The sequence below is a fragment of the Apium graveolens genome, chromosome 8, assembly GCF_009905375.1.
Source record: "Apium graveolens cultivar Ventura chromosome 8, ASM990537v1, whole genome shotgun sequence".
Taxonomy (NCBI): domain Eukaryota; kingdom Viridiplantae; phylum Streptophyta; class Magnoliopsida; order Apiales; family Apiaceae; genus Apium; species Apium graveolens.
This window is the reverse complement of record NC_133654.1, coordinates 258,481,399-258,625,577: the sequence shown is the minus strand read 5'-3', so window position 1 is coordinate 258,625,577 and position 144,179 is coordinate 258,481,399. Positions and strand designations below refer to the sequence as shown.

Genomic DNA, 144,179 nt, shown 5'->3' with positions numbered 1-144,179 from the left:
CGTTAAACTTATCAAACAATATTTGCATTCTTCTATTAGGAACAATCAAATCTTCTCCATAATAGCGGGTCTATTTGACCTTCTAAATTAACCATACTAATTTCCAGAATAAATATTCTTCTGAATAATCCAAATCTTATACCAATCGAGAAACTTAAGTAGTAATTGGACAACCAAGTTTTAAAACTTGCTTTGTTTAAAGGACTTTTAGGAAAAAATTTGTTAAGAAAATCTCTTTTGAAAACTGGTTTAGAATTTTAAAAATCATACACCTGGTCGTCATTACTATATGAGTTGGTTGTCGTCCTTCTCAACTACTACCGAGTATCAAATTAGGGAAAACTTTAGATAAGAGCTCATTCATTTTGCATATATCTTCTACCCTTCATTGGGTCCATTTTACCTTCATTGGTCAACAAAACTTCAGATATCGTTGCATATTATCTTATTCGTAACTTCATTTCCAGTCTTCCATACTGGTAACATTCCCATTATCATCTCTTACGATTAATAAGTATAACAGGTTTATCCAATAATCATCAAATCTATTTTTATAAAACAAGGTTGACTAATATCACATCACATTACTACTATACGCATCATGTTTGGTCATAATATCATCATCTACTTCCAAGAAAATTCTCGATTTCCAATCTTTTCAAATTTCTTTAAAATCCATCTAGCTTACTTCAAAAGATAATCACAAGTAGCATACTTACTAGTAGCTCCATATAACCTGGTAGCAGCTATTTTCCAGAACACACGAATCTTCTCTCTAGGTTTCTTCTCACTCTTCTTAATACCTCGTGTACTCACCATATGCTGTAGCTCTCGAATCCATCCTCATTGGTGCCGTTACTTTATAAGACGGCTTTTAAACTGATGGCATAGAACAAGTTGTAGGGTATACCAAAAAGATGCACTCACAGCTGAATATCCGGTAGAACTAGAATTAGCATGCGGGGGATTCTCGAATAGGTACTCTCATATCGGAGGATGGAATAATAACGTGAAAAGGTGCAATCGCTGCAACAAGATGTGACATGGCTAACACCGGTGGACGAGCAGGACATGAATCAGATGATGGTCCTCCGACTGAATGCTCCTAATATTCAGACGATACCGGATTAAAAGAATTTGCTATCACTGCTATCTGAAAATCGCGTCGCGAGATAAGAATCTCGAATCGCATCATGAATTATACCAAAACCTATTATACAGTTGCACTCAACCTCTCGATGTCCTATTTTTCTAATTTTTTAATCCTAATCCTAACCCTCTATCCATTCTCGACATTATAAGCTTGTTTTAGTGATTTATGACATATGGCTCTGATGCAAAACTTGTAATGCCCTCCAAACCCAGGTTAGAATTTTGGGGTCCATAACACACACACACACACCATATTTAAACCTATATATAAAATATTATATGCATTAACCCTTCTTTACACAACCACGGATCGCAACAGGTTAAAGTATGAAAAGAAGCCACCACCTTAACTTTTATTACATCGTACCAAAACCCAACTAGTTGAACTTATAACTAATAATGATATCGTTCTTACAATCTTGTATTACTCATTTATAATATAAAGCTCATGCTAGCTCGATCCAACTTAACCTGAAATTGTAGCTCGCACACTGGACCGGGAATCCTCGTTACCAATAATTTCCTTTTCAACTGTTGAAAACATAAAAAGGTTTGCAAGAGTGAGCTAACTAGCTCAGCAAGTCCTAATAGCAATAGTTGAGGTTAAACAATAATCAATTGAAATAATTCAGAAGAATCAAGTTGCTGAATAAGCAATGATTAGAATTGGATAATCACTTTTCATTTTAAAAACCAAGGTTAGGCTGCTGATTAGTCATGCACTAACCCCGAGCAAGGCTCCCAGCTTTGCTCAATATACTGGATCCAAGGCACACATTAGCCTATTATGACCACGAATCTGGTCCACATGTATAAAACCATCCAATTCTAAAACAATTCAATATGATAACCAATGTAATTCAATAAGATGAATCATAAACAATATTTATCTTGAAGCATAGAGTGATTCATAATACCATGACGGTATAATAAGGAATTCAAAAATATTGACTTTTAATCAAGAAAAAAATCAGAAAGTAGAAGACCAAGGGTTCAAGGGTTACAAGGATTGGTCTTCTGTTAAATAAGGAATAAGGGTTGGTATGTCAGGCAATTCAATATCATAAATCAATATGTGGTAGATATGTATTTGTGGAGTAGTATCATATGTGTTTGGCTCATATCTGAGAGTTCAATAATCAATGGTTTATGAAGAATAAGGCTTATGGCTCAAGATCAATAAGAATCAGGGTTCAAGGTTGAATAGTTTAAAGCGCTTGCAATATAAAACAAGAGTTATTTGAATAATACCAACATTTTATGAGAATGTTCGGAAATATTTGCAATATATCTTGTAGAAAGGTTCAGAAGTACTTGCCTTATCACAGATGATTTCCAACTTCACTTGTACTCATCTAACAGTTTCACTCATCAATCATTTTCCTCCCTTTTTATATGCCTTGCTTCCATTCATCAATCACTTGCCTTCTCTTTCTACGCTTTAGTTCTATTTATGGATCACTGGCTTCCTTTTTCTATGCCTCGCTTACTCTGCTAGGCATCACAAGAATCTTTCAATATTTAGTCTCATATTATTCTAATCGTCATATAGACGTCATAAGATTTTATCTACCCTTCATTTTACCCAAATCCGATTTACGGATTCAAAGTTATGACCAAAACAGTCACACGATAAACACATAGGCATATAACAAATCAATCAGTTAGCACGTAGCACATAACACGTAAGATATTCGATCAAAATAATTTTTCAAAGAAGATTCAGGGTTAGAGTGATCTTCTAGGTATTTAATACGTATTTTTTAACATTTTTCGGAATTAAACGGGTCTCGAAATCATTATCTAATTAAATAATAGGGTTTGAACACCCGGATCTGATTTAAAATAATTTTATAATAATTATCGAGCCTTGAAAATAATTTAAAATAATATTTTAAAGCTCGAAACTATTTTTCGGAATTTTTAAATTAAAAATAAATAATTAAATCTAATTATTAAATCAATTAAAATTAATTAATAACTAATTAAATTAATTAATCAATTAATATTTAATATAATTGAATAATTAAATAATTAATTATCAACTAAAATTAATTAATTAAATAACTAAGATTTATTTTTTTAAATTAAAAACAATTTTCAGAAATTAAAGAATGAATTTTGGAATTTTAAAATAATAAAAAATCAATTTCTGAAAATATTAAAAATAAAATACATTTTCTGAAAATAATTAAATAGAAATCTAATTTTTGAAATTTTTATAAACAGGGATCCAAATTTTATAAACTTTTAAAACCAGAATATCACATTTGCGAATCAGGGAAAAGTTCGGGGTACTATATTTGTGACATCTTAAAGAAAATTCAGAAGGAATATTGGGAACTAATTTATTTGACTCTAAAATGCATCGAAAAATCTTGGTGTAAGGATGCCCAAGATGATAATACCATTCAGCAAGGCTAGAACACTCAGTAGCATGGGCTTGAGGAATGGAGTGGTGTGGTGCATAGTACACATCATTTTTGTTCTCGCTGCGGAGAAAGATCACTCCCGTATTGAGATTCTTGACCAGAAACTATGAAGGAAAGAATTCAACAAACACGCGGTTAGTCAAACATAAATTTACTACAAATAAAAGATTTTTCTTTAAGGAAGGAACACAAAGAACATTGGAAAGATTGAATGACTTTTTAGATGTAACTAGATGTGAGGTGCCAGTGTGTGTGATTAGAAAAGCTGAACCATTTCCAAATACGTGGTCAAATTGGCTGGATCATTGGTGATATGGTGAGAAGCCCCTGTGTCAAAGAGCCACTATTGTGGTTGAGAGTGGCGAGTAAACGTGACGTTAACCGATGGTGGAGATCTTGATGCATTTGACGGAGTTTGGATACCATTGTCCATAAGAAAATGAGATAGATGACCATATTATTTTGTATCATGCCCTGAGCGTTGACATAAGCGATAATAAGGATGATTCCCAGTGGTATATGATGGTGAAAGCCCATGTTGTCGATGAAAAGGATGATGTTGGTACCGATTGGAGGTATTGGGACTATAGTTTCCTTTTCCCCGTTGCATATATTGCATACTACGATTACAGTTGAGAGCCTTGTATGTATATTTGGCTGTGACAATTCCTGGTTTTGCGGGTTTGGACTTGAGTCCTTGTTCATAATCAATTAACTCCTCATGTAGGGCATCAAATGTTATTGGGGCTTCCCGAACAGAGATAGCATCCTTAATGTTTCGAAAATCATCCACGAGTCCTGATAAGGTGAGAATGATAAGATCATCATCAGATACAGGTTGGCCAGCGATTGCTAATTCGTTAGCTGTGATTCTGATGTCACGCAAATAGTCAAATATATTGTGGGCGTTACAAGGATTATTCATAAGATGAGTTTTGAGTGACATGATGCGATCAACGTTACTTGTTTGCGAACATAGTAACTAACTGATCCCATATTTGTTTGGTTGTGTTAGCAGTGGAGATTAATGGTTGGATATTTTCATGGCAGCTTCCTAATAAGGAGATTAATATGTATTTGTCTTAGCGATTGCATATGTTAAATGCTAGGTTGGGTTTATTATCTGCCAAGAACTAAGATGGTGCAGAGACAGTACCGTCAATATAACCAAGGAGTCCCAGACCTGTGAGGACTGACATGATTTGTGTGCGAGATTGCAAAATTTCTTTGAGATAGCATCGTCAAGAAGCGCGTAGAATTGTGCACTGGGATGAGTTCAAATACACCGAACATTTTTGAATTGAATGGTTTTTAATGTAACAAAAAAAAAGGGTTACGATTGGATGAAGTTAAGCTTTTAGCTCTGATACCATAAGAGAGTTGAAGCACTCCACTAATTTTGGATCTAGACTCTAAAGATATTACAGAATTAAATGCCTGAGATATGCACAGGTGTGACTGTAATTAGTTCCATGATTACAGGGATGAAGATATACTAATTATTATGACTGTTAATTACAAACCTTGAATTATTAAAACCAACTGATATTTCATATTGATATTTATACGTCCACATCTTTAGACGATGTAGTCCTCTAGGAATAAACATCAAGTAACCTTTCTTTCTAATACATGCAAAACTTTGTCAAACATGATAAATTTATGAACGCAACACCCAAATTAAATAATATATCGTTTATTACCTAATAGAAGCTTCTCGAGCAAATATGAAAGGCGAGTCATTAAGTTCATCATCATAATTCATTTGCTCAATTAGTATGTTCTAATATTTATAAAAAATGAAAGCTAAAAAACAAACAATATTGAATTGCAATTATGAAGAAAGCTTCAAAAACTTTGTACATAAATTGTAATTTAAGCCTATATGAAAGCCTCAATTGAAACCCTAATTTTAAGTGCTACAACTGTGTTAAAGCCATGAAGACTGATTTAGGTGAAGAAAGAGATATGCAGATGTCAATTCCTCATACAACGAACCCTAATCCAAATAAGCTTTTTATGTATTTTTAAATTTAACAACAGAGACATTCAATTGTGTTTGTGTGTATAAGGGGTGTGTATGTATAATGGTGGTGTTTACTTTTATTTTTTTATTTACTTTTCCACCTAAAATTTCAGCAAGTTCCGCCTAAAAAATTTGGTTAGAGTAAAATACCAAAAATTACCGCTCACACTTTTTGAATACTCAATAGGAACACCAAAATATATTTAACAATAGTAGCTTCATCATTTCTAAGGCAACACCGGATTATATCAATTGTAATGTTAAACAAAATTATTGCCTTATCTCAATTTTTTGTCATTTAAGCTAAAAATTTTGCTTATAACACTGATAAAAGGGTTGACAAAGGACATATATGATGTATATAGTAGCACAATGATTGATTTGTGTCGATATGGTAGCAAGGGTACATTGTACGTTAGGGGGAATTATCCTAATGAGAAATATATGTTATGGGGCGAGGTTGGAATAATTTCCATTAATATCAACTATAAAGATGATAATATATTCAATTCTTAAGAAATGCTATTTTCATTCCATAACCCTCTTATTATGTTGGGCTTTTTGCTGTTACAGTTGGGTCCAGAAAGCGTTGCTTAAGGTGTTATAAGCCAACGTTTCTGGGTACAACGCCCGTTTGCTGCGTTGCATATATACAGGTGCATCAAAATAAGAAAAATAAAGTAACAATACAACACGGAGGTACAAATATAATACCTCTTTATATTTGTTTAAAATTAAAATAACACATTTTTTAAACAAGAATAAAAGAATTACAAGATAATGTCACTCAAACAACTCCATATATAATATCAGATACCGAATAAAACTGCAAATTCATAAACATTTACCATTATCATTTATAAAATTAAAGATATAACACATTATAGAGACACACGCTAATATATTTAACAAAACAAGTATGTAACAAAAAACATAAACCTAAACATATACATCATTTATATTACAAATCAAGTATACAAAAGAACTTCTTAAATCAGGTATACAAAACAACTTATTAAAAGAACTATACAAAACAAATTATCAAAACAATTATGCAAATCAGTAATCGATTTAGAGACTTACAAGAACAAAAAGAAAACAAGACAACCACGACCGAAAGCAAGCACAACAAACAAAGAAGCACAAACAAAGGGCCCTGCAAATAACAAAAAGAAACGAACAATATGTTAAAAAAGATGCTTAAATTAAAAAATACAAACGTAAATTGGACATACATGCTTATATTTAACAAAAAGCAGACGTGTATTCACAAAAACTAAAAAGTAACTTACTTTGTAGATGACCCAAGATGAGGAATCAACCGATCTATTAAAAAAAGATAAATTAAAACCCAAAATTTGAAATTTTGAAACAAAAATTAGAAAAACACTTACAAATCAAGGTAGATAACATGTTAATCGAGTAGATATAAGCTTCCTTTACAAGAATCAAGTATTCTAATTGAAAGTACCAAGTAGATATAAGCTAATTACAAATTTGACATTTGGGGGTTTGTAATCTAGGGTTTGTACATTAGGGGGTTTCGACTCACAGTTCTTGTGTGTAGATTAGTATAGACTTAGGGGTCTTGAGAAGATTGTGTTAGAGTAGAGTGTAAAGATTTGAATAGATTTAGAATGTCGACTGGAATAGTGAAAGAGAGGGGGGAAAAAGAAAATGTCAATGGGCTAGGGGAAGTGTTTTTAATTAAAAGGGGAATACGTTTTAAGGTGGGGGAAATGCATGTGCCACTATCTTTTTTGAAAAGTAGTTTGGACATCACTTTTATGAGCAACTGATGTCTCTATAAAACACTAACATCTCTTTCAGAAGAAGTGATGTTAAAATATCTCTAAACATCAGTTGCCAAAGCAACCGATTTTAAATTGGTGATGTCTATTACAGTTTTCTTGTAGTGATATGCAAAAAAACAGTCTTAATGTAATGTTTTTTATCCTATTTCCACAAAAAAACATTGCATATTAACAATTTTGGCGTAGTATATGCATAATGCACATGATGATGATGATTTTTGGAAATTATGAGAATTTTGACGAAGAACAGAATGAAACAACAATTTTGTTTTAGAAGATGGTGAATACTATTTTCGAACCAATTTATCAAAACAATGCACCAGAGTTCGTATCAAGTATGAAGTCATTTCATTGAAAAAATAAGCATAACTAGTAACAATGACCTAGATGACTTATCTCATCTTATTGGATAGTATTGCTCGATCATCATAAATTGCTTGAAAAGTACTACAATGCGCCAAAGATGATTAAATGATTGAATATGTAGTGCGAAAGATTCATACTTGTGAGAAAGATCGCATGTTATTTTACTAGGAAAATAAGAGGACAAAATGTGGCATGTGCAATCGAGATCAGTATAAATTACAAACAGATCCTAAAAAGTAGAAGATCCGTCGGAAAAATATTACGTTACTTTATATTATCTTGAGATTCCATCATTTATTAAATTTTGAGAATATTGCAAAATTTATAAGATTGCACTTATTGGTCATTAAAGTCCACGTCATACCATTTTAAGAAAGTAAAGAAGCTAGTAGTAAATGATAGAACATGAAAGATAGCTAGTTGCCATTTATCACCTTCAAGAATGATCAAATTTTAAATTCTAATTCATTTTAAATTAGACAGTTCACCAATAATAAATGAGAAAATAAATGCAATAAACACTTATATTTTTATCATATTTTAACAAATAAAAACTACAAAAAGTCACTTTTTGTATTTTCACCCTAAGAAATAATTGATAAAATATTAAAAATCAAGAAATAAAAATATTTATGAATTTCTAACATAACCTAAGTATTTACCTAGACCCAATATCAACAACTCCCAAACTTAGCCATTAAATTAAAATATTATTTGGATCTAAGAGTTATGAAAATTAAAAAAATGTAATAAAAATTTTCATTTAAAATGCGACACCATCAATAATATAAATTTAACAAAATAATTATATGGGTAATCAGATTTTTCAAATGGAAGGTGGCTTTGTCAACTATATATTTTTGTAAATAAATATAAATATATATTATTAATTAAAAAAAGTAGCCATTCAAAAGAATTTTAAAGAATAAAGAATATTATAAATAAGTGAGAAAATTAACCCAAATTAATGTGGATTCCAAACTTGAAATAGACAGGCTTATCTATAAGAAAAATTAATTTAGGCTTCACATTTAAATTGGACATGTCCATATGTAAGAAGGTTCTAGATGCACTAAAGACCCATCTTCTAGAAACAGGTCATGAGTTGCACCCTACCTCACAGCCCTACATATAGGGGAGATGCGGCAGCTTTTGTAGTCAAAGAAGATGAAACACATAAGCTAGATAAAAACTTATGGGATATATATACAGATCTTACTTTCCTATAATTTTTTAGGATTTCAAGGTTGAGGCCGTTAACAAAACGGATCGGATCGTAGATCTTAATTCATGGCCGCTGAGTTGAGCTCCCATGATGGTGGGGATAGCAAATCAGAAGATGATCTCCTAGTTCTTGTGCCAAAAGGTATACAAATAGATACATAACACAAGCATTGTATATTTATTATCATTTAAGTCTATTGTTTTACAGAAGAGTAACTTCTAATCCTTAATTTTTTTCATGTTTGTATATATCATGAATAGGCTATATAAAAGGATTATTCATGAAACATCAAATTAGAGGGCTCTCAGTCAATCACAGGGGAATACTTCAAGGAAGCGCAAGTAAGATCATCCGTATATATGTATATGTGTGTTATTATTTTCCTTTTTACATTTTTGTATATATCTACATAAATCTTCTGTCTTGTGGACTTTTTTTTTTTGCTAAATCTCGTGGACATTTTTTATTGTTGTTACACAGCTTTTTGATGTTTTCTTATATCTATGTATATATTTAAATGACAGGACGTGATGCTGCCTTAGTTGCCCTCTCCCAGAGTCGGTTTATGTCTCTGAGGCCATGTGGGCTTCCCAATCACAATCCATCAAGGGCTCTTGGAGAGCAATAGGAAATTCAAGGTGATCACAGATTCATGAGCTGCCAAGAGTTCAGAAGAAGTCAACAACAACCAGAATCAACAATATATATTTTGTTGTTTATAAATAGTATGGCTAGATGTTAGATGTTAGACCATTGTGTAAATTGAATTTTTTTTACGGCAAGTAGTTATCAAAAAAAGAACATTGGTGCTGTACGAACAGTCCAACATTTTATGATGTTTCCTGTCTTTCTTAAACTTTTTAATCATCACAAAAGGACAAATAACTAATCTAGCTTAAAAGTATGTATACTTCCAGCATTTTTATGGTATTACCACTAGAAAATTATCAAAATGTACTTCTCAATCCTCACAGGTACTCAAAAGAACATAATATTGGTGAATGAATGACTAAACATATTTTAAATTTTTAAGCAAGATGAATCTGATTCTTAAATTTCCACCTCTCTTTGCATACTCTTATTGGTGGAATTTAAATTAAAGTCGACCAAAATAACGATTTTAAAGTTTTCTTAAAATAACGAGCTATGAAAATAAATTATGAATTTATAATATTATAATATTTGAAGAAAAAAATTAGTTAACTGTTATATTTATTTCCTAATAATTATAAGAAATTTTAATTTTTATAACATAAAATGGATGATAAAATCAATCGAACTCAGTTGAATACATAAATTGACACTCCTAAATACGACATCTGTTGAATTTAGTGCCACGTGAGCCATTCAGGTAATTACATCTAACTTATCAAATTTCACTTCAAATGAGTTCAAATTTTATAAAAAAAATAAAAATATAACCAAGAACGCCCACCCCCTCCTATCAATCACATAGGTTGTCCCACCCCTCCATTTCTTTTTCTGTCACCATCACCAAATCCCTCTCCTCCGTTGTTTTTTTCCGGCCCAAAATCCACCTCTTCTCTAAATAAAGAATGTTAGTTATTGTCTTCCCGTATTCTCTAATGCCTCTCCTCTTATTTATATTAGGAAAATGCTTAAGGCATAAAAAGGTACAAAAATCTTCACAAAATCAATTGTGTCAAATTATGATTCGAACAAGACCTTATATTCACATAAATATCACCAATTAAAATACCACACTTCATTTGCCATGTCATTTTGTACAAAATTTTATACTCAATTTTGTGCATGCGGCACTACTCTTTATACTAATATTGGGTCAACATCACTCTCTCTCCTTGATTAATGCCCATCTTCATCCCCTAGTTATAAATAACAATCTTCATTGATTGCTTAATCTAACTTCTCCTAATTGTAAAAAACAGTCCCCATATTAATTAACACCCCTCCATGACGATTTTGACTAGCTACGTAGATGATATTAATGATTTTTTTATATGGAAGATGTGTGTTAGGAAAATGCTTGTGTTTTTGGGCTAAGTATATACTAAAGATACGTTATTAAATATAGCGTATATAGAAGATCTGGTGTCCAGTCCGTCTTATTTGAAGAAACACGAAACAAGATTTGTTGTATTGTATATTGCGATGACGTGTCGTATAGGAAGAAAAATTGGGTCATGTATGTGCATTCAATCATTTTAGGCATTCATGTTTTAAATATAGTTAGTTTAGGCCATCACCATTTCCAAGGAGATATTAAATAGTTTTGTTATATCCTTGGCCCATTTATCTTTTTTATACGATACACCATACAACTTATTAGAGTAATCAAACTACATATCTATATAGCGACTCTAGAATTGGGCATGGCAAAATCAAAATAAAGAGTGTTAGTTTTGTTATATCCTTGGCCCCATTTACCTTCTCGCCTTCTTTGTGGCCCCAAATCATAATAAAAACTCTCCTGCATAAGATTTTATGCTTTACATTTTTTATTAAAAGACACTAACAAGACCTTGACCATAAAACTATCTCTATATGAAGAGATACAATTCTTTGGCAAACATTAAGTAAACACACTATTTTTTAGAAATGGAGTAGCTTGTAAGTGATTATGAAATAATATTGGACAAACAATTATTTCTTTTTATTTCAGATGATATGCCGAAATATATATATACTCCGCCTTCTAGCCTAGTGAAATTTGTCTTAGAGAGGTAATTGTAAGTAAAGTTTCCATATTTCATAGGATATATATTCATTTATATTCTAGATGATTTTTGTTCTCATGTTGATTATATACTGTATTTAATTGAATCTTTTTTAATTAGATTCTAAAATTTCATTATAGGAAGTAAGAAATTCTAAATTGAAAACGATTGGAGTTAAATTAAAAGAAATTTTAACACGCACAAAATATATCGTTTGAGCAGTATCTTTAGTTTGGCTTATTAGATTTGGGCGATTCAACAACCTACACGAAGATAATGAGATTTTCTTTTATTTTAGACAAGACCATACATCAATTTTCACTTTAAGAAGTTCAGAATCAGATAAAAAAGTCAACTAAGAATTTGGTTTTGAGAAACCTTTTCGGTTTGGGAAACCTGTGTTAATTCCTAATCCTAAAAATAATGAAAAGACTTTTTTTGTTAGGTTTATATTATTAGAGATAGAAATAATACCCATAGCTACCAAGAAGATGAGAATGGAGACTTTTCTTGGAGGTATCAACGTCAACGACAAACGAACAATTCTTATTACTCTATACTTTTTATCATATTAAAATCTTCTCTTGATTTTTTGTATCATTTTTACTATGATTATGGTTGACTAGATTTTTATTGTTGGCCGGCTTATTGTTGGACGACTGTTTTGGAGCCCTAAACTTTATGATCATTATGGTTAATTTTATGAGATATGTTCTTGATTGTGTATACACTACACCATAGAATGGCTATGGCAACCATAAAAATATATTGCCTTATGTGCTATTTATGTTGCAATAGAATTTATTGCAACAAATATGTAAAATTTTGGCGTTGCATCCGGTGGTGATGCAATAGAGGCCCTATAGTAACATCTTAAGCCATTTATAGCAACAATAAAACATTATTGCAATAAATCATATGTAGCAACAAAATGTATTTTATAGCATCGCAGATAAATCATTGCAATAGCTATTTTTGTGAGCTAAATAGGCACCTTAAGGCAACATTAAGTGGTCCAATTGTAATGAAAATTAAGGTCAAATTTGACAAATATTGCAACAATTTTGAACCAATTGCAATATTTTACAGCTGATGTAATTGTAAACGGCAACATATTTGGACACAATTGTACCAGTATTTTTTAAAAAAACAGTATAATCTGACTGTAAATAGAGCATGCTTGGAATTTTTTATGCCACAAAACCAAACATCAATGTCATTTATAAGTACCATAACCAATTCAAATGTATCTCTCAGGCTGTCTCAACATCATCTTACAACCATTCATAATTTAAATAAAAGAGTAATCTATCTATTTGTACAAAATTCGAATTACAAAATTAAACATAAAATAATATGATGCGAAAACTTCAAGTGGACCACCGAAAAATTCAGCAACACACCGACTAGTTCCTAGAGAGATCTCCATCAAATTCTAAAAATTAACAAATTTTCACAAAATATCTGGATAGCTCGGATGATTCGGTCTCCAAATCTGTTTTATATATGCTTGTAACAGATTGCCCCATTTTTTTAAGTGCCATAATCCCATTCCATCTGCAGAGTCCAGACATATGTATTAAGTTAATAGATGTATTAAAATTAAAATAATATACAAAAACATATCATATGTTATCTGATCTGATGGCATAATTTTTTTAAGTATTAGATTAATTTTTTAAGTATTAGATTAGGTGAACTAAATAAAGATTTGCAACTCAAATGAGGTAATGAGGTCAGATGGTACTTCTTAAATTACAATTTCAGTGGAGAAGATGAGCGGACATCAAGACATAATAGCGGAATCTTACAAGGGTAAGTCATTAGTTACTGGGACACAGAAAGATGACTATGAAAGCGGGGTTATAAAGAGTGTGCTGAAAAGTAGCGATACCTTGGATTTAGCAGGACGTAAATGCGCAGAGAAGGCCACCAAGATTCCTGCTTCATCATCAAAAATGTATTATAAATCCTCCCTCCCCAATATAGTTATCTCAGTTATCCTAAACCTAAATGCAAACAAGCTGAAAGAATCAATAGAAGCAACAGAAGTAATATATCTAGTAATAGTACCTCGTATGTTTGTATCCATTACGATCAGAGATTGAAGATGGTGAAGCAACAACCTACAAGATGGTGTCTGGCTATTAAAAAAAAAGCAGCAGCCCAGAATAGGACCATAGCATTATTGTGAATTGCTAAGTTCGATCTCTGTCACAAGAACAAATAGAAAATGAAAAACTTTTATAGCAAGATAGGTTCATAAAGTGAACCAAACTAACCACAATTAACATAATCAACAAGTTTAACATGCCAAGAGAACTCATCCGAGAATCGAAGTAGCTGAGGCTTGAAATCAAACCCCAGAATTAAAGCAAAAGGATATATAAAAAAGGGGTAAACTCTAAATAAGTGAGGGGCAGTAAAACCATCCCATATAAACAAAGAGAGACTTAGACGATGAAAATATACTAAAAGTACTAAAATAAAAACCATAAAGACCCTAATTATAAACTAAAAATAGTAATTTTAGAACAAGAAAGAAGATATGAACATATATAAACATACTAATTAACAGAAATGAACATATATGCAAACTCTAAAAGATAATTGTTAACAGAGTCATATATCACCTGTCTTAAGCTTTTTATTTAAGCATCTGACATTTCTATTCTTAAATAAATTTTGAGAATATGGTATTTATAGTCACTTAAGCTGATATTATACCCTGGACATTTTGGTGATAAGTTGGAGAATTCATCAGCCTGGCCAATCTGAAATGACCACATTAGTTTTAAACCTAGAGTCCAGTAGAATATAATCGCATTTCATATATCTGTGTAAAATTGTTAGAACAAAATCATGATGAAGATAAGCAAGACCTTGTGTTGCTCCGACTATATATTTATACCTCATCTCCCAATCTATTGATCTTAGAAATAATAAAGAATTCACATCAGATCTTGAAACAGATTCTTAAAACTAACTAAAAATAAATAAGAGAAATAATCAAGCATTCACATCAGATCTTTTTCTTCCAGCCACCTGCATAAGATAATTTCTTGTTCACTCTTAAGAAATCCAGAACCTGTTCTAAAACCAAACTATCTCAGGTAGGTCTGCATATCAATGATAAAGATTTACAATTTAACAACTACATGGTCACAAATACAGATAATTCCAACTTTAAATCAAATAGCAGGTACTACTCAACTTGTATACGCAAGTGATCTTCATTATTTTGTTGGCTTCAATAACTAGCCATCCCTGATCATATTATCTGGTCCCAACAAGTCCCTATTATCGCTTCAGGAAACGTACTCTGCAAACGAACACATAAATGACTACCTAAACTTTATACATACAAATTATAGTTAGTACATTTAAAAATCCCGCATAAAAACACAAACATAAACATCAAAAATCAAGTGCATATAGTAAGTGCACCAACATCTTTAAACTAAATCTTCAATTAATATAAAAAAATGTTAATTAACACATTGTGTATACTTAAAAAACAGAACATACATATAGGTTTATATACCAAATTAGTACAAGCTATTACTCTGAACATATATTTCTAATTGAAAAAACTCCAATCAACAGTAAATGAAGCCCCTTAGTAACAATTTAACCCTAAACTAAAAAAATTGAAACCTGGAAGAAGATAATTGAGTATATATATATACCCTAATTCAAACAAATAATAATACCCTAACCCGATTTAAAAGCAATTTGGGGAAAAATATACCTTATTTAGCTCTTTGGTCTCTAAACTTGAATCTCCAAACTTGAGTCACTGTGTTTCAGAAGCTTGAGTTTGATCTTTCCATATCCATTTTCATTTCTTCCTATTTCACCTTAACGTTTATGTTTTTATGTTTTGTGTTAATAGTTTTAAGTGTGCCTGTTTTGTTAATATATTTTTTAAATGGCTTTTTAGACTATTTTGGTCCAGTTTGTTTCAATTTTGCTCGGGCCAAAAAATTTGAAAGCCCACTTCAATTTTGGCGGCCCGCCATAAAATTGGACAAAAAAGTTTATGTCAAATGCAACATTTTATCAAATCTGTTACATAAAGTTTATTAAAAAGTACAATATCTACCCAATTGTAACATTTTTTTAAATATATTGCAATATCTCTAGCTATTGAAAAACTCTGGAGCAATAGCAACAATATTTTTCTAAACTAACAAAATTTGATTGCCATAGGCAATCTATGATGAAGTGATATATACACGTCAATACTTATAGAGATGTATGAATTAATTATGATATGTGGTCATCAAAATATGTTTTGTGTCATTGGTTTAAGGTTGATTTACATGCTTTCCAACATATTTATTTAATTGTCTACAAACAAACTCTTTTCTTGTTTAATTATTAGTTTAGTTGTTAGATAAACAACACAAATCCATCTTTCATTTAATTAGCAGAATAGAAGACAAGTGAACCCTTGTTCCTCGGCATAGAACGATACCCTATTTACTCTAAATTAGAAATGATCTAAAAAGGATTAAGTTGAGTTATCTCAGTTTTCCCTAGTTGCTAAAAACCCCGATCAACAATTAAATGATTTTAGTTGGATGGAAATGGAAATAGAAACCGAGATGAATGAATAATTACAAGAAGGGAGAGTGGGGAGAGATGTAGTCAGTGGTTGATGGAACAAAAAAGATCGGACGGAAGTGGTAATTCATGTCGTTTATCTCTTACATATCTAGTCCTGTTGCCATGTATTTACATGAGGGGTCACTAGTTACAACTGTCCTTCTATTGAGACACCCTCGCATGCACCACGTACGTATATGTTGATTTACTATTTTAAAGTAATTATAAATTTAATACGAGAAGTATAATCTATAAGTAAATAAAAAAATATTATTTAACTATAACCAAGAATCGCTTATTTTAGATTTAGTTATTGCATAATTAATAAACATTTATTAGATTCATAATTTGAATGATATATATCGGGCGTAAAATATTACTATATATGCTTAAAAATTCGGGATATAACTTAATTAAAAAAAATACCAATCTCATACACCTACAAAATATTACCAACTTAAACCTAAAACATGTATAAACACCTACTATGCTGCATATTTTTTCGGTATATACTAAACTTTTTATCTAATCTTAACCGTGAAACGAATGATACTAAACTTTATAATCTAGTCTTGATCGTGAAAAGGATGATGGAGAGCTGCAACAACATTTGTTTGATAACTGCATTCTCTCTGGTTTGCAACGGACTGGCCCCCTAACAATATTGCAGTTTAGCTACTGATTTAATATTATACAGTCTCCAATAGATTTTTTATTTAGTCTTAATGACTCCTCAACATAAAATTGCACAGTGACTCCTTATATCACTAAGTATTCATTTCAGATTTTAGTGGATTTCTAACAATTCATTAATTTGGAATAATTGTTGCTGATTTTGGCTGATTTTAATTGTACGCGAATTTTAGCGGAGTTGTTGAATAAATCTCGAAGAGTCTTGCTGATTTGAGTAACGATTTCAACAAATCCAACAAAATCTCTTGGATTTTGCTAAGATTTCTGAAAACATAAAATATACTAGTAAATTCATTAAAATCTACAATGTTATAAAATACAGAAAAATTCATGGACTTTTTAATACCAACAGATTTTAATGAATTTTTAAAATTTTAAATTGAATACTACTAGATTCTGATGGACTTTTTAAAATTTAAATTGAATACCCCCGTATTTTAAAAGACTATTTTCAATCTCTATTGAATAACATCAGATTTTGAAGGATTTTTTTAGAAAAAAATTGAATACTTTAGGATTTTCAAAATCTGAATAAATTCTGTAAAATCCCAATTGAATACACCCCTCTAAAACAACCACTAGTCATTCCTTAAATAATTTTTATCAATAAAAAGATCACCTCTCTCTTCTTTGAACTTCTTTTCTCTCTTCGTTTCATATCTGTTCAAATGTATTATTTTTTCCTTTCAGATCTTTTTAAATTTATTATTTTAATAATGATAAGGAAGAATTATAAGGATAATCAATGGAGTTAAAATATAAAATGATATTTAAAATCAGTAGGACCTAAGGATGATTGTTCCTAAGAGCTATTTTTTTATAATATCTATAGAGAGTGAGTTAAGGGTCGGTTGAAGATGTCATTACCTTTTTATATGAAAAATTCAACATGCATTACTAAAACTCTTCATCCAAAAGACTACATAGAAGAAATTTAGAAGCATTTTCTAATCTCTCTATCGGATATGATAAAGAATAAGCAGCCCAGGCCAACTTATGAGCTACTATATTCATAGATCACCAACTTATGAGCTACTATATTCGAAGATCAGTGTTCAAATATAACTATTACTTCACAATAGTGTTTAACGATCTCTACACAATCATCAATGATAATGTAGAAATTTGAATTCCCCCTGTGCCATACACAGCCTCTACTACCAACTTCGCATCCAACTCGACAGTACTGGAAAAAGTAGAATAGACATCGCCTCTTACACATCGGTTGATGTTGGCACTGATGTAAAAAAAAAATTTACATACATTTTATCCAACTGATGTCTTTGTCTATAATAGACATCAGTTTTTTCAACCCAGCCGATGATACAAGTATGTTTAAAAAAATATGATCCCGCGCTCTTCCCATTTCCCCCCTTAACCAAATAATTCATTCCCTCTTTAAAATTCCCCCCGTTTTTTGCCTTAACAAAATTTCAAGCCTAAAATCTTCCCGCCATCTTTTGGACTTTACACATAAGATTAAAATTAAAATAGAAATTAAAATACATATACATACAACATCTCTTCAAACATTAAATATAAAACATAAAATCAAAAACCCTCAACTCTCTCCTCTTTCTCTTTACTCGACCGAAGAACAACCCATCTAATCAACCTGCTCATCTCTCACTCTTCTTGACCGCTCTCTCCACTCTCTGTGCGCTCTCTCTCTCGCTCGCTCGCTCGCTGTCTCTCTCTCTCTGAAAAGGTCGTCAGAGTTTAAAGCTCAAATTGGAATATAAATCTCAAGTCGGAGGTTAAAGCTAATTCAGAGGTCTAAGCTTGAATTGGGTAAACATAAAATCCTGACTTTTAAATTGGGGATTTTTAATTGAAACCCTAATTTTTTGATTTATTGATAAATATTAAAATTTGTGGGTTTTGTTTTGATTGTGTTGGGGTTTAATTTTATAGGTGCAGGCTAAACTTGAAGCTGAAAAGAAGAGGGAAGAAGAAGCTTTGGAATCTCAAAGAGCAGCAAAAGAAGCAGCGGAGTCAAAATGATATTGATCCAGGCTTTCACTGCAACAGGTATGGTAACTTTATCCAACGTTATTTAGTTGTAGTCTCTATGTGGATCTCTACGCTATAGACAGGAAGGACTGTGCCATACCATGTCTTATTAATCTTCCATTTCCTCCTATAACATGGGTTATTTAATTTTACTTGTTCAAGTTAATATCTGATTTCTTACTCAGTGGTTGGCGGAGGTTATCCATTGTACCTTTTTAGCAAAATGAGAAGATTTCAGTGCTTAATAATGCAAAGTACAAGATTATGTCCTAGAAACTTTTCGTGTATGGACATACGTGTGTCAAATAGGTAGTACGTTCAGTCTTCTGTATCTCTTTCACATAGATTTTTGAATCTGGTGGACTTTTTAGCCATAAGAATATTTCATTTATTTCTTACCTATGATCTTTATTGGCGCCCCTGCTGCATAATGATTATGTTACACTTTTATATTCTTCTTAATCATTATGTTTAACTAGCTTAAAATTTGGTTGGAAATTGATATTCATAATTATGAAGGAAGTTAATAGGGGCAAGATATTTGAACAAAGGTTATGCTGCTCTTGTTGGAGCTTTTGATTCATCCTATGACTCAACACGTGATACAGTAGGACATGTATCACACACCTTATCGATAGCTGGTGGTAATTTTGTGCATGGGCAATTATTTTTGGTTATGGTTATGACATCCATTGAGCATAAAGACGAAAAAGAGAAATGAACGGTGTTTCAAAGGCGGATCTAAGGGCAATCCGTGGACCAACCATTCAGAGTTGTTATACTTGGAATCTTTTCTTTTTGAATTTTTTCTATCCTTTCATATACAATTGCCAAGTGTTCATCATTTAGATGAATTGATTTTTGACCTTGATATGCACATAATAATGATACTCTAGGGAAGACAGATGCCCATATTTTTAGGACTCAACGACCCAGCTCAACTGCATTGATACCTGAAGAACCAGTGACCAGAATACATTCATTTGAGCATTGTATAAAATATATTATAGGTGTGAGAATTAAAAGTTTTTAGTTTTTTCATTGTTGGAAGACTTGATTGGTTTGATCTGGTAATGATAATTAGAGTTTGATTTTAGTAGTTTCTTCTTTTGACAGTTTTTTTGGCATCTATATTTTTAAAATGTGTAACATTTATTTCAATGAAAAATGATGTTAATTTAATATAATAACATCAGTTTTAGTAGTATATATACACCAGTTCATCAAGAAAAACTGATCTTAAATACCACAACAGAAAAAGGCTTTAGATTAAATAACTGATGATTAAGAGTACATTAGACATCATTTGCTTACAAAATAGTGATGTTAATTGTACTGATAGACATCAGTTTTACCTATTATAGAAATCAGTTTTTAAAAAAAAACTGATATTAAAACTATTAGTAACATCATTTTATTATGAAAACCGATGTCAAAATTATTAGTAACATCAGTTTTAACTAAATTATACCGGTCAGAGGAAAAATTATTGCTTATCCCACATAGCTTTAAGTTGATAAAAATATCATATTATAGTAATATATAAATGATAGATTTGCATTAAAAATTTAACATCAAGAAATAGATACCGGTTTCATATTAAAAACCAATGTTATATGTCCCATTTCACATGAGTTTAAAAACTGATGTTAAATGGGGGGTCTTTAATATCACCCATTAAGACATCGGATTTTTTTATTCATAGACATCGGTTTTTAGCCGATGTCTATTGACGTTTTTCTAGTAGTGCGAATACATAATTTGTTGATCTCCAATCTCGAGTCCACATCAGAGCTTCTTTAAGGGCCATAACCAATTCAAATGTATCTCTCAGGCTGTCTCAACATCATCTTACAACCATTCATAATTTAAATAAAAGAGTAATCTATCTATTTGTACAAAATTCGAATTACAAAATTAAACATAAAGCAATATGATGCGAAAACTTCAAGTAGACCACCGAAAAATTCAGCAACACACCGACTAGTTCCTAGAGAGATCTCCATCAAATTCTAAAAATTAACAAATTTTCACAAAATATCTGGATAGCTCGTATGATTCGGTCTCCAAATCTGTTTTATATATGCTTGTAACAGATTCCCCCATTTTTTTTAGTGCCATAATCCCATTCCATCTGCAGAGTCCAGACATATGTATTAAGTTAATAGATGTATTAAAATTAAATTAATATACAAAAACATATCATATGTTATCTGATCTGATGGCATAATTTTTTTAAGTATTAGATTAATTTTTTAAATATTAGATTAGGTGAACTAAATAAAGATTTGCAACTCAAATGAGGTAATGAGGTCAGATGGTACTTCTTAAATTACAATTTCAGTGGAGAAGATGAGCGGACATCAAGACATAATAGCGGAATCTTACAAGGGTAAGTCATTAGTTACTGGGACACAGAAAGATGACTATGAAAGCGGGGTTATAAAGAGTGTGCTGAAAAGTAGCGATACCTTGGATTTAGCAGGACGTAAATGCGCAGAGAAGGCCACCAAGATTCCTGCTTCATCATCAAAAATGTATTATAAATCCTCCCTCCCCAATATAGTTATCTCAGTTATCCTAAACCTAAATGCAAACAAGCTGAAAGAATCAATAGAAGCAATAGAAGTAATATATCTAGTAATAGTACCTCGTATGTTTGTATCCATTACGATCAGAGATTGAAGATGGTGAAGCAACAACCTACAAGATGGTGTCTGGCTATTAAAAAAAAGCAGCAGCCCAGAATAGGACCATAGCATTATTGTGAATTGCTAAGTTCGATCTCTGTCACAAGAACAAATAGAAAATGAAAAACTTTTATAGCAAGATAGGTTAATAAAGTGAACCAAACTAACCACAATTAACATAATCAACATAATCAACATGTTTAACATGCCAAGAGAACTCATCCGAGAATCGAAGTAGCTGAGGCTTGAAATCAAACCCCAGAATTAAAGCAAAAGGATATATAAAAAAGGGGTAAACTCTAAATAAGTGAGGGGCAGTAAAACCATCCCATATAAACAAAGAGAGACTTAGACGATGAAAATATACTAAAAGTACTAAAATAAAAACCATAAAGACCCTAATTATAAACTAAAAATAGTAATTTTAGAACAAGAAAGAAGATTTGAACATATATAAACATACTAATTAACAGAAATGAACATATATGCAAACTCCAAAAGATAATTCTTAACAGAGTCATATATCACCTGTCTTTAGCTTTTTATTTAAGCATCTGACATTTCTATTCTTAAATAAATTTTGAGAATATGGTATTTATAGTCACTTAAGCTGATATTATACCCTGGACATTTTGGTGATAAGTTGGAGAATTCATCAGCCTGGCCAATCTGAAATGACCACATAAGTTTTAAACCTAGAGTCCAGTAGAATATAATCGCATTTCATATATCTGTGTAAAATTGTTAGAACAAAATCATGATGAAGATAAGCAAGACCTTGTGTTGCTCCGACTATATATTTATACCTCATCTCCCAATCTATTGATCTTAGAAATAATAAAGAATTCACATCAGATCTTGAAACAGATTCTTAAAACTAACTAAAAATAAATAAGAGAAATAATCAAGCATTCACATCAGATCTTTTTCTTCCAGCCACCTGCATAAGATAATTTCTTGTTCACTCTTAAGAAATCCACAACCTGTTCTAAAACCAAACTATCTCAGGTACGTCTGCATATCAATGATAAAGATTTACAATTTAACAACTACATGGTCACAAATACAGATAATTCCAATTTTAAATCAAATAGCAGGTACTACTCAACTTGTATACGCAAGTGATCTTCATTATTTTGTTGGCTTCAATTACTAGCCATCCCTGATCATATTATCTGGTCCCAACAAGTCCCTATTATCGCTTCAGGAAACGTACTCTGCAAACGAACACATAAATGACTACCTAAACTCTATACATACAAATTATAGTTAGTACATAAAAAATCCCGCATAAAAACACAAACATAAACATCAAAAATCAAGTGCATATACTCAGTGCACCAACATCTTTAAACTAAATCTTCAATTAATAAAAAAATTTATTTAACACATTGTGTATACTTAAAAAACAGAACATACATATAGGTTTATATACCAAATTAGTACAAGCTATTACTCTGAACATATATTTCTAATTGAAAAAACTCCAATCAACAGTAAATGAAGCCCCTTAGTAACAATTTAACCCTAAACTAAAAAAATTGAAACCTGGAAGAAGATATTTGAGTATATATATATACCCTAATTCAAACAAATAATAATACCCTAACCCGATTTAAAAGCAATTTGGGGAAAAATATACCTTATTTCGCTCTTTGGTCTCTAAACTTGAATCTCCAAACTTGAGTCACTGTGTTTCAGAAGCTTCAGTTTGATCTTTCCATATCCATTTTCATTTCTTCCTATTTCACCTTTAACGTTTATGTTTTTATGTTTTGTGTTAATAGTTTTAAGTGTGCCTGTTTTGTTAATATATTTTTTAAATGGGTTTTTAGACTATTTTGGTCAAGTTTGTTTCAATTTTGCTCGGGCCAAAAAATTTGAAAGCCCGCTTCAATTTTGGCGGCCCGCCATAAAATTGGACAAAAAAGTTTATGTCAATTGCAACATTTTATCAAATCTGTTACATAAAGTTTATTAAAAAGTACAATATCTACCCAATTGTAATATTTTTTTAAATATATTGCAATATCTCTAGCTATTGAAAAACTCTGGAGCAATAGCAACAATATTTTTCTAAACTAACAAAATTTGATTGCCGTAGGCAATCTATGGTGAAGTGATATATACACGTCAATACTTATAGAGATGTATGAATTAATTATGAAATGTGGTCATCCAAATATGTTTTGTGTCATTGGTTTAAGGTTGATTTACATGCTTTCCAACATATTTATTTAATTGTCTACAAACAAACTCTTTTCTTGTGTAATTATTAGTTTAGTTGTTAGATAAACAACACAAATCCATCTTTCATTTAATTAGTAGAATAGAAGACAAGTGAACCCTTGTTCCTCGGCATAGAACGATACCCTATTTACTCTAAATTAGAAATGATCTAAAAAGGATTAAGTTGAGTTATCTCAGGTTCCCCTAGTTGCTAAAAACCCCGATCAACAATTAAATGATTTTAGTTGGATGGAAATGGAAATAGAAACCGAGATGAATGAATAATTACAAGAAGGGAGAGTGGGGAGAGATATAGTCAGTGGTTGATGGAACAAAAAAGATCGGACGGAAGTGGTAATTCATGTCGTTTATCTCTTACATATCTAGTCCTGTTGCCATGTATTTACATGAGGGGTCACTAGTTACAACTGTCCTTCTATTGAGACACCCTCGCATGCACCACGTACGTATATGTTGATTTACTATTTTAAAGTAATTATAAATTTAATACGAGAAGTATAATCTATAAGTAAATAAAAAAATATTATTTAACTATAACCAAGAATCGCTTATTTTAGATTTAGTTATTGCATAATTAATAAACATTTATTAGATTCATAATTTGAATGATATATATCGGGCGTAAAATATTACTATATATGCTTAAAAATTCGGGATATAACTTAATTAAAAAAATACCAATCTCATACACCTACAAAATATTACCAACTTAAACCTAAAACATGTATAATCACCTACTATGCTGCATATTTTTTCGGTATATACTAAACTTTTTATTTAATCTTAACCGTGAAACGAATGATACTAAACTTTTTAATCTAGTCTTGATCGTGAAAAGGATGATGGAGAGCTGCAACAACATTTGTTTGATAACTGCATTCTCTCTGGTTAGCAACGGACTGGCCCCCTAACAATATTGCAGTTTAGCTACTGATTTAATATTATACAGTCTCCAATAGATTTTTTATTTAGTCTGAATGACTCCTCAACATAAATTTGCACAGTGACTCCTTATATCACTAAGTATTCATTTCAGATTTTAGTGGATTTCTAACAATTTATTAATTTGAAATGATTGTTGCTGATTTTGGCTGATTTTAATTGTACGCGAATTTTAGCGGAGTAGTTAAATAAATCTCGAAGAGTCTTGCTGATTTGAGTAACGATTTCTACAAATCCAACAAAATCTCTTGGATTTTGCTAAGATTTCTGAAAACATAAAATATACTAGTAAATTCATTAAAATCTACAATGTTATAAAATACAGAAAAATTCATGGACTTTTTAATACCAACAGATTTTAATGAATTTTTAAAAAATCAAATTGAATACTACCAGATTCTGATGGACTTTTTAAAATTTAAATTGAATACCCCCGTATTTTAAAAGACTATTTTCAATCTCTATTGAATAACATCAGATTTTGAAGGATTTTTTTATAAAAAAATTGAATACTTTAGGATTTTCAAAATCTAAATAAATTCTGTAAAATCCCAATTGAATACACCCCTCTAAAACAACCACTAGCCATTCCTTAAATAATTTTTATCAATAAAAAGATCACCTCTCTCTTCTTTGAACTTCTTTTCTCTCTTCGTTTCATATCTGTTCAAATATATTATTTTTTCCTTTCAGATCTTTTCAAATTTATTATTTTAATAATGATAAGGAAGAATTATAAGGATAATCAGTGGAGTTAAAATATAAAATGATATTTAAAATCAGTAGGACCTAAGGATGATTGTTCCTAAGAGCTATTTTTTTATAATATCTATAGAGAGTGAGTTAAGGGTCGGTTGAAGATGTCATTACCTTTTTATATGAAAAATTGCACATGCATTACTAAAACTCTATTAGTGTTCAAATATAACTATTACTTCACAATAGTGTTTAACGATCTCTACACAATCATCAATGATAATGTAGAAATTTGAATTTCCCCTTGTGCCATACACAGCCTCTACTACCAACTTCGCATCCAACTCGACACTACTAGAAAAAGTAGAATACACATCGCCTCTTAGACATCGGTTGATGTTGGCACTGATGTAAAAAAAAAATTTTACATCGATTTTATCCAACTGATGTCTTTGTCTATAATAGACATCATTTTTTAAACCCAGCCGATGATACAAGTATGTTTAAAAAAAATGATCTCGCGCTCTTCCCATTTCCCCCCTTAACGAAATAATTCATTCCCTCTTTAAAATTCCCCCCGTTTTTTGCCTTAACAAAATTTCAAGCCTAAAATCTTCGCCCCATCTTTTGGACTTTACACATAAGATTAAAATTAAATTATAAATTAAAATACATATACATACAACATCTCTTCAATCATTAAATATAAAACATAAAATCAAAAAACCTCAACTCTCTCCTCTTTCTCTTTACTCGACCGAAGAACAACCCATCTAATCAACCTGCTCATCTCTCACTCTGCTTGACCGCTCTCTCCGCTCTCTCCACTCTCTCTGCGCTCTCTCTCTCGCTCGCTCGCTCGCTGTCTCTCTCTCTCTGAAAAGGTCGTCAGAGTTTAAAGCTCAAATTGGAATATAAAGCTCAAGTCGGAGGTTAAAGCTAATTCAGAGGTCTAAGCTTGAATTGGGTAAACATTAAACCCTGACTTTTAAATTGGGGATTTTTAATTGAAACCCTAATTTTTTGATTTATTGATAAATATTAAAATTTGTGGGTTTTGTTTTGATTGTGTTGGGGTTTAATTTTATAGGTGCAGGCTAAACTTGAAGCTGAAAAGAAGAGGGAAGAAGAAGTTTTGGAATCTCAAAGAGCAGCAAAAGAAGCAGCGGAGTCAAAATGATATTGATCCAGGCTTTCACTGCAACAGGTATGGTAACTTTATCCAACGTTATTTAGTTGTAGTCTCTATGTGGATCTCTACGCTATAGACAGGACGGACTGTGCCATACCATGTCTTATTAATCTTCCATTTCCTCCTATAACATGGGTTATTTAATTTTACTGGTTCAAGTTAATATCTGATTTCTTACTCAGTGGTTGGTGGAGGTTATCCATTGTAACTTTTTAGCAAAATGAGAAGATTTCAGTGCTTAATAATGCAAAGTACAAGATTATGTCCTAGAAACTTTTCGTGTATGGACATACCTGTGTCAAATAGGTAGTAAGTTCAGTCTTCTGTATCTCTTTCACATAGATTTTTGAATCTGGACTTTTTAGCCATAAGAATATTTCATTTATTTCTTACCTATGATCTTTATTGGCGCCCCCGCTGCATAATGATTATGTTACACTTTTATATTCTTCTTAATCATTATGTTTAACTAGCTTAAAATTTGGTTGGAAATTGATATTCATAATTATGAAGGAAGTTAATAGGGGCAAGATATTTGAACAAAGGTTATGTTGCTCTTGTTGGAGCTTTTGATTCATCCTATGACTCAACACGTGATACAGTAGGACATGTATCACACACCTTATCGATAGCTGGTGGTAATTTTGTGCATGGGCAAACATTTTTGGTTATGGTTATGACATCCACTGAGCATAAAGACGAAAAAGAGAAATGAACGGTGTTTCAAAGGCGGATCTAAGGGCAATCCCTGGACCAACCATTCAGAGTTGTTATACTTGGAATCTTTTCTTTTTGAATTTTTTCTATCCTTTCATATACAATTGCCAAGTGTTTATCATTTAGATGAATTGATTTTTGACCTTGATATGCACATAATAATGATACTCTAGGGAAGACAGATGCCCATATTTTTAGGACTGAACGACCCAGCTCAACTGTATTGATACCTGAAGAACCAGTGACCAGAATACATTCGTTTGAGCATTGTATGAAATATATTATAGGTGTGAGAATTAAAAGTTTTTAGTTTTTTCATTGTTGTAAGACTTGATTGGTTTGATCTGGTAATGATAATTAGAGTTTGATTTTAGTAGTTTCTTCTTTTGACAGTTTTTTTGGCATCTATATTTTTAAAATGTGTAACATTTATTTCAATGAAAAATGATGTTAATTTAATATAATAACATCAGTTTTAGTAGTATATATACACCAGTTCATCAAGAAAAACCGATGTCAAAATTATTAGTAACATCAGTTTTAACTAAATTATACCTGTCAGAGGAAAAATTATTGCTTATCCCACATAGCTTTAAGTTGATAAAAATATCATATTATAGTAATATATAAATGATAGATTTGCATTAAAAATTTAACATCAAGAAATAGATACCGGTTTCATTTAAAAACCGATGTTATATGTCCCATTTCACATCAGTTTAAAAACCGATGTTAAATGGGGGGTCTTTAATATCACCCATGAAGACATCGGATTTTTTTATTCATAGACATCGGTTTTTAGCCGATGTCTATTGACGTTTTTCTAGTAGTGCGAATACATAATTTGTTGATCTCCAATCTCGAGTCCACATCAGAGCTTCTTTAAGGGCCATTGCTTCAGCCTCGCGTGTTTGCCATTCTCCTATAGCTGTTGTACATCGAGCTCGTAGAAACCTCCCTCTATCGTTTTGGCATTCCCCATTTGGTTTTGGCATGCTGCATCAATATTTAGTTTGATCCATTAATTCTGTAATTTACTCCATCTTTTCCCCATCTGGTTGACCTCCCCTTCCGTTCCTTGGTTTCACAACCTCTTGGTATTGCCGCCATTCATATAGCATACCTAACACCATAGATTTAATCCCAAAAACAGAGATATTTTCCCCTGCCATACCAGTGCATTTCGACATCACCGCAATCCCCATCTGTAAAATCCAAATAGTGTACTTTGTTCATGCTGGCATCCTCTAAATGCATTTTTGAACACGTGCAAAACCGTGACATCTTCCTCGACTGGGATAATTCCCAGTAAAACCACACTTTTCCAAAAATCACGAGCAGCTTGACAGGTAAACAGCACATGAACTGTTGTCTCTGTCCATACATGACAACTTCTGCATATGGTATCAACATTGACTTGTTTTTTTATATAACTTGGTAGTTATAGGTGATACCTCCTTGCAAGCTCTCCAAAAATAATTCACCACTTTACCTGGTAACTTCACTTGCTATAATTTTTTCCAGAGCCCGTCCTCGCCATTTGTACTTTCTCCACATAGTTGCCTATAACAACTCTTTGATAGTACATGTAACTCCTGCAAGAGCCACGCCCGGACTCCTAACTACATCCAGTCCCATACACCACTAGTCCTAACTAGCCCAGTCCCGCAAGCCCAACCTTGAGAGGTCCCACCACGTGAGGCACATGCCAAAACACATGATAGGGACAACTGTCACCCATCAATCATGGGAATAATCAGGGCACATGTCAGAGGATCCTCAGAATATTCCTCGGCCAGTCCCGTGCTGACACGTGTAAAGCATCTACTCCAGTCAGGTGTCCTCCGCTTCTAGAGCCAATGGCCACGATTCAAAGGTACCAACCCCAAAACCCTATCCTTAGGCTATAAATAGCCTAGGAAGGTAAGGTTTTGGGGTTAATCACTCTCTTGCACTCATATACACACACAACCACCTTGCATCCATATCTATATTCATCTTCCGCAAAAGCGAGTTCTTACTCTCACACCGGAAGCGCAGCGGGACCCCAACCCCCCTTCTGGTGTTGTTTTGTAGGAACCCCACCACAGCTACACCTCCACATCTGCGAAGGATCTAGACACGGTGTCGAATGAGCGGCCCTGCTACCAGAAGTTATCATTTCGCGCTAGAAGGAGTTATTGAGCTGAACCAATATAAATACACTAATGTCCCAGTGGCCGAAGAGCACATGGCCAACCTTACGAGTGATGAACTGGCAGAAGTAATCCGGCTCTACAGGCAGGAGCAAACTCGGCTCCAGGAAGAAGCCGAACCTGAGGAAGAATCGGAGGAGTCCAGGGAATCCCAAGAATCGAAGATATTCATCTTTAACCGAATTGGAGCTAAAGGAAAGAAAAGCAAAAAGGACCAGTGCAATAAAAAAGAAGCAGAATCTGCTAAGCAAAAAAGGTTGGAAGAGATTCAGGACTCACAGAGCATTATATGCTTATGTGATGTTGCCATTCAGATTGACAATCGCATGATCCAATTTAACAAAGAACCATGAACAAGATATTCAAGTCTCAAATCGTAATAAATTTGGAGTGCTATGTCGATGATATGAATTCTAAATCAACAACTATACCAGCACATGTGGAAGATCTGAAGGAGTGCTTTAACAACCTGAGGAAGAATGAACTTAAGCTGAATCCGGAGAAATGTACCTTCGGAATAGGAGCAGGCAAGTTCTTAGGATTCATGATCAGCAATACAGGAATAGAATCTAATACGGAGAAGATAAAATCAATCCAGGAAATGAGGGCTCTCAGGACCCAAAAAGATGTGTAGAAGCTAGCAGGATCCTTAGCAGCACTCATGAGATTTTTCTCAAAGATAGCAGAGTGGTGCTTACCATTCTTCGATTTACTGAAAGTAGCAAGCAACAAGAAAGAGATAAACTGGAGTCCGGAGTGCCAAAAGGTATTTGAGAATGAAGTACTACCTTTCTCAGCCACCATCCCTAACTAAAGCTCAACCAGGAGAGCTTCTCTACTTATACTTATCAGCGGGAGCACAAGCAGTAGGAGCTGCCTCAATCAGGGAAGAGAATGGAAAGTAGCAGCCAGTCTACTACGTAAGCTAAGTTCTTAAAGATGCAGAAATTAGATACCCAGGACTAGAGAAGTTTGCCTTCGCATTAGTCACAACTTTAAGAAAACTCAAGCACTACTTCCAAGGAAGGAAAATAAGAGTGGTAACAAATCAGCCTCTAAGGAAGATAATTCACAAGCTAGATATCTCGGTGAGACTAGTCAATTGGGCTGTGGAGTTGAGAAAGTTCAATTTAAGGTTCATTCCCAGGACTGCATTTAAAGCTCAAGCACTTGCAGATTTCATAATCGAATGCAACTTCTCGGAAGAAGAACCGGAACCAATGAACATAGATCCAGAGACAAACCACGATGCAAATTCGGGAGTCTGGACCTTGAAAATAGATGGTTCTTCAACAAGCGAGAGATCAGGAGCCGAACTTATACTGAAAAATCCTGAGGGATTCACCATTCAAACAATTATATCTTTCGGTTTCCCAACAACAAATAATCAGGCAGAATATGTGGCAATGATTGTAAAACTAAAGCTCTCCAGGACTCTGAGGGTCGAGGATTTAAAAATCTACAGCGACTCCCAGATAGTGGTCAAGCAAACAAACGGAGAATAAATAGCACTTGACCCTATTCTGGAAAAGTATCAAGCACTGGTTCAAAGTTACATAGCTTCAATCCCAAAGAACCAAGTCCTGCAGATATGTAGAGAAGAAAATGAAGAAGCAGATATTCTATCCAAGTTAAGTCATCAGACCTGGACTGCTTAGTTTACTTTGAAGAACTCCACAAACCATCTCTTGATTCCGGAGAAGTCTTGGAGATCGAAAGCAACCAGAACTGGATATAATATCTGCATAGAAAAATGGGAGCTCCCAGAAGATAAATAAATAGCCCAAAAACTGAAAGCAAAAGCAGCCAAGTTCTTCCTCGAAGAAGGACTACTCTACCGCATGACTTTCTCATCTCCTATCCTGAATTGTGTTGGCCCAGAAGAAGCGAAATACTGTTTGACGGTAGTACGTGAAGGGATATACGGAGATCACATGTCCGCAAAGGCCCTAGCTCATAAGATCATAAGAAAGGGCTATTACTGGCTAACTATTCATCAGGACGCAATAGAGTTCGTGAAAAAATACAAGGAATGCCAACTCTTCAACAATGTGCCCCGGATCAGCCCAGTCCTACCTTCCTCAGTCCTTCACCAATCCCCTTTGCCGTCTGGGGTATTGACATAATGGGACCCTTTCCCCAGGCCAAAGGAGATCTAAGGTACTTGTTCGTTTCAATTGATTATATGACCAAATGGGTTGAAGCGAAAGCAATGAGTACCATAAAACAACAAGACTTCATAAAGTTTATGGACAATATTTTGATGAGGTTCGGGATTCTGCGAGTCCTAGTATCAGATAACGGACCACAATTTATCGGATCAGAATTCGAGTCTTACCTTCACGAGCGCGGGATCAAGCACAAAAAAACATCAGTAGCATATCCCTAAGGAAATGGGCAAGTAGAAGTCACAAACAGAATCCTGCTCCGGGATATTAAAAAGAGACTGAAAGAAAGCAAGAGAAAATGGACAGAAGAGCTGCCAAGCGTACTATGGTCCTACAAGACAACCCCTAGGACAAGCACCGGAGAAACTCCATTCAAACTAGCTTATGGCACAGAAGCAATGCTCCCTATTGAGGTGGGATCGCCTTCTCATAGAGCAATAAACTTTGATGAAGATGCCAACAAAGAAGGACTCAGAACAAATATGGAGTTTATCGATGAAGTCCGGGATCAAGCTGTAGAAAAGATGGAAAGGTACAAGGAGAAGACAAGGGAGCACTACAGTAAGAAATACAGAGTCAAAAACTTCCAAGTGGGAGGCTTAGTTCTTCGAGACACAGAAGCATCAGATCCTACAAACACTGGAAAGCTAATACCCAAATGGGAAGGACAATATAAGGTCAAAGAAGTCCTGAGAACGGGAACCTACAAACTCCTGAACATGGACGGCTCACAAATCCCTAATACCTGGCACAAACTCAGGCTAAGGAAGTTCTACCAATTGGAAAAAGCAAACAAAGCAACCAACATCTTGTAGCCAATATGGCAAGCAACCAGTTTGTTTTTACTCATATTGTGTATGAATGAAACTCCATATTAATGAAAAGCATTTCTCTTTTTACAATTATTAAAACTATCAACTAGTCCCGACCAACCACGAGTCTGGACTAGAGCAAACATTTTCACTTAGAATTAATTTTCTAAATAAAGAAGCCATCACTAGTCCGGACAAGATACGAGTCTAGACTAGAGCAACCATATTTACTTAGAATTAATTTTCTAAGTAAAGAAGCCACCACTAGTCCGGACAAAATAGTAGTCAGGACTAAAGCAAACATATTCACTTAGAATTAATTTCCTAAGCAAGGAAGCCATCACTAGTCCGGACAAGATATTAGTGAGGACCAGAGCAACCATATTTACTTAGAATTAATTTTTTAAGTAAAGAAGCCATCGCTAGTCCGGACAAAATAGTAGTCATGACTAGAGCAAACATATTCACTTAGAATTAATTTTTTAAGTAAAAAAGTCATCACTAGTTCGGACAAAATATTAGTCAGGACTAGAGCAACAAAATTTACTTAAAATTAATCTTTAAGCAAAGAAGCCATCACTAGTCCGGACAAAATATTAGTCAGGACTAGAATAACCATATTTACTAAGAATTAATTTTCTAACTAAATAAGCCATCACTAGTCCGCACAAAGAATTAGCCAGGACTAGAGCAACCATATTTACTTAGAATTAAATTTCTAAGTAAATAAGCCATCACTAGTCCGGACAAAAGATTAGTCGGGACTAGAGAAACCGTATTTACTTAGAATTAATTTTCTAAGTAAAAATAAGGAACTACTAGTCCAGACCAAATACGAGTCTGGACTAGAGTAAACATCATTAACTTAGAAAAAATTCTAAGGAGATAGTAAACTACAATAGCAAAGCAGAATAACAGCAAACAAAAGCAAACATTTAAAAGTTAATCGGACTAAAATAGCCTAGAACTAAGTACAAATATTACAATCACAAATCATTAAAAGTCTTAACAAACAGAAAGCCACAATTCAGATAAAAATCTAAGAGTCCGGAGCAGATGGTGGATGGAAGCTACGACAAGAACCATCAAAAGGTTCCGGTTCCCGGAGTCCAGCCTCGATAAGCTGTTTCACCTTGATAAATTCTTCAAAAAAACTATCCCAGTCTGCCTCCGGATTTGTCTTAATATGCCTCTCCGCAACAACCCAGCAGCGAGCAATCTCTGGAGCACCAGCATTTGCAATCGCCTTGTCGTACTCCACAGACTTCTTATACGCTTCGATGACTCACTACGCCATAAGTGGGCTATTTTAATGCGAAAATGGTGTTACAATAGGCCCAAAATTGTTACATTAGGTCTATTATAACACCAAGGGGCGTTACGTATACGAGCATTATAATAGGCACCCTAATGTAACACTTCATTGATCTATTGTAACAGAGAAGAAAATGTTACAATAGGCAACTAATGTAACACTAAAAGCCCCAAATGTAACGCAAAATGAGTGATACATTAGGTTGATAAAGATTGCATAAGTGGGACCACCTGTGAGTCCCATTTAACCTATTGTAACAGTCTGTGTTTTATCTATTATAACACCAATTTTTTGTAATTAAGCAACAGTAACATATATAATGTAACACTATATATAATCATATATTACATTAGAGTCGGGCAAATGTAACCATTAATTTTAAATTTTTTGAAATATATGCTTAATTTAAAGAACAATCCCATTAATAACAAAACATCAAAGTTGCCATACATAAGAGTCTTAATACCCAAACCATACTACTAGATAACAGTGTCAACTCCATACCATTTTAGTAATTTATATACAAACTAGGCCAACATCATTTAATCACACCCCAACACATATCACAACTACGAAAAAAGTACTAGATTATCAAAGACTAGATTACAACAAAAGTATGTATTCAATAATAAACTCTGAGTAAGATACCCTCAAGGTACGCCACTTGACATTTCCACGTCGAACACGCACTCTCCTAACAGTCTTGTTGCTGGACAACCTGGTATTTGCAGGCTGTCTTCCCAACTGATACCTAATATAAAAAAACAACCTTTAATTCAACCATCAACTACGTGTAAAACATGCCAACTATGTGTAAAACATGCCAAACTAATATACTTGTTATACATGTTAATTAGCCGACAAACATTCCATTTATGTAAAACACTGAAGAACAATAATTCAGTCTATATATGATTGAAAATCAGAGCAACTATCATTTGAAATACAAAAAATGGAACTAGCCATTAAATAATGAAAAGTAACAGTAACTTATAAGTTCGATCCATATCACTATATTTACAAATAATTGGTTACCTGCAATAGATCACTATATTTACAGAATTATCAGCTCGGTCATGCTGTGCCTATTTACAGAATCAAAACTATGTGCCAGATACTATATGCTGTGTCTTATAGTATGTGGCAAGATTAATTGATCTCTTGACAAATTAGTGCGAGTGAGTGAGTATAGTTAAGTGGGTCCAGGCTTACCTTCATTTCGGTTCGTCGGTTTTGGAACCAAAACTTCACTTGTCTTGGCTTAAGGCCTAAATCTTGGCTTAGTTTCATCCTTTGTTTGTCATCCGGGCGCGGGCATTCTCTAAACAGCCTGTCAAATTTGATTACTAATTCATTACTTAACACACAGTGCAGTATCTTGCTCGTTTCCGGAGAGGCCTCCTTTAATCTGTTGTGCATCTCAGTCCTCTGTATTTTAGTTACAAAAATGTTAGTAATTCAGGACATTTACAAACAGTTAAACATGATATGTAAATGTAGAATTACAGGCTGATTAGTACCCAACATTTCTCCTCTAGCAATCAAGGGAACCAGAGATAGTGAATGCGCAAAAAAAACTTTCTGAAACTTTGTTGCAGGATATTTTGAAGTAATTTGAGTTGTCAACGAGACTTTTTTTAAGTTGCAACAAAGCTCATTTCTCAATTTCGATGCAGCTTCTGTTTTGATAGCCTCCAACTATGCTGTCATCACTAAAATTTAAACTTATTAGGAAGCCTAATGCATATAAAAGTAAACTCAAATATTTTGACATTTCCAGAGTTAAAAATCTATAAGATTAAAAGAGTCTTAGAATATAATTACTTGCCCCAACTTTATTTGTATATGAAGATAAGCAAATTGATTAAACGTAAACGTATTTACCTGCTAATTAAATACCAATTAGGTCAGCGTCTGTGTACCATCTTCATAGAATCTATTATATTATGTGTGTGTTTCAGTGCGTGTGTTTTGGCAACCAAGAGGAAAAGGAATGAATTGCTGAGAGACAGAACAAAGGGATAACATGTCGCAGATGGTAAATGAGAGTCAAAAGAATAAACTGATATGCATTTACTTGATATTATTGATAACCATTAGTAATTATTTTTGAAATTTTCTCTAATTTTTTCATTGACTCCCGTCCATCTAAACCAAAATCATTAACTACACAAATTGAATACATGTGTTTTCTTTATTTACTGAAAGACACTAGAGCTACAGTTTTTTAAATATTGTGTGCTTAATCTCTATATTCTACAACTGAAATTTTTGATGATAATTAAAGCCATAAAAACCAAAGGAGAAGGGTGTAATTGACCAATAATGTACCTCAAGCTGATCGCCTATGTGAATGACGAGAGCGTTGGGATGTACTGCGCATCTATCTAATTGCAATCATGAAAAACTTGAAGCCCCTGTACATCATTTGGAACAAGAATTGTGACGGCAGACATGTCGGCGTAGGCCGGAACACCAAGTGCTAGGTCAGGTCGTGGGCATGATGGGTAATAACTGTTCTTCAAGAGGTATACAATATTATCTCCATCAGCTGCCGTCCTTAGCTCATTCTCCTCCAACCCTATCCATTTTGACAAATAACTTAGCAACCTCTCCTCCACACTATGAAAATACTTTATGTACTCCTCATCAGCCTCCCTACAATCACTGATACTCAAAAAATATATGTTTAACAAATTCTTCTGTATGAATATATAGGCTAATGTTTTGTCAGATCTGAAAAAGGAAATTTATAATTCTGAAAAGAACTAAATATGAATTATATTATGATTTTATCTTTCTTAATTCCTTTGATCACAACGTGTTGGATACCATCTTCTCTCGGTTACAAGAAGTTGGGGTTTAGTCTCGGTGAAGGCATGTGTGTGAGTATCAGCACATCCATTAAAAACCTTGTTCGACATTGAAAGAGGGCGGGATTCACCTGTAAGAAGATGGATTCTTGGGCCAAAACTTGTAATTTACCATCAGATGGAAACAAATGATCAAATAAAAGATAAATGATCAGCCCCGGGTGGCTTTGCATAAACTATATTCAAATAAAAATAAAAGATAAATGCATAAAAATGAAAACCAATCAAATTAGTGTTAGAAATGGCCCAACAGTGCTTTAAAAAATTGATTGAATTCTAAATTTTGAATGAAACTTATCTTCTCCGAGACAACAAAAGTATCTTGTACAAGCACATCCTCTGGAAAGGAAGAAAGCAGTTGGGATCCCAATCCCAAAAATGCATCGACTTTTCAATTACGATACATTCAAAAACAATTGAAAAACCTAATGAGTCCAAAACCCCTAATTACTCAAACATCTAAGTCAAATACCCTAACTAGTTAAATACAAATAAACCACTAATCAAAAAAAGAGAAGAAGATACTCTAATTAGTCAAATACAAATAAACCACTAATCGAAGTGAAGAGAAGAAGATGCTAAGAAGTTTAAAACCCATATTTTCGTTAAATCAAATAAAAAATTAAAAATGAGAAACCTAAGGAGAGTGAAGAAGAAGATTTTGTAATGGCTGTTGTAGACAGTCGAGGAGAGATAATGAGATCGTGAGTGTAACGGCGGGAACAAGGAGGGTCGGTCTTATGTTTCAAGGGAAACGGAGCCGATAAAGTGGGTTGAGGGAGAGGGTTTGAGAGAAGGTTCAGAGAGATTTGTAGAAGTCACTTTTATCGGGAGTGTGTTTTCATTTGGGGGAAAAATACGGCCCAAATATTTCACCAAGTAAATTGAGCATAATTTTTAATTTTTTTTTTATTTTTCTTTTCAATTATTTAATTATTATTTATTAAATAGTAAAACAAATAACAACTCTTTGTGCTCATGTATAAAAAATTCTAAAATTTGAATTATATTATATGTTACATTGATCATTCACTAGTAACCCATAATATAATTTTTATACTAATTTATGATAATATTTTTCACTTTAATATTTTTAAAAATTAAAAAAGTTTCTAATATAACACCAGATGTTGGTGTTACATGTTATGCAACACCAGCATTTTTCTGCAACACTAACTTTATAACTATTGTAACACAAATGAAGAGGTGTTACATAGTGACTTCTGCCTCCGGCCTCAGAGAAGAAAGCTGTTTTTGGAGCTCAGCTAAATTAGACTTTAAATCCGCAGCTTCCTTTTCAGCATTCTCAGCCTGGCTTGTAACCTGGGTGAGATGCTTATTCAGTCCGGAGAGAGATGTACCCTTAACAATGATTTGATCCCTTAATTGCCCAATCTCTGTATTCTTGTCAACGATTGTGGTCCGGGAGGTCTTTAATTTATTGTATGCAAGAGAAGCAGCCCCGACCATATACCTACCAAGCTACAAAGAAAAATTTACAAATATCAGAAAATTCACAAGGCAAAGATAGAAGAAACGGAGAAAGCAAAATAACATTGCATACCTGGCCCCAGAGACGAGTACATTCCTTCATCGTGGAATCGAACCCGGAGGCATTCATATCCTTCCAGTCGGTGGTCGAGGGAATCTCAACCATGAAACGTGCAACTTTCAACTCAAGCCCCGGACTGGATCTCTCCGGATGTCCTTCCGCCATGCCCTTACACTTATCCACCATGGACCCAGCACCACCGGAAACATTCTCAGCTCAGGGAGGTTTTGAACCATTGTTCCGGATACGCTTCCTCTTCCGGACAACATCTATTCAAGAACCTCTCCAAAATGGCTTAAACTCCTCTAAATTCTCAAACTCATCACCAATTTCAACTTCAGTATCCTGCTCCGGAACCCTTTCATTCCGCCAGACTCCGGCCTGGAAATAGCATTGCTCTGTGACCCCCCTTCCGGAGCCGCAGTGGAACCAGACCCACTAGCAACAACCAACTTTGTTAGCTTGAAAGCGCTTTCAAAACCCTTCAAAGCATCACTGTACACCGAAGAGGACATGTCCGGATTATAATGCGGTACACCTGCAGAAGACAAAACAAAAGCCAAGTCAAAATAAACAATTAAAAAAAACCACTACAGAGCAGTGGAGCAAATAAAAGCAGTCTGGACAAAAAAAAAACTTACATCCCATTTTATGCATAGTTTTGTGCATCATAAAGGTCTCTCGACTCAGCTGGATACCCAAACACTCACAAAACGTAAAGACAAACCGAATAGCATCTCCCCGGAGCGTGTCCCGAGGAAATCTGCTCCGGACTCCCTTAGCAGCGATATGAGGAAGATAATACAAATCTAGATCCCTAAGCATAATTAGCACCCCATTCCAATGCTTCAATGAAGATTGCTGAATAACTGGCCTATATGAGGAGCCATAGCCACACTCCGAAGCCCGGAATCTCAACTCATTTAATGGCATTTGACTAGACCGGACTAAGCTAAATATATGATGCCCCAACTTAAAAGTGGGCTGAACCTTGAACTAGTTGTAGAAAGTAATGAACCAGGTCATCCACTTTATCCCATTGGGGGTTATCTACATCGGGGAAAGCTTATACTCATATTTAGAAAGATGTTTGAGAAAGAGGTGCCAGTGTGGATTCCATCCGGACCGGAGGTGCTCCAGCCACAACGGAACAAACCCGTCAGCTAGCCTGTGATATATCCTCTCTCCGGGCTCAGGCCATCTCGACAGAATCGGGGGATCTATCTGAAAAGTAGTCTGAATCGAAGGATCCTGTGCCGCATGGTCTAAGGCAGCATACTTCTCTTTCAAATCATAAGGCTCTTTAGCCACAATACTACCCGTGAACTTCCTATCGAATTCAGCTCTATCATACGATCCTGGATCAGCATTAGGGTGCCTCGCATACCCGGACCTAATGCTCCTGTAATAAAAACTATTCTTTATCTCCTCACTTTTGGTGATGAAATAGCCCGGAGTGTAAACCCACAAGCCTTCCGGAGTGCAAGACACCTTCCTAGAAGATATTCTAGCTACCGTCAGTTTAGTGATATCATTGGCATCCGAAGTAGACACCTTTTTCCCCATCTCAATGCCCTCAGAGTCAGTAGATGAATCTGAATCAAAATCCGAAGACCTAGGGTAGCAGGAGATGTAAGCCTTGGCCCGAATTTTAGTCTGGAACATATACCTATAAAAAATGATAATGGTTAGTCTAAATACCTACGGTTTATTTATCTTGAATCCTAGTGGTCCGGAGTACCCTATGTTCAATTTTATTAAAGTTATAAGCAACCAGCCCGGATACCCGAAGCTCAAGATCCAATACAAACCCACAAAATAAATCCGATCTACAAAGAACCTACAATACCAAACCCAAAAATCTAGTCCTGACTCAAAACACGACCAGCGAAAATAGCATGAAACCAAATACAAATCTACAAATCCAGACTCCGCATTCAAGTCCGGTCTCACGAACAAAACCCTAATAACAGAAACACTTCCAAAACAAAATCAAACACCAAAATATAACACAAACACATATACATACATATATATATACACACATTAAAGCAAACAAACACAAAACGAACCAAAAACTACAAACCAAAACAAAAGCAAACAAAACTATCCCGAAAAACATTTACAAAAGGAAAAGCGCAAAGAATCGAAAGGAAACCTTACAAGTAAGAGATTACAGAGCGGTTGGGGACAACCGATCGACGAACTCAAAAGCTCAGGGATCTCTTGTGAACGAACGCCGGAAAGGCTTCACAGAAATAAGAAGAGGGCAAAAGAAAAAAAATAAAGATAAAAAAGAAAAAGAAAATAGAGGAAGATGAGTGCTTTTTATAGGGGAGGTAAAAATCAAGGGACACAGACACGTGGCCACATCCTGGCCATCCATCACGATCATGCATACACGGAAATTAACGTGCATCATTATTATGGCACCTCTTTTTATAAATAATAGTTGTAAGAATTCAAATCAGTGGGGAAAAATCCCAAAACCATTCCACCTTCCAAGTCCGGACCATTCACCTCAACCCAATCCAGACTGGGGGCAAGAAAAGCTCAAATTAATCTAAAGACAACCAACCTTAGTCCTGATTGGCTGAACTCAACGCAATACGGACTAGGGCAAGAAAATATCAAATTCTTCTAAAGACAACCAACCTTAGCCCTGATTGGCTGTACTCAACGCAATCCGGAATGGGGGCAAGAATGGCTCCAAATTCTTTTAAAGATAACCAACCTTAGTCCTGAATGGCTGAACTCAACCCAATCTGGACTGGGGGCAAGAAAAGCTCAAATTCTTCGAAAGACAACCAACCTTAGTCCTGATTGTCCGAACTCAACGGAATCCGGACTGGGGCAAGAAAAGCTCAAATTCTTCTAAAGACAACTAACCTTAGTCCTGATTGACCGAACTCATCCCAATCCGTACTGGGGGCAAGAAAAACTGAAATTCTTCTAAAGACAACCAAACTTAGTCCTGATTGGCCAAACTCAACCCAATCCGAACTCGGGGGCAAGAAAAGCTCAAATTCTTCTAAAGACAACCAACCTTAGTCGTGATTGGCCGAACTCAACCCAATTCGGACTGGGGGGCAAGAAAAGCTCAAATTCTTCTAAAGACAACCAAACTTAGTCCTGATTGGCCGAACTCAACCTAATCCGGACCAGGGCAAGAGAAGCTCAAATCCTGTTAAAGACAACCAACCTTAGTCCTGATTGGCTGAACTCAATGCAATCCGGACTGGGGGCAAGAAAAGCTCAAATTCTTCTAAAGACAACCAACCTTAGTCATGAATGGCCGAACAAACACACGGTTAGTCAAACATAAATTTACTACAAAGAAAAGATTTTTCTTTAAGGAAGGGACACAAAGAACATTGGAAAGATTGAATGACTTTTTAGATGTAACTAGATGTGAGGTGCCTATGTGTGTGATTTGAAAAGCTGAACCATTTCCAAATACGTGGTTAAATTGGCTGGATCATTGGTGATATGGTGAGAAGCCCCTGTGTCAAAAAGCCACTATTATGGTTGAGAGTTGCGAGTAGACGTGACGTTAACCGATCGTGGAGATCTTGATGCATTTGACGGAGTTTGGATACCATTGTCCCTAAGAAAATGAGATAGATGACCATATTGTTTTGTATCATGCCTTGAGCATTGACAAAAGCGATAATAAGGATGATTCCCAGTGGTATATGTTGGTGAAAGCCCATGTTGTTGATGAGAAGGATGATGTTGGTACCAATTGGAGGTATTGGGACTATAGTTTTCTTTTCCCCGTTGTATATATTGCATACTACGATTAGAGTTGAGAGCCTTGTATGTATATTTGGCTATGACAATTGCTGGTTTTGCGGGTTTGGACTTGAGTCCTCGTTCATAATCAATTAACTCCTCATGTAGGGCATCAAATGTTATTGGGGCTTCCCGAACAGAGATAGCATCCTTAATATTTCGAAAATCATCCCCGAGTCCTGATAAGGTGAGAATGATAATATCATCATCAGACACAGGTTGGCGAGCGATTGCTAATTCGTTAGCTGTGATTCTGATATCACGCAAATAGTCAAATATATTGTGGGCATTACAAGGTTTATTCATAAGATGAGTTTTGAGTGACATGATGCGATCAACGTGACTTGTTTGCGAACATAGTAACTAACTGATCCCATATTTGTTTGGCTGTGTTAGCAGTGGAGATTAATGGTTGGATAGTTTCATGGAAGCTTCCTAATAAGGAGATTAATATGTATTTGTCTTAGCGATTGCATATGATAAATGCTAGGTTGGGTTTATTATCTGCCAAGAACTAAGATGGTGCAGAGACAGTACCGTAGATATAACCAAGGAGTCCCAGACTTGTGAGGACTGACATGATTTGTGTGCGAGACTGCAAAATTTCTTTGAGATAGCATCGTCAAAAAGCGCGTAGAATTGTGCACTGGGATGAGTTCAAATGCACCAAATTTTTTGAATTGAATGGTTTTTAATGTAATAAAAAAAGGGTTATGATTGGATAAAGTTATGCTTTTAGCTCTGATACCATAAGAGAGGTGAAGCACTCCACTAATTTTGGATCTAGACACTAAAGATATTACATAATTAAATGCCTGAGATATGCACATGTGTGACTGTAATTAGTTCTATGATTACAGGGATGAAGATATACTAATTATTATGACTGTTGATTAGAAACCTTGAATTATTAAAACCAACTGATATTTCATATTGATATTTACACGTCCACATCTTTAGACGATGTAGTCCTCTAGGAATAAACATCAAGTAACCTTTCTTTCTAATACATGCAAAATTTTGTCAAACATGATAAATTTATGAACGCAACAACCAAATTAGAAATTAAAATATCATTTATTACCTAATAGAAGCTTATCGAGCAAATATGAAAGGTGAGTCATTAAGTTCATCATCATAATTCATTTGCTCAATTAGTATGTTCTAATATTTATAAAAACTAAAAGCTAAAAAACAAACAATATTGAATTGAAATTATGAAGAAAGCTCCAAAAACTTTGTACATAAATTGTAATTTAAGCCTATATGAAAGCTTTAATTGAAACCCTAATTTTAACAATATTGAATTGAAATTATGAAGACTGATTTAGGTGAAGAAAGAGATATGCAGATGTTAATCCCTCATACAACGAACCCTAATCCAAATAAGCTTTTTATATATTTTTAAATTTAACAATAGAGACATTCAATTATGTTTGTGTGTATAAGGGGTGTGTATGTATAATGGTCGTGTTTACTTTTATTTTTTTATTTACTTTTCCACCTAAAATTTCAGCAAGTTCTGCCTAAAAATTTTGGTTAGAGTGCAATACCAAAAATTAACGCTCACACTTTTTGAATACTCAATAGGAACACCAAAATATATGTGACAATAGTAGCTTCATCATTTCTAAGGCAACACTGGATTATATCAATTGTAATGTTAAACAAAATTATTGCCTTATCTCAATTTTCAGTCATTTAAGCTAAAATTTTTGCTTGTAACACTGAAAAAGGGGTTGTCAAAGGACATATATGATGTATATAGTAGCACAATGATTGATTTGTGTCGATATAGTAGCAAGGGTACATCGTACATTAGGGGGAATTGTCCTAATGAGAAATATATGCTATGGGCGAGGTTGGAATAATTTCCATTAATATCAACTATAAAGATGATAATATATTCAATTCTTAAGAAATGTTATTTTCTTTTCCATAACCCTCTTATTATGTTGGGCTTTTTGCTGTTACAGTTGGGTCCAGAAAGCGTTGCTTAAGGTGTTATAAGCCAACATTCCTGGGTACAACGCCCGTTTGGTGTGTTGCATATATATACAGGTGCATCAAAATAAGAAAAATAAAGTAACAATGCAACACGGAGGTACAAATATAATACCTCGTTATATTTATTTAAAATTAAAATAACACATCATTTAAACAAGAATAAAAGAATTATAAGATAACGTCACTCAAACAACTCCATATATAATATCAGATACCGAATAAAACTGCAAATTCATAACCATTTACCATTATCATTTATAAAATTAAAGATATAACACATTATAGAGACACACACTAATATATTTAACAAAACAAGTATGTAACAAAAAACATAAACCTAAACATATACATCATTTATATTACAAATCAAGTATACAAAAGAACTTCCTAAATCAAGTATACAAAACAACTTATTAAAACAACTATACAAAACAAATTATCAAAACAATTATGCAAATCAGTAATCGATTTAGAGACTTACAAGAACAAAAAGAAAACAAGATAACCAGGACCGAAAGCAAGCACAGCAAACAAAGAAGCACAAACACAGGGCCCTGTAAATAACAAAAAGAAACGAACAATATGTTAAAAACTATGCTTAAATTAAAAAATACAAACGTAAATTGGACATACATGCTTACTAAAAAGTAACTTACTTTGTAGATGACCCAAGATGAGGAATCAACCGATCTATTAAAAAAAGATAAATTAAAACCCAAAATTTGAAATTTTGAAACAAAAATTAGAAAAACACTTACAAATCAAGGTCGATAACTGGTTAATCGAGTAGATATAAGCTTCCTTTGCAAGAATCAAGTATTCTAATTAAAAGTACCAAGTAGATATAAGCTAATTAGAAATTTGACATTTGGGGGTTTATAATCTAGGGTTTGTACATTAGGGGGTTTCGACTCAGGGTTCTTGTGTGTAGATTAGTATAGACTTAGGGTTCTTGAGAAGATTGTGTTATAGTAGAGTGTAAAGATTTGAATAGATTTAGAATGTCGACTGGAATAGTAAAAGAGAGGGGGAAAAAGAAAATGTCAATGGGCTAGGGGAAGTGTTTTTAATTAAAAGGGGAATACGTTTTAAGGTGGGGGAAATGCATGTGCCACGTTCTTTTTTGAAAAGTAATTTGGACATCACTTTTATGAGCAACTGATGTCATTATAAAACTGTAACATCTCTTTCAGAAGAAGTGATGTTAAAATATCTCTTAACATCAGTTGCCAAAGCAACCGATTTTAAATTGGTGATGTCTATTACAGTTTTCTTGTAGTGATATGCAAAAAAACAGTCTTAATGTAATGTTTTTTTATCCTATTTCCATAAAAAAGCATTGCATATTAACAATTTTGACGTATTATATGCATAATGCACATGATGATGATGATTTTGTAAATTGTGAGAATTTTGACGAAGAACAGAATGAAACAACAATTTTGTTTTAGAAGATGGTGAATACTACTTTCGAACCAATTTATCAAAACAATGCACCAGAGTTCGTATGAAGTTGTTTCATTGAAATAATAAGCATAATTGTAGTAACAATGACCTAGATGACTTGTCTCATCTTATTGGATAGTGTTGCTCGATGATCATATATTGCTTGAAAAGTACTATAATGCGCCAAAGATGATTAAATGATTGAATATGCAGTGCGAAAGATTCGTACTTGTAAGAAAGATCACATGCTATTTTACAAGGAAAATAAGAGGATAAAATGTGACATGTGCAATCGAGATTGGTATAAAGTACAAACAGATCCTAAAAAGTAGAAGATCCGGCGAAAAATATTACGTTACTTTATATTATCATGAGATTTCATTGTTTATTCAATATAGAGAATATTGCAAAATTTATAAGATTCCACTTATTGGACATTAAAGTCCATGTCATACCATTTTAAGAAAGTAAAGAAGCTAGTAGTATATGATAGAACATGAAAGATAGCTAGTTGCCATTTATCACCTTCAAGAATGATCAAATTTTAAATTCTAATTCATTTTGAATTAGACAGTTCACCAATAATAAATGAAAAAATAAATGTAATAAACACTTATATTTTTTTATCATATTTTAACAAATAAAAACTACAAAAAGTCACTTCTTGTATTTTCACCCTAAAAAATAATTGATAAAATATTAAAAATCAAGAAATAAAAATATTTATGAATTTCTAACATAACCTAAGCATTTACCTAGACCCAATATCAACAACTGCCAAAACTTAGCCATTAAATTAAAATATTGTTTGGATCTAAGAGTTATGAAAATTAAAAAAATGTAATAAAAATTTTCATTTAAAATGTGACACCATCAATAATATAAATTTAACAAAATAATTATATGGGTAATCAGATTTTTCAAATGGAAGGTGGCTTTGTCAAGTATATATATTTGTAAATAAATATAAATATATATTGTTATTATAAAAAGTAGTCATTCAAAAGAATTTTAAAGAATGAAGAATATTATAAATAAGTGAGAAAATTAACCCAAATTAATGTGGATTCCAAAGTTGAAATAGACAGGCTTATCTATAAGAAAAATTAATTTGGGCTTCACATTTAAATTGGACATGTCCATATGTAAGAAGGTTCTAGATGCAGTAAAGGCCCATCTTCTAAAAACAGGTCATGAGGTGCACCCTACCTCACAGCCCTACATATAGGGGAGATGCCGCAGCTTTTGTAGTCAAAGAAGATGAAACACATAAGCTAGATAAAAACTTATGGGATATATATACAGATCTTACTTTCCTATAGTTTTTTAGGCTTTCAAGGTTCAGGGGGTTAAAAAACCGATCAGATAGTAGATCTTAATTCATGGCCGCTAAGTTGAGCTCCGATGATGGCGGGGATAGCAAATCAGAAGATGATCTCCTAGTTCTTGTGCCAAAAGGTATAGAAATAGATACAGAAGGCAAGGATTGTATATTTATTGTCATTTAAGTCTATTGTTTTACAGAAGAGTAACTTCTAATCCTTAATTTTTTTCATGTATGTATATATCATGAATAGGCTATATAAAAGGATTATTCATGAAACATCAAATTAGAGGGCTCTTAGTCAATCACAGGGGAATACTTCAAGGAAGCGCAAGTAAGATCATCGGTATATATGTATATGTGTGTTATTATTTTCCTTTTTATATCTATGTATATATCAACATAAATCTTATGTCTTGTGGACTTTTTTTTTTGCTAAATCTCGTGGACATTTTTTATTGTTGTTACACAGCTTTTTGATGTTTCCTTATATCATTGTATATGTTTAAATGACAGGACCTGATGCTGCCTTAGTTGCCCTCTCCCAGAGTCGGTTTATGTCTCTGAGGCCATGTGGGCTTCCCAATCACAATCCATCAAGGGCTCTTGGAGAGCAATAGGAAATTCAAGGTGACCAGAGATTCATGAGCTGCCAAGAGTTCAGAAGAAGTCAACAACAATCAGAATCAACAATATATATTTTGTTGTTTATGAAATAGTATCGCTAGATGTTAGATGTTAGACCATTGTGTAAATTGAATTTTTTTTTACAGCAAGTAGTTATCAAAAAAAGAACATTGGTGCTGTAGGAACAGTCCAACATTTTATGATGTTTCCTGTCTTTCTTAAACTTTTTAATCATCACAAAAGGACAAATAACTAATCTAGCTTAAAAGTATGTATACTTCCAGCATTTTTATGGTATTACCACTAGAAAATTATCAAAATTATCAAAAGAATATAATATTGGTGAATGAATGACTAAACATAATTTAAATTTTTAGGCAAGATGAATCTGACTCTTAAATTTCCACCTCTCTTTGCATACTCTTATTGGTGGAATTTAAAATAAAGTCGACCAAAATAACGATTTTAAAGTTTTCTTAAAATAACGAGCTATGAAAATAAATTATGAATTTATTATATTATAATATTTGAAGAAAAAAATTAGTTAATTGTTATATTTATTTCCTAATAATTATAAGAAATTTTAAATTTTATAACATAAAATGGATGATAAAATCAATCGAACTCAGTTGAATATATAAATTGACACTCCTAAATACGATATGAGACTATTGAATTTAGTGCCACGTGAGCCATTCAGGTAATTACATCTAACTTATCAAATTTCACTTCAAATGAGTTCAAATTTTATAAAAAAAATAAAAAATATAACCAAGAAGGCCCACCCCCTCCTATCAATCACATAGGTTGTCCCACCCCTCCATTTCTTTTTCTCTCACCATCACCAAATCCCTCTCCTCGGTTATTTTTCCCCCCCAAAATACACCTCTTCTCTCAAATAAAGAATGTTAGTTCTTGTCTTCCCGTATTCTCTAATTTACCTCTCCTCTTATTTATATTAGGAAAATGCTTAACGCATAAAAAGGTACAAAAATTTTCACAAAATCACATGTGTCAAATTATGATTGGAACAGGACCTTATATTCACATAAATATCACCAATTAAAATACCACACTTCATTTGCCATGTCATTTTGTACAAAATTTTATACTCAATTTTATGCATGGGGCACTACTCTTTATACTAATATTGGGTCAACATCACTCTCTCTCCTTGATTAATGCCCATCTTCATCCCCTAGTTATAAATAACAATCTTCATTGAATGCTTAATCTAACTTCTCCTAATTGTAAAAAACAGTCCCCATATTAATTAACACCCGTCCATGATGATTTTGACTAGCTACGTAGATGATATTAATGATTTTTTTTATATGGAAGATGTGTGTTAGGAAAATGCTTGTGTTTTTGGGCTAAGTATATACTAAAGATAAGTTATTAAATATAGCGTATATAGAAGATCTGGTGTTCAGTCCGTCTTATTTGAAGAAACACGAAACAAGATTTGTTGTATTGCATATTGCGATGATGTGTAGTATAGGAAGAAAAAATGGGTCATGTATGTGCATTCAATCATTTGGGACATTCATGTTTTAAATATAGTTAGTTTAGGCCATCACCATTTCCAATATTTTCAGGAGATATTAAATAGTTTTATTTTTTCCTTGGCCCATTTATCTTTTTTTATACGATACACCATACAACTTATTAGAGTAATCAAACTACATATCTGTATAGCGACTCTAGAATTGGGCATGACAAAATCAAAATAAAGAGTGTTAGTTTTGTTATATCCTTGGCCCCATTTACCTTCTCGCCTTCTTTGTGGCCTTGAATCATAATAAAAACTCTCTTGCATAAGATTTTATGCTTTACATTTTTTTATTAAAAGACACTAACAAGACCTTGACCATAAAACTACCTCTATATGAAGAGATACAATTCTTTGGCAAACATTAAGTAAACACACTATTTTTTAGAAATGGAGTAGCTTGTAAGTGATTATGAAATAATATTGGACAAACAATTATTTCTTTTTATTTCAGATGATATGCCGAAATATATATATACTCCGCCCTTTTAGCCTAGTGAAATTTGTCTTAGAGAGGTAATTGTAAGTAAAGTTTCATTATTTCATAGGATATATATTCATTTATATTCTAGATGATTTTGGTCTCATATTGATTATATACTGTATGTAATTGAATCTTTTTTAATTAGATTCTAAAATTTTATTATAGGAAGCAAGAAATTCTAAATTGAAAACGATTGGAGTTAAATTAAAAGAAATTTTAACACGTGCAAAATATATCGTTTGGGCAGTATCTTTAGTTTGGCTTATTAGATTTGGGCGATTCAATAACCCACACGAAGATAATGAGATTTTCTTTCATTTTAGACAGGACCATACATCAAATTTCACTTTATGAAGTTCAGAATCAGATAAAAAAGTCAACTAAAAATTTGGTTTTGAGAAACCTTTTCGGTTTGGGAAACCTGTATTAATTCCTAATCCTAAAAACAATGAAAAGACTTTTTTTGTTAGGTTTATATTATTAGAGATAGAAATAATACCCATAGCTACCAAGAAGATGAGAATGGAAACTTTTCTTCGAGGTATCAACGTCAACGACAAACGAACAATTCTTATTACTCTATACTTTTTATCATATTAAAATCTTCTCTTGATTTTTTGTATCATTTTTACTATGATTATGGTTGACTAGATTTTTATTGTTGGCCGGCTTATTGTTGGACGACTGTTTTGGAGCCCTAAACTTTATGATCATTATGGTTGATTTTATGAGATATGTTCTTGATTGTGCATATATACACGTCAATACTTATAGAGATGTATGAATTAATTATGATATGTGGTCATCCAAATATATTTTGTGTCATTGGTTTAAGGTTGATTTACATGCTTTCCAACATATTTATTTAACTGTCTAGAAATAATCTTTTTTCTTGTTTAATTATTAGTTTAGTTTTAGATAAACAACACAAATCCATCTTTGATTTAATTAGCATAATAGAAGACAAGTGAACCCTTGTTCCTCGACATAGAACGATACCCTATTTACTCTAAATTAGAAATGATCTAAAAAGGATTAAGTTGAGTTATCTCAGTTTTCCCTAGTTGCTAAAAACCCCGATCAACAATTAAAAGATTTGAGTTGGATGGAAATGGAAATAGAAACTGAGATGAATGAATAATTACAAGAAGGAGAGTGGGGAGAGATATAGTCAGTGGTTGATCGAACAAAAAAGATCGGACGAAAGTGGTAATTCATGTCGTCTATCTGTTACATATCCAGTCCTGTTGTCATGTATTTACATGAGGGGTCACTAGTTACAACTCTCCTTCTATTGAGACACCCTCGCATGCACCACGCACGTAAATGTTGATTTACTATTTTAAAGTGATTATAAATTTAATACGAGAAGTATAATCTATAAGTAAATAAAACAATATTATTTAACTATAATCAAGCATCGCTTATTTTAGATTTAGTTATTGCATAATTAATAAACATTTATTAGATTCATAATGATATATATCGGGCGTAAAATATTACTCTATATGCTTAAAAATTCGGGATATAACTTAATTAAAAAAAATACCAATCTAATACACCTACAAAATATTACCAACTTAAACCTAAAACATGTATAAACACCTACTATGCTGCATATTTTTTCGGTATATACTAAACTTTTTATCTAATCTTAACCGTGAAACGAATGATACTAAACTTTTTAATCTAGTCTTGATCGTGAAAAGGATGATGGAGTGCTGCAACAACATTTGTTTGATAACTGCATTCTCTCTGGTTTGCAACGGACTGGCCCCCTAACAATATTATAGTTTAGCTATTGATATAATATTATACAGTCTCCAATAGATTTTTTATTTAGTCTTAATGACTCCTCAACATCAAATTGCACATTGACTCCTTATATCACTAAGTATTCATTTCAGATTTTAGTGGATTTCTAACAATCCATTAATTTGGAATGATTGTTGCTGATTTTGGCCGATTTTAATTATACGCGAATTTTAGCGGAGTTGTTGAATAAATCTCGAAGAGTCTTGCTCATTTGAGTAACGATTTCTACAAATCCATCAAAATCTCTTGGATTTTGCTAAGATTTCTGAAAACATAAAATATACTAGTAAATTCATTAAAATCTACAATGTTATAAAATACAGAAAAATTCATGGACTTTTGAATATCAACAGATTTTAATGAATTTTTAAAAAATCAACTGAATACTACCAGATTCTGATCGACTTTTTAAAATTTAAATTGAATACCCCTGTATTTTAAAAGACTATTTTCAATCTCTATTGAATAACATCGGATTTTGAAGCATTTTTTTAGAAAAAAATTGAACACTTTAGGATTTTCAAAATCCGAATAAATTCTGTAAAATCTCAATTGAATACACCACTCTAAAAGAACCACTATCCATTCCTTAAATAATTTTTATCAATAAAAAGATCACCTTTCTCTTCTTTGAACTTCTTTTCTCTCTTTGTTTCATATCTTGTCAAATGTATTATTTTTTCCTTTCAGATCTTTTCAAATTTTTTATTTTAATAATGATAAGGAAAAATTATAAGGATAATCAGTGGAGTTAAAATATAAAATGATACTTAAAATCAGTAGGACCTTATATTTTATAATATTTAGAAGAAAACTACTTGCGTATTGTTGGACTTGCTCTAAGGATGATTGTTCCTAAGAGCTATTTTTTATAATATCTATAAAGAGTTAGTTAAGGGTCGGTTGAAGATGTTATTACCTTTTTATTTGAAAAATTGCACATGCATTACTAAAACTCTTCATCCAAAAGACTACATATAAGAAATTTAGAAGCATTTTCTAACCTCTCTATAGGATGTGACAAAGAATAAGCAGCCCAGGCCAACTTATGAGCTACTATATTCGTAGATCGCCAACTTATGAGCTACTATATTCGTAGATCAGTGTTCAAATACAACTATTACTTCACAATACTGTTTAACGATCTCTACACAATCATCAATGATAATGTAGAAATTTGAATTCCCACCTGTGCCATACACAACCTCTACTACCAACTTCGCATCCAACTCGAATACATAATTTGTTGATCTCCAATCTCGAGTCCACATCAGAGCTTCTTTAAGGGCCATTGCTTCAGCCTCACGTGTTTGCCATTCTCCTATAGCTGTTGTACATCGAGCTCGTAAAAACCTCCCTCAATCATTTTGGCATTCCCCATTTGGTTTTGGCATACTGCATCCATATTTATTTTGATCCATTAATTCTGTAATTTACTCCATCGTTTCCCCATCTGGTTGACCTCCCCTTCCGTTCCTTGGTCTCACAACCTCTTGGCATTGCTGCCATTCATATAGCATACCTAACACCAAAGATTTAATCCTAAAAATAGAGATATTTTTCCCCTGCCATACCAGTGCATTTCAACACCACCACAATCCCCAGCAATAAAATCCAAATAGTGTACTTTGTTCATGCTGGCATCCTCTAAATGCATTTTTGAACACCTGTAAAACCGTGACATCTTCCTCGACTGGGATAATTCCCAGTAAAACCATACTTTTTCAAAAATCATGAGCAGCTTGACAGGTAAACAACACATGAACTGTTGTCTCTGTCCATACATGACAACTTCTGCATATGGTATCAACATCGACTTGTTTTTTATATAACTTGGTAGCTATAGGTGATACCTCCTTGCAAGCTCTCCATAAATATTTCACCACTTTACCTGGTAACTTCACTTGCTATAATTTTTTCCAGAGCCCGTCCTCGCCATTTGTACTTTCTCCACATAGTTGCCTATAACAACTCTTTGATAGTACATGTAGCTCCTGCAAGAGCCATGCCCAGACTCCTAACTACATCCAGTCCCATACACCACTAGTCCTAACTAGCCCAGTCCCGCAAGCCCAACCTTCAGAGGACCCACCACATCAGGCACATGCCAAAACACATGATAGGGACAACTGTCACCCATCAATCATGGGAATAATCAGGGCACATGTCAGAGGATCCTCAGAATATTCCTTGGCCAGTCCCGCGCTGACACGTGTAAAGCATCCACTCCAGCCAGGTGTCCTCCGCTCCTAGAGTCAATGGCCACGATTCAAAGGTACCAACCCCAAAACCCTATCCTTGGGCTATAAATAGCCTAGGAAGGTAAGGTTTTGGGGTTAATCACTCTCTTGCACTCATATACACACACAACCACCTTGCATTCATATCTATCTTCATCTTCCGCAAAATCGAGTTCTTACTCTCACACCGGAAGCGTAGCGGGACCCAAACCCCCTTTCCGGTGTTGTTTTGTAGGAACCCCACCACAACTACACCTCCACATCAGCGAAGGATCTAGACACAGTGTCGAATGAGCGGCCCCGCCACCAGAAGTTATCATTTGGCACTAGAAGGAGTTATTGAGCTAAACCAATACAAATACACTAATGTCCCAGTGGCCGAAGAGCACATGGCCAACCTTACGAGTGATGAACTGGCAGAAGCAATCCGACTCTACAGGCAGGAGCAAACTCGGCTCCAGGAAGAAGCCGAACCTGAGGAAGAATCGGAGGAGTCGAGGGAATCCCAAGAATCTAAGATATTCATCTTTGACCGAATTGGAGCTAAAGGAAAGAAAAGCAAAAAGGACCAGGGCAATAAGAAAGAGGCAGAAGCTACTAAGAAGAAAAGGTTGGAAGAGATTCAAGACTCACAGAGCAGTCTATGCTTATGTGATGTTGCCATTCGGATTGACAAGCGCATGATCCAATTTACCAAAGAACCAGGAACAAGATATTCAAGTCTCAAATCAGAAGAAACTTGGAGTGCTATATCGGCGATATGATTTCCAAATCAACAACTATACCAGGACATGTGGAAGATCTGAAGGAGTGCTTTGACAACCTGAGGAAGAACCAACTTCAGCTAAATTCAGAGAAATGTACCTTCGGAATAGGAGCAGGCAAGTTCTTAGGATTCATGATCAGCAATAGAAGAATAGATACTAATCCGGAGAAGATAAAAGCAATCGAGGAAATGAGGGCTCCCAGGACCCAAAAAGATGTGTAGAAGCTAGCAGGATCCTTAGCAGCACTCATGAGATTTTTCTCAAAGATAGCAGAGTGGTGCTTACCATTCTTCAATTTACTCAAAGGAGCAAGCAACAAGAAAGAGATAAATTGGAGTCTGGAGTGCCAAAAAGCATTTGAGAATCAAGTACTACCTCTCTCAGCCACCATCCCTAACTAAAGCTCAACCAGGAGAGCTTCTCTACTTATACTTATCAGCGGGAGCACAAGTAGTAGGAGCTGCCTCAATCAGGGAAGAGAATGGAAAATAGCAGCCAGTCTACTACGTAAGCCTCTATTTTATATATAATAGAGCTAAATTAGTCTTCATGAGTATACATCTATACACACCTATGAACCTCCTATACGTGTGGCGGTGAAGCCAACTCACTTACACATATCCTTTCTATTTTACTGTTCCAAAAGGACCCGTATAATGCATAATAATTTTCTTTTCTTTCTAATTCTAGTAATTAGTGCTCATGAACATTTGCAATAGTTACTGGTTGTTGAACATCATTCCCACATGTTTCTCAAGTTCAGTTAATCTAGTTTGTAATCGCTTCTGATCGCATTCAAGGCTATTTAATCGTTCCCTTAATCTTCTTGTCCATCTGCGAATGATGTAGTGAAACCATGGCGTATTCGATTTCTAACGTTCTCGAAATTACTTTAGACTTAAGAATCAACGAGAAAATCTTGACTGGATATGATTGATGTACAAACTTATCACCATATCTTATTTTCCTCGAATCACAATCGAGTGTAATTACTGAGTGAAAATCTCTTACTATTTAGAACAAAATACAGTAACCTGAAGGCATCACCAACATATTTTAACCCATCTTATCATTTATTTTGGTTCTAAGAAGTTCTAATACGAAACTGACTGTATTGCTTTCCTTGACGTCTAGTCACATATAACGTTTATTCTTTCTTTATGCCATACTATCTGAAAGTCTTCTTTGACATCTATGTCTCGTATCATATTCTCGGAGTATCTTGAATCCTTTGAGTTATCGATGTTTAGCCAAATTTCTATCTTTTAGTTCCACCTTATTTAATGCCCGTTCATCTAGGAGTGGTATATACTATTCTGGTTCGACATTATTCATCGTATTCTGAATACTCCTGTAAAATCTTAAATCAAACAATACTGATCATTTACACTTAATTTTTGCATCTATTGACGTACCACCATTTCTTCAAGCAGCAACTAACCCACATATTGGATGAACTACTTACAAATAAAGAGCAAGACTGGGTTTGGATAACCTATCAATAAATTTAATTTATGCTATCCTCACCTTTGGTTCTCAGGTGATTTCACTACGACATGTCTTGGTGAAATATATTTATCTTTATTTTTGAAAGTCAACGGTTATAATAATCCATCTAGCCTTTGATGCTCCGTCCTAATTCTTGGGTAGGTATAACATTTACTTAAATGTTTCTCCCATTTTCTCAAATGTCTGGTCACTAAATATGTTCTATCAGCCCTCGGTACTTACTCATACTTCTGAGATGCATTCCATATCTCAATTTACAAATTTTTCCTCAAACTCTTCACTTTACTGCTGTCCCACATAATATCCCTCTCTTACATATATCCTGGCATCTTATAAAATTTCTTTGTCATCCTTTTGATTCCACTTCCTCTCCTATTTCCATTCTTCGTTCTCACAGCTCATTCAAAATCAAACTCTTGATATTAATACTCGTTTTGATGTCATATCAAATTATATATCAATACGAACTTTGATGCTCACAACATTCCATTTTGAATTAAACATCAATCATCTATATTAATACCACTTTCGATATTTAACAATAACTTAAGTATCAACATCAACCAGGAACTGAATTAAAACTGTATCTCACCCTTTATCCAAAACCGAAATACTTGGTAAATCATTTATTGTATGATTATCAAAATAATTTAAAAATAAGACATTTTTTAATAATATTTATTGCAGATGATAAAATTTATGTGGCTGTCTAATAAAATCTGTATTGGTGTAGTTATTAACCTTTTCTTTATTCCCCATCCCTTCTTCTTTACCATCTTTCCTTCGATTTGCTCTATATTCAATCTTTAGTTCTTGAAAACATTTTTTTCCCACTTGTCCATACAAATAAATTTTTACTTCTTTTGTCTATTACAAAGCACTACTAGAAATATGGGATCAGACATCGGTTCAGAACCGATGTTAAAAAAAATCTACACCAATGTCTTCGCGTGTGATGTTAAATGTCATCAACCTTTGACATCGGTAAACAGCCGATGTCTATTACAGTGCTATACATCGGTTTTAAGATTAAATGCGATGTCTTTGCAATAAATTTCAGCTTAAATTACAGTATTTTTAGGTGAATATGAGTATATTATGAGGTATTTATCCATTAAAACATGAAACCTACAAGCTCTAAGAGTCATTTATTGAAATTCTTTTGAATAAACCGATGTGAAGTGCTAGATGAGACATCGGTGAAATTAGTTTCCCGATGTGAAATGTTGGATCAGACATCGGTTAAATTAGCCCCCCGATTTGAAATGATGGATAAGACATGGGTGTTCTTCACGAAACCGATGTTAAATCTTTTTGTTTAACATCAGTAAATTTCTCTAACTGATGTTATTTGACTTAAAATACATTGAGTTTCTTTTCAGAATCGATGTCAAATGACTACTTCACATCGGTTTTTCTAGTTTTTTTTGTTTAATTTTATTTTATATGATGTCTTTTATACATTATTTACATCGGTTTACATTTATCATTGTGATGTTAATGTGGTATAGATTACATGCCACCTTGGTCCTGTTTTACAGCCACATGAACCAATTACATTTACACTACCAAAAAAATACCAAACAATGCATCATCCAACCAAAAATATCCAACAGAAACATAAAGCTACATTGATACAAAATTTCTTAACATAAAATATTCCAACAATCAATTCGGACATACATTCTAAGTCTAAAATAAACATCCCAACCAAAACCAATAAAATAACTTACTTATCAAGACTCTTTTAACTAAGGACTTGTCAAGAGTTTATACATGACCAAAAAAATTTAAAGTAAAACGCATACTTGAATACACAAGTTCAGGAATGGGCTAATCTCTTTCTACAAGCTATCACGGATTAGTCCATTTATTTTTTCAATACAAGCACTTAAAGTGTTGTTTAACTTGTGCCATTCTGCCAAACAGGGTTGTAGGAGAAGCTCGATGATGCTGACGAAGAACCTGGTTCTTAGATTCGAGGTTGGACACATTCAGTTCTAGCCTGAGTACGCGCATAGACCACATAATTAGATAATTAGAAAATAGGCACTGCATGTATTTTTTACCATAGTGCATACTTTAAAATCGATTTATACATTATAAATAATATTACTATAATATTGCAGGTTATTATAGTAATATCTTAATGGCATTAAATAGCTGACCAGATCATAGTATATGATGCGTCTCTCAGTGCCAAAAACAATCGAGCAAGGCCCAGCTAAGGGGTAAAATCATCAAGAACAGGGGAACCTGCTACAGATTTAAATCTATCAATATGTTCATTAAATAATAGATTAATGTCATTATTCGAATAACTTATACAAACACAAATGTGTAGCCTACAAAAATTTGTTCATCATTGAAAAGATTAAGCATTGTATACCTGACGATTCTTATCATACTCCAAAAATGAAGGAACGTTAGGATATTTATATCCTCTTCGTTCTAAGGTTGAGGGTATTTCCGGAAGCAAATTATGTCCATACAATTATTAAAAATTTACATGCAAGGCGGCTCAGCTCGATGTAAATTGGTCAACTATCGTGACATACAAATCATACCTGGCTAAATCGAAATGAAGCTCTCTTGTCAAGTCGTTCACACATCACACATGGCTCAAATTTAACCTCCTGAATAGATCATATGTTCAATTATTAAATATTTAATATCTAAAAACTAAGACTTCTAAACAGATTTAACACTAAGCTGATTGTTTTATTTCAAAAATATTAAAATTTAAAAGCATTGTACTTTTGTTAGATTGAACCACATTGTGCAATATCTTTGGTGCTCTCCTACCATTAAAAATTAGAAAACCAACGAACTGATACAATTTGACTTGGAAAACAAACCTCAAACAATTCAATTTCCTCATCAGCATCAAAGCCAGCCATTTCATTTAATTTTATCAAGATCTCAATCTGCATTCAACTACTCTTTACAAAAAGCCTTCCAACATATCTGGATGGATACATGTTCAGAAAAAATAAAGAGTTAAGAAATACTAAGACCAATGTACATTATAAATAACTACTACAAATTTTAACTTAGGATACATCACTTATATAGCGGTTTTTTATGTGATATACAAGTGAGTTACTTGCAGAATGTTTTCACAAAAAACGCTATATAAGTTATTATAAGAAAAATTAAAAAATTAATAAATAATTAGAAAAAGCACTAGCAAAGCGCTTATTAGTATAAACGGTATATAAGTTTTAACTTCAATAACGTTTAACAAAACGCCATGTAAGTTAGTGTATTTTAAGTAATTAATTAATTGTTTTTTATTTATTCTTGCACAACAGTAGCGCTTTTGGAAGCGTAGTCTCGGTGAATAGACATTTTATTTTTAATATGATTGTACTCTGTTTCATTTTTACCAAGAACATCTCATTTTCTCTTCGTCAACACTGCATCGACCAACCAGTTGAAAAAATCATGAAACTTCTGGGTCAATTGGCGTATGGATTTATTGAACTTCTATGTTCCAAAATTCATCTCTCTACAAAATTCGCAAGCAGGTTGCTCTTGGTCTTTCTGGGTCTTCTCCGATAAAATCGAATTGGGGCTTCACAACAAATCCTTACTCATCGAGCAAATCGAGTACTCTGGCTTCAAATCGATTTGTGAGTTTTCATGGCTCAATTCATTATGATCATTAAAATCGATTTGTTAATGCTAGGGTTTCTAATTCTGAAATTATGGCCTAAAAATACAATAAATTTTCAGATGCTCAATTAAGGTAATTGGATACACTAGGGTTCTTTTTCACTTTGTTCAAAAATCAAGTTAAATATGAAAAGTTTAAAAATATTTTAAAGATGTTAATCCCATCACTGTAACACTGTTCCAGATTATAAGTGATTCTTTTTTTAATGATGACTATTTTACCTGGATGATCATGATAAAAATCTTGTATCTTTATTACATTACTTGCCAGAAACATTCTGTGAGATACAATCCTGAAGATCATGTTATATTACCATCAGCTTCAGCTTCTTAAGGGGTGGATTCTTAAGGGAGGAATGCTTATTATTCTCTTTAGCTAATGGAAAGGAATTTGATTCTGTTTTTAACTTTCTGGATGAGTTATCTGACTTGTCCAGGTTCAGGACACTCGAGCTAAATATGCAGTCCTGTGTGCTCTCTCATCCTGCAGACATGAGTAAGGTTTTTTCAGGTTCTAGGATCGAAAAGCTATTTGATGATGTGGCTAGCTTTGTAAAACAGTTAGTTCCTTCAAATCAACTCTATAATATAGAGCAGAAAAGTTTACTAAGGAGTTCTTGCTGGAAGGGTCTTTTTTATATTTGAATGGAACTACTACTGACAGAGAAGGTTATGTTTTTTATGTGACAAACTGCATCAAGGTGCTGTCTTGTTCAACATCGTCCAGTTTATATTCAGAAACAAGTACAGTAGTTGGTCAAGATCATTTGCTAGAGGAGTGGACTGTGGCAATTAGATGCTTAGCATAGGCTCGACATGCTTGGTTGGTTGATTTTCTTAAGGTTTACATTATCACTCCCAACTTTTATCTTTTTTAAGTTCAGAGATCGTGTGTTCATATATTGTTGTTTCCATTGGGGGTATAAATTTGTGCCCCTGCATAATTCTTACTTGGATCGTGTTACTTGTTAGAAACTTAAAGATTCTTGAGGGTTCTGGCAGTTAGTTTTCGTCGCTATTTTTATTTTTTGCTAAATTTTTCGTCGCTATTGTTATTTCTTAGCTTTTGAGTTTTTGGTTGTTCTACTAACATTAACATCCGGAGATACTCTGCAGGTCTCAGATGTGGAGTTCAGACCTGGAAATATATACTTCCTAGAATCAAAGAAAAAAATTACATGCAGGCTAGTGGGGACTGGTTCCATTCCATTGACACATATTGGAAGCCTAAAAGCATCCATGCTGAACACTAGATCAGAAGGTAAGAAAATTGTAACAAGTTTGCCGTGATAATGGAAAACTCTCTGTAGATGCATGACAGTCTAAGAAAATTTATAATGCCTATTTAAGCTGCTGAGGATAAAGTAAATGCCATTACTTTATATAAATATATCTGAATTCTGCAAATATTTGGGAGGTGCTGGTAGAAGTTGCAGCCACTCTACAACATGCTGAGGGAAGCACTAAAAGACAGTGGATTCTTGATGCTGCTGAAATTAGCTGTATGCTTTTTTGTCTTTGTTAATATATGAATAGTATATATAATGTTTGATCAATATTTCTCTCCTCGCACGATTATAAGTTCTAAGAAATTCTTAACAATGTGAATAAAAATTGTACACAGAATGATATTAATTTGACCACTATTTCTGTTATTCAGTTTTCAATCTAGATCATTTGGGTTATTTTACTGTTCAATTAGAAACACGCACTTCTAAACTCTTCCGTTATATGTTCATTCTTATTGATTCACATGCAGAAGTCTCACCAAAGTTATTGTTGATTGAACATCTGAATATCCTAATGTTGACAAGATCACATAGAAGAAAACTGGATGTTATGGATGAGTTTATATGTGAGAAATCAGTGACGCTAAGAAACAAAATAGATGGGAGGATAAAGAGGAACCCAAGATGTAGGACGTAGGTGATCTGCTGAACCTGGATGTAGAAGTCACAAACAAAGAACAAGCAAATATATTGGTTAACACTGTTTGATGTAAGAATATGTATAGTTGTTAGTATTCACAAGAATGTGATGTAAGGCTATATTTTACTTTTGGCTTCGTATAACAATTATGTTGATGTAGTAATTTCTAATGGATTGATCTTTAGTTCAGTATTTTGTTTCTTGCAAGTTCTTTTTCTATGGGCATTAATGGTCTATTTCTTATGTATTTGTGAATTTTAAAAATATAGTAAAGTAAAAAAAAGAGGCATAAAATAATTTTTTTTAAAAAATTCAAATTTGAACTTGGATAGGGCATGAAAAAGAGCTATGTAACAGGTATATGGATAATTAAATAGAACTTGGGTACCGTTTTAGAATGTGCTAAAGGAGACACTTGACTTGCAAAACACTTAGTTACATAGCACTTGCGAAAACGTTATCTAAGTACATCACTTGCATAGCGCCAAAAAAAAGTGCTATATAAGCTATACGCACTTGCATAGTACTGCCTTACATAGCGCTTAAAAGCGCTATGCAAGTGTTTAAAAAAATGCTATGCAAGCTTAATTTTGTAGTAGTGAATGCAATCTGATGAGGAATAACTATTATCATAACAACAACAGATTAAATAATGAAAGGGCTGCTTTTTAATCCCATCATAATTTAAATGTATGCTGAAAACTTGAGATTTCTACTAGATGAACTGAGTAGCTCTTAAAATTTAAAGATCAAGGTAGCACATCTACATTATACATCATACAGGGTAATTATATTTCTTCTCTTTATTACATCAATTTAGGAAAAAATCACTTTATAAACACAGTTAATGCTTGTGTAATGTAACATTAATTATGAGGATGCAAGCTTAGAAGAGATAATTTACCCCTCTTTAGATTCTCCTAAGCACACCTACAATATCAACATGACCATCTCCAACAGGATATATAGAGCTTCTTTCTCTTTCACAGTTCCTAAATATCTCTAAATAAAATTACGAATAAATGAAAATAAGGATATATATCCGAATAAGCAACAAAGGCATAAAAAGAGTAAAAATCCTACAGAAACACAGATTATATAGATTGTACTTACAACAATGTTTGGATGAGAAAGATTCTTTAGAAGTTTTACTTCTTCCTCAAGCTCCTTTATATGTGCCTACTTGTACCAATTAACAAGTGCAAAAATAGTCACGGTAAAGAATAATTCGATATGTATGATCTAGCAATAAATATAGAAAACCCAAAAGCTATGATGAATAATCAAAATGGATACGAGGTATTAAGTTCAGTACATGATAATAAAAAAACCATAAAACAAAAGATTGTTGGACATTTCATAGTTAAATTTTGCATTTTAATTACAACCAGCAAGTTCCAGCTATTTATATAAGGAAGTTAAGTCACATGGTACTTTGGGCCGGCCAAGTGCTATGACTAAACAAGAAGATCACATTAATCTAGTGAGAATAGTCTTTAAAAAGTATTGGTTATACACCAAGTAAGTCTCTGCTCCTAAAAGTTCTGATGGGGTTATATATCTTGAACATGAACTATCTTCATTACTTACATGGACTGAATGCACTCTTAGTGATTAGGAGGCACTATTAGCTAATATCGCATCTCATTATCATGAATATATACGTAAATTTTCCTAAACGATTATCATATTAGAGAGGCAAATGAACAGACCTAGTATAAGTGCAGCAGGCACTAGGCCATAGATGGGCAAATAAGACACTTTTCTAATGTAATGCCTGTTTTGCGTTACATTAGACAGACTTTTTTGACCTATTGTAACACTAACGAAATAGCGTTACTTTACATGTAAAGTTACTGTTACGTAAGAGGGCTTGTGTTGTAGTAGAAAGCTAATGTTACAATAGTGCTGACATGACATAACGCTTTGCTTTATCATTATAATAATATTTAATTTATCTATTATTTTTTTAGACCTTCAGGGTATGGCCCGGATGTCTGATTGCAAGCTACAAGGAAAAGTAGATAACCTTTGGCATTTCTTAATATTTTTACCGAGTTCTTTCTTGTAAAAATAGCCAAAAGTACGCCCTCTTTACTAAAACGAACACAAGGTGAAGCCTGAGAAAAGTCACCGATATAAACGGGGCTTAAAATATGTTTTCACCGGAAATAACTGGTGTTGTTGGAATTCAACATCTAGACACTCAGATACATAGATACACTAGTAAAGCAGTCAAGAGAAATAATATAGAATTGAGCATATGGTTACGACATGTATGATTAAGACTTTAAGTATATTATGTACCAGGACAACTCACCAAGCATACAATCAGAAGCTGCAATGAAATCAGGCATGTACATATCTTTGGCAAGCTTAATGAAATTTGGAGTAAGCACCTGGTTTTCAGATGAGCCACAGAACCATATTAGTTCACCAAATTTATAATCTTTTTGGAGCATAAAAACTAAAAAAGAAAGGATCTTGCAAGATATTTGTTTATTTAACCAAATGACTGAAAATCTAGATTCATACCCCAGCTTGGTTGACATCAAATAGAGTGGGTGAACTTACGACCATGCATCTTCTCTAACTCAAACAAGGATATCACACATCTTTGATTTAACATTAAGCGCAAACAATCGTAAGGGCCAATCACTACAACCCAAAAAGAAAAACTTCTCCACATTCAAAAAAAGCTTAACGACTTCGAATACTAAAAAAAATAGCTCCATATAATAACAAGCATCAAACAAGAATAGTGAAAGAAACAAAGATGGATTAAAAGCTCAAGAAAGAGGGAAGTCTTTCTTAACAAACCCAAAGCTCCAAAACCAAATATTCACAAAGATCCTTAATCTCCAAAAGCAGCAAATCTGTGAAGAAAAATAGACTAAAGAGAAAAAAAATTTAAAATTGGAGACTAGTTCAAATTTAAGGAACCAAATTTGAGATTAAAACTTAATCGAACGATACCCAAAGTTTCGAAGATCCTTTTAAGCTCCAAATCTATGATTGTTGTCTAATCTTACCGATTCAAAGCGTAAGTTGGTGCTTAATTAGGTATAATTTGAATGTAAAATATGTACTAGTGAAAATTAGGGTTTATGAGAGCGAGTTCGAGAGAAAGAGGAAAGAGAGAGAAGACAGAGTCGCCTTGAGGTGTGGGGGAAGAGAGTGATAAGGGAAGTGAAGTCGCAGTTGAGGTTTGGGGAAGAGAGGGAGGGAGATAAAGATGGGGATAGAGACAGAGAGAGATAGAGAGATAGTTGATGTACGAGTAAAGGGGGAAGAGAGGAATAAAATTTTAACTTTTTTGTTAAGGGGGAAATTTGGGTACTCAGCGGGGGAAATGAAACATTTATTTAGTCATTTTTTTAAAAATGGCTATATAAAATGGTTAGCATAAATAACCAATGTTAAAGTGAAAAGCATTATTTATTATTATTTTAAAACTGAACATACACAACGGCTACTATATAAAACCGATGTCAGATTTATATTCAATATCGCTTTTTTTTAAACCAATGTTAAACAGGCTTTTAACATCGGGTGCATTACATGCCGATGTCTATGCACCGATGTCGTATCTACTATTTATAGTAGTGAAGGCATATTTATCCATATAAAGCCTCATGCACTTGCAGCAACTTCTGAATTCTACTGGTGTCTATACCTTCTCCAAATTCCTCATTGCTTTGATTTCAGATTTGGAGGTCATATCAAACTTTGAGTTAATCTAATTGGAATCGATTTCCATATTACTGACCATTAATTGGTAAAATTAACCAATTAACTCACTTAATTGATCAATTACACCAAGTGATGACTAGCTACATGAAATCAAAGACCAATTATATATAGTCAGATTGGCTGTAACTACCTTTTTCTAGAGCCGAGATCACAATTATTTGGAAGATCAACATGAATACCAATAACACACGGAAGTATACTTTCTATTTTTAGGAGTAGGTTATTTTTCGAAAATTTGGGCAGCATCTCCTTTATATTATTGACTACCAGTCGGACTCAAGCCGACACCAACAATCAATCACACAACCAAAAATCAATCAAACAACCAACAATCAACCCTCAAATATACCAACCCACTGCCACTTTTTAAACTCACCATTTCACCACCTCATATAGTATTAATCAGTACAACCCATGTCTCTAGTTCAACTTAAGATTATAGCGAACAATTCTTATTGTACCGTACTTTTTTCTCATATTTTTTTATTATAACAGAATATCACTACTGAGTACAATTACAAATTATTCTAAAATTCTTCTAGTCCATGTTTCAATTCAAGCTCTCTCATTAACAATTCGTCTATCCTTGACAATATACACTTGTTCTTAGTAATTAACTTGTTCAACTTCTGATAACCAACACCTGGTCTCAACCAACACTTTTAAAATCTTGTGAAAGAATTCCTTTGGTTGTAAAACATCATTTCTTAAAAAAAATTGCAGTCAAACCACCATACCTTCATTTCCCTTTATGTCTTTTCATACTGAACCTTTTTTACTGACCCAGTTATAAGCATCAAATTTGCCATATCTTACTTACTCCAGTGGGAAAGCCTAACCATTCGTTGAAGAACACACTCAAGTTTATTCGTAACTTGTATTTCTTCGATCTTGAATCTTCATGACAAATATCTCCCACATGATTGAGGTATGCTTCATCTTCACAACATATTATTCGATTATCTGGTTAATATTAAGAATTTCTTCATTCGCTTCCGTTATTCAATCAATCATTTGCCTTATCTGATATACGCAACTTTACTTTCTTATTTCTCTAGTTAATTAATCTCATGCAGTTTGCTAATTACTCCAATTCATGCTAAAATCTTATACTCACAACGTATCATGTATATAGATTTCCGCTTCTAATTTGATATCCTCACAACAACTTCGTTATTGGCATAATGGTTCTTCTCTGTACGTAAATGTCCACCATTTATTGGCTTGCAATTATCCACACTCATCACATAACTCCATCCGCTACACGGGTTTATTTCACTTCTTTTTAAAACATTCAGAGAATAGACCTTACTCAAGAAGGGAATTTGTGTATATCATTTTGATTAGAAACCTTTTGTAAGGAATAAGAGTACAAGGAAATAATTAGAAGGATCCATAAATCAATAAATCAGAATTGAAAAAGAAAGAATGAATAATGATTTGGATTTGAGTGAGACAATCAATATTTGTACTCAAGATGGCCAGTCTTTCATACTATATGGCATACAACACATGATTAGGTGGCGTCCCACCAGACTCTTCGTCATTTCGATAAAGCCTCACACCATAACACTGTTTGTCTCAATCAGAAAGCAATATTTTGAAGGAGGAATGATTTGAAAGAGATTCAACAATTTTCTTGTCAACTTATAGAGCTGATCATGAAAGAAGTTCATACTTTACTCGAGATTCAAAAGGATATATAGGAATATAGGAAAGAATGATACCATTGATCGCCATCCATATTTTATCCATTTACAGCTTCAACGCTGATTTGATAAATATATTCCAATCTGAGTCATATATTAACCTTAGAAAGTTCTCCGACATGCCCTCTTAATCGATCATTAGAATAAATTATGTACTGGGTCTTGTATCTTTAGCGTCGCGCTTTCATGTTTATAATTTGACTCTATTTGCAGTCTTACGAGATTTACAATCATAACTTCAAATTTCGCTTATGCTGTTAATCGTTAAACATATCGCATCTTTTGCTAATAACGTTCTTCCTTTAGAAAAGTCTGGATATTTCTCAATCTTCTTTGATCATACTCGGCTTCTCGTAAATTAATGTATTCTTTGAATTCTAATAGTCTCATAAATTGGATGAATAGTTTCTTTGTACATTGGTTCTGTCGTTAAACTTATCAAACAATATTTGCATTCTTCTATTAGGAACAATCAAATCTTCTCCATAATAGCGGGTCTATTTGACCTTCTAAATTAACCATACTAATTTCCAGAATAAATATTCTTCTGAATAATCCAAATCTTATACCAATCGAGAAAATTAAGTAGTAATTGGACAACCAAGTTTTAAAACTTGCTTTGTTTAAAGGACTTTTAGGAAAAAATTTGTTAAGAAAATCTCTTTTGAAAACTGGTTTAAAATTTTAAAAATCATACACCTGGTCGTCATTACTATATAAGTTGGTTGTCATCCTTCTCAACTACTACCGAGTATCAAATTAGGGAAAAATTTAGATAAGAGCTCATTCATTTTGCATATATCTTCTACCCTTCATTGAGTCCATTTTACCTTCATTGGTCAACAAAACTTCAGTTATCGTTGCATATTATCTTATTCATAACTTTATTTCTAGTCTTTCATACTGGTAACATTCCCATTATCACCTCTTATGATTAATAAGTATAACAGGTTTATCCAATAATCATCAAATCTAATATCACATCACATTACTACTATACGGATCATGTTTGGTCATAATATCATCATCTACTTTAAAGAAAATTCTCGATTTCCAATCTTTTCAAACTTCTTTAAAATCCATCTAGCACACTCCACAAGATAATCACAGGTGGCATACTTACTAGTAGCTCCATATAACCTGGTAGCAGCTATTCTCGAGAACACACGAATCTTCTCTCTAGGTTTCTTCTCACTCTTCTTAATACCTCGTGTACTCACCATATGCTATAGCTCTCGAATCCATCCTCATTGGTGTTTTTACTTTATAAGACGGCTTTTAAACGGATGGTATAGAACAATAACGTAGAACTATCCAGTAGAACTAGAATTAGCATGTGGGGGATTCTCGAATAGGTACTCTCGTATCAGATGATGGAATAATAACGTGAAAAGGTGCAATCGCTGCAACAGGATATGACATGGCTAACACCGATGGACGAGCAGGACGTGAATCAGATGATGGTCCTCCGACTGAATGCTCCTAATGTTCAGACGATACCGGAATAAAAGAATTTGCTATCACTGCTATCTCGAATCTCATCACAAATTATACCAAAACCTATTATAAAGTTGCACTCAACCTCTCGATGTCCTATTTTTCTAATTTCTTAATCCTAATCCTAACCCTATATCCATTCTCAACAATCTAAGCTTGTTTCAGTGATTTATAACCTATGGCTCTGATGCCAAACCTGTAACGCCCTCCAAACCCAGGTTAAAAGTTTGGCGTCCATAACACACACACACACACCATATTTAAACCTGTATATAAAATATTATATGCATTAACCCTTCTTTACACAATCACGGATCGCAACAGGTTAAAGTATGAAAATAAGCCACCACCTTAACTTTTATTACATCGTACCAAAACCCAACTAGTTCAACTTATAACCGATAATGATATCGTTCTTACAATCTTGCATAACTCATTTATAATATAAAGCTCTTGCTAGCTCGATCCAACTTAACCTGAAATCCTAGCTCGCACACTGGACCGAGAATCCTCGTTACCAACAATTTCCTTTTCAACTGTTGAAAACATAAAAAGATTTGCAAGAGTGAGCTAACTAGCTCAGCAAGTCATAATAGCAATAGCCGAGGTTAAATAATAATCAATTGAAATAATTCAGAAGAATCAAGTTGCTGAATAAGCAATGATTAGAATTGGATAGTCACTTTTTATTTTAAAAACCAAGGTTAGGCTGCTGATTAGTCACGCACTAACCCTGAGCAAGGCTCCCAGCTTTGCTCTATATACTAGATCCAAGGCACGCATTAGCCTATTATGACCACGAATCTGGTCCACATTTATAAAACTATCCAATTCTAAAACAATTCAATATGATAACCAATGTAATTCAATAAGCTGAATCATAAATAACATTTATCTTGAAGCATAGAGTGATTCACAATACCATGAGGGTATAATAAGGAATTCAAAAATATTGACTTTCAATCAAGAAAAAAATCAGAAAGTAAAAAACCAAGGGTTCAAGGGTTACAAGGATTGGTCTTCTGTTAAATAAGGAATAAGGGTTGGTATGTCAAGCAATTCAATATCAGAAATCAGTATGTGGTATATATGTATTTGTGGAGTAGTATCGTATGCGTTTGGCTCGTATCTGAGAATTCAATAATCAATGGTTTATGAAGAATAAGGCTTATGGCTCAAGATCAATAAGAATCAGGGTTCAAGGTTGAATAGTTTAAAGCGCTTGCAATATAAAACAAGAGTTATTTGAATAATAGCAACATTTTATGGGAAAGTTCGAAAATATTTGCAATATATCTTGAAGAAAGGTTCAGAAGTACTTGCCTTATCATAGATGATTTCCAACTTCACTTGTACTCATCTAACAGTTTTACTCATCAATCATTTTCCTCCCTTTTTCTATACCTTGCTTCTATTCATCAATCACTTGCCTTCTCTTTCTACGCTTTAGTTCAATTTACGGATCACTGGCTTCCTTTTTCTATGCCTCGCTTACTCTGCTAGGCATCACAAGAATCTTTCAATATTCAGTCTCATATTATTCTAATCGTCACATAGACGTCATAAGCTTTTATCTACCCTTCATTTTACCCAAATCCGATTTAAGGATTCAAAGTTATGACCAAAACAGTCACACGATAAACACATAGGCATATAACAAATCAATAAGTTAGCACGTAGCACATAACACGTAAGGTATTCGATCAAAATTATTTTTCAAAGAAGATTCGGGGTTAAAGTGATCTTCTAGGTATTTAATACGTATTTTTCAACATTTTTCGGAATTAAACGGGTCTCCGAATCATTTTTTAATTAATAATAGGGTTTGAACACCCGGATCTGATTTAAAATGATTTTATAATAATTATCGACCCTTGAAAATAATTTAAAATAATATTTTAAAGTTCGAAACTATTTTTCAGAATTTTTAAATTAAAAATAAATAATTAAATCTAATTATTAAATCAATTAAAATTAATTAATAACTAATTAAATTAATTAATCAATTAATATTTAATATAATTGACTAATTAAATAAATAATTATCAACTAAAATTAATTACTTAAATAACTAAGATTTATTTTTTTAAATTAAAAACAATTTTCAGAAATTAAAGAATGAATTTTGGAATTTTTAAATAATAAAAAATCAATTTCTGAAAATATTAAAAAGAAAATACATTTTCTGAAAATAATTAAATAGAAATCTAATTTTTGAAATTTTTATAAATAGGGATCCAAATTTTATAAACTTTTAAAACCAGAATATCAAATTTATAATTTCACCGTCGTCTTCCCCGTTTTGAGCTCCGGAGGCCGGACTCTATGGCTGCCGCCATAGAGCTTTTCCGGCGACCACAAAGTTACCCAGAATTCGATCAAACTCACAAGAGATAACCTTTTGCTGTCCAAAAACATAAATATAAAAACTATGCATGCAAACAATCAACATAACAACCGGAATCCTCGCCTGAAAATCCCGCCGCCGCGGGGCTCGTTTTTCCCGGGAGGTCACTTCCGTTACCGTCCGTTCACCATATATACACCATTCATTTCATTTTTTCACGATCTACAAGATGGTAATATCAATTTTAAACAATAACCCTTAACCTAGAAATACCTAATTTTCAATTTATAACATTCATATCAAGAACCCTAATTTTTATTTTCAAGAATCAAACACCCTTTTCTATATGTTATTGAACTCGGTTTTTGACATATAATATACCAAAATGTCCAGAAAAAGATTATCTATACGATGGAATCATCAAATCATATCAACAACATCAAGAACACATTTTCATAATTTAATCTTTAAATAATTTAAAATAAAACAAATAAATAAGAAAAATAGCTTAATTCCTGCAAAAAAAACGGATCATTGATTATGAAAGTACTTTTCGACAGCTTCGTTTTGATATATTGCACGCTTGAATCGAGGTTCCATAATGCCTTCGTTCGTACGTTTGATTATGAAGAACTCAACATTTTTATGTTTTTTCTCTGTAAATCTTATATGTTTACTGATCGATTATGATTTTACGAATAAAATGAAATAATAAAAGGGCTATATATATATTTGTGGAATATTGGATCGTGTTGGATCGTATTGGATCGATAAATTAGTTGCTTAGCCGCTAAGAAACTGTAAAAACGATCCGATTTGGTACCCGTATTGGATAATTATCCAAACCGAGCTTTTTATAAAACACTCTATACGAAAATAATGTAATAATATCCCGTCTTTCGAGAATACGGGTTTTGATGATTCACCGAAATGATTATCGTATCGATAATCTTGCGTCGGGCCGCGCACGGGTCAAACTGTAATCTGGATTGAAAAATGTCAAAATACGGAAAATGTCTGGATTTACCAGATTAGGTTAGGAAGGAGTTTTCGAAAGAGTTTCAGGTTGTAAAAATGTAAAAAAGATTAATGAATTCATAAATTAATATAAAATCAGATAATACTCCAAAAATTACGAGAAAAATATCTTAATTATCTGTATTTTATTCTAGACATAATAAAATTAACATACTTATACTTTACCACATATCAACATGCACATAACAATACCAATCGTCAAATAATTCACCAAAAATCACATAATAATCACATAATAATCATTTATCGATAAAAATAATTACACGTTATGTCTCGAATATTACAGTTAAGTAGAGGATGAGTGACCAAAGTTGGTACCTGAGGTGGCATTGACACATTATATGGTGATGAAAGTGACAAAGAAGTGGGAGAGTTACCTGGATGATCCACAATAGCAGGGGCGGAGGAGGATTGCAGAGGAGGAACCTGAAATAAGAATTTATTTTCCACAAAGCGCTCACGATGGGAAAAAAATAATCTATTATAAGACAAGTCAACACATCTATAGAAAGACTTGGAAGTACAATAACCCAAAAACACACATGGAGTAGAGTTGGGATGTAATTTAGAGGAAGAATATGGTGTTAACAAGGGGTAACAATTACATCCAAATATTTTAATTCTACTGTAGTTTGGTTTTTAATCAAAGAAAGACTCAAAAGGGGACATATGTGGAGCAAGTTTTGAAGGCATTCGATTTATTAAGTACACGGATGTTTCAAATGCATAGGGCCAATATTTTAGGGGAATATTAGCATGATGCATTAATGTATGACTAGTTTTCATAATATGTCCATGCCTTCGTTCAGCAAAACCATTATGCTCGGATGTATGAGGAAGAGATATAAAATGAGAGATACCATGTGCTGGCAGGAATGATTCAAGGAAATATATTTTCCCCCGTTGTCTGAATAGAAAAAGATAATTGGTCGATGAAAAAAAAATTCCACAATATATTTGAATAGGATAAAGGTATCTTTCACATCTGATTTATTTTTAATGAGATACAATCATATATAGCGAGTGCAATGATCAACAAAAATATTATAAGAATGATACCCATAAGACGAAGTGATTATAGGTCCCCAGACATATGAATATATTAACTCAAGTAGTTTTGAGCTTGACATGGAAGAAACTCCAAATGGAAGTGTTCGACTTTTATTACAAAGACAGGAGTGACATCTTAAAGAAAATTCAGAAGGAATATTGGGAACTAATTTGTTTGACTCTAAAATGCATCGAAAAATCTTGGTGTGAGGATGCCCAAGACGATAATACCATTCAGCAAGGCTAGAACACTCAGTAGCATGGGCTTGGGGAATGGAGTGGTGTGGTGCATAGTACACATGATTTTTGTTCTCGCTGCGGAGAAAGATCACTCCCGTATTGAGATCCTTGACCAGAAACTATGAAGGAAAGAATTCAACAAACACGCGGTTAGTCAAACATAAATTTACTACAAATAAAAGATTTTTCTTTAAGGAAGGGACACAAAGAACATTGGAAAGATTGAATGACTTTTTAGATGTAACTAGATGTGAGGTGCATGTGTGTGTGATTGGAAAAGCTGAACCATTTCCAAATACGTGGTCAAATTGGCTGGATCATTGGTGATATGGTGAGAAGCCCCTGTCTCAAAGAGCCAATATTGTGGTTGAGAGTTGCGAGTAGACGTGACGTTAACCGATGGTGGAGATCTTGATGCATTTGACGGAGTTTGGATACCATTGTCCCTAATAAAATGTGATAGATGACCATATTGTTTTGTATCATGCCCTGAGCGTTGACAGAAGCGATAATAAGGATGATTCCCAGTGGTATATGATGGTGAAAGCCCAGGTTGTCGATGAGAAGGATGATGTTGGTACCGATTGGAGGTATTGGGACTATAGTTTCCTTTTCACCGTTGCATATATTGCATACTACGATTAGAGTTGACAGCCTTGTATGTATATTTGGCTGTGACAATTGCTGGTTTTGCGGGTTTGGACTTGAGTCCTTGTTCATAATCAATTAACTCCTCATGTAGGGCATCAAATGTTATTGGGGCTTCCCGAACAGAGATAGCATCCTTAATGTTTCGAAAAATCATCCCCGAGTCCTGATAAGGTGAGAATGATAAGATCATCATCAGACACAGGTTGGCCAGCGATTGCTAATTCGTTAGCTGTGATTCTGATGTCACGCAAATAGTCAAATATATTGTGGGCGTTACAAGGATTATTCATAAGATGAGTTTTGAGTGACATGATGCGATCAACGTGACTTGTTTGTGAACATAGTAACTAACTGATCCCATATTTGTTTGGTTGTGTTAGCAGTGGAGATTAATGGTTGGATAGTTCCATGGCAGCTTCCTAATAAGGAGATTAATATGTATTTGTCTTAGCGATTGCATATGTTAAATGCTAGGTTGGGTTTATTATCTGCCATGAACTAAGATGGTGCAGATACAGTACCATCAATATAACCAATGAGTCCCAGACCTGTGAGTACTGACATGATTTGTGTGCGAGACTGCAAAATTTCTTTGAGATAGCATCGTCAAAAAGCGCATAGAATTGTGCACTGGGATGAGTTCAAATACACCGAACATTTTTGAATTGAATGGTTTTTAATGTAACAAAAAAAGGGTTACGATTGGATGAAGTTAAGCTTTTAGCTCTGATACCATAAGAGAGTTGAAGCACTCCACTAATTTTGGATCTAGACTCTAAAGATATTACAGAATTAAATGCCTGAGACATGCACAGGTGTGACTGTAATTAGTTCCATGATTACAGGGATGAAGATATACTAATTATTATGACTGTTAATTACAAACCTTGAATTATTAAAACCAACTGATATTTCATATTGATATTTACACGTCCACATCTTTAGACGATGTAGTCCTCTAGGAATAAACATCAAGTAACCTTTCTTTCTAATACATGCAAAACTTTGTCAAACATGATAAATTTATGAACGCAACACCCAAATTAGAAAATAATATATCGTTTATTACCTAAGAGAAGCTTCTCGAGCAAATATGAAAGGCGAGTCATTAAGTTCATCATCATAATTTATTTGCTCAATTAGTATGTTCTAATATTTATAAAAAATGAAAGCTAAAAAACAAATAATATTGAATTGAAATTATGAAGAAAGCTCCAAAAACTTTGTACATAAATTGTAATTTAAGCCTATATAAAAGCCTCAATTGAAACCCTAATTTTAAGTGCTACAACTGTGTTAAAGCCATGAAGACTGATTTAGGTGAAGAAAGAGATATGCAGATGTTAATCCCTCATACAACGAACCCTAATCCAAATAAGCTTTTTATGTATTTTTAAATTTAACAACAGAGACATTCAATTGTGTTTGTGTGTATAAGGGGTGTGTATGTATAATGGTGGTGTTTACTTTTATTTTTTTATTTACTTTTCCACCTAAAATTTCAGCAAGTTCCACCTAAAAATTTTGGTTAGAGTGCAATACCAAAAATTACCGCTCACACTTTTTGAATACTCAATAGGAACACCAAAATATATGTGACAATAGTAGCTTCATCATTTCTAAGGCAACACTGGATTATATCAATTGTAATGTTAAACAAAATTATTGCCTTATCTCAATTTTTAGTCTTTTAAGCTAAAATTTTTGCTTGTAACACTGAAAAAAGGGTTGGCAAAGGACACATATGATGTATATAGTAGCACAATGATTGATTTGTGTCGATATGGTAGCAAGGGTACATCGTACATTAGGGGGAATTGTCCTAATGTGAAATATATGCTATGGGGCGAGGTGGTAATAATTTCCATTAATATCAACTATAAAGATGATAATATATTCAATTCTTAAGAAATGCTATTTTCTTTTCCATAACCCTCTTATTATATTGGGCTTTTTGCTGTTACAGTTGGGTCCAGAAAGCGTTGCTTAAGGTGTTATAAGCCAATGTTCCTGGGTACAACGCCCGTTTGGTGCGTTGCATATATACAGGTGCATCAAAATAAGAAAAATAAAGTAGCAATACAACACGGAGGTACAAATATAATACCTTTTTATATTTGTTTAAAATTAAAATAACACATTATTTAAATAAGAATAAAAGAATTATAAGATAACGTCACTTAAACAACTCCATATATAATATCAGATATCGAATAAAACTGCAAATTCACAAACATTTACCATTATCATTTATAAAATTAAACATATAACACATTATAGAGACACACACTAATATATTTAACAAAACAAGTATGTAACAAAAAACATTTACCTAAACATATACATCATTTATATTACAAATCAAGTATACAAAAGAACTTCCTAAATCAAGTATACAAAACAACTCATTAAAACCACTATACAAAACATATTATCAAAACAATTATGCAAATCAGTAATCGATTTAGAGACTTACAAGAACAAAAAGAAAACAAGATAACGAGGACCGAAAGCAAGCACAATAAACAAAGAAGCACAAACACAGGGCCCTGCAAATAACAAAAATAAACGAACAATATGTTAAAAAAGATGCTTAAATTAAAAAACACAAACGTAAATTGGACATACATGCTTATATTTAACAAAAAGCAGACATGTATTCACAAAAACTAAAAAGTAACTTACTTTGTAGATGACCCAAGATGAGGAATCAACCGATCTATTAAAAAAAGATAAATTAAAACCCAAAATTTGAAATTTTGAAATAAAAATTAGAAAAATACTTACAAATCAAGGTAGATAACAGGTTAATCGAGTAGATATAAGCTTCCTTTACAAGAATCAAGTATGCTAATTGAAAGTACCAAGTAGATATAAGCTAATTAGAAATTTGACATTTGGGGGCTTGTAATCTAGGGTTTGTACATTAGGGGGTTTTGACTCAGGGTTCTTGTGTGTAGATTAGTATAGACTTAGGGTTCTTGAGAAGATTGTGTTAGAGTAGAGTGTACAGATTTGAATAGATTTAGAATGTCGACTGGAATAGTGAAAGAGAGGGGGGAAAAAGAAAATGTCAATTGGCTAGGGGAAGTGTTTTTAATTAAAAGGGGAATACGTTTTAAGGTGGGGGAAATGCATGTGCCACTATCTTTTTTGAAAAGTAGTTTGGACATCCCTTTTATGAGCAACTGATGTCTCTATAAAACAATAACATCTCTTTTAGAAGAAGTGATGTTAAAATATCTCTTAACATCAGTTGGCAAAGCAACCGATTTTAAATTGGTGAGGTCTATTACAGTTTTCTTGTAGTGATATGCAAAAAAACAGTCTTAATGTAATGTTTTTTTATCCTATTTCCACAAAAAAACATCGCATATTAACAATTTTGGCATAGTATATGCATAATGCACATGATGATGATGATTTTTGGAAATTGTGAGAATTTTGGCGAAGAATAGAATGAAACAACAATTTTGTTTTAGAAGATGGTGAATACTACTTTCGAACCAATTTATCAAAACAATGCATCAGAGTTCGTATGAAGTCGTTTCATTGAAAAAATAAGCATAACTGTAGTAACAATGACCTAGATGACTTGTCTCATCATATTGGATAGTATTGCTCGATGATCATAAATTACTTGAAAAGTACTAAAATGCGCCAAAGATGATTAAATGATTCAATATGGAGTGCGAAAGATTCATACTTGTGAGAAATATCGCATGTTATTTTACCAGGAAAATAAGAGGACAAATTGTGACATGTGCAATCGAGATCGGTATAAATTACAAACAGATCCTAAAAAGTAGAAGATGCGATGAAAAATATTACGTTACTTTATATTATCATAAGATTCCATCGTTTATTCAATATTGAGAATATTGTAAAATTTATAAGATTGCACTTATTGGACATTAAAGTCCACGTCATACCATTTTAAGAGAGTAAAGAAGCTAGTAGTATATGATAGAACATGAAAGATAGCTAGTTGCCATTTATCACCTTCAAGAATGATCAAATTTTAAATTCTAATTCATTTTAAATTAGACATTTCACCAATAATAAATGAGAAAATAAATGTAATAAACCCTTATATTTTTTTATCATATTTTAACAAATAAAAACTACAAAAAGTCACTTCTTGTATTTTCACCCTAAGAAATAATTTTTAAAATATTAAAAATCAAGAAATAAAAATATTTATGAATTTCTAACATAACCTAAGCATTTACCTAGACCCAATATCAACAACTCCCAAACTTAGCCATTAAATTAAAATATTGTTTGGATCTAAGAGTTATGAAAAATAAAAAAATGTAATAAAAATTTTCATTTAAAATGCGACACCATCAATAATATAAATTTAACAAAATAATTATCTGGGTAATCAGATTTTTCAAATGGAAGGTGGCTTTGTCAACTATATATTTTTGTAAATAAATATAAATATATATTGTTAATTAAAAAAAGTAGCCATTCAAAAGAATTTTAAAGAATAAAGAATATTATAAATAAGTGAGAAAATTAACCCAAATTAATGTGGATTCCAAAGTTGAAATATACAGGCTTATCTATAAGAAAAATTAATTTGGGCTTAACATTTAAATTTGGACATGTCCATATGTAAGAAGGTTCTAGATGCATTAAAGGCCCATCTTCTAGAAACAGGTCATGAGGTGCACCCTACCTCACAGCCCTACATATACGGGAGATGCGGTAGCTTTTGTAGTCAAAGAAGATGAAACACATAAGCTAGATAAAAACTTAGGGGATATATATACAGATCTTACTTTCCTATAGTTTTTTAGGCTTTCAAGGTTCAGGCGGTTAACAAAGCCGATCGGATAGTAGATCTTAATTCATGGCCGCTGATGATGGCGGGGATAGCAAATCAGAAGATGATCTCCTAGTTCTTGTGCCAAAAGGTATACAAATAGATACAGAACGCAAGGATTGTATATTTATTATCATTTAAGTCTATTGTTTTACAGAAGAGTAACTTCTAATCCTTAATTTTTTTCATGTTTGTATATATCATGAATAGGCTATATAAAAGGATTATTCATGAAACTTCAAATTAGAGGGCTCTCAGTCAATCAGAGGGGAATACTTCAAGGAAGCGCAAGTAAGATCATCCGTATATATGTATATGTGTGTTATTATTTTCCTTTTTATATCTATGTATATATCTACATAAATCTTCTGTCTTGTGGACTTTTATTTTTTGCTAAATCTCGTGGACATTTTTTATTGTTGTTACACAGCTTTTTGATGTTTTCTTATATCTATGTATATGTTTAAATGACAGGACGTGATGCTGCCTTAGTTGCCCTCTCCCAGAGTCGGTTTATGTCTCTGAGGCCATGTGGGCTTCCCAATCACAATCAATCAAGTGCTCTTGGAGAGCAATAGGAAATTCAAGGTGACGAGAGATTCATGAGCTGCCAAGAGTTCAGAAGAAGTCAACAACAACCAGAATCAACAATATATATTTTGTTGTTTATGAAATAGTATCGCTAGATGTTAGATGTTAGACCATTGTGTAAATTGAAATTTTTTTACAGCAAGTAGTTATCAAAAAACGAACATTGGTGCTGTAGGAACAGTCCAACAATTTATGATGTTTCCTGTCTTTCTTAAACTTTTTAATCATCACAAAAGGACAAATAACTAATCTAGCTTAAAAGTATGTATACTTCCACCATTTTTATGGTATTACCACTAGAAAATTATCAAAATGTACTTCTCAATCCTCACAGGTACTCAAAAGAACATAATATTGGTGAATGAATGACTAAACATAATTTAATATATATTTAAATGAAAATGAGAAACTGTGATCTCCACATCTCTTTCTCATAAAATATTTTTAAGCAAGATAAATCTGACTCTTAAATTTCCACCTCTCTTTGCATACTCTTATTGGTGGAATTTAAAATAAAGTCGACCAAAATAACGATTTTAAAGTTTTCTTAAAATAACGAGCTATGAAAATAAATTATGAATTTATAAAATTATAATATTTGAAGAAAAAAATTAGTTAATTGTTATATTTATTTCCTAATAATTATAAGAAATTTTAATTCTTATATAAAATGGATGATAAAATCAATCGAACTCAGTTGAATATATAAATTGACACTCCTAAATACGACATGAGACTGTTGAATTTAGTACCACGTGACCCATTCAGGTAATTACATCTAACTTATCAAATTTCACTTCAAATGAGTTCAAATTTTATAAAAAAAATAAAAATATAACCAAGAACGCCCACCCCCTCCTATCAATCACATAGGTTGTCCCACCCCTCCATTTCTTTTTCTCTCACCATCACCAAATCCCTCTCCTCCGTTATTTTTTTCCGGCCCAAAATCCACCTCTTCTCTAAATAAAGAATGTTAGTTCTTGTCTTCCCGTATTCTCTACTGCCTCTCCTCTTATTTATATTAGGAAAATGCTTAACGCATAAAAAGGTATAAAAAATTTGACAAAATCACATGTGTCAAATTATGATTGGAACAGGACCTTATATTCAAATAAATATCACCAATTAAAATACCACACTTCATTTGCCATATCATTTTATACTCAATTTTGTGCATGTGGCACTACTCTTTATACTAATATTGGGTCCACATCACTCTCTCTCCTTGATTAATGCCCATCTTCATCCCCTAGTTATAAATAACAATCTTCATTGATTGCTTAATCTAACTTCTCATAATTGTAAAAAACAGTCCCCATTTTAATTAACACCCCTCCATGACGATTTTGACTAGCTAGTACATGATATTAATGATTTTTTTATATGGAAGATGTGTGTTAAGAAAATGCTTGTGTTTTTGGGCTATGTATATACTAAAGATACGTTATTAAATATAGCGTATATAGAAGATATAGAAGATCTGGTGTCCGGTCCGTCTTATTTAAAGAAACACGAAACAAGATTTGTTGTATTGCATATTGTGATGATGTGTCGTATAGGAAGAAAAATTGGGTCATGTATGTGCATTCAATCATTTTAGGTATTCATGTTTTAAATATAGTTAGTTTAGGCCATCACCATTTCCAAGGAGATATTAAATAGTTTTGTTATATCCTTGGCCCATTTATGTTTTTTATACGATACACCGTTCAACTTATTAGAGTAATCAAACTACATATCTGTATAGCGACTCTAGAATTAGGCATGGCAAAATCAAAATAAAGAGTGTTAGTTTTGTTATATCCTTGGCCCCATTTACCTTCTCGCCTTCTTTGTGGCCTCGAATCATAATAAAAACTCTCCTGCATAAGATTTTATGCTTTACATTTTTTTATTAAAAGACACTAACAAGACCTTGACCATAAAACTACCTCTATATGAAGAGATACAATTCTTTTGCAAACATTAAGTAAACACACTATTTTTTAGAAATGGAGTAGCTTGTAAGTGATTATGAAATAATATTGGACAAACAATTAGTTCTCTATCATTTCAGATGATATGCCGAAATATATATATACTCCGCCTTTTAGCCTAGTGAAATTTATCTTAGAGAGGTAATTGTAAGTAAAGTTTCCATATTTCATAGGATATATATTCATTTATATTCTAGATGATTTTTGTTCTCATATTGATTATATATTGTATTTAATTAAATCTTTTTTAATTAGATTCTAAAATTTTATTATAGGAAGGAAGAAATTCTAAATTGAAAACGATTGGAGTTAAATTAAAAGAAATTTTAATACGTGCAAAATATATCATTTGGGCAGTATCTTTAGTTTGGCTTATTAGATTTGGGCGATTCAACAACCTACACGAAGATAATGAGATTTTCTTTCATTTTAGACAGGACCATACATCAAATTTCACTTTAAGAAGTTCAGAATCAGATAAAAAAGTCAACTAAGAATTTGGTTTTGAGAAACCTTTTCGGTTTGGGAAACCTGTGTTAATTCCTAATCCTAAAAACAATGAAAAGACTTTTTTTGTTAGGTTTATATTATTAGAGATACAAATAATACCCATAGCTACCAAGAAGATGAGAATGGAGACTTTTCTTGGAGGTATCAACGTCAATGACAAACGAACAATTCTTATTACTCTATACTTTTTATCAATTAAAATCTTCTCTTGATTTTTTGTATCATTTTTACTATGATTATGGTTGACTAGATTTTTATTGTTGACCGGCTTATTGTTGGACGACTGTTTTGGAGCCCTAAACTTTATGATCATTATGGTTGATTTTATGAGATATGTTCTTGATTGTGCATATATACACGTCAATACTTATAGAGATGTATGAATTAATTATGATATGTGGTCATCCAAATATGTTTTGTGTCATTGGTTTAAGGTTGATTTACATGCTTTCCAACATATTTATTTAATTGTCTACAAACAAACTCTTTTCTTGTTTAATTATTAGTTTAGTTGTTAGATAAACAACACAAATCCATCTTTGATTTAATTAGTAGAATAGAAGACAAGTGAACCCTTGTTCCTCGCCATAGAACGATACCCTATTTACTTTAAATTAGAAATGATCTAAAATGGATTAAGTTAAGTTATCTCAGTTTTCCCTAGTTGCTGAAAACCCCGATCAACAAATATATGATTTGAGTTGGATGGAAATGGAAATAGAAACCGAGATGAATGAATAATTACAAGAAGGGAGAGTGGGGAGAGATATAGTCAGTGGTTGATGGAACAAAAAAGATCGGACGAAAGTGGTAATTCATGTCAACTATCTCTTACATATCTAGTCCTGTTGCCATGTATTTACATGAGGGGTCACTAGTTACAACTCTCCTTCTACTGAGACATCCTCGCATGCACCACGCACGTATATGTTGATTTACTATTTTAAAGTAATTATAAATTTAATACGGGAAGTATAATCTATAAGTAAATAAAACAATATTATTTAACTATAACCAAGCATCACTTATTTTAGATTTAGTTATTGCATAATTAATAAACATTTATTAGATTCATAATTTGAATGATATATATCGGGCGTAAAATATTACTATATATGCTTAAAATTTCGGGATATAACTTAATTAAAAAAATACCAATCTAATACACCTACAAAATATTACCAACTTAAACCTAAAACATATATAAACACCTACTATGCTGCATATTTTTTCGGTAGATACTAAACTTTTTATCTAATCTTAACCGTGAAACGAATGATACTAAACTTTTTAATCTAGTCTTGATCGTGAAAAGGATGATGGAGAGCTGCAACAACATTTGTTTGATAACTGCATTCTCTCTGGTTTGCAACGGACTGGCCCCTAACAATATTGTAGTTTAGCTACTGATTTAATATTATACAGTCTCTAATAGATTTTTTATTTAGTCTTAATGACTCCTCAACATAAAATTGCACAGTGACTCCTTATATCACTAAGTATTCATTTCAGATTTTAGTGGATTTCTAACAATCCATTAATTTGGAATGATTGTTGCTGATTTTGGCTGATTTTAATTGTACGCGAATTTTAGCGGAGTTATTGAATAAATCTCGAAGAGTCTTGCTGATTTGAGTAACGATTTCTACAAATCCAACAAAATCTCTTGGATTTTGCTAAGATTTCTGAAAACATAAAATATACTAGTAAATTCATTAAAATCTACAATGTTATAAAATACAGAAAAATTCATGGACTTTTGAATATCAACAGATTTTAATGAATTTAAAAAAAATCAAATTGAATACTACCAGATTCTAATGGACTTTTTAAAATTTAAATTGAATACCCCCGTATTTTAAAAGACTATTTTCAATCTTTATTGAATAACATCAGATTTTGAAGGATTTTTTTAGAAAAAAAATTGAATACTTTAGGATTTTCAAAATCCGAATAAATTCTGTAAAATCCCAATTGAATACACCCCTCTAAAACAACCACTAGCCATTCCTTAAATAATTTTTATCAATAAAAAGATCACCTCTCTTTTCTTTGAACTTCTTTTCTCTCTTCGTTTCATATCTGTTCAAATGTATTATTTTTTCCTTTCAGATCTTTTCAAATTTCTTATTTTAATAATGATAAGGAAGAATTATAAGGATAATCAGTGGAGTTAAAAGATAAAATGATATTTAAAATCAGTAGGACCTTATAGTTTATAATATTTAGAAGAAAACTACTAGCGCACTGTTGGACTTGCTCTAAGGATGATTGTTCCTAAGAGCTATTTTTTTATAATATATATAAAGAGTGAGTTAAGGGTCGGTTGAAGATGTCATTACCTTTTTATTTGAAAAATTGCACATGAATTACTAAAACTCTTCATCTAAAAGACTACATAGAAGAAATTTAGAAGCATTTTCTAACCTCTCTATCGGATGTGACAAAGAATAAGCAGCCCAGGCCAACTTATGAGCTACTATATTTATAGATCGCCAACTTATGAGCTACTATATTCGAAGATAAGTGTTCAAATACAACTATTACTTCACAATAATGTTTAACGATCTCTACACAATCATGAATGATAATGTAGAAATTTGAATTCCCACCTGTGCCATACACAGCCTCTACTACCAACTTCGCATCCAATCTCGAGTCCACATCAGAGCCTCTTTAAGGGCCATTGCTTCAGCCTCGCGTGTTTGCCATTCTCCTATAGTTGTTGGACATCGAGCTCGTAGAAACCTCCCTCTATCGTTTTGGCATTCCCCATTTGGTTTTGGCATGCTTCATCCATATTTATTTTGATCCATTAATTTTGTAATTTACTCCATCATTTCCCCATCTGGTTGACCTCCCGTTCCGTTCCTTGGTTTCACAACCTCTTGGCATTGCTGCCATTCATATAGCATACCTAACACCATAGATTTAATCCCAAAAATAGAGATATTTTCCCCTGCCATACCAGTACATTTTGACACCACCGCAATCCCCAGTAGTAAAATCCAAATAGTGTACTTTGTTCATGCTGGCATCCTCTAAATGTATTTTTGAACACGTGCAAAACCGTGACATCTTCCTCGACTGGGATAATTCCCAGTAAAACCACACTTTTCCAAAAATCGCGAGCAGCTTGACAGGTAAACAACACATGAACTGTTGTCTCTGTCCATACCTGACAACTTCTGCATATGGTATGAACATTAACTTGTTTTTTATATAACTTGGTAGCTATAGGTGATACCTCCTTGCAAGCTCTCCAAAAATAATTCACCATTTTACCTGGTAACTTCACTTGCTATAATTTTTTCCAGAGCCCGTCCTCGCCATTTGTACTTTCTCCACATAGTTGCCTATAACAACTCTTTGATAGTACATGTAGCTCCTGCAAGAGCCAGGCCCGAACTCCTAACTACATCCAGTCCCATACACCACTAGTCCTAACTAGCTCAGTCCCGCAAGCCCAGCCTTGAGAGGTCCCACCACGTGAGGCACATGCAAAAACACATGATAGGGACAACTGTCACCCATCAATCATGGGAATAATCAGGGCACATGTCAGAGGATCCTCAAAATATTCCTCGGCCAGTCCCGCGCTGACACGTGTAAAGCATTCACTCCAGTCAGGTGTCCTCCGCTCCTAGAGCCAATGGCCAGGATTCAAAGGTACCAAGCCCAAAACCTTATCATTGGGCTATAAATAGCCTAAGAAGGTAAGGTTTTGGGGTTAATCACCCTCTTGCACTCATATACACACACAACCACCTTGCATCCATATCTATATTCATCTTCCGCAAAAGCGAGTTCTTACTCTCACACCGAAAGCGCAGCGGGACCCAAACCCCCCTTCTGGTGTTGTTTTGTAAGAACCCCACCACAGCTACACCTCCACATCATCGAAGGATCTAGACACGGTGTCGAATGAGCGGCCCCGCCATCAGAAGTTATCATTTAGCGCTAGAAGGAGTTATTGAGCTGAACCGATATAAATACACTAATGTCCCAGTGGACGAAGAGCACATGGCCAACCTTACGAGTGATGAACTTGCAGAAGTAATCCGGCTCTACAGGCAGGAGCAAACTCGGCTCCAGGAAGAAGCCGAACCTGAGGAAGAATCGGAGGAGTCCAGGGAATCCCAAGAATCGAAGATATTCATCTTTGACCGAATTGGAGCTAAAGGAAAGAAAAGCAAAAAGGACTAGGGCAATAAGAAAGAGGAAGAAGCTGCTAAGCAGAAAAGGTTGGAAGAGATTCAGGACTCATTAAGCATTCTATGCTTATGTGATGTTGCCATTCAGATTGACAATCGCATGATCCAATTTACCAAAGGACCATGAACAAGATATTCAAGTCTCAAATCAGAAGAAACTTGGAGTGCTATGTCGACGATATGATTTCCAAATCAACAACTATACCAGGACATGTGGAAGATCCGAAGGAGTGCTTTGACAACCTGAGGAAGAACGAACTTAAGCTGAATCCGGAGAAATGTACCTTCGGAATAGGAGCAGGCAAGTTCTTAGGATTCATGATCAGCAATAGAGGAATAGAAGCTAATACGGAGAAGATAAAAGCAATCCAGGAAATGAGGGCTCCCAGGACCCAAAAAGATGTGTAGAAGCTAGCAGGATCCTTAACAGCACTCATGAGATTTTTCTCAAAGATAGCAGAGTGGTACTTACCATTCTTCGATTTACTGAAAGGAGCAAGCAACAAGAAAGAGATAAACTGGAGTCCGGAGTGCCAAAAGGCATTTGAGAATGAAGTACTACCTCTTTCAGCCACCATCCCTAACTAAAGCTCAACCAGGAGAGCTTCTCCACTTCTACTTATCAGCGAGAGCACAAGCAGTAGGAGCTGCCTCAATCAGGGAAGAGAATGGAAAGTAGCAGCCAGTCTACTACGTAAGCTAAGTTCTTAAAGATGCGGAAATTAGATACCCAAGACTAGAGAAGTTTGCCTTCGCATTAGTCACAACTTTAAAAAAACTCAAGCACTACTTCCAAGGAAGAGAAATAAGAGTGGTAACAAATCAGCCTCTAAGGAAGATAATTCACAAGCTAGATATCTCGGGGAGACTACTCAATTGGGCTGTGGAGTTGAGAAAGTTCAATTTGAGGTTCATTCCCAGGACTGCAATTAAAGCTCAAGCACTTGCAGATTTCATAATCGAATGCAACTTCTCGGAAGAAGAACCGGAACCAATGAACATAGATCCAGAGACAAACCAAGATGCAAATTTGGGAGCCTGGACCTTGAAAATAGATGGTTCTTCAACAAGCAAGAGATCAGGAGCCGAACTTATACTGAAAAATCCTGAGGGATTCACCATTCAAACAACTATACCTTTCGGTTTCCCGACAACAAATAATCAGGCAAAATATGAGGCAATGATTGCAAAACTAAAGCTCTCCAGGACTCTGAGGGTCCAGGACTTAAAAATCTACAGCGACTCCCAGATAGTGGTCAAGCAAATAAACGGAGAATATATAGCAAATGACCCTATTCTGGAAAAGTATCAAGCACTGGTTCAAAGTTACCTAGCTTCAATCCCAAAGAACCAAGTCCTACAAATATGTAGAGAGGAAAATGAAGAAGCAGATATTCTATCCAAGTTAAGTCATCAGACCTGGATTGCTCAGTTTACTTTGAAGAACTCCACAAACCATCTCTTGATTCCGGAGAAGTCTTGGAGTTCGAAAGCAACCAGAACTGGATAAAATATCTGCTTAGAGAAATGGGAGCTCCCAGAAGACAAATGAAAAGCCCAAAGACTGAAAGCAAAAGCAGCCAAGTTCTTCCTCGAAGAAGGACTACTCTATCGCAGGACTTTCTCATCTCCTATCCTGAAATGTGTTGGCCCAGAAGAAGCGAAATACTGTTTGACGGAAGTACGTGAAGGGATATACGGAGATCACATGTCCTTAAAGGCCCTAGCTCATAAGATCATAAGAAAAGGCTATTACTGGCCAACTATTCATCAGGACGAAATAGAGTTCGTGAAAAAATGCAAGGAATGCCAACTCTTCAATAATGTGCCCTTTGCCGTCTGGGGTATTGACATAATGGGACCCTTTCCCCAGGCCAAAGGAGATCTAAGGTACTTGTTCATTTCAATTGATTATATGACCAAATGGGTTGAAGCGAAAGCAATGAGGACCATAAACCAACAAGACTGCATAAAGTTTATGGGCAATATTTTGATGAGGTTCGGGATTCTGCGAGTCCTAGTATCAGATAATGGACCACAGTTCATCGGATCAGAATTCGAGTCTTACCTTCACGAGCGCGAGATCAAGCACAAAAAATCATCAGTAGCATATCCCTAAGGAAATGGGCAAGTAGAAGTCACAAACAGAATCCTGCTCCGGGATATTGAAAAGAGACTGAAAGAAAGCAAGAGAAAATGGCCAGAAGAGCTGCCAAACGTACTATGGTCCTACAGGACAACCCCTAGGACAAGCACCGGAGAAACTCCATTCAAACTAGCTTATGGCACAGAAGCAATGCTCCCTATTGAGGTGGGATCGCCTTCTCATAGAGCAATAAACTTTGATGAAGATGCCAACGAAGAAGGACTCAGAACAAATATGGATTTGATCGATGAAGTCCGGGGTCAAGCTGTAGAAAAGATCGAAAGGTACAAGGAGAAGACAAGGGAGCACTTCAGTAAGAAATACAGAGTCAAAAACTTCCAAGTAGGAGACTTAGTTCTTCGAGACACAGAAGCATCAGATCCTACAAATACTGGAAAGCTAATGCCCAAATGGGAAGGACCATATAAGGTCAAAGAAGTCCTGAGACCGGGAACCTACAAACTCCTGAACATGGACGGCACACAAATCCCTAATACCTGGCACAGACTCCGGCTAAGGAAGTTCTAGCAATTGGAAAAAGCAAACAAAGCAACCAACATCTTGTAGCCAATATGGCAAGCAACCAGTTTGTTTTTACTCATATTTTGTATGAATGAAACTCCATATTAATGAAAAGCATTTCTCTTTTTATAATTATTAAAACTATCAACTAGTCCCGACCAACCACGAGTCTGGACTAGAGCAAACATTTTCACTTAGAATTAATTTTCTAAATAAAGAAGCCATCACTAGTCCGGACAAGATACGAGTCTAGACTAGAGCAACCATATTTATTTAGAATTAATTTTCTAAGTAAAGAAGCCACCACTAGTCCGGACAAAATAGTAGTCAGGACTAAAGCAAACATATTCACTTAGAATTAATTTCCTAAGCAAGGAAGCCATCACTAGTCCAAACAAGATATTAGTGAGGACCAGAGCAACCATATTTACATAGAATTAATTTTCTAAGTAAAGAAGCCATCGCTAGTCCGGATAAAATAGTAGTCATACCTAGAGCAAACATATTCACTTAGAATTAATTTTCTAAGTAAAAAAGTCATCACTAGTTCGGACAAAATATTAGTCAGGACCAGAACAACAAAATTTACTTAAAATTAATCTTCAAGCAAAGAAGCCATCACTAGTCCGGAAAAAATATTAGTCAGGACTAGAATAACCATATTTACTAAGAATTAATTTTCTAACTAAATAAGTCATCACTAGTCCGCACAAAGAATTAGTCAGGACTAGAGCAACCATATTTACTTAGAATTAAATTTCTAAGTAAATAAGCCATCACTAGTCCGGACAAAAGATTAGTCGGGAGTAGAGAAACCGTATTTACTTAGAATTAATTTTCTAAGTAAAAATAAGGAACTACTAGTCCAGACCAAATACGAGTCTGGACTAGAGCAAACATCATTAACTTAGAAAAAATTCTAAGGAGATAGTAAACTACAATAGCAAAGCAGAATAACAGCAAACAAAAGCAAACATTTAAAAGTTAATCATACTAAAATAGCCTGGAACTAAGTACAAATATTACAATCACAAATCATTAAAAGTCTTAACAAACAGCAAGCCACAATTCAGATACAAATCTAAGAGTCCGGAGCAGATGGTGGAAGGAAGCTAGGACAAGAACCATCAAAAGGTTCCGGTTCCCGGAGTCCAGCCTCGATAAGCTGTTTCACCTTGATAAATTCTTCAAAAAAACTATCCCAGTCTGCCTCCAGATTTGTCTTAATATGCCTCTCCGCAACAACCCAGCAGCAAGCAATCTCTAGAGCACCAGCATTTGCAATCGCCCTGTCGTACTCCACAGACTTCTTATACGCTTCAATGACTCACTACGTCATAAGTGGGCTATTTTAATGTCAAAATGGTGTTACAATAGGCCCAAAAATGTTACATTAGGTCTATTGTAACACCAAGGGGCATTACGTATACGAGCATTACAATAGGCACCATAATATAACACTTCATTGATCTATTGTAATAGAGAAGAAAATGTTACAATAGGCAACTAATGTAACACTAAAAGCCCCAAATGTAACGCAAAATGAGTGATACATTAGGTTGATCAAGATTGCATAAGTGGGACCACCTGTGGGTCCCATTTAACCTATTGTAACAGTCTGTTTTATCTATTGTAACACCAATTTTTTTTAGTTAAGCAACTGTAACATATATAATGTAACACTATATATAATCATATATTACATTAGAGTCGGGTAAATCTAAACATTAATTTTAAATTTTTTGAAATATATGCTTAATTTAAAGAACAATCCCATTAATAACAAAACATCAAAGTTGCCATACATAAGAGTTTTAATACCCAAACCATACTACTAGATAACAGTGTCAACTCCATACCATTTTACTAATTTACATCCAAACTAGGCCAACATCATTTAATCACACCCCAACAGATATCACAACTACGAAAAAAGTACTAGATTATCAAAGACTAGATTATAACAAAATTATGTATACAATAATAAACTCTGAGCAAGATACCCTCAAGGTACGCCACTTGACATTTCCACCTCGAACACGCACTCTCCTAACAGTCTTGTTGCTGGACAACCTGGTATTTGCAGGCTGTCTTCCCAACTGATACCTAATATGAAAAAACAACCTTTAATTCAACCATCAACTACGTGTAAAACGTGCCAACTATGTTTAAAACATGCCAAACTAATATACTTGTTATACATGTTAATTAGCCGACAAACATTCCATTTATGTAAAACACCGAAGAACAATAATTCAGTCTATATATGATTGAAAATCAGAGCAACTACCATTTCAAATACAAAAAATGGAACTAGCCATTAAATAATGAAAAGTAACAGTAACTTATAAGTTTGATCCATATCACTATATTTACAAATAATTGGTTACCTGCAATAGATCACTATATTTACAGAATTATCAGCTCGGTCCTGCTGTGCCTATTTACAGAATCAAATCAAAATTTAATAAAAAACGGACCACATTATAAGTTATAATAATAACTACAAGTCTATGCATTGCACATGCATTTTATTACTATTTGGACACAACTGGCATGGATATAGGAACCCAAACCCTAAATGTAAAGACATTAATATTGTGTTCCTCTCGGATGCTATTGTTGCAGGAGGTAGAGGAGTTGACTGTTCCCCCAACTGCTTCAATTTATTACCCCTATTCATACTGTAAATTATTTATGATACCCCTCTTTTTCAACATTTTAGTAGCTTTGTACTAAAATCTAGTGAAGTCTTATAGTATCTGGCAAGATTAATTGATCTCTTGACAAATTAGTGCGAGTGAGTGAGTATAGTTAAGTGGGTCCAGGCTTACCTTCATTTCAGTTCGTCGGTTTTGGAAACAAAACTTCACTTGTCTTGGCTTAAGGCCTAAATCTTGGCTTAGTTTCATCCTTTGTTTGTCATCCGGGCGTGGGCATTCTCTAAACAGCCTGTCAAATTTGATTACTAATTCATTACTTAACACACAGTGCAGTATCTTGCTCGTTTCCGGAGAGGCCTCCTTCAATCTGTTGTGCATCTCAGTCCTCTGTATTTTAGTTACAAAAATGTTAGTAATTCAGGACATTTACAAACAGTTAAACATGATATGTAAATGTAGAATTACAGGCTGATTAGTACCCAACATTTCTCCTCTAGCAATCAAGGGAACCAGAGATAGTGAATGCTCAATAAAAACTTTCTGAAACCTTGTTGCAGGATATTTTGAAGTAATTTGAGTTGTCAACGAGACTTTTTTTAAGTTGCAACAAAGCGCGTTTCTCAATTTCGATGCAGCTTCTGTTTTGATAGCCTCCAACTATGCTGTCATCACTAAAATTTAAACTTATTAGGAAGCCTAATGCATATACAAGTAAACTCATATATTTTGACATTTCCAGAGTTAAAAATCTATAAGATTATAAGAGTCTTAGAATATACTTACTTGCCACAACTTTATTTGTATATGAAGATAATGCAAATTGATTAAACGTAAACATATTTGCCTGCTAATTAAATACCAATTAGTTCAGCGTCTGTGTACCATCTTCATAGAATCTATTATATTATGTGTGTGTTTCAGTGTGTGTGTTTTGGCAACCAAGAGGAAAAGGAAAGAATTGCTGACAGACGGAACAAAGGGATAACATGTCGCAGATGGTAAATGAGAGTCAAAAGAATAAACTGATATGCATTTACTTGATATTATTGATAACCATTAGTAATTATTTTTGAAATTTTCTTTAATTTTTTCATTGACTCCCGTCCATCTAAACTAAAATCATTAACTACACACATTGAATACGAATACATGTGTTTTCTTTATTTACTCAAAGACACTTGAGCTACAGTTTTTTAAATATTGTGTGCTTAATCTCTATATTCTACAACTGACATTTTTGATGATAATTAAAGCCATAAAAACCAAAGGAGAAGGGTGTAATTGACCAATAATGTACCTCAAGCTGATCGCCTATGTGAATGACGAGAGCGTTGGGATGTACTGCGCATCTATCTAATTGCAATCATGAAAAACTTGAAGCCCCTGTACATCATTTGGAACAAGAATTGTGACGGCAGACATGTGGGCGTAGGCCGGAACACCAAGTGCTAGGTCAGGTCGTGGGCATGATGGGTAATAACTGTTCTTCAAGAGGTATACAATATTATCTCCATCAGCTGCCGTCCTTAGCTCATTCTCCTCCAACCCTATCCATTTTGACAAATAACTTAGCAACCTCTCCTCCACACTATGAAAATACTTTATGTACTCCTCATCAGCCTCCCTACAATCACTGATACTCAAAAAATATATGTTTAACAAATTCTTCTGTATGAATATATAGGCTAATGTTTTGTCAGATCTGAAAAAGGAAATTTATAATTCTGAAAAGAACTAAATATGAATTATATTATGATTTTATCTTTCTTAATTCCTTTGATCACAACGTGTTGGATACCATCTTCTCTCGGTTACAAGAAGTTGGGGTTTAGTCTCGGTGAAGGCATGTGTGTGAGTATCAGCACATCCATTAAAAACCTTGTTCGACATTGAAAGAGGGCGGGATTCACCTGTAAGAAGATGGATTCTTGGGCCAAAACTTGTAATTTACCATCAGATGGAAACAAATGATCAAACCAATCTTTAATTCCATTAACTTCTTTTTGTAACTTAGTTCCATATCCCTATACACTCTCAGCCCGGGTGGCTTTGCATAAACTATATTCAAATAAAAATAAAAGATAAATGCATAAAAATATGAAAACCAATCAAATTAGTGTTAGAAAAGGCCCAACAGTGCTTTAAAAAATTGAGTGAATTCTAAATTTTGAATGAAACTTATCATCTCAGAGACATCAAAAGTATCTTGTACAAGCACATCCTCTGGAAAGGAAGAAAGCAGTTAGGATCCCAATCCCAAAAATGCATCGACTTTTCAATTACGATACATTCAAAAACAATTGAAAAACCTAAACAGTCCAAAACCCCTAATTACTCAAACATCTAAGTCAAATACCCTAACTAGTTAAATACAAATAAACCACTAATCAAAAAAAGAGAAGAAGATACTCTAATTAGTCAAATACAAATAAACCACTAATCGAAGTGAAGAGAAGAAGAGGCTAACAAGTTCAAAACCCATATTATCTCCAAATCAAATAAAAAATTAAAAATGAGAAATCTAACGAGAGTGAAGAAGAAGATTTTGTAATGGCTGTTCACTACAAGAAAATAGGCTTAAATACAACTGATTTAAATTCGACTGGGGTTAAATTCGACCGCAGGCGGTCGAATCCTTTGGACACGGCTAAATTCAACCGGACTCAGTCGAATTTAAACGGTCGTATTTAAACAGTCATAATTACGACCAATTTTAACCGAAAATGGTTGAAATTAAAACGGTCAAAATTAAACCGGTCGAATTTAGCCCCTAAATTGGACCGGATTTTTTTCTAGTCGAATTTAGCCCTAATAAAAAAGTGGAGGGAATTTTCCCGCCAAATAATTTATTTGACACTCCTAAATTCAACCGATTTCTGTTAAATTTTATATTTAAAAATGGCGGGAAATTTACTCACACTTTTAAATTTTTGAAAAAAATGAGGGAAATTTCCCGCCCTTTTTGAAGTTCAATTGAATTCGGTTGTATTTAGGTTTTTTCAGAATTTTAATTTTTAATAAAAATAATTATTTAAATGTTAGTGAATATTTTGGAATTATAAATATGGGAGAGAATATTTTTGAAATTTAGGACTAAACACTAGGTAGTTGTAATAGTCAAACTGATGTTTGACTTTTAAAATGACAAACCAAATAAAATTATTTTGATCTGAAATTTTGATTATGTTACTATATATATATATATATATATATATATATATATATTGACATCAATAAGATTAGATAGTTGACAAATATTTTTAAAAAAATTGAAACACCAATTCATGACTAAACAGTAGGTAGTTGTACTAGTCAAATTGATACTTGACTTTTAAAATGACAAACCAAACAAAATTATTTTGATCTGAAATTTTGGTTACATCACTAATATAATTTACATCCATACAATTGATCTATGAAAAATATTTTTTTAAAAATTGAAACACCAATTCAGGACTAAACACTAGTTAGTTGTACAAGTGAAACTGAAGCCTCATTGTTGAAATGGAAAACAAAATAAAATTATCCTCAACTAAAACTTTGGTTATATCAATATTATATATATCTATTGAAATCCATATGGTTGGATCGATGAAAGATATTTTAAAAAAAAATGAAACACCAATTGAGGACTAAACACTAAATAGTTGTACTGATGTTTAACTATTAAAATGGGGAACCAAATAAATATTTTTTATCTAAAACTTTGATTATATCACTAATATATATATTTATTGACATCCATAAGGTTAGATAGTTGAAAAATACTTTACAAAAAATTGAAACACCAATTCAGGACTTAAAAGTAGGTAGTTGTACCAATCAAACTCATACTTGACTTTTAAAATGACAAACCAAATAAAATTATTTTGATCTGAAATTTTGGTTATATCAATAATATAATTTACATCCATACATTTTACCGATGAAAAATGTTTTTAAAAAAATCGAAACACCAATTCAGGACTAGACACTAGTTAGCTGTACAAGTGAAACTGATGTCTGACTGTTGAAATGGAAAACGAAATAAAATTATCCTGAACTAAAACTTCGGTTATACCACTAATGTATATATCTATTGACATCCGTATAGTTAGATCGATGTAAGATATTTAAAAAAAAATCAAAATACCAATTCAGGACTAAACACTAGCTAGTTGTACTTGTCAAACTGATATTTGACTATTAAAATGGGGAACCAAATAAACTTATTTGTATCTGAAGCTTTGATTATATCACGAATATATATATATATATATATATATATATATATATATATATATCTATTGACATCCATATTGTTGGATCGATTAAATATATTTTAAAAAAAATCGAAACACCAATTCATGATTAAACACTTGTTAGCTTTACTAGTTAAATTGATGTATGACTGTTTAAATGGCAAATCAAATAAAATTATTTTGATATGAAAGTTTGGTTATATTACTAATATATTTATCTATTAACATCCATACGGTTGGATCAATGAAAAATATTTTAAAAAAAATTGAAACACCTATTCAGGACTAAACACTAGGTAGTTGTACTATTAATACTAATGTTTGATTTTTCAAATGGCAAACCAAATAAAATTTATTTTGATATAAAACTTTGGTTATAGCTAATATATATTGATATCCATACGTTTTGATCGATAAAACATATTTTTAAAAAATGGAAACACCAATTTAATTTGTTGCATTAATTTAGGGATGATTTATTTTGTATAATAAAATTGTTCTTAGTCGCTACATTAAAGTAGATTATATGGTTGAATATATAATTTAGGGATTAAAGTACATGTAGATCTTGTAAGAGCCAGACCCGAACTCCTAACTACATCCACTCCCGCACACCACTAGTCCTAACTAGTTCAGTCCTACTAGCCCAACCTTGAGAGGTCCCAGCACGTGAGGCATATGCCAAAACACATGATAGCGACAACTCTCACCCATCAATCATAGGAATAATCAGGGCAAGTGTCAGAGGATCCTCGGAACATTCCTCGGCCAGTCCGGTGCTGACACGTGTAAAGCATCCACTCAAGGTGTCCTCAGCTCCTAGAATCAATGGCCACGATTTAAAGGTACCTACTCCAAAACCCTATCCTTGGGCTATAAATAGCCCAAGAAGGTAAGGTTTTGGGGTTAATCACTCTCTTGCACTCATATACACACACATCCACCTTACACCCGTATCTATATTCATCTTTCCTAAAAGCGAGTTCTTACTCTCACACCGGATGTGCCGCAGGACCCAAACCCCCTTTCGGTGTTGTTTTGTAGGAACCCTGCCACAGATACACCTCCATAGCGGCAAAGGATCCAGGCACAACGTTGAAGGAGCGGCCCCGCCATCAGGAGTTATCACTCTTCACACTGAAGTTTCCTTTATCCTCGAGCAACCCGTACCATGAGTGTGGTCGACTACATCATGGAATAGGAATTTGTCTTATCAACATTTAATCCATCTCATAATATAAGTTACGCAATATATCTTCATCTCAGCTATGATTTTCCTCCTCCATAAGGTTACACAGTAGTGTATCTTGCATCTCACTATACATATTACTCGTTAAGAAACCATTTTTCTTACACGATTGCTAAGGAATATGCCAAATTCTTGTTATTTTACCATCTTCAATCTTACGTCTACACCCCTACTTCAATGCCTCTTGAGATGCAATAATACTACGCCATATAAACGATGGATTAGCTTCCAACTTCGCATCAAAAAAATTAGTCTGAGGGTAATATCTTGCCTTCATAGTCTCAATAACCAACATGTTCTCTACGTTTAGAAGTCTCCATGCCTGTTTGTTAAGCATAGAATTATTAAACCCATTAAGCTTGCGAAACCAAAATCCACCCATCTCCTTAAGTTCACATAATCTCTCCCATCTCATCCATTTTATACCTCTAGTTTCCTTTCTCCCTCCCCATCAATAAGTATTCATTTTCTTTTCAATCTTGTCGCATATCTCTAGCGAAAACAACAACAAAACCATCCAAAAGTTAGGAACAGATTGTCCTGCGGTTTTTAAAAATGTAACTTTACCAGCTTTTATATGTTCTGCGCACTCCAAGCTTGTAATTTCTGCTCTACTTTATCCACCAAGAAACTGAACGTGGTTGTTTTGTTACTTCCTATCGGTATAGGCAGACCTAAATATTTCCCATGACCTGGTTTCTTCTACACTTCTAGTTGAACACACACTTCCACACGATCTTCAAACTTTTTATTTGCAGAAAATGTGATTACAGACTTAGTATATTGATATGTTGCCCAAAAATATCTCCATATCTCTGCAAGGCCTCCTTCACCATTTTTGCTTCCAAAGTAGTAGCTTGAAAAAATAAATAACAATCGTTCGCAAAGAGTAAGTGTGAAATTTTGGGAGATCCTTTTGCAATCCTACAGCCGTGAATAAAACCCATCTCCTCCTTTCTTCTAATAATTGCACTAAGAGCATCCACGCACCTATTATAAATGTACGAAGAAATTGGATCCCCTTGACGAATTGCACCTATTAATAATTGCACTAAGACCCTGGACTGACACTCCCAAATACCACGCCATCATGGATGAAATTATATTTGAGTAAACTGATAAATTACATTAACCTTTTCACCAATTTGTTAATAAAACCAAACTTGATCATCATACTTTTTATAAATTCCAACTCTAAAATATCATATGCCTTAAACACATCTAGTTACAACACTGCCCACCCCGTCCTAACTTGATTCTTTCGCTTAATGTAAAGGTTGATTTTAAAAGCAATGAGTGAATTGTCTGCACTACAAGAAAAAAAGCTAAATTCGACCAAAAAAAAATCGGTCGAATTTAGCTTAATTCAACTGCGCGTTGTCGAATTTACCTAAATTCGACCGATTTTGAATCGGTTGTAATAAAGAGAGTCGAATTTAGGAGTTCGGTCGTATTTAACTAAATTCGACCGACTAATTATGACCGGATATTTACGACCGTTTAAATTCAACTGAAAAAATTCGACTGAGGGCAAACAAATTTAATTTTTCACTTGAAATTTAAAAATCCCGCCCAAATATTTAAATATTTTGAAAAAATTTAAAAATCCCGCCAAAGTAATTAAATTTTCGAAAAAATTTAAAAATACCGCCAAAATATTAAATTAGGCCGTATACAATCGAAAATTAATTTCCACTATTTTTGGTTACAACATAAATTCAACCGAATTCAATCAATTTAAACTAACACCAGATTTTAAAAAAATAGCAAAATGCTACACAATTTCATTTTATAATTTCAACCTAACCAAACTAGAACATCTTGGAACGTATCATATCAACAACCGCAATTCTACACAATATTATCTTCAACTAATACAACACATATGTATAAAAAGACAATGTCAACAAATAGATTTAATGGCTCAACAGCAACAACAACAAACTCTGTCCACTTCATTTTTTCCGCAACAACAACAAACTTCAGCATTTGGATTCTCCAACACGTTTAACATCACGCTATGACAAAAACAGCAGCAGCAACCTCAAACGTCTCTTCTGAAACTTAAAGCATAAAACTTGACCTTTGACAAAACAGCAATGTCTATGATCCGTCGCCTTCTTTCCCTCTATGCATCTAGTACGATAACCATCACAGACATCTTCTTTTGTTTCATTAACAGAAATTATTTCAATATCTTGAGTAAACTCGTGTACTTCTTGTTCTGTTTGAGTACACATCCAATGCCAGAACAGGACTGCTCCCAGGCGAGATACCTTGGTAAAATGGATTACTTGACGTGGTCAGAGACTTAGCCTTCAACCACCCTACTGTAGCTTGTATGCCAAGAATAGAAGCACCCATTCCCAGAAGGTTTACAATAATTAATGCCATTTTTCAAGCTTTGTACAATATCGGAACGAGGAGGAGCCTAGAATAATAAACATTTGGTTCCCGGCAGAAATTAGACATATTCAATAAAAATACAGACATATTAGCAATGATACTTGTGGCCGCATAAAGAGTCCCGGAAGATATCCGAATCATCTGGTTGAGATCACAGCAAATAAGAGCACAAAGCAGCAAAGCACCCATTTAAACATTTGAGGTTTCGAATAATTTCTACTTTGATGGTCAATATGAAAATTCTTACACAGCAAAGTAGTCAAGTACTAATTTTTTCTCCCCCCCCCCCCCAAAAAAACAGAAGAGCACACACATACACATCATAATATATATTTTCTCTTGTATAGAATCAACACTCCTCTATCTCTTTTACTGTACTAAGTTATCAGTACTTCTTGTATGTTTGTGGTAGTGTGCTCCTGTACTACTATAAGAATTGGACTGACTTTTAGATGAAATAAAAGTTAAAGATAATTCAAGCAGAAATCCAGAGCATACTTTAGCTAAATGAAAGCAGATGAGCAACATGACCAAACGTGTGGTCTAATTTGTAAATCCCCTTTTATCAGTCATCTACAATAATTGTGACTACAGTGTGTAAACAAAACAGAAGAACAAATGCAAATGCTTGGAAACAATATCCCACAAGTATTTATGGTTCTTATTTTCTATATATAATCTTCAAATTGGATTTTAAACAAAAAAAATTGTAAGGTGTAGAATCGTACAAGACTTTTACATAAAATGGAAAGTTAGAGATACCCCTAAGCCAATAAAAAGTTTATCATATAATGAACACTCCTCTTGATTCTAGTTTAACAATTATCAAACATGGATAATGTGATTCGACAATTTATACAATAATAAAAAAATGAAGAAGCTGCTTATAAGCAAAATTAATATAAAAAATTGGGGAAGGAAACAAGAAGATACCAAAGTTAATAGAAACCTCTTCTCCTGCTTTAACCCCCCCCTAGCTTCAAGCACGCAAAAATTCTGCAACACCAGCTCGAAAAAATCGAAGCACAAAGACGCAGACCCAACAAAACATCACGACTAAATTAACCCAGAAAAAAACCAGCTCCCACACAAACAAATTTGATCCACCCATACTTTCAAATAGGCTCATTTAGTTCCTAATTAGACCAGCTACTAAAAACACAAAATTGAAGTGAATGGGTAGAAATGAAAAGCAGGGGGTTTAGACCTGAATGTCACGATCGCTGAGAGAGAAAGGGAGAGGAGCAACATGAGCCATTTGAGTAGTAAGCTGCGAATTAGCACAAGGAGTAATCACACCGAGAGGATTGTGTTTACGATGATATCCAGATGTTAAGTTGCTTAGGGTTTCACATTGGGCCGAGCCTTTGTTAAATGGGCTACCATACCATCTGTTGAAAACTTTATTATATATAAAAGGGGTTCATACTTTATTATAAAATATAAATATGAATATAAATAATGATGGAATCATGTAAAAATAAATATCTGTATAGTTGTATTAACCAAAAACATATATAAAATTTAATAAATTACAAAGTCTAACCTAATCCTAATTCACATCCTAATCTTAAAAAAATATTTAAAATTTAGAAAATTATCAAATACACGAAAAATCTAAATTCTCTACTCACGTATATATTTTTAATTTTTCATTTTAATAGTAAGGCATCACTTTCACAAGTACAGCTAATTAGTGTTTAGTCCTCAATGGTCCAACGGTATGGATGTCAATAGATATATATATATATATATTAGTGATATAACCAAAATTTCATATCAAAATAATTATATCTGGTTTGCCATTTTAACAGTCAAAAATCAATTTGACTAGTACAACTAACTAGTGTTTAGTACTGAATTGCTGTTTCGATTTTTTCAAAAATATTTTTCATTGGTCCAGCCGTATAGATGTCAATAGATATATATATATATATATTAATGATATAACCAGAGTTTCAGATCAAAATTATTTCATTTGGTTTGTCATTTTAAGAGTCAAACATCAGTTTGACTAGTACAACTAACTGGTATTTAGTCGTGAATTGGTGTTTAAATTTTTTCAAAAGTATTTTTCATCGGTCCAACCGTATGGATGTCAATAAATATATATATTAGTGATATAACCAAAATTTCATATCAAAATAATTTTATTTGATTTGCCATTTTAATAGTCAAACATCAGTTTGACTAGTACAACTAACTGGTGTTTAGTCCTGAATTGGTGTTTCAATTTTCTCAAAAATATTTTTCATCGGTCTAACCATATGGATGTCATAAAATATATATATTAGTGATATAACCAAAATTTCATATCAAAATAATTTTATTTGATTTGTCATTTTAACAGTCAAACATTTGTTTGACTAGTACAACTAACTGGTGTTTAGTCCTGAATTGGTGTTTCGATTTTCTCAAAAATATTTTTCATCGGTCCAACGGTATGGATGGAAATAGATAAATATATATTAGTGATATAACCAAAATTTCATATCAAAATAATTTTATTTGATTTGCCATTTTAAGAGTCAAACATGAGTTTGACTAGTATAACTAACTGGTCTTTAGTCCTGAATTGGTGTTTCGATTTTTTCAAAAATATTTTTCATCGGTCCAACCGTATGAATTTCAATAGATATTGATATTACTTATATAACCAGAGTTTTAGATCAATATAATTTTATTCGGTTTGCCATTTTAACAGTCAAACATGAGTTTGACTAGTACAACTAACTAGTGTTTAGTCCTGGATTGGTGTTTCTATTTTTTTAAAAATATTTTTTATCGATCCAACCGTATGGATGTCAATAGATATATATATATATATATATATATATATATTAGTGATATAACCAAAATTTAATATCAAAATAATTCTATTTGGTTTGCCATTTTAATAGTCAAAAATCAGTTTGACTAGTATAACTAACTAGTGTTTCGTCCTCAATTGGTGTTTTGATTTTAAAAAAAATATTTTTCAGGGATCCAACCGTATAGATGTCAATAAATATATATATATTAGTAATATAATGAAAGTTTCAAATCAAAATAATTTTATTTAATTTTCCATTTTAATAGTCAGACATCAGTTTGACCTGTACAACTAATTAGTATTTAGTCTTGAATTGGTGTTTTATTTTTTATTTTTATAAATGTTTTCATCGATTCAACCGTATGGATGCTTATATATATATATATTGTTATGACCAAAATTTCATATCAAAATAATTTTATTTGGTTTGTCATTTTAAAAAGTCAAATATCGGTTAGACTTATATAGATAACTAGCATCAATTATATTTTTTAAACAAATAAAGGAATTTGAAAATTCTTATAGCGCATAATTTTTTTTTCAAGAACTAATTTTTTTTTTGGATAACTTTTATTCTCTCCCATATTCACAATTTCAAAATATTCACTAACATTTAAATAATTTTTTTTATTAAAAATTAAATTGAGAAAAGTTATAAATAAACCGAATTTCGTTGAAATATACCTTCAAAATGGGCGGGAAATTTCCCTCATTTTTTTTTTGAAAATTGCAAAAGTATGGATAAATTTTCCTCCAATTTTAAATATAAAATTTGACCGAAATCGGTTAAATTTAGGAGTGGCAAATAAATTACTTAGCGGGGAAATTCCCTCCATTTTGTTGGGGGGCTAAATTCGACCGGTAATTTTTTTTGGTCGAATTTAGGGGCTAAATTCGACCTGTTTAATTTCGACCGTTTTAATTTCAACCGTTTTCAGTTAAAATTGATTGTAAATACGACCGTTTAAATTCGACTAAGGCCGATCGAATTTAGCCGTGTCCAAAGGATTCGACCGCCTGCGGTCGAATTTAACCCCGATCGAATTTAAATCAGTTGTATTTAACCTTATTTTCTTGTAGTGCTGTCAGGAGTCTACCTTCCACAAATGCATTCTTTTTGTGCGATATAATCCGCCCCAAGCACTTCTTCAATCTATTTGACAACATCTTTGGTAAAATCCGCACAAGCACGTTACAAAGTGAAATGGGTCTCAAATCTCCCATTGTCTGTGGAATTTTTACTTTCAGACTCTAACAAACCAAAGTATCATCCTGTTGGTAAAGTGCCATCCTGCATAAATCTTTGAAAAAATATAATTACATCCTCTTGCACAATGTCTCAAAAAGCTTGATAGAGTCCTGGATTAAATCCATCAGGTTCACTTGACTTATCGGGATGCTTGGAGAACACTGCATTCTTAATCTCCTCCCCAGTGATTTCCGCTATCAGACCTTCATTATCTTCATCCGAAATCTGCTATACTACCTCCTGAGTTAACAGCTGTCCATCCCCATTTACTGCCGTAAATAGAAACACAAAATAATTCTCGATGACATATCTCACTCCCTCTGTCATTTCCTGCCATTCACCATATACATTTTTTATACGTTCCACCTTGTTTTTCTATCTTATAGACGCATACCGGTAAAAGAATTGGGTCTTTCTTTCCCATTCCCTCAACCAGTATTGTTTAGCTCTCTGTCGTCAATATATCTCTCGTTTTTCAAGTAAATTCAAAAACTCCCACTGCAAGTGATTATATCTCCGAATGCCACTTACATCTCTTCTAGCTCTGAGCTTTCATAACCAAGGTCTGTAATATTGGAATTGCCATTTAAATTTCTGACTGAAATCAGTTCCCCACTGATGTAATTTCTCTCCACATCCAAAGATTTTCTCCACAATATCAACATTGTCCTCCTTGCCCCATTCTTGTTGAATAATATTCTTACAATCCTGCTCTCTTAGCCAATTGTTCTCAAACTTAAACCTAGGCCCGCTCTGTATATGAACATTTTTATTAAGCTCCAATTGCAATAGCAAATGATCCGAAGTTGCAACATCCATTACTTAAACTTCTGCCATTGAAAAAGGTTCTTCCACTCAAAATTCTCAACCACCATGTCCAACCTTTCTTGAACCCAGTTATATTGACCCCCTAGATTTTTTTCCACATATATTTTTCTCCGATAAATCCAAGGTCAATAAGCTCGCATTCCTTTAACGTGTATGTGAATCCACTTAACAAATTTACTGGGTGATCTCGTCATTGAAGATGTTATTACTTCATTAACGATACATTCAAAATAATGGGTGCAACACTTTTGTAAGTTGGAAAAGATTCAAAATTCATTAATTTAACTATAATGTGAATCACTGATATCTTCCATCTCTTAAGTAGAGAATGAGCAGTTGTAGTTTTTATTTTTTTATGAACTAGGAAGATATTAATATCAGGAGGAGTAAATATTTATAATCTCTATATTTTTTAAAGTGTGGCTTTAACCTATTATTTAAAGTGAAATTGGAGAGTATTTTAACACTCCTATTTGGGGTGTTGTGGAGCTTAAACGTGTGTTGTCCAGTGTCCAGGCTCTAGATGCTACATGGAGTAAAAAATGAAAATTTTATATTTTTTAATATATTTCAATTGATGTGACATGTCAATCTCTTCTCGGTGTTCGTTTTACTATTTCTTTTTTTTTTATTTACTTTCTTTTCAGTCATAAACATATATATTTAGATTGGACTTAAAAACACTACTAATAGCAAGTCACTTATAAAAAATAGATAAATAGTCACTTTCAAAAATACAGTTTAGTTTTAATTATTTTTATTATATAACTTTATTAATTATTTGATCACATTTACATATATAAAAAAATTATTTTTTTTCTAATTATGCATTAGGCCTTATGGACAAAGTGAATGAATAAATGGTTTTAAATGTTATGCATTTTAAAATGAATAATACAAATTTTAAAAACTGTAATTTTAATTAATAATTTACTTTTATTGAAAATAATTTCAATTTCAAATTTTTGAATTTGAACCGCTCATTCAAACACCTACTCTGTGTACCATTACATCCAAATGGGATAAGAACTCAATCCAACCCAACCTAACCTAACCCCAACAAACCTAGTCCAACTCAACCCAACCTGTTACTCCTCAACCCCCAATCCAAATAAATCCTAAGAATGTCCCTCCTGAAAGATCAATGTGTTGTATTAGCCTTGGTATTGGCCTTGATATTATTCTTTCAGTAAGAGCAATGCCAGATGGCGGCCTGGAGTCAGTCGACCTTTCTGCAGGTTGAATGTTTGATGTTGTTACTGGGAAAGTGTGGCTTCCGAACGGATAATTGTTTGATGTTGGCCGGGGGAGCATCCATCCTCCTTGATTATTGCTCCATGTTTGGTAGGAGGTACCACCAAAGTTAAAGAAATTTATATTTTTACCTTCAGAGTGTTGGAAATTAGTTAATCTAAACTTGGTGTCTGAATAATGTTTTATTTGAATAAATTGTGTAGTTCAGAGTTGTTTGAATCAGTCGTCTAGTCGTTAGAGTATTTTTAGAAGAATTCAAGTAGTGGCCGGTAGATAGGAGTCTGTTATGTAGTTAACTATTTTCTGGCTACCACCTGCGTGTGGTTATCTACTTTAAATTCTTGTAATCGCTTATTTCTTTTGAAGGCAAGGGAACATTATTCCGAGCAAAGCTTATTTTTCAGTTTTAACAAACAAACAGCTAGTATATTCATAAGTTGAGTGCATGTGTTTTTCATTATTTTGGTATCAGAGCAGGTGTACATAACGTATGCCCAAGTATATGCCAAGAATGACAACGGAGAAGACTAAGCTGAAGGACGGTGCTCTTGGTTTGAACTATCCCATGTTGTCCAGGAGTAATTATACTGCTTGGGCCCTGAAAATAAAGGTCTTCATGAAAGCCCACGGCGTATGGGATGCTGTGGAGGTGAGTGAAAAGGATAAAGTGACAGTTTATGAGAAGCATGATCAGATCGCTCTTGCTACTATTTATCAAAGTATACCTGAGGATGTACTATTGTCAGTGGCTGAGAAAGAGAAAGTGAAAGAGGCGTGGGAACCGATAAAGACTATGTGTCAAGGCGCGGATCGTGCGAAGCAAGCCAAGGTTCAGACCTTGAAGAGTGAGTTTGAAAACTTGCATATGAAGGAGTCAGATCAACTGGACGAGTTTTGTATGAAATTGAACGGATTAGTGATAAATATTTGTGCTCTGGGTGAGACTGTTTCAGAGAGTTATGTTGTGAAGAGACTGTTTCGTGCAATGCCAGATAGGTATCTTCAGATTGTGTCAACGATTGAACAGTTTGGAGATCTAAACAAAATGACTGTCGAGGAGACCGTTGGCTCGCTCAAGACAAATGATGAACGAACCAAATGACAGAGTGATAGTGGAAAGGGGCAACTAATGCTTACTGAAGAAGAATGGTCAAGAAGCGAAAACACGGGTGGAAAACTACTGTTAACAAGAGAAGAGTGGATCAGTAAAGCAAACAAAACCGGAGGTGAAGGGTCCTGGACACAAAGGACTCGAAGTGCTGATACTCGAGGAAGGAATGGTGGTCGGGGAACTCGTGATAGGAGTACGTTGAGGTGTTACAACTGTGGGACGTATGGTCATTTTGCCTATGAGTGTCGCAAACCAAAGAAGGAGAAAGAGCAAAAACCAGAGGTGAATATGACTCAAGCTGAAGAAGATGAACCAGCATTGCTGTTAATGGAGAGTGACATTAAGGAAGGTGGTATAGTTCTGTTAAACGAAGAAAGGGTGACCCCTACACTCAGCAAGAAGAATGATGAGAGCAATATGTCCCAGGTGTGGTACTTAGACAATGGGGCTAGCCAACACATGACTGGAGAAAGGGGAAAGTTCAAGGAATTGGATGAAATAGTTACGGGACAAGTAAGATTTGGAGACGGCTCTACTGTTACTATTCGAGGCAAAGGGGTAGTATCATTTATATGCAAAAATGGTGAGGAATGGAATGTGCATGATGTATATTATATACCAACATTGTGTAATAATATATTGAGCCCAGGTCAATTATCTGAGGAGGGTTGCAAAGTGGTACTGGAAGAAGATCAATTGAGGGTTTATAAGCAAGGAGGAACGCTGCTCATGAGAGTTCAGAGATCTGCAAATAGACGGTATAAGATTAGTCTCGAGGAAAACAGGTCAATGTGTTGGTTATCAAAGGCTGAGGAGGAAACATGGCTGTGGCATACTCGCCTCGGACATGTTAACTTTAAAGCAATGGAATTGATGTCCAAGGAAGAGATGGCAGTTGGAATTCCTAATTTTTTTCAGCCAAAGAGGAAATGTGAGGGTTGCTTAATGTCCAAACAGGTTTGAAAGTCATTCCAATCCCAGGCACTATTCACAGCAAAGAAGCCACTAGAATTAATTCATGCAAACATCTATGGACCTATAACTCCCTCAACGCTACCAGAGAACAGGTACTTTCTTTTACTTGTCGATGATTGTACACGCAAAATGTGGATATATATGTTAAAAACAAAAGGTGAAGCTTTCGAGTCATTCAAAAGGTTTAAAGCACTGGTTGAAAGAGGAACGGAAAATAAAATAAAGATTCTGAAAACCGATAGGGGAGGAGAATTCTGTGGCCTTGAGTTCGATTCGTTTTGTGAAAGTATGGGCATTCAAAGGCACTATACGGCTCCGTACACTCCACAACAAAATAGAGTTGTGGAGCGAAGGAATCGTACAGTAGCAGCTATGACAAGGATTCTACTCAAAGGTTCAAAGCTGGCGTCTTATATGTGGGGTGAGGCAGCACGACATGCAATATATATTCTGAATCATTTGCCAACTAAAATACTGAAGGGGAAAACTCCATATGAAGCTTGGTGTGGACGAAAACCAGATATTAGTCACATCAAAGTGTTTGGTTGTGTTGCATACATAAAGATACCAGCGGTGTATACCAGGAAATTGGATGATAGAAGTAAGCATGTGGTATACTTGGGTAAGGAACCAGGAACAAAGGCAAATAATTTGTATGATCCAAGCAGTGGAACGTTACACATAAGCAGAGATACGGTGTTTCAAGAAGGAAATTTCTGGGATTGGAAAGAACAAGGAATTGGAGGTAAAGTGAGTTTTCCAGACCATGTTGCAGGGAACTTTGTGATCAAAAGCACTTGCAGTGAAGGTGATTGCAGTGAAAATGAGCATTTTTCTGCAAACACTTCGGAGCCAGCAACACCTACTCAATCAAGTGTGTCACGAAACTCTGATATGTCTAGTAATTCAGAGATGACTGCCGGAAATGAAAGTGCAGAATCATATGCAACTAGCAGTGCACCAGGGAGGTTCAGATTACTTAGCGAGATATATGACGACACAGAACAAATAGAGATTGCAGATGATCTATTGTTACTAAGTATTGAGGAGCCTAGCAGCTATGAAGAGGCAACACAGGAAGTTGAATGGAAGAAAGCTATGGATAGTGAACTGGACTCAATTGAGAGAAACAGAACTTGGGTTCTGACCGATTTGCCACCAGGTCACAGGGCAATTGGTTTAAAATGGGTATTCAAAATTAAAAGGGATGCAAATGGAGCGATTACAAATTATAAAGCAAGGTTTGTCGCCAAGGGATACGTTCAGAAACAAGGTATTGATTTCGAAGAAGCATTTGCACCAGTTACGAGGATGGAAACAGTACGTTTATTGTTAGCATTGGCTGCGAAAAAACGAATGGGAGGTTCATCACTTGGACGTTAAGTCAGCTTTTTTAAATGGTGACATACAAGAGGAAGTTTACGTGAAGCAGCCACAAGGATACGAAAAAGAAAACGAGGAACACAAAGTCTATAGATTGTTAAATGCTTTATATGGCTTAAGGCAGGCTCCACGAGCTTGGTATGCTCGGTTGAAGAAATTCCTTGAGAAGTTGGGATTTGTAAAGTGTCCGTATGAACATGCCGTCTACACAAACCGAGAAGGTAATGAATCTCTTATTGTTGGTGTTTATGTTGATGATTTATTAGTAACCGGAACAAGTGTTGCTAATATAATCAAATTCAAAGATCAAATGCGTACCGAATTCGACATGAGTGATATGGGGAAACTGGTATACTATCTTGGCATCGAGGTTGAACAGAGGAAGGGGTGTACTGAGTTGAAGCAAATGGCTTATGCAAAAAGGTTGCTTGAAAAAGCAGGTATGCAAGACTGTAACGAAACAAAATATCCTATGGATCCGAAGCTGATTTTGCATAAGGATGAAACTGGGAAAACAGTTGATCCAACTATGTTTAAGAGCCTAATTGGAGGTTTACGGTACCTGGCACATACCAGGCCTGATATTTCGTTTGTTGTAGGACTAATAAGTCGGTTTATGGAGAAACCTACTGTTTTACACCTGAATGCAACAAGAAGGGTACTACGTTATGTCAAAGGAACACTGGAGTATGGTTTGAAGTACATGAAAGGCACTGGTAATCATATGTTGACTGGGTTTTCCGACAGCGACTATGCAAGCAGTTGTACTGACAGGAGAAGTACGAGTGGGATGGCGTTCTATCCCAATGAAAGCTTGATAACTTGGATCTCGCAGAAACAACGGTGTGTGGCATTATCAACCTGTGAAGCAGAGTTTATGGATGCAACTGCAGCAGCATGCCAAGGTATTTGGTTGCAGAAATTGTTGAGTCAAGTTACAGATATAGTTCCAGGACCCGTGACAATCTACATTGATAATAAGTCAGCCATAGATTTGGCGAAAAATCCTGTTTTCCATGGGCGGAGTAAGCACATTGATGTACGTTATCACTTTATTCGTGAATGTGTGAATCGTGGGAAAATTGTGATTAGTTATATCAGATCTGAGAAGCAGTGTGCAGACATTCTCACTAAAGCTATGTCAACAGCAAAGTTCGAAGAGATGAGGAAACTACTGGGAATAAGAACCTGGCGAAGTAAGTTTAGATTACGGGGGGAATGTGTTGGAAATTAGTTAATCTAAACTTGGTGTCTGAATAATGTTTTATTTGAATAAATTGTGTAGTTCAGAGTTGTTTGAATCAGTCGTCTAGTCGTTAGAGTATTTTTAGAAGAATAAGATGCAGTCATCAAGTAGTGGCCTGTAGATAGGACTCTGTTATGTAGTTAACTATTTTCTGGCTACCACCTGCGTGTGGTTATCTACTTTAAATTCTTGTAATCGCTTATTTTTTTGAAGGCAAGGGAACATTATTCCGAGCAAAGCTTATTTTTCAGTTTTAACAAACAAACAACTAGTATATTCATAAGTTGAGTGCATGTGTTTTTCATTACAGAGCATGTGATTATAGTATATGATGTTGGAATAATCTTAAATTTAGTTATTAATTATTTTTTTTTATTTTAGTTCAGTATTTATGTTTTAAATTTGAATAACTCAGCTGTCATCCCATGTAAACAGCAAAGACTTAGTCGTAGAAGTAGTTTCAGTATTTGCAGGATCGTGGAGGTAGGTGTAGTGCTGTTTGGTAAGTAGTTGCTGATTTTTATGAGTCCATATCTCCTAGTTACCTTATATATATGTGTGTAATCTTATTAAGTAATAGATAGCAGTACAAGTTCTCTGCAAAATGTAAGTGTCTTCTTTTTTTCTCTAAGTTTTTTCGACATTGGCATCAGAGCCATATGATCTGGGGCTTATAAAACTCTTATAAAAATACACATATACATATATATATATTATCCTTAATATTTTCCATGGCATCAAACAATTTCTCCATCTCTATTCCATTATTCAAGGGAGATCATTATAATTCATGGGCTATTAAAATGAAATCATATTTGAAAGCTATGAGTTTGTGGGAAGCAATCGATAGTGATGTTGAGCCAACCCTTCTTCCACAAAATCCAACAGTAGCCCAAATCAAAAAACGTGATGAAGAAGTGGCTAGAGAAGCAAAGGCACTTTCATGTCTACATTCGGCTGTGTCGGAAGAGATCTTTACAACTATTATGGGTTGTGATACTCCTAAAGAAGCATGGACAAAAATTAAGGAAGAATTTGAAGGCAATCAACAAACCATACTGATGCAAATTCTGAACCTCAAGAGAGAGTTTGAGATGATGAGAATGAAAAATCATGAAGGCGTCAAGGAATATGGGAGTAGGTTGATGTCCATTGTTAACCAAATCAAACTACTTGGTGGAAATTTCTCAAGTCAAAGAGTAGTGGACAAACTTTTAGTGACTCTTCCTGAGAGGTATGAAACTAAAATTTCCTCACTTGAAGATACTAAAGATCTTTCAAAATTAACAGTTTCAGAATTGATCAATTCACTTCACGCCGTGGACCAAAGGAGTTCAATGAGGGAGGAAGAAATTGGAGGAAAAAATGAGGGACTGCTATTATCTAAAGCTTCATCCTCAAAAGGCACAGGTAACAGTGTTCAATGCAACCATTGTCATAAGATGGGAGATGAAGAAAAAGACTGCTGGTACAAAGGAAAGCCACAATGCTACAAATGCAAAAAATATGGGCATCTGGCAAAGAATTGTAGATTTCAGAATGATGAAGAAAGGATGGCACAATTGATCGAGGGAGAACCACTCCTTTAGAATTGTGGAGAGAAAGTGCTCCAAAGTGTTTTTGGAGAGAAGTGCTCCAAAGTGTTTTTGATGAGAAAGTGCATCAAAATTGATGGTGGTGAGAAGTGCATCACAGGCAAAGAGAAAGTACTTCGTAAATTTAAGATTATGAGGGTGAATGTTGGAATAATCTTAAATTTAGTTATTAATTATTTGTTTTTTATTTTAGTTCAGCATTTATGTTTTAAATTTGAATAACTCAGCTGTCATCCCATGTAAACAGCAAAGACTTAGTCGTAGAAGTAGTTTCAGTATTTGCAGGATCGTGGAGGTAGTGTAGTGCTGTTTGGTAAGTAGTTGCTGGTTTTTAGGAGTCCATATCTCCTAGTTACCTTATATATATGTGTGTAATCTTATTAAGTAATAGATAGCAGTACAAGTTTTCTGCAAAATGTAGGTGTCTTCTTTTTTTCTCTAAGTTTTTTCGATATATGAATCTGAAACCAACAGGAGATGATCATAACCGTACTTACCGTTCTGGTTGGCTGGTGTCTAGCATTTTGTCCACCATAATTTTCCGGTAGTACTACTGCCGGTGACTGAAGTGCCTGATTTTCCACATCCCCGTCAACTGGTTGAAAAAGTTCTGGAAAGAGGGATAGGTTGTTTGGAACGTAAGAATTAATAGACCAGGAAATTTGATTTGCTCTTATTGTTAGACATCTTTCAAGTGCTGGAGAAAAATGTCCAAAGTTCTGCTGCAAAATATTAATATATGTTTTCATGCCATTAAACAAAGTAGAGAGGAAACACAAAACAATCTTAAGAGAGGAAGGTAAGGGTTATTAAAAAAATAGTACAGATACATGGTAAAATTTAAATTTCATCAAAACTTAGAAGTATCATATACGAAGAATACATGCTAAAATCACATGCACATAATCACTCTCTCATTAGTCTAACCCAAAAATAAATATGTGTTGGTTTGGGTCAGAACGAACAATATCATACTAATGTGAAGTTATGACATGGGGCTTAGCAAACCCAACAAGTAGCAGGTTATAACTATCTAGAATAATATCAAACTGAGCTTCTGTCGAATCAAGATATATAAATACACAAAACAAATGATAAAATAAACTGGGACAATTTTTATTGAACTGACAAAATATAGTCTCTAAGTTTCATGAAATTACATGTAAAGAAATATAAACTAGCTGACAGTTATCAACTCCTAAAAACAAGTAACTAGTCTCCTGCAACTACTTCAATACTTCCACGATCCTACAAATACTGAAACTAATCCTATGACCATTTCTCAGCTACACACAAGGACACCTACCGCTGACTTATTCAAATGATCAAAAGGGAGCCAAATTTAAATTACTACCAACAAACACCCCCTTAATCTAAATTTGGTTATGCAGATTCCTGATACCCAGTAACCCGCGCAATCTCTCAAACTTCACGGTAGCCATAGCTTTAATTAACACGTTTGCACGCTGGTCACCTGTTCGAACATGCTTGATCACAACTTCACCACGTTCAACACATTTCTTTTGAGCTTATACACCCATTTCAGACCAATCGGTCTGTGTCCTGAGGGCAATTCTATGAGCTTCCAGGTGTCATTCTTTTCGATAGCTTCTATTTCACTCCTCATCGCATTCTTCCAAGCTCTCTCTTTTGCAGTTTGATTATATGTTGCTGGTTCCTCAATGGCCAGAAACAGCAGTTCTTCTCCAAGTTCCACCTCTTCCGTAGTTTCATAAATATCACTTAATGACCTGAATCTCTTAGATGTATAGCTTGCGTCGGATTCCTCAGAGCTGTCTTCACTTGTTTCAGATGATGTTGATGACTGGATAGGAGTTTCTTCTGTCATAGCTTCTCCCGTGACCTCATCATCTAGTCCGTCAATAGAGAATTGAATATGAGCCCTTTCAGCCTGCTCATGTCCATTCTCTGTAGTGGTATTCCAGTTCCACGACTTAGACTCCACAAATACAACATCCCTGCTTACTAAGACTCTCTTCTCATCTGGATCATAAAGTCGACGGGCTTTTGTACCAGGCTCTCTTCCAAAATAGACAATATACTTGCTCTGATCATCTAATTTTTTTGTGTGAATGCTTGTTATCTTCATATATGCACAGCTGCCAAAAATCCTGATATGACTGATATCAGGCTTTGACTCGTACCATACTTCATATGGTGTGTAAACCGACAGAGCACGTGTAGGTAATCTATTAAGAACATATACAGCATGTCGTACAACCTCAGCCCAAAACTCTGATGGAACCTGCTTCTCTTTTAGAAAACTTCTGGCCATTGCCACAACAATTCTGTTCCTCCGTTCCACCATGCCATTCTGCTGCGGGGAATATGGAGCAGTATAGTGTCTGAGAATTCCAGCATCTTCACAATAGCTCGTGAATAGTGATGAACAAAATTCACCCCCTCTGTCCGTACGAAAAGTCTTGATCCTTTTCTCAGACCCATTCTCAACGAGTGCTTTAAGTTTTTAAACGTCTCAAAAGCTTCATCTTTAGTTGACAAAAAATACACCCACATGATGCTTCTGAAATCATTTACTAAAAGCATAAAGTACCTCTTTCCAGATGGCGTTGGTAGTGATATCAGCCCGCATATATCACCATGAACCAACTCAAGTGCTTTATTGGACATATAGTTCGACTGACATGGAAAAGAGTTCCTCGTTTGCTTGGCCATTAGACACCCCTTGCATGCTTCCTTAGGATGCACTAGCTTTGGCAGCCCCATTGCCATGCTATTTCTTTCCATCAGACTTAATGAATTTAAATTTACATGTCCCAGGCGAGAATGCCAGAGCCACGACTTTTCTTCCGTCTTCGAGAGTAAGCAAACACTCTGTGATTCCTCTAGCATGACACCTCCAGCACTCTGTGAATCCTCTAGCAAAATCTTATACAAACGATTCGCTGATCTCTGAACCTTCATTAGCAGTCTTCCATCACTGTCATATACCCATAAGAATTCTCCCTCTAGCACTACCTTATTCCCTTGTTCTGACATTTTTCCAAGGCTCAAGATATTGCTGCATAAAGTTGGAATATAGAACACATTATTAAAAACCTTTACTTCTCCTGTTTTGCACTTAAACGAGATTGATCGTTTCCCTTTAGTGTCTACAGTCGACCCATCTCCAAATTTTACTTCACCTGTCACAGCTTCGTCTAATTTCAAAAATTTTGTTTTGTCTTCCGTCATGTGGTTACTCGCACCATTATCTAAATACCACAGTTGTGAAAGCTTTCTTTCTTTCTCGGTTGGCTTCAACTTGGGCTTAACATTTTCTTCATTTAGCAGCACCATCCTTGTTTTGTTCTCATCCAATTCAGACAACAATAGCGCCGGTTCATCATCCTTGATTTGTACCAAGTTTGCTTCTGATCTGTGGTTCCTCTCTCTTTGTGGTCGTTTGCACTCTGCAGCATAGTGCCTTGTCACGTTACAGTTAAAGCACCTCACAGTACTTCTATCACGTCCAGCACCATCTCCCCTATTCTGGTATGCCCGCCCAGTTCGTCCCCTAAAGTTTGACTGACCATCTGCAGATTCCTTGTTGCTTCTCTTCAACCAGTCCTCTCAAGTGAGTAAAAGCTTGTTTTCACCCTTTTCGCGTTTAATCCATTCATCCTCTATCAACAATAACTTGTTTCCTCCAGTCTTAGTTTTACTCTTCAATCTCTTCTCGTGTGCCTGTAGCGACCCAATGGCTTCTTCAACTGACATACTTTCCAAGTCCCCAAACTACTCTATTGTAGAAGCAATCTGCAGAAACCTAGATGGAACAACACGAAGTAGCTTCTTGACGACATACGATTCACCCATTTCTTCTACCAAAGCTCGAATAGTAGACACCAGACCATTCAGTTTCATGTAAAAGTCTTCAAGTCGTTCACTATCATCCATACGAAGTGACTCAAACTCCGCCTTTAATGTTTGGATCTTGGCCCTTTTCACCCTAGCAGCTCCCTGGGACATCAATCTAATAGCTTCCCATCCTTCCTTCGCTGTTTTTTCCAGCTATTGACAACAACATATCCTCAGGTATGCCCTGGTAAATCATAGCCAAGGAAACCTTATCAATCTTGTCATCCAGCGGTGCCTTTGCATTACTTGGTTCCACAGCAGTCCACACTCCTTGAGCTTGCATAAAGACCTTCATCTTCAATGCCCATGCTGTGTAGTTACTCTTTGCTAATACTGGATAGGTTAAACCTATCGATCCCGCCTTTGCCTTACCTGTGTCCATTTCTTAGTCTTTGTCGTGAGTATTGCTGATATCTTGCTCTGATACCAAATGTAGAATCAAGATATATAAATACACAAAACAAATGATAAAATAAACTGGGACAATTTTTAATGAACTAACAAAATACAGTCTCTAAGCTTCATGAAATTACATGTAAAGAAATATAAACTAGCTGACAGTTATCAACTCCTAAAAACAAGTAACTAGTCTTTTGCAACTACTTCACTACTTTCACGATCCTACAAGTACTGAAACTAATCCTATGACCATTTCTCAGCTACACACAAGGACACCTACCGCTGACTTATTCAAATGATCAAAAGGGAGCCAAATTTAAATTACTACCAACAGCTTCCAGATGGGCCCGAGAAAAAGATGGATGGGCTAACCCAGTATGAACTCAAGGAAAAGGAAGGTGGGCTTTATAATATAGGGCCTAGGGGCCGGTAGATTGTCGGATGGAATTCCAACTATTGGACAAGGAGAGCCAGATCACAAAGTCAGGTGACACATTCGACAGGTGTCATATGTAAAAGGGGTGATTGTTAAGAATTGTCCCACGGGAGCGACATATTTCTATTAAATAAAGAGTCAGTGACCCGGTCCAAAGGGACAATATCATACCTGGATTATGGCCTGCTCAGCAATCCAAACATTAACAAATTAAAATTTTTAAATAAATTAATAAAAAAAAAATTTAGGAGTAAATTATTTCTTACTCACAAAATAAAGACTTAATTCAAGATCCACTTACATGGGCATATGCACTATACAAAGATGAAAACTTTGACTCAATCACACAAAATGAAGGTTAATAAAAATATACAGATATATCTTTTACTCATATTACAATGTATAGAATTAACACCTTGTTTAAGAAAATTATAAGACATACATTTCCAGATAAAGATTTTATAAAACGCATATAGGAACACAAATTAATCATGTGAAAAACCTTGAAAACTGAGACAAAAAAGATAAATTAGCTGAAGTTCATTGGGACCTGGAGACTGTGTGGTATTAATATAAACAATACACATATGCATTGGAGGTGTAGATGAATAAAGTTCAATTTCTATAAATGTTAAGGTATGCTATTATTTTTTAAATTTCTATGAGTGTTTCAAAACTAGATAGAGTGGCATTAGTTTTTAAAATTATATGAGTATTTTTTTAAAATTTTATTAGTGTTTTAAAGTAACGTATAATTTTTTATTATTTTCTAAATTTCTAAGAGTGTTTTCTAAAGTATGATTTATTATTTTTAAAATCTCATAAATTTTAGATTTTTCTTGCCTTCTTTATTTTTCCAAAAGAAAGTTTTAAAATTATAGTTTTAATATGGTATATTTAATAATGTTATTATTTCGAAGGAAAATATAACCGACAATAATTCACATGATACACTTGAAGATTTTCAAATGATACCATGTATAATAAATATTACTTTATAAATATAAAAAAATAATTATTACTATTAGCCTTCAGGTCAGTGAAGTCAATACATCTCATCCACTGTTCATTAGCCTTCTTTACCATTATAGTAATTGCCAACCATTCCAAAAGTTGTATCTCCTCAATAAAACTAGCCTCTAAAAGATTCTCAACTTCTTGCTTGATGGCTTCCTGCCTTTCAGGGGCGAAACTCCTTTTTTTCGCTTCACGGTCTTTCTATTAGGATCAACATTCAACTAATGGGTGATCAACTTAGGATTTATACTAGGTATATCTGCCGCCAACCATACAAACACATCACTACTTTCTTGCAAGAACTTGTTAACTTCCCTTTGAGGGCTCCTCAAGCGCTGCTCCAGTGAAAGTTATCTTTGTTGGGTTCCGAAGGCATAAAACGCAGCGGATAAACGTAAATAAAACAAAAATTCGAAACCCAAAAACAGGATCCATGTATAATAATGGGCAGATTATGGAGATAACGAATCATACCTTTCAAGAGATTAACTTTTACGAACTCAACGGAGATCCTAACTATCACGCTTTGTGTCTACCTCTCGGAGAAACACCTCTATGGTATCCACACGAGCACCTTCAAGAACGTCTCACGGACTTGACTACGGAATGGATGTACTAGCCTCCTTCTTGACGATCTGAATTGCCTCTGCCTCTCTTTGCTGCTAGGGTTTTCTTAAAAAACGTTCAAGCCTCTTTAACCTCTCATTATCTATTTATAATGACTGATTAAAAAGGCCCATAATAGCAAAGCCCAACCCTAGTAGGTATTGGATTAAATAATAAAAACGAATTTCTATTATTTAATTAATAACTAAGTCATACTTAATTATTATGGGCAAAAACATTCCTTTTAATTCGAATTTATATTATCTCAATTAAGTCTTACTTAATTATAATAAAATTCAAATAATCATCAATTAATTTAAGTCCATAATTTAAATTAACTATTCCATTAAGTGCTCTATTTGTGCGACCCTATAGGCTATTATTTAATTGGCAATAATTTTATTCTCTAATAAAATTATAAACAATGAGCGGTATCTAGTAATACATCATTGTTACCCAATTAAACAATAATTAAATCGTGATTAGATAAAACCTTTCGTGATTAATGTTTTTTTCCGTGTAATATAATCCCTTTAACCATACATATTATAGATTAAACTCGAGGCATGTATTTAGTCATCCTCTTCAACATTTAATCTGGGTTTACTTGATGCATGAGTAGATTATTGAAACAAATCATTATTTGAGCATGGCCATGCTTTTATAATCTCACTCAATCAAGAGGCCAATAATATCTCTCCTAATTATAGGAGGGTTAAATCCTTTATCTATCATTCATATTTCTCATACGACTCATGATATACCCGATGTCCACTTTTATCATCACCCGATCAAAAGTAACTTTTAATGTAGTCAAAGTATATTAATCCTCGTATAGAAATATAATGATTTCAAGTCAAAGGATCGTTACACCATTATCACTGTGAGTCTTTCTTATGACTTTATTAAACATGAAGAATCTCACTGTGGGTCTGTCCAGTACCATGTACTCTCACATGTACCTATGTATTGACTTCAGTATCCCCATACTTATAACCAATGAGATGTGGTTATCTTGTCAAACAACATACTAGTCTATCTATGTATTATTATTGTCCTATATAATAATACTCGACTAGGGACCTTTAAGAATATGATATATTATATAATCTCAAGTTCAAGTCATGTACTTAAACTATACAATTTGTATCATGATTCTAAGGACATTTATTATGCTAACAAAATATCGCAGTAATTAAGGTCATAATAAATAAATTTATTGAATGATCAACTGACATAAAGATAAAAGAATAATGTATTGCCTCTAGGGCACCTACACTAACAATCTTCTCAAAATCTTCGGGAGTCAAAAGAATCGGCATCAAATCCTCCGTCGGCTTCGCTCGCTTCTCATCATACTCGCGGATGTCCATATCTTCAATGGGCTGAACCTGCCCCTGCTCCATCTGCCCTCAGCGAGGCTACATAACAGCTTTTTTCCATCTTCTGGTCTTTCATTTCTTCTCCTAGTCCATTTCGTTTTGGAAATTAATCACTGAATGGTAAGATGAGGGGACTGCCATTAAGGCATGTATGCCCGTCCTTCACATTATTGCATTATACGTTGACCCAGCCTTAAACACCACAATGTCAATATTTGTGTAGCTTTCCTTGTCTCCTGGCCCATTGTCAAAGGTAGTTTAATTATCCTTTCAACGGGACATTTGAATCAAGTGATCCCGTAGATCGGCAAATCAGTCAAGGGTAATTGAGAATCGTTGTATCCCATCCTTAAAAAGATATCATAAGCAAAATATCAACTAATGCTCCATTATCTACAAGGACTCTCTTTACAGGTTTATTTCCTATGATATGTGTTATTACTAGAGAGCATCATGAGGAAAGTTTATCCCCTTCCAAATCAAATTCATCGAACGCCATTAGTACTCCAGTCTCGGCCCTTTCGGGGCTTCCCTAACTATGTGCATGAACTCTCGAGCATAAGACTTTATTGAATTTTTAGGAAAGTCAGCCGCATTTGGTTTTCCAAAGATCATGTTGATCATTGCGCCTCATGGTTGGGGGTTTCGCCCCTAATCATCTTCATCCCTCCTTCGCTCATCAAAATTTCTTCTCTCATTACTGTTCCTTTCTCCCCACTCACCATCTCTATTAGACTTACTTAATCTTCCTTTTCGAATAAGGAACTCTTTCAAATCGATAATTGTTTCTTGTATCCAACTTGGAAGGATCATCATTCAAAGGCTTTGGTCAGCGAACATCTCTATCCCTTTCAATTTCCATCAAGATCTGACTCCTAGGAGCATTCAATCTAGCATATTCAGTGAACTTTTACTCGGGTCCTCCCTTCTTTGGTGATGAATCGGAATATTTGTTAACCTGAAGATACTTGTCCTTTGCGTTATATTCGTGGCCTGTGTTACGCTTCTTTTCACCAGTGGGCTCGTTATTTACCAATGTCTTGTTCATACTTTCCTCAACTTGGAAATACTTTCCTGCTCTACTTTGGAGTTGTAGCGAGTTCTCTGGTAAAATTTTGCTAGAGACGTTTTAAGGAACTTATCCTTGGTCCCTTATTGCAAAGTAATCATGGCCATCTTATTATCAAGATCCGGGACTTTCAAGGCCTCATTTATGAAACGATTCAAGTAGTCCCTAAAGGATTCCTTTGCTCCTTTCACAATGCTCATAAGGGAAGACGAACTTTTCTTATGCACCTTCTTGCTAATGAATTGTTTGATGAAAACCTGATTTAATTCTCTAACGCTGTACTCCGGAGTTTGAAAATGGAGAGAAGAGACGAGAAGAAACAATTTTAAAATTTTCCTTCCTAGACGTACTCCCAAGTTTTTTACCGAGAGAAGAGAAATGATCCGCAGAGAACATTTCCTATAATTTCCCCCCAAAACTTTCTTCCCAAAAATGTGAAGATTTGGAAAGATCCTCTCACAATATCTTTTTTTTCATGGTTACTTTCTCTCCTTTTTTACACAAACTCGGGAGCACACGACTGATTTATTTTATTCTACTATTTCTCTTCTCTTCCCATCTCTTCTGCTCTCCTCTCTCCTAAAAAATCACTTGAGCATCACAAAAGATCCGATCAAATTCAGGGGAAAACAGTTATACTATCTTTGGGCCATCCCTAATAAGGTTTGAGAAAAAGCCTGACATTTTATTACATCATTTACGGGTTATAACATCAGTGCATTAGAGAATGTTGTGACATGATTTTCCATATCCCCGGTCCCATCATAGGCTTTTATGGTGGGCATCTTGAACTTTCTTGTGATATCGGTATTCATGATCTCCACTGTAAAAGGCAGGGCTGGATCATCAGGGTCTCCGATGGGGAGCAATTCAAACGGGTTTCCTCGAGGGACATTCAACATTTTTCTACTTGAGTAGTTCCTCTAGTTCGTCTAACTCGATTATTTAAGGTGGCTGTTGTATTATCCAATAATTTTTAGAATTAGATTAATAATAGAAGAATAGAATAAAAAGAATTAAATTAAATAAGGATTAGGATTTAAAATAAAATTAGAGTAATGAGTTTAAAATTTGGATCAGATTCTAATATGGATAACTTGTAGGTTAAGACAAAGGATTTTATGCCAAAGATAATTTTGGATCTCTGATTTATGCCATGGTTTGTGAAAATATCGAATAAGAACTTAGGACCACAGTCACTGGATTGTAGTGACGGTTTTCTGAAAATTTATGACCGTTATCACCGGGTTTTAGTGGTCATGACATGGATTATAAATTATGGATTTTGAATTATTGTTGTTTATGTGCTAAGTGTATCGCATGTATCGAATAAGAATAAGAATATGAATGGAAAGTGTTTATTTCACATTTCGTATCGAATAGATTATCGTATTTTGTTATATGTGTGTGTTACTTGGCCTACTAGTTGGATTGATTGTTCTCTTGTTGGGCTGTATAGCTCATTACCTACAATTTCAGGTTTCTCTTAAGAGTTTAAGTTGGATAACATTGGAGTTCGAGGACCTTAGATTTAGAGTAGATTGACTTTTAGACTTCCGTTAGCTGCGCATTCGTAATAGTACCTTTGTAATAGAATTTTTCAGTTTTATTTCAGATTTTGTTTAATTTTAAAAGTCCGTAAGTGCGGGCTATTACAGCTGCTTAGCCTGACTATTCTTCATATTTTCTCTTAAGCCTTAGGATTTCTGCTTCATAAGCATGTATCCCTTCCTCAAAAGTATGGGCTGCCATCCCTTGACTTTCCTGAAGCTTCGGGCGCCTACCTTCAACGGGCTCGGGGTGCCTACCTCCAACGAGCTCTTTGTCCCTAAGTCTCCTCCTGTGATGAGCATCCTCATCAGTAAATACTCTGCTCTCTTTAGTTGCATAGGGTCTACGGACATCTCGTTCATTATTAATTGGTGGCAGACCTCTAATAAAATTAGGGTCATTTCATGGTTGCGGTTGAGGTAGTAGGGGCATTCTACTTCCTCCAGTCGTAAAGTATAATGGCATTTCATATGTGGGTTTTATTGGCCTATGGTGCACAACAGTTAACATCTCAAACCCCCTAGATTGTACCACCAAAGGAGCAGTCAGAGTCGAGTTTTAAGGATTCGTCATAGGTCGGGATTGGCTGAGATCCAGATTTCGGAATGATAGGATTCGCCATCCCTTGAGAGTAGGTGTGTGAGGTGAAATCTTCATGGAAGATGAGATTGTTTGAGTAGTTCCAGTTGATACTCCTTCAGGAATGTTATTTTTGCTTTGTATGGTTACCATGGTTGATATCTTCTTCCCACAGATGACGCCAAATATTATGGGTAAAAACTTATTTGTATTTAATGCTAGGGTTCGTGAGCTCTAGGCCCTTGATTGACTACTCTCGTGTTTCGGAACTCAAATATGCCTTCAAAAGATGCGTACCATGATCTATTTTAAGGATCAAGCCAAAAACGTAGTTCTGATCCGTGGGGTGAGACCCCTTATATAGGCATGGGTAATCCTGAATTAGATTTGGGTTAGGAGACTTGATGAACAAGTCTCAGACTTTAATTGGACTTTGAAGTCCTAGAATGCATGAAGTTGATTCCTTGTCCCTATAGGTTTCTTGGAGGCCAAACTCCAGAGAATTATACACTCAATAAGATATTATTTAATAGTTGATTTTCCCAATATTTATTAATTACAAAATTAATAAATATTTAAGGTTTCATCCATTATCTAATGGGCTTCTCTTACGTGCCATATTAAGTCTAATTAATGCGATTTTAATTGCACAATAATGAATAATTTTATTCCATATATATATGTGTGTGTATTTACACTAAGCAACTTTTCTTATAAATTACATATTTTGTTTTTGAAAAATTGAATTCTATTATTTATTTTTAACTCATGTAAAATGTTTAATTTAATTTCTTAAAATTGCATTTTTCATAAAAAAATAGAATCTAAATTTGTTATAAAATTTAAAATTTGAATTATTCATGTTGACTTTTAACAATTACAGTTGCACTTGTTACATCAAGAAATGATTCATATTCAAAATTTATCATTTGAATTTTGTTTTTATATAAATAAATAATATAATGAACCAAACAGAACTTTATCGATTTTTATGATGCAACTAAAACAAACAAGCGAATTCTTTTTAAACATTAAAAAAATATGAGTGAAGATAAATAACAAACAAATAGAAAAAAATAGAAAATCAATGAAAATCAAGAAAAAGAAATTTGGAGGAAATTTCTCATATTTTACCAGCTGCCTATATAAGTTCGGGGGTGTTGCACATACCCCCATAAACCCTAGATCGCCGCGGCCACCGTACCATATTCAAGAACTTTATAATTTAGTAAATTGCCAATCAATTGAGCTGTGAAAATGATGAGGAGAGCGGATCTGGAGACGACATCATAGTCCATGTGCTAAAGGTACAACTAGTTTCTAACCAATTAGATTTAACTTTGTCTTCCTTACTACTGCTTTTACTCCAAAGATCAAGTGTGTGTAGTCCATACATATAGCTTGATCCTAGGACGGAGTGGCAGACGGAATGGAGGACTCTCCTAATGTTGTGTTTGGTTGGGATGAATGAAATGGAATGGAATGAAATGAGATTTTAAGTGAAAAATGATCAAATTTTCTAAATTTTTCATTCTTTCACTCATTTCATTCCTAACCATCTACATTATAATTAAATACCCCCAATTTGAGATGGAATGCTCCATTCCTTAGTAACCCCATTTTCTTCACAATTCTTATCATAACAATTTTGTTCATCTAAATATTTTTTTCAAATTTTCCCTCCAACTCCCATTTAATTCCTTTAATTATATCCATTCCATTCCATTCACCCCAACCAAATACAACCTAAAAGAACAGTGGCCATCAAATTCAAGGAATGAAATATTATTCTGTTTTGTAAAGTAGTATCTAGAGTTGTACTAGGATACATAAGGATACACATGTATGTACCTTAAAATTTTTATGGAAACATGAAATCTATGGAAACAGAAATGTGATTAACATAACAAATAATTAATATACACGATATAAAGAGAGATTTGTGGTAGAATCATCACCTAGTGAAGATTTTTCCACAATCATATTTATACTCCTTTGTACCACAAATCTTGTTGTGAGCTTTTAAGGCCTAATGCACAGATTTTTTTCTATTCGTGTTTTCGAGAGAAGTGCTTCTTCATACCAGTCAAATCTCCAAGAGCTCTTGTAGGATGGTGAAAGTCACAACTGCGTTCTAGGCAGATGTACAACTTTCTCGTCATCACTTCCTGTTGGTCTTTTGCTTGAGCTTCCAGGGCAGATTGTGGCCTCTCGTCTTGCAAGTTTTTATTATTTTTGTAATTTAATAAAGATTTCACTTGAATTGTATATCTTGTATAAGGTCGCATATGTTTTACAAAGGTGAGTTGTATCTTTTTATCAAACTTACCACTATCAATTTGGTACCCAAATGTTTGAGAAAAAAAATTATATTTCTTATACTTCAAAGTTTTGTATTTATATTATTTACTATAGATTTTACTTGGATTGTGTATCTTGCTTAAGGTAGGATATGTTGATCAATATCGGTGGGTCACTACAAGAAATATGGCATATAACGACCGAAATTTCAGTTGGAAGAGGGCCAAAATTGGCCTGTAATCAGAAAAAATGTACGTTTGGATTATCCATGGAGTTATTTACATTTTTGCCAAATTTTTTATCGACTGACCGAGGCTACTTTCACGTGTACATGACATGTGACGCGGCCCATCTGACATATCATGCTCCAAGTCCTGATATGCCAGTTCTACAGGGTAGTGGGGTATATGAACACGTGGCCTTACACCTCACTTAAGTATGCAAATTACTATAGACAATTATGATATCCTCCAAATCCGGGGTCTAGATTTAGCAGTCACTGACTGATAAAGAATACTATGATATGCATAATAGAATAAAATAATAAATATGATCCCGGTATGCAACTACTATAATCCTAAATCGATCACAGGTTATAATAGGGAACAAGCACTACTATAACCCATAAGTTATTACAACCCATAACTCTATTTAGTTTTATAAACTGCTGCTAACACATGTTTTGTAAAGCAGTACGTACAATAGTAATAGAATATTTTTAGTTTTTTTAAATATCTTATGGTTCTAGGACGGAGTGGCATACATAATGGAGGACGCTCCTAAGAGAACAAGAACTGGGGACAACAACCGCAGGAAAGGAAGGAAATTTGGGCACAATGTCCATCAAATTCAAGCAACGGAATCCTATGGAGTTATTATTATTCTGTTTTGTAAAGAAATATTTACATTAGCAATAGGATACATATGTATGTACCTTAAAATTTTTATCTCTTGTATAGGTTACTCTAAACAATAACGAGGTAAAGTTTATTTTATTTATTCTATTTCTTTGTGTATATAAACTATATATATGAGCAATAATGTGTTTATCTTGATTTTTATTATAAATAAACCTTCAAAATTAAAATAACTAAAAGTTACTTTATTAGTATAACTAAGTGATTCATGGTTATTTTAAGGGAGCCACTGGTATTGGTCAAGGAGACCCGGTGTCTCCATATTTATTTGCTTTGTGCGTAAACATTCTATCTTGTGTCTTTTCTAAACCCCTCCAGGTTTCAAACACCATTGGTGATGCAAGGAGCTTAATATTTCCCATCTTTTTTATACTGAAGATGTGCTTTTGTTTGCCCACGGTTCTAGGGACTCTGTCATGCATATCATGGATAGTTTGTCTACCTTTTCTGCTTGGAGTGGTCTCCATCCTATTGTGCATAAAAGCACAAGCTACTTTTGCAACTGCGAGCACGATCTTATTAATTGGTTCGATGACACTGATTATTTCCCGAGAGGGGAGTTACCTGTTTGTTTTTTGGGTGTCCCTTTGATCTCATCTCTGCGTTGTATTAACGATTACATCCCTCTCATTCCTAAAATCACTTCAAGACTTAATTCCTGGGCCAACTTGCTCTGGTCCTTGACTGGTAGGGCTATGGTTATTAAATCAATCATCCATGATATACAAGGATTTTGGAGCAATCACTTCTTGCTCCTTCCATTGTTCACCAATATATCAAATCTCTCCTAACTCTGTTTCTTTGGAAAGGTACTATTAACCATAAGGGAGGAGCCAAGGTGGCGTGGAATTTTCTTTGTCGCCCTAAGGAGGAGGGTGGTCTTGGCTTAAAATGGTACAATGGAACCGTGCCCAGCTTATTCATCATTTGCTTAAGGTATGCACGAATTCTGGTTCTCTTTGGGCTTCTTGGGTCAACCACTCAATTATCAAGCAAAGGTATTTCTGGGCTACTGATTTACCTAGTGATTGTCCTGGATTTGAAAGAAAATTCTCAGGCTTCGAGGTGTGGCACTCGAGTATATTACGTACCATATTGTTGATGGGAATTCGATCTCTTTGTGGTTTGATCCATGGTGGAGTCACTGTTTCCTTGCTAACTCTATTAGTTCCCCATAATTGCTCAGTGCTCTCTCCCTAGCAATCAAAGGTAAGGGCCATTATTTGTAATGAGACCTAGGTTCTTCCAAGGCCAAACCCTAGAACTCATCATATTAACCCTGTGCTCACTCATTGGATACAGGATTCCAATCTCCCTTCTATTCACTTCAAAGGACGTGATCACATTCTCTGGGATGGCCTTCATGCCTCTAAGGTTCGAATTTGGCATATCTGGAATTTGATTCATGATACGGGGACCATAGTCTCATGGCATAAGGCAGTTTGGCATAGGCTTTGCATTAACAGGTTTGCTTATCATCAATGGCTCTCCTGCCATGACCATCTTAGCACTTTGGTTCGGTTACACAAGTTTGGCATCTCATCTACTCAGCAATGCTATATATGCGTTTTAGGCCGAGAAACCACTAATCACATATTCTTGAACTGCTCATTTAGCCACTGGGTTCTTCATCGTCTTTTCTCATTTATTGGTCTGGCTACCCACTGTGATTCTTGGAAAGGATGATTTCCTTACAGGATTCTGCTAAGAGCACTATCGCTTTTTGCTTTGCCCGGGTCTTTTGTTACCATATTTGGCGGGAGCAGAATGCAGGGGCTCATGACAGAGGTGTTTCCAGGCCTGCGAAGCTACTTCAGGGAATTTTAGTTAACATCAAAGCCGGTCTCAGTGGTTTGAAGTGGTTTGATTCTATTATTTGTAATAGGCCTGATCTGAACATCTGTCTTCATTGTTGACAAATCTTTAGCTGTTTTTCAGTTGTTATTGTAGTTGTAGTTGCTTTCTATATCCAATATGTTGTAGATTGGTTATAGATAGTTCTGTCTATGGCTTGTCATAGATCGTAAGGTGCATCCCTGGTTTATTCTCTTCTCTTCTTTCTTCTATAAAAAATTCAATTTAGCAAAAAAACAATTACTTTATTTCAGAAAAAACTTCCAAATAAGATTGATCCACCATATAATTATTATCTCCCGTTCTTTTCTCATAAATTTTTTTTCAATCTACTAATTAAAGTTTAAAATTGTTTACCGCTATGCCAATAAATTTTCAACAGTTTCATCTTACATGAACTCCTTACCGGTGAATAAATTTCTCGCCGGAAAAAAAAGCAACAAATGTTGAACTCTAAAAGAATCATGATTCAGTAATATAATTATAATAATAACAGTGCAATATATTCGGTAGATAATAAGTTTGCAATTAATTCCCCGTACATATCATTTTCATCACTTTAAGTCGTAAGTTGCCATTCAGTGAATGAAAATAATAAAATAAATGAAAAATAAAGAAGCTAGTGAAGAAATTTCTTGCTCAACTCGTGGTATTTTACTTGGATTCTCCTACAAATGTTTTTTCTTTAAATTTCACTCCTTTTACTACAAGAATAATGTCAATAGACATCACACATTAGACATCGGTTAACTTTGCCACTGATGTTAAAAGAAGTATTGACATCATCCCGTATTTTTGTGATGTCTTTGTTCTTTGTAGACATCGGTTATAATTAAACCGATGTCTAAAATTCAACGAAAAAAAATAATTTCGCGCCCATCTTTCTTTCCCCCCTTAGTCAAATTTTCATTCAGTTTTAATTCTAAATTCCCCCCAAATCCCAAAATTCTCCCCCCTTAAATAAATTTTGGTTCCCCCAAATCAATCTTCAAACACAAAATCAAACCTCACTCTCTCGATCGAACCTCTCTCTCGATCGAACCTGTCTCCCCTCACAATCTCTCTGAACTCCGGCCATCATCTCACCATCACAATCTCTCGAACCTCTCTCCCTCGAATTGGAACCTCTCTCTCGATCATTCTCTGAACCTCTCTCCGCTCTCAATCTCTCCGTTAAGCCTCTTTCAGTTAACCTCTGTACTTCGGTAAGTGTTGTATCTACTTGAATCAAACTGGTCTTCTCTGCATGAAGACCAGTTTTAAAAGCTGAGGATTTTTGAATTCAAAACCCTAATTTTGTAAATTGGGGTTTTTTCTAATTCAAAACCCTTATTTTTTTATTAATTTAGTGTCTAAACTTGTTGCTAATGCTTTTCTTCTTGTTGTATACAGGACCTAATCTGAGAAAAAAATTTAAAGCTTTATTTGTTTTTGTTTTTTTATTTTTCTAAATTGTGTAAAGTTAACGATCCTTTCATCTCTACTGATTACATGGTATTTTTTAACTTTAATCCTCATTTGTTTGCTTTAGTTGTGATTTGTGATTTGTGATTTGATTTAGTATTGTTTATCTAATTTTTCTCGTTATAAATGCTAATCTATTATTTTATTACATATATGATTAGGTTTAAATGTTTTGATTTGGTACTTGGTGCTTGTTATAGATTTATCTCCTTTATTTTATAGACAAATTATCGAAATTAAGTTATTTGTATGCACGCTCTGCCCCAGTACGAGAGGCTCATGACAGTGTTACTATAGAGTTATTTTAAGTTTTTATATGTTCTAGAGTGGATGATTTATATTTTTACTTGTAAAACTGCATAATGGAACTTTACTAGAAACTAATAAATTGCCTTGTCACTTGAAAGTCTTTGAACACAAGTTTACTCTAACTGTTGAAATTATCTTTAACTTGCAAGTTATTTATAGACGGTTATCGTTTTTATAAGGCTGGATCGAAACTTGAATGCAAAATTGAATGATTATAATAGACATTAATTTTAACGATTGTGTTCTGGTCAAATCTCAGTCAATTTGAAATTGACTGTGCATGCTTACAAGTTGGTGTTAGTTTTGCAAGTTAACAACTAAGATTGATCTTCCTTGTTTGCTTTTGCGAAAGTGAAACTGATTATTGTTTGTTGTTTATTGTTTGTCGTAGACATATATGTTCAAGTATGACAGTGTCCATGGTTCTTGGAAGCATCATGAACTCAAAGTTAAGGATGAGAAGACCCTTTTATTTTGTGAGAAACCTGTTGCTGTCTTCGGTTCAAGGTATGGGTTAAATGATATAATGCTCACAATATTGTTGTTAGCCGTACATGTCAGTTCTTTTCAGGTATGTTTTTATGTATTGACATATTTTGAAGAGTGGTCAAAACAGGATAGTGAAAAAACTATCTTACAATTTTCATTAGACTGAATGTCTTCAGTTGGTTTCTGAAGAATGTAATAGTTTAAATTTCAGATCATATGTTTTACTATTTTGGTTGACGTTCTCAGACAATAATTACACAATTAGTGATGTAAAACTTTACACAATTTGATCTATAAACTTCTTACACATCACTTTCAATTTAGAAAAGATGATGTAAAAAAAGATAATGTACATCACTTTAAGGTAAAAAACTGATATCAAAGAAATCGAGGTTCAAGTCTAAATGAAACATAGAAATCACTTTGTTTAAGATAAAACTAATGTCAAGTAACATTATAAACATCACTTTTAACCAAACAAAAATGATGTTAAAAAACACAATGTACATCACTTTTAGACAAATAACTGATGTTAAAGACTAACATGTTCAAGTCTAAATGATACATAAACATCACTTCATTCTAGAAAATATTGATGTCTATACGCGAAATTAGACATCACCTTTCATTAAAGAAACTAATGTTTAATATGTCATTTTACATCACCTCTGTCAAAATTATCGATGTTTTTGTGACAAAAAACATAGCTCAATATATGTTTAATATGTTTTAATAGGTGTAATTTTGTTATAGCATTTTTTCTAAAAAATCATCATATAGACATCAATGTTTTTGACTAAAATCGATGTTTTTGTGACAAAAAATATAACTCATGATATGTTTAACATGTTTAATTAGGTGTAATTTAGTTAATAAATTATTTATTTATAGCATTTTATGTAAATAATCAACATATAGACATCTGGTTTTTAACTAAAATCCATGTCTAATCGAGTATAGACATCGGGTATTCACCGATGTCTAGAATAGACATCACCGACATCAACATCGGTTGGGAAATAACATAGACATCGGCCAAAAAGCGATGTCTATGGACTTTTTTCTTGTAGTGTTTGGAAAAATAATGCACTACACCATAAGTGGGCTACTGTAATGCAAGTGTTACAAGGAGTGTTACATTAGGTAAGATATTTTTGTCCTATTGTAATACCTCTCAATTAGTGTTATAATAGGTATAAAGTTATTGTTGCATAGAGATTCCACTGTTACATGATATGTAACACTAGCGCCTGATGTTATATTAGTTACTTCTTATTTTTTAAAAGTATTAGAGTGAATATTTTATCAAAAACTATAATTAAAATTATATTCTAGTTTATTCACGACTCTAAAATTTAGCATGTAAAATAAAAAATTTAGAACGTAATGTAAATTAATACATAATATATTTTTTCAATTTTAAATTTATTACATAATTAGTTTTAATAAAATAAATATAAAGCAAAAATTAAAAATTAAAATAATATAAAATAGACATTAGTACCGGTGAAACTTTGGGCGGTATATTTCCCTCGTAAACGAAAACACGCGTTAGTAAATTTCTCCGGACAAAATACTTTGAATCTAGTATGTCTCTCCACTTTTATCTCTCTGGAAATTTCTTTCTCACCACAAACTATTTCATGAACAAGCTCAAAAGATGAAACGAAGAATAAATCGGAGACTTCTTAATTGAAAACACATGTTTATGGCTTCAATTTGAACATATCCCCAATTGCCTTCTAATTATTTTAAGGTTCAGCCCCAGAATCCTAGATCCCCAATTGTCTTCTAATTTTCATTCTTTTTCGCAAATTCAATTGAAAATTTTAAACAGATCTGCACATATTCGCAAAAATACTTTTATATTTTCGACAAGAGGAAGACTTTGCGTGTTTGGTATCAGAAAAATGAGCTTTTAAGGCATTCAAGGAGAATCAGAGTCTCGTTCTTGTTGGAGAGACTGGGAGTGGAAATACTACGCAGGTTAGCTGCTTTCGAGTTTCGTTTGTCTTGAATTTATATGGTTTGGAATAATAGGGTATTTTTAAGTGTTTGTGTATGAAATTATAGATTATATGTTGTGTGTTTTTAAGTGTTTGTGCAGATTATTGTTATGACTGACGTGTGTATTTACAAATTTGTGGGAGTGGATTGTAGTTGATCTGAAGCTAGCTCATCACTCGAAGATGATTTCAAGTTTACTCGAAGCTAATTTAAGGTTTACTTAATTGATTGAATTAATTGATTGAATTAATTAAGTATTTACTTAATTGATCTAAAGCTAGTGGTGATGAGTGGATTGTAGTGTATTTAAAAATGTAGTTAAAATAAAATTAATTGATTGTGCATTTCCTCTTTTAAAAGGTTGGATTTTTTTGTAAGAGAAAGATGTATTAAACTGGTGCAAATCCTCAAAATTTTACTTAATGCTCTCTGTTTTCTAAATTTGACAGGATTTGTTGCTACGATATATGTTGTAAAGATATTGACATCGCAATTATGGTAGGTGGATTCCCGCACAAAGATGGGATGGAGAGGAAGGATGTAATGTGAAAAAATATATGATATACAGGACTCAAGCTTTGGCCTTAGAGCAGCACGCTTCAACAAATTGCAAGGTCATATTCTTTTAATCTGAAGAATAGAACTTTTAGTTCTGTTTCTTGAAGTCAGAATGGTTCTTTTCTCAACTTACTTCAAAAAAAATATGAAGCTGGGTGCCAATTTCAAGTTCTTGCATTGGTTAATGACACGAAAACTTTACTTCTGTCAAGGCATCTTCAATTTATATTTTGTGCAAGTGCTCCTGGTAGCTAATCCAGCTAACACTAACACACTAATCTTCAAAGAATTTTCTCCTGTTAACAAAATTAAGTTGAATGTTAAAATTAGGGTTTTCAGTGTGCTATGTAGATAGTTTTGATTAATTTATTTACCAATTTTGTCATTAGTTGTGTAATGTCTACTGATTATTTGAATTGCAGGAGCTCGATGAGTCAGATATAAGTACCAAAGAAGGCACTAGGGTTATACTTGGAGGAGCCCAAATTGGTTTTACGGGAGAAAAGGTATAATAATTATTCTGCACTTAGATTGTTCTGCACTAGTTTCAATTAAGAACGGGCAGAGCTAAAATTGGAAGAAATAACTGAAGATATCTTGAATATGGACCTTGATAAGGACCATAATACATGGTAATCTGTACTAGCTGTTAAAATATTCATCTTGAATTTGCAGTTACTGGTTTCAATTAGTCAGAGTATTTCCAGAGTTACCAGACCTACTTGCCTGCTTGGGTGGTATGAAGATACATGTATCTTTTCTATTGTGCTGCTTTTATTTCTTTGTGAACTGCTACATTTTAACTTTCTGCTGAGAAGTGCGAAATGACTTGTTTACCTTTTATTTTATTTACATTCAGTCACCTAGTTTTCTATGGTCAAATCTAAATCCATTTACAACAGACCTCTATCTTGTATCTTTGACTTGTCACTGCATTTAAGCCTGTACATGAAGCAATCCATCCATGTAAAACTACCCGACTCATTTAAATAATACCTGAAATAATTCTTATGGTTTTGTTAGCCACCGGAAGCTTGCCAACCATGAATTAAAAAGTATGGGAATGTTTTGGACGTGATGATGCTTTGGTTAATAACTCGTTTTATATCCCTTTATAGGGTTATATTGTCCACTGTGCTACTAGGCAGATCTGCCCATCTGATGTGAACGCTCTCTTTTTTCTACTATGGAAATGAAAGATTTTTTGATGCTGTTTATCTTTTATGCAGTGTGAGGACTCACGATGCAATGTGGGGCAGCAAAAAAATTGCGTCATTGTTCTGGAAAAAATATGTAGAACCAGTTGTTCCCGAGACCTTTTACTGTGAACTCTGCAGACTAAGTCCCGTAAGTAATTTCCATGATTAATTTTAACATTGAAATTCACTGGCATAGTGGTATGTATATATAGCATCTACATTTGTAGCTGTGCTTGATCTCTGCATATTAAACTTTAATTTAAAAATCAATATTAACCTACATTGGTTTTCTTTTGATAGTCATATGATTATTCAACTTGTTTCCATCTTTCAAGAGTGTTAGTATATTTAAAAAAATATATAGTTTACGTATTTTACAGGATATACCAACTTGAACAATTGGAATCAATTTTGATTCCGCCAACTTGAACAATTCGATTTTACTTCAATGGGTTTTATGATATTTATATGCACATCTACCACACTTATTTACATACAAATGCATGTGTGAATTAGTGTTCTCTTTTCTTTCTGAAATTGGTTGTCTGTTCTAATATTATAATACCTTTGTCCCCTTTTGGTAGTCATTTGACTTCTTGGCACCTATTTTAAGGTGTTAACAAAATTATATTTATAATTAAAACATAATTTTTCTATTAAACTAAATTACAAAATTTATACTTCTATTTGACATAAATATCAAAGTAATAATATATACAAACATATATCTTAAGGGACCACTAAAAGGGGACACCGGAGTACTTTTTTTATTTCTTTCTATTCCTTGGGTAGTTTGTTCCTTTTCCACAATGACCTTACTTTTTCTCGTCAATCTTTACTTTTGGACCATTACTGTGGTCAATGCATTTTATTTTGGGCAACATATTATGAGTATTTTTTAGAAAAGAAATGTCATAGCTAGGTTCTTTATATGCTATTTACTCAAAAAAATAATAAGTATGATCTTGAAAACCCATGCTAGTTTTGTGAGAGTTATTATGAAAACTTAGACCTGTGCAAATACCCAAAATTGAAACATCCTTTAATTTTTTTGAAAGGTATAATGGGTTATGTATTCAGTCACCAGTATAAAGAAGGCTTTAAGAGGGAACTTTAATTTTTTTTAAAGGTATAATGGGTTATGTATTTTTGAATTGTCGGTTCATGCTATTTCTGGAGAATAGTTATTTATTGTTTTATAACCATTTTTATCTGAAACTCCGTACAAAAAGATTGTGCCAGAAGCATACATTACACAAGATTAGCCGATTGCAAAGTATGTTCAACGTCTTCCAGCAACAATCGAGAGAGATTCTCCCCCTTTTCTTTTCAAGTTTAATGAGGTACACAATTATTATAACTCTAGTCTATGAATTTACCCGGTCAATAGTAGCTCGCTAGGAAATGAGCAATATATTATATCTCTGGTTCAATACACATCCAGCAATATAAAGAGACTATTACACTTTTTTCAATTATAATCAGGTACATAGTTATTATATCTCTAGTCTACCAACTTACCTGGTCATAAGCCATAACAAATTGTGCTCACTAGGAAATAAGCAATGTGCTATATTTATGAATGAAGCAATATTCACATATACATTGCATCTATAGCAATTGTGACTATTTATCTTTACTCTGTCATGAGGAGCCCTGTTTTGTATAATGGACATATTCAAGTAAAAAAGGAACTTGACATGCATCACCGACTCAGCTTAGAGTTAGTTTTAGTTAGTAGTTGCAGGGTACATGTCTGACTATCACATTTAATCATTGATTTTTCTGAAGGATCCATTGCAAAGACATTGAGCGATGGAGCGGCATATAAATGAAATTTTTTTAAAACAGTAATGTATGTGGTTCACATGCGCATTCTAATAAGAATAATAAAAGTCAGTTACACAGTGGATATACCATGGTATTTGCCATGGTATATCCAATTTTTCTTGCCTTTTTATTCAAGTGTGTTGTGTACATTTTCCTTGCTCCATTCAGTAAATATTTGGCAATTCTGAATATTGTTGTGTTTATTCAATTGCTTGCATCCGTTTGAATGTTTCATGTTTTTTTATATGTTCTGATCATAATCTTAATTGACCTCACATTTTTTTAATTTTCTTCCCACTTGTATATCAGATTACGTTGGCTTCATCTGTCAACATCTTTACACGATAATGTCTTTGTCACTGTGGTTGCTTCTATTCAATATCATGCTTTGGCAGAGAAAGTATGGAAGGATAAAAAGTGATTCTCTACATGGTTATTTTGTATAATTTTATATCTAAGAATAGTTGAAGAGTAGTTTTTGTATAGCTTGGATGTTATGTTATAGTACTTTGGTCGTCGTTGCGTTGGGGATGGTTTGTAGAATTTATTGTTATGTAGTTGTTTGGTTTGCACAGCTGAGACTCAAGTATGCAACTTTGATGTTTTTGTTGATTATGGATTATTCTCAAAATAGACCATATATTTCAAAAATGTTTTTAATAACTGTTACATTTGCTTGTTCTGGTATAATATTTGTCTACATATAATGTTACACTACATATATTATTAGTGTTACAATAGATAAAAAGATTGTTACAATACACATATTCCAATGTTGCCTAACTAGAAAATGGTATTACAATTGATAAAATCTACTGTTATAATAGGAAATATGGGACCCACAGGTGGGGTCCACGTGAGACCACGTGGCACCAGTGGTCGAACTTATGCATTCTTGATCAAGCTATTGTATCACTCATTTTACTTTATATTTGGGCATGTTAGTGTAATAGTAGGTGCCTATTGTAATGTTTTCCTCTCTATTATAATAGATCAGTGAAGTGTTATATTAGGGTGTCTATTGTAATGCTCGTATATGGAACGCCCCCTGGTGTTCCAATAGACCTATTCTAACGCTTTTGGGGCCTATTGTAACACCATTTAGGCATTACAATAGCCCCCTTATGGCGTAGTGATGGATCAGTGTAAATACCCTATAAGAGACGACCATCTTAATTTATCATGAATAGCCGCATCAATAAGTAAATTCTTTTTAATTGTTTATTTACCAAACTAAATGCATATAAAATTATATAATTTGATTATAAACAACAGAAATTGAAGATCACCAAACTCATTGCTGGAAAAGATAAATCCTTAACGTGTCCCTCGTTGTATTAATACTATTACTACAAAAAAAGGCAATGTTCCGGCTATTTATATGCATAATTTATACAAATCCTGCTGAAAAAATGTCTGTATTTGCTGCATATATTTGGTACATAGGATCTAAAAAAGGATTCGTACAAGCAGAGTAATTAGAAATCGTTGCTTCAGCATGCCTTTCGGGAGATCTAAAGTCGGATTATATAAATTTTGAACATAACACAAAAGCAATATTTCTAATATTAGTGCGGTTTAGCAATTAATATCATTAAATGATTCCCTGAAATTTAGTTTAAAGATATATACATATATATATATAGATATATATATATATATATATATATGTGTGTGTCAATTTTGTATTGAACATTATATATTTGTGGAAGTAATTAAATTATAACCATATGACTGTCACGTGTCCATTGGTTTGATCCTCATTTTCAACAGAGTATAACGAACCAATATGCACTACGCCATAAGTGCGCTACTATAATGCAAGTGTTACAAGCAGCGTTGTCGTATTGTAACACCTGTCGATTAGTGTTACAATAGCTATAAATCGAGTGTTGCACAGAAATATTAGTGTTACACAACATGTAACACCAGCACCTGTGTTACATTAGTTACTATTTTATTTTTTATATATTTATAATGAAGACATTTTCATAAAACTTGTATTAAAATTATATTCTCGATTATTAATGAATCAACAATGTAGTAAAAAATATTTAATAAATACTAAATTTTATTTACATAAATATAAAACACACTTTGTTAGTTCATTCTTTAATAAATATTAATTTAATAAGTAAAATAAAAATATCAAATATGAAAATTTTAAAATATATACACACTTTACTAGGTAAAAAAATAGGCGCTATTTTACCCTCCTAAATGAAAATATATCTCGACTCGTAAAAAACACGCTCAGACAAATATACACAAACTCTCTCTCTCTCTCAAATGCTGTCTGGTCTCACCTTTATGAAACACTATTTCTTGACACTCAAAAGATGAATTGGAGAAGAAATTACATATTTGGTATTTGAATACACATATATATGGATCTAATTTAAAGTTCGTTACTAACTTTTTGATTTATCTTGCACGTTTGGAGGGCTTCAAATTGGGGATTTAGTCCTTTTTCTTAGGTTAGCCGGTAAATGTTTACAGATTTGTTCGGATTTAAACATATATACATATTTTCCCCGATTAACATATGTTTCATGGTGAAATTTCAGGTAACTAGGGCTTTAAAATTAGGGGTTAGGGCTTTTTCTCATATTTTATTGGGCGTTAAAGCTTTGGTTAAGGTATGTACTAATTTCAGTTGGGTTTTGATATTCGATTGGGTTTTTTGGATATATGTGTATGTATCCATTGGTTTTGTTATGAATTTGATATGTTATATATGTTTTGTTATTTTGTTTTTTAAGACTGTTATGTTATACTTGTTTTTATCATATTCGATTTGTTTTAATACTGATACAAGTGGATAATCAGGATAAACTTACGCATTCTCCATATGATGGGCAGTCTATTCATGGAGATGATGTTAATATTGAGAATGATGACGAAGACGGAGAATTGGATCTGTGTGGAGGTTTGTTAGATGATGAGAAAGCACAGATACTTCGAATTAATGAGCATATTTAGGATCATGATCAGGTTTTTTAAGTTGTACGTGTATGTGGAGGTTTTAGTGTGTATTTCAAGTTTGAAGTACAATCATGTGTACATTTATTTGTTCTTAGTTTGTTTGTTCTTAGTACTACTACAGTAGTTCCTCCGTATCTCACTTCCTCAGTATTGTAGTTTAAAAAAACTGAAGAGAAGCTTTTGCAAAGTGTTGCTGAGATGCATAATCTAGAAGTCCAGCTTGAGGCTGCATCTGATCACGATCGATGATTATCGATTGATATTAGTACCTCTCCTGAAATTATTCATCCAGGTGTGTAATGACTCGTGTTATATGCATGATTTTCTCGGGTTTGTATCAACTTATGTTCTAACTGATTATCTGTACTAATATAACTATATTCACGAACACTTGGAGGATCTAGCAGAAAAGTATGCTATAGAGAAATCTGATGCTGTTAGAGAAGCATTTTGGCAGAACTTGCTCTTGATTCTAAAAAGCACATTGTCAGCGGAGACATGACAAGTCTAAGGAGAAGAAGAAGAATAAAGATTCAATAAAACAAAGGATGTCAAGGTCTGGAACATGTTCATCTCATTTGAAAAATGTTTGTATTTTTTGTTATTTACCTTAAGCATAAAGTCTGTAGGTCTAATAACTTGCTTATTCTGTAGACTATTGCTAACAATGAGCTGCATGTGCGTCCTAAGGAGATCGGCGAATTCAAGTATGCACCCTGATATTAAAGATCACACTCATTTAGATGTCCTTCCATTTTAAATCTGAATATATAACACATTCCGAATATATTGTGATTATTTAAATTTTGACTAACCTTGTCAGTTTTGGTGTGGCAGTAGCTCCGTGTCATTGGAATACGATGAAGGCCATCTTTACCATGGGCTATAGTTCTAGGAGACCCTCTGGACCCTGCTCCTATCCAGCATCTGGCTCAGGAGTTATGGTGAAGACTAGACGCAGAAAGGTATGTCGGTATTGACATGAAGGAGTTATCAAGTATGCCTGGAGTCAGTCGACCTTTCTGCAGGTTGAATGTTTGATGTTGTTACTGGGAAAGTCTGGCTTCCGAATGGATGATTGTTTGATGTTGGCCGGGGGAGCATCCATCCTGCTTGATTATTGCTCCATGTTTGGTAGGAGGTACCACCAAAGTTAAAGAAATTTATATTTTTACCTTCAGAACATGTTTGGTATATGAATCTGAAACCAACAGGAGATGATCATAACAGTACTTACCGTTCTGGTTGGCTGGTGTCTAGCATTTTGTCCACCATAATTTTCCGGTAGTACTACTGCCGGTGACTGAAGCGCCTGATTTTCCACATCCCCGTCAAGTGGTTGAAAAAGTTCTGGAAAGAGGGATAGGTAGTTTGGAACGTAAGAATTAATAGACCAGGAAATTTGATTTGCTCTTATTGTTAGACATCTTTCAAGTTCCTGGAGAAAAATGTCCAAAGTTCTGCTGCAAAATATTAATATATGTTTTCATGCCATTAAACAAAGTAGAGAGGAAACACAAAACAATCTTAAGAGAGGAAGGTAAGGGTTATTAAAAAAATAGTACAGATACATGGTAAAATTTAAATTTCCTCAAAACTTAGAAGTATCATATACGAAGAATACATGCTAAAATCACATGCACATAATCACTCTCTCATTAGTCTAACCCAAAAATAAATATGTGCTGGTTTGGGTCAGAACGAACAATATCATACTAATGTGAAGTTATGACATGGGGCTTAGCAAACCCAACAAGTAGTACGTTATAACTATCTAGAATAATATCAAACTGAGCTTCTGTAGAATCAAGATATATAAATACACAAAACAAATGATAAAATAAACTGGGACAATTTTTAATGAACTGACAAAATACAGTCTCTAAGCTTCATTAAATTACATGTAAAGAAATATAAACTAGCTGACAGTTATCAACTCCTAAAAACAACTAGTCTCCTGCAACTACTTCACTACTTCCACGATCCTACAAATACCGAAACTAATCCTATGACCATTTCTCAGCTACACACAAGGACACCTACCGCTGACTTATTCAAATGATCAAAAGGGAGCCAAATTTAAATTACTACCAACAAACACCCCCTTAATCTAAATTTGGTTCTGCAGATTCCTGATACCCAGTAACCCGCGCAATCTCTCAAACTTCACGGTAGCCATAGCTTTAGTTAACACGTCTGCACGCTGGTCACCTGTTCGAACATGCTTGATCACAACTTCACCACGTTCAACACATTTCTTTTGAGCTTATACACCCATTTCAGACTAATCGGTCTGTGTCCTGAGGGCAATTCTACGAGCTTCCAGGTGTCGTTCTTTTCGATAGCTTCTATTTCACTCCTCATCGCATCCTTCCAAGCTCTCTCTTTTGCAGCTTGGTTATATGTTGTTGGTTCCTCAATGGCCAGAAATAGCAGTTCTTCTTCAAGTTCCACCTCTTCCGTATTTTCATAAATGTCACTTAATGACCTGAATCTCTTAGATGTACTGCTTGCGTTGGATTCCTCATAGCTGTCCTCACTTGTTTCAGATGATGTTGATGACTGGATAGGAGTTTCTTCTGTCATAGTTCTCCTGTGACCTCATCATCTAGTCCGTCAATAGAGAATTGAATATGAGCCTTTTCAGCCTGCTCATGTGCATTCTCTGTAGTGGTATTCCAGTTCCACGACTTAGACTCCACAAATACAACATCCCTGCTTACTAAGACTCTCTTCTCGTCTGGATCATAAACTCGATGGGCTTTTGTACCAGGCTCTCTTCCCAAATAGACAACATACTTGCTCTGATCATCTAATTTTTTTGTGTGAATGCTTGGTATCTTCATATATGCACAGCTGCCAAAAATCCTGATATTACTGATATCAGGCTTTGACCCGTACCATGCTTCATATGGTGTGTAAACCGACAGAGCACGTGTAGGTAATCTATTAAGAACATATACAGCATGTCGTACAACCTCAGCCCAAAACTCTGATGGAACCTGCTTCTCTTTTAGAAAACTTCTGGCCATCGCCACAACGGTTCTGTTCCTCCGTTCCACCATGCCATTCTGGTGCAGGGAATATGGAGCAGTATAGTGTCTGAGAATTCCAGCCTCTTCACAATAGCTCGTGAATTGTGATGAACAAAATTCACCCCCTCTGTCCGTACGAAAAGTCTTGATCCTTTTCTCAGACCCATTCTCAACGAGTGTTTTAAATTTTTTAAACATCTCAAAAGCTTCATCTTTAGTTGACAAAAAATAAACCCACAAGATGCGACTGAAATCATTTACTAAAAGCATCAAGTACCTCTTTCGAGATGGCGTTGGTAGTGATATCGACCCGCATATGTCACCATGAACCAACTCAAGTGCTTTATTGGACATATAGTTCGACTGACATGGAAAAGAGTTCCTCGTTTGCTGGCCATTAGACACCCCTGGCATGCTTCCTTAGGATCCACTAGCTTTGGCAGCCCTATTGCCATGTTATTTCTTTCCATCAGACTTAATGCATTGAAATTTACATGTCCCAGGCGAGAATGCCAGAGCCACGACTTTTCTTCCGTCTTCGAGAGTAAGCAAACACTCTGTGATTCCTCTAGCACGACACCTCCAGCACTCTGTGAAACCTCTAGCAAAATCTTATACAAATGATTCGCTGATCTCTGAACCTTCACTAGCAGTCTTCCATCACAGTCATATACCCATAAGAATTCTCTCTCTAGCACTACCTTATTCCCTTGTTCTGACATTTGTCCAAGGCTCAAGATATTGCTGCATAAAGTTGGAATATAGAACACATTATTAAAAACCTTTACTTCTCATGTTTTGCACTTAAACGAGATTGATCCTTTCCCTTTAATGTCTACAGTCGACCCATCTCCAAATTTTACTTTACCTGTCACAGCTTCGTCTAATTTCAAAAACTTTGTTTCGTCTCCCGTCATGTGGTTACTCGCACCATTATCTAAATACCACAATTGTGAAAGCTTTCTTTCTTTCTCGGTTGGCTCCAACTTGGGCTTAACATTTTCTTCATTTAGCAGTACAATCCTTGTTTTGTTATCATCCAATTCAGACAATAATAGCGCCGGTTCATCATCCTTGATTTGTACCAAGTTTGCTTCTGATCTGTGGTTCCTCTCTCTTCGTGGTCGTTTACACTCTGCAGCATAGTGCCTTGTCACGTTACAGTTAAAGCACCTCACAGTACTTCTATCACGTTCAGCACCATCTCCCCTATTCTGGTATGCCCGTCCACTTCGTCCCCTAAAGCTTGACTGACCATCTGCAGATTCCTTGTTGCTTCTCTTCAACCAGTCCTCTCGAGTGAGTAAAAGCTTGTCTTCACCCTTTCCGCATTTAATCCATTCCTCCTCTGTCAACAATAACTTGTTTCCTGCAGTCTCAGTTTTACTCTTCAATCTCTCCTTGTGTGCCTGTAGCGACCCAATGGCTTCTTCAACTGACATACATTACAAGTCCCCAAACTGCTCAATTGTAGAAGCAATCTGCAGAAACCTAGATAGAACAGCATGAAGTAGCTTCTTGATGACATACGATTCGCCCATTTGTTCTCCCAAAGCTCGAATAGTAGACACTAGACCATTCAGTTTCATGTAAAAGTCTTCAAGTCGTTCACTATCATCCATACGAAGTGACTCAAACTCCGCCTTTAACGTTTGGATTTTGGCCCTTTTCACCCTATCAGCTCCCTGGCACATCAATCTGATAGCTTCCCATCCTTCCTTCGCTATTTTTTTTCATCTATTGACAATAGCATATCCTCAGGTATGCCCTGGTAAATCATAGCCAAGGAAACCTTATCAATCTTGTCATCCAGCGGTGCGTTTGCATCACTTGGTTCCACAGCAGTCCACACTCCTTGAGCTTGCAGAAAGACCTTCATCTTCAATGCCTATGATGTGTAGTTACTCTTTGCTAACACTGGATAGGTTAAACTTATCGATCAAGCCTTTTCCTTACCTGTGTCCATTTCTTAGTCTTTGTCGTGAGTATTTCTGATATCTTGCTCTAATACCAAATGTAGAATCAAGATATATAAATACATAAAATAAATGATAAAATAAACTGGGACAATTTTTAATGAACTGACAAAATACAGTCTCTAAGCTTCATGAAATTACATGTAAAGAAATATAAACTAGCTGACAGTTATCAACTCCTAAAAACAAGTAACTAGTCTTCTGCAACTACTTCACTACTTCCACGATCCTACAAATATTGAAACTAATCCTATGCCCATTTCTCAGCTACACACAAGGACACCTACCGCTGACTTATTCAAATGATCAAAAGGGAGCCAAATTTAAATTACTACCAACAGCTTCCAGATGGGCCCGAGAAAAAGGTGGATGGGCTAACCCAGTATGAACTCAAGGAAAAGGAAGATGAGCTTTATAATATAGGGCCTAGGGGCCGGCATATTTTCGGATGGAATTCCAACTATTGGACAAGGAGAGCCAGATCACAAAGTCAGGTGACAGATTCGACATGTGTCATGTGTGAAAGGGGTGATTGTTAAGAATTGTCCCACCGGAGCGACATATTTCTATTAAAATAAGAGTCAGTGACCCGGTCCAAAGGGACAATATCATACCTGGATTATGGCCTGCTCAGC

The 144,179-nt window shown here is 34.0% G+C and overlaps 5 protein-coding genes and 6 long non-coding RNA genes across 27 annotated transcripts; 7 read left to right on the top strand and 4 right to left on the bottom strand.

Annotated features, from left to right (window-relative positions):
• Positions 1–12,976: 12,976 nt before the first annotated feature.
• Positions 12,977–15,594, bottom strand: LOC141676766 (uncharacterized). The gene is made up of 4 exons (XR_012557127.1): positions 15,466–15,594; positions 13,788–13,925; positions 13,609–13,655; positions 12,977–13,271 (listed from the first exon to the last, which is right to left on the bottom strand). It is a non-coding gene; the product is annotated as an uncharacterized LOC141676766 (long non-coding RNA).
• Positions 15,595–20,871: 5,277 nt separating this feature from the next.
• Positions 20,872–23,485, bottom strand: LOC141677027 (uncharacterized). The gene is made up of 4 exons (XR_012557300.1): positions 23,364–23,485; positions 21,682–21,818; positions 21,503–21,549; positions 20,872–21,165 (listed from the first exon to the last, which is right to left on the bottom strand). It is a non-coding gene; the product is annotated as an uncharacterized LOC141677027 (long non-coding RNA).
• A 10,946-nt stretch (positions 23,486–34,431) lies between these two features.
• Positions 34,432–37,441, bottom strand: LOC141678539 (uncharacterized). 3 transcript variants are annotated; one of them, XR_012557781.1, is made up of 5 exons: positions 36,340–37,441; positions 35,529–35,720; positions 35,221–35,436; positions 35,044–35,093; positions 34,432–34,759 (listed from the first exon to the last, which is right to left on the bottom strand). It is a non-coding gene; the product is annotated as an uncharacterized LOC141678539 (long non-coding RNA). The 3 variants fall into 3 exon arrangements; XR_012557780.1 differs by lacking the exon at positions 35,044–35,093 and adding an exon at positions 35,833–35,892 and having other exon boundaries at positions 36,340–37,440; XR_012557779.1 differs by lacking the exon at positions 35,044–35,093 and having other exon boundaries at positions 36,340–37,436.
• Positions 37,442–59,359: 21,918 nt separating this feature from the next.
• LOC141678394 (uncharacterized) lies at positions 59,360–61,717 on the top strand. 2 transcript variants are annotated; one of them, XR_012557738.1, is made up of 4 exons: positions 59,360–59,634; positions 59,949–60,519; positions 60,794–61,179; positions 61,437–61,717. It is a non-coding gene; the product is annotated as an uncharacterized LOC141678394 (long non-coding RNA). The 2 variants fall into 2 exon arrangements; XR_012557737.1 differs by having other exon boundaries at positions 60,794–61,717.
• A 24,852-nt stretch (positions 61,718–86,569) lies between these two features.
• On the top strand, positions 86,570–87,529 carry LOC141680733 (uncharacterized). Its single transcript, XM_074486872.1, has 2 exons — positions 86,570–86,694; positions 86,746–87,529. Exons 1-2 carry the CDS (start codon positions 86,570–86,572, stop codon positions 87,527–87,529), a joined length of 909 nt encoding a protein of 302 aa, XP_074342973.1.
• Positions 87,530–87,727: 198 nt separating this feature from the next.
• LOC141680732 (uncharacterized) lies at positions 87,728–88,693 on the top strand. The gene is made up of 2 exons (XM_074486871.1): positions 87,728–87,909; positions 88,255–88,693. The coding sequence occupies exons 1-2, from the start codon at positions 87,728–87,730 to the stop codon at positions 88,691–88,693; spliced, it is 621 nt and encodes a 206-aa protein (XP_074342972.1).
• A 1,749-nt stretch (positions 88,694–90,442) lies between these two features.
• Positions 90,443–93,901, bottom strand: LOC141678578 (uncharacterized). The gene is made up of 4 exons (XR_012557800.1): positions 92,648–93,901; positions 91,830–92,021; positions 91,522–91,737; positions 90,443–90,793 (listed from the first exon to the last, which is right to left on the bottom strand). It is a non-coding gene; the product is annotated as an uncharacterized LOC141678578 (long non-coding RNA).
• Positions 93,902–105,357: 11,456 nt separating this feature from the next.
• On the top strand, positions 105,358–136,064 carry LOC141678418 (uncharacterized). Of its 8 annotated transcripts, XR_012557745.1 has the most exons (9): positions 105,358–105,486; positions 131,792–131,940; positions 132,115–132,175; positions 132,464–132,575; positions 132,942–133,025; positions 133,749–133,866; positions 134,777–134,847; positions 134,951–135,061; positions 135,858–136,064. XR_012557745.1 is itself a non-coding variant. In XM_074484732.1 (6 exons), exons 2-5 carry the CDS (start codon positions 132,144–132,146, stop codon positions 133,845–133,847), a joined length of 327 nt encoding a protein of 108 aa, XP_074340833.1. In that variant the 5' UTR covers positions 131,390–131,940; positions 132,115–132,143; the 3' UTR covers positions 133,848–133,866; positions 135,858–136,064. The 8 variants fall into 8 exon arrangements, 1 of the variants encoding a protein (XP_074340833.1); XR_012557747.1 differs by lacking the exon at positions 105,358–105,486 and having other exon boundaries at positions 131,388–131,940; positions 132,411–132,575; XR_012557744.1 differs by lacking the exon at positions 105,358–105,486 and having other exon boundaries at positions 131,390–131,940; positions 132,062–132,175.
• LOC141680731 (uncharacterized) lies at positions 105,880–106,491 on the top strand. The gene has a single exon (XM_074486870.1). The coding sequence runs from the start codon at positions 105,880–105,882 to the stop codon at positions 106,489–106,491; it is 612 nt and encodes a 203-aa protein (XP_074342971.1).
• On the top strand, positions 110,908–111,693 carry LOC141680730 (uncharacterized). Its single transcript, XM_074486868.1, has one exon. The coding sequence runs from the start codon at positions 110,908–110,910 to the stop codon at positions 111,691–111,693; it is 786 nt and encodes a 261-aa protein (XP_074342969.1).
• A 1,700-nt stretch (positions 136,065–137,764) lies between the features above and the next one.
• Positions 137,765–141,355, top strand: LOC141676951 (uncharacterized). 7 transcript variants are annotated; one of them, XR_012557252.1, is made up of 7 exons: positions 137,770–138,025; positions 138,116–138,187; positions 138,378–138,554; positions 138,690–138,825; positions 138,941–139,089; positions 139,188–139,240; positions 139,371–141,355. It is a non-coding gene; the product is annotated as an uncharacterized LOC141676951 (long non-coding RNA). The 7 variants fall into 7 exon arrangements; XR_012557251.1 differs by having other exon boundaries at positions 138,378–138,825; positions 139,371–139,667; positions 139,748–141,355; XR_012557250.1 differs by having other exon boundaries at positions 137,765–138,025; positions 138,378–138,825; positions 138,931–139,089.
• Positions 141,356–144,179: the final 2,824 nt, after the last annotated feature.

Excerpts from the sequence above, each read along its gene's own strand:
- LOC141680732 (XM_074486871.1), top strand. The coding sequence starts at position 87,728 with ATGTCCTTAAAGGCCCTAGCTCATAAGATCATAAGAAAAGGCTATTAC. Across the intron at positions 87,910-88,254 it reads CAGGCCAAAGGAGATCTAAG|GACAACCCCTAGGACAAGCA; the intron begins GTACTTGTTCAT and ends ATGGTCCTACAG.
- LOC141680731 (XM_074486870.1), top strand. The coding sequence starts at position 105,880 with ATGCCCAAGTATATGCCAAGAATGACAACGGAGAAGACTAAGCTGAAG.
- LOC141680733 (XM_074486872.1), top strand. The coding sequence starts at position 86,570 with ATGAAGTACTACCTCTTTCAGCCACCATCCCTAACTAAAGCTCAACCA. Across the intron at positions 86,695-86,745 it reads ATCAGGGAAGAGAATGGAAA|ATACCCAAGACTAGAGAAGT; the intron begins GTAGCAGCCAGT and ends TGCGGAAATTAG.
- LOC141678418 (XM_074484732.1), top strand. The coding sequence starts at position 132,144 with ATGATTTCAAGTTTACTCGAAGCTAATTTAAG. Across the intron at positions 132,176-132,463 it reads TTACTCGAAGCTAATTTAAG|GTGGATTCCCGCACAAAGAT; the intron begins GTTTACTTAATT and ends CAATTATGGTAG. Across the intron at positions 133,026-133,748 it reads TTGGTTTTACGGGAGAAAAG|TGTGAGGACTCACGATGCAA; the intron begins GTATAATAATTA and ends TCTTTTATGCAG.
- LOC141680730 (XM_074486868.1), top strand. The coding sequence starts at position 110,908 with ATGAAATCATATTTGAAAGCTATGAGTTTGTGGGAAGCAATCGATAGT.